The sequence below is a fragment of the Pseudoliparis swirei genome, chromosome 2 (assembly GCF_029220125.1).
Source record: "Pseudoliparis swirei isolate HS2019 ecotype Mariana Trench chromosome 2, NWPU_hadal_v1, whole genome shotgun sequence".
NCBI classification, from domain to species: Eukaryota; Metazoa; Chordata; class Actinopteri; order Perciformes; family Liparidae; genus Pseudoliparis; species Pseudoliparis swirei.
In genome coordinates, this window is record NC_079389.1 from 12,640,634 (window position 1) to 12,784,812 (window position 144,179).

At 42.3% G+C, this 144,179-nt stretch overlaps 5 protein-coding genes across 5 annotated transcripts; 4 read left to right on the forward strand and 1 right to left on the reverse strand.

The window, feature by feature from the left end:
• Window positions 1–504: 504 nt before the first annotated feature.
• LOC130200776 (tubulin alpha chain-like) lies at window positions 505–7,192 on the forward strand. Its single transcript, XM_056425314.1, has 4 exons — window positions 505–624; window positions 4,296–4,518; window positions 4,616–4,764; window positions 5,904–7,192. The coding sequence occupies exons 1-4, from the start codon at window positions 622–624 to the stop codon at window positions 6,876–6,878; spliced, it is 1,350 nt and encodes a 449-aa protein (XP_056281289.1). The 5' UTR covers window positions 505–621; the 3' UTR covers window positions 6,879–7,192.
• A 353-nt stretch (window positions 7,193–7,545) lies between these two features.
• Window positions 7,546–15,015, forward strand: pofut2 (protein O-fucosyltransferase 2). Its single transcript, XM_056425324.1, has 9 exons — window positions 7,546–7,721; window positions 8,863–9,116; window positions 9,287–9,431; window positions 9,900–10,010; window positions 10,597–10,663; window positions 10,765–10,890; window positions 11,213–11,393; window positions 11,706–11,829; window positions 13,572–15,015. The coding sequence occupies exons 1-9, from the start codon at window positions 7,546–7,548 to the stop codon at window positions 13,723–13,725; spliced, it is 1,338 nt and encodes a 445-aa protein (XP_056281299.1). The 3' UTR covers window positions 13,726–15,015.
• A 1,248-nt stretch (window positions 15,016–16,263) lies between these two features.
• abca12 (ATP-binding cassette, sub-family A (ABC1), member 12) lies at window positions 16,264–76,049 on the forward strand. Its single transcript, XM_056438672.1, has 71 exons — window positions 16,264–16,444; window positions 16,824–16,898; window positions 17,088–17,181; window positions 19,074–19,209; window positions 19,739–19,830; window positions 20,498–20,571; window positions 20,695–20,862; window positions 21,001–21,194; window positions 21,708–21,826; window positions 22,142–22,242; window positions 22,953–23,099; window positions 24,112–24,278; window positions 24,753–24,886; window positions 25,508–25,638; window positions 27,960–28,124; window positions 28,335–28,543; window positions 28,865–28,998; window positions 29,955–30,069; window positions 30,433–33,042; window positions 34,033–34,145; window positions 34,398–34,465; window positions 34,831–34,973; window positions 35,149–35,279; window positions 35,610–35,752; window positions 37,716–37,883; window positions 38,112–38,329; window positions 40,064–41,017; window positions 41,201–41,307; window positions 42,513–42,619; window positions 43,188–43,387; window positions 43,760–43,836; window positions 44,673–44,803; window positions 45,755–45,925; window positions 47,537–47,701; window positions 47,992–48,187; window positions 48,913–49,052; window positions 49,407–49,526; window positions 49,685–49,775; window positions 50,180–50,359; window positions 50,724–51,051; window positions 51,853–51,967; window positions 52,100–52,429; window positions 52,967–53,036; window positions 53,139–53,273; window positions 53,887–54,048; window positions 54,277–54,460; window positions 54,924–55,142; window positions 55,712–55,908; window positions 57,469–57,626; window positions 58,255–58,488; window positions 58,671–58,809; window positions 58,981–59,227; window positions 60,534–60,620; window positions 61,621–61,708; window positions 61,834–61,961; window positions 62,544–62,631; window positions 62,878–62,986; window positions 64,568–64,622; window positions 66,188–66,365; window positions 66,672–66,787; window positions 68,632–68,794; window positions 69,067–69,320; window positions 69,618–69,828; window positions 70,439–70,548; window positions 71,279–71,429; window positions 73,011–73,145; window positions 73,772–73,875; window positions 74,052–74,144; window positions 74,318–74,423; window positions 74,640–74,777; window positions 75,259–76,049. The coding sequence occupies exons 2-71, from the start codon at window positions 16,833–16,835 to the stop codon at window positions 75,361–75,363; spliced, it is 13,416 nt and encodes a 4,471-aa protein (XP_056294647.1). The 5' UTR covers window positions 16,264–16,444; window positions 16,824–16,832; the 3' UTR covers window positions 75,364–76,049.
• A 2,449-nt stretch (window positions 76,050–78,498) lies between these two features.
• On the forward strand, window positions 78,499–97,952 carry bard1 (BRCA1 associated RING domain 1). Its single transcript, XM_056438681.1, has 11 exons — window positions 78,499–78,638; window positions 81,248–81,304; window positions 82,143–82,291; window positions 82,858–83,909; window positions 84,253–84,333; window positions 85,462–85,634; window positions 90,172–90,298; window positions 90,425–90,554; window positions 91,682–91,774; window positions 94,567–94,664; window positions 96,112–97,952. Exons 1-11 carry the CDS (start codon window positions 78,547–78,549, stop codon window positions 96,451–96,453), a joined length of 2,394 nt encoding a protein of 797 aa, XP_056294656.1. The 5' UTR covers window positions 78,499–78,546; the 3' UTR covers window positions 96,454–97,952.
• A 4,176-nt stretch (window positions 97,953–102,128) lies between these two features.
• On the reverse strand, window positions 102,129–123,927 carry vwc2l (von Willebrand factor C domain containing 2 like; the record flags this gene model as incomplete). Its single annotated transcript, XM_056427355.1, is given in 5 exon segments — window positions 102,129–102,332; window positions 113,326–113,455; window positions 119,842–119,888; window positions 119,891–119,945; window positions 123,520–123,927. Coding segments are annotated over 5 exon segments (792 nt in total), but the record flags the coding sequence as incomplete, so codon positions are not given.
• Between the last annotated feature and the right edge of the window lie 20,252 nt (window positions 123,928–144,179).

Consider the following 144,179-nt stretch of genomic DNA (forward strand, 5'->3'; position numbering starts at 1 on the left):
TGGTATGTACTATGATTGATTAATGCAAAGAGAACAAATGTGGACTCTGCTTGCCCCCACTCTTGAGACATACTGCTGCAAGGGAACAGATAATCAGTGAGGTTGTAATTAATCCCTTGAATCTGTAATTAAGCAATTTGATGTTGGTGTTTGATCAGGTACTTCTCAGCGGATCATTGTGTCTGGACATTTAAAACAACTCACATGAACACATTTTTTATGTAGTATTTTAGTATTGCTACACATTAGTTCCAGAATTCAATTCACTATTTCCTCGTGAACTTCCCCAGTGAGTGTGTTTGAAATGCTCACATTGATATCATTTTGACAGTGGCCCTCATGGCCTCAATACATTCATGATTCTAGTATAGGTCAAGGAACACACTTACAATACATAACGTGGCCATCGCGCTCATAGTGCGCATGCTCGTCAAAGAGACAGGTGGGAGTGGTTTGCAGTGGGGCACAGCGTTGCAGCGCTTCGTCCAACTGGCATTACTCACTCACTCGAACCACATTGACGGCCGCTGTGAGAAGCTACACACACATACATTAAACCAATAAATTAAATCCAGCTGCGAGTTGCTTCTCTGTCAAAGGGCATTCTACTAAGAAGCTACAATGGTAAGTGTATGTTCAGTGTTTGGCTTGAGAGAAACTTCTTCTCCAAAGTTCACTTTGTTTATCTTCTCACAACTGAGTGGACATGTCTTCTGCAGTAGTTTTAATTTAGCCGCAGTGCGACATGGAACATCTGCAGCATTTCAATATGCTTGGAAACATGCGCCAGATTGAAGGTGAGATGTAGGAACTCTGAACTGCTCCCCGTTTGCCCTCTTGGAGCAGGACTCGTGTCAAAAATAGACCCTGTGCATGTCAGTGAAGCTGGCTGTTGGCCTGGATGAGCGGCTGGTGACAAGGGAGACACACACGTTAACCATGGAATGCTATATGTATAGTGTGCTTATAGTCTTCCATTTATTTGATCAATTGCTCAGTATTTTACAGGTTAGGGGAAATACAGTATATTCATTGTATAATCGGTATGATGAGTGTTCCAGGCGAGGTGATTATAGGCCTATACACAATTCGTCACTGAGGAATGTCGGTGTGTCTCATCGTGCCTCCACCAACAGTCCTCTTAACGGACAGAGGAGCATTTTCAGTGGCAGACTCCTGTCACTGTCATGCTCATCGGACAGGCTGAGGAAGTCCTTTGTCCCCAGGGCAATGCAACTGTACAACGCCACGCAGAAGGGGAGGGGGAGGGAGATGGAGTCTACCTCAGTCCCCCCTCCTCTTCTCAGCTCTTTATTTTTCCATCCCACTGTCCATCTTTTTAATCTTTTTACTCTTTTTACTGGCTGTACTAGCCCATTGCACTGACTGTACTATTTATATCACTTTGCACACTGTAATATCTGTATAATATCTGTATACACCCTACTCCCTGTAAACATGTTCTCCCTATGTGTATTGTTTTTCTACTGTGATTCTACTGTGACTTGTGTATGTACTGTATGTTTGTGAGTTAAGTTAAGTGTATAAGCTACTGGATGACCTAAATTTCCCTCGGGATTAATAAAGTATCCATCTATCATCTATCTATGTCAAATCCTTCCCCTCCAACTTCGAAAGCAGCCTCTGGTGGAGTTGTAATGGTGGTTTGGGTTTACTTTCCACAGACACTGTTATTCATGGTAAACGACACATGAAACCAAGATAACGTTGCAGTCTCTGTGATTGAGATGCTACTGGTAAGATTGATTGTAATAAAAACGTTTTTGACACTTTTTTGACATACACCGTGGTTGTCTTAGATCTGCGTCAGGAATTAATCTACCATGCACAGGCAACCTTTTGTGTTGTTACTTGTGTGTGCACAGTTTAGTATAACACGCCTTGTTTGCATTGTCAGTAGACCTAGGCCTAGTGATTAAAAAAATTAAATGTTGTCATACAAGACCCGCCCTGATCAAATATTCTTAATCCATAAAATGTCGTTCCTCTAAATATTTTTAAATGTCAATTCAAATCTTGAAACTACACTTAGGAGCTTCACTCTGCACGGTATGGAGCTATAGTTGTTTAACCTGTTCAGTGATTCTAAATACCAATGTAATCATAAAATAAGGGTTTACATTGAAATGCATATGGCTCACAAGTGAATTCACATGCCTGTCCCACTTATTGTGCAAGGTGTTTTTCTTTTATGATTGGCATTATCCATGCTTGTCGTACAAAATGATACGTGAGAACATGTTATTGCCTTTTAGAGCATGAATGTGCTCATTATATGCTATGGAGGTCGCTATTGCGTTCAATGGTGGTTCTATATAGGCTTGAATCGTCTGACCTATAGCTGCCTCTGGCACACTGGCTGATGATGGCACAACACATTGTTAAGGTCTCCAAAATCACTGTGGATCATCTTCAAAGAGCCATTCTTTCCAAATATAACATCCATTCTGTAGATGTCATAAAATTAGCATTCAAACAACATGTAGACACACAAAAACAAGAATGAAGGTGTCTGCTTTTGCTGTTCCCATGTCTGCTCACCTAAAAAAGCTTTCACCCAATTGATTGCTCTCTTTTTCTACTCTGTTGGCTTTTTGTCTTTCTCTTGTGTTCTCTGTATCTATGTAGTGTATTTATTTTATTCATCAGTTTGTCACAAAACTGCCATCTCTAAGTCCATCTGGGCTCAACATGCCCTTGTTTATGTTGTATACAGGTACACCCTGACCGCTTCTAGGGACGGGAGAAGCTTGAGACTACTTTATCTTCAATTCGTTACTGTTGCGTGTGAGCGAATGAAAATGACTATAGCATCATTTTGAGAGAAAAGCAGATGTAGCCTTTACAGTTATTATTTTAAACTTTAAAATTACAGAATTGTTTTTTTCACATTGGAGCAAACTTTGAGCAGATCAGGTGTAAAAGTCAACCAGGCAGTGTTTACCGAAACAGTAAGCCTTTGCTTCTAGGTGTCAGGTTAGTATGATAAACCTAAAATAGCTGCTGCACATAGCTCTGCATACCTGGAAACCCCGATACAGGGTCACTTTTGCTTTGGAAAGCTTCTGGTGATGACGTTTTGAGTACAACCTCTTTGTTGATCAACATGGATGGAGTTAGATTTCACAGACTCTAAAATGACACTCACCCACCAGCACCTTCCCCTGTCTGTCTGATCATGGAGACGGGGAAAATTGGGATGAAGCAAAGCAGCTTGACTTGAAACAAGGTTGGGATGGAGAGTATGTCAAAAAGTTGTCACTGGTTTATGGAGTGGAATAAGGTAATAGTAAGATTTCTTGATGCCAACTCGCATCTTTTTGAATTGTCAGATTTGCTTGATTTTCTCTGCTTCATATTGTTAATTTGAACATTTTAAATTTCAGCAGCAATTTTCAGACCTCAGCATCTGTAACTTTAGATGGACATATTTCAATTCTTCTAATGACAACATATCACCCACAATTTTTTAAATGTAATTTTTTTTATCATGCGAGTTTGGGAAATTGCTTGATAACTCTTAGAGGAATATAGATTAGATTAAATTAGATAACTCTTAAGAGGAATATACTAACCAGGCTGCAATGCCTTTTCTTTTCTGGCTAACCCAGCACACATAATCACCTGATACATTAATGTATTCTATCACATTGTTCCAGTATTGCCATAAGGCAGTCGGTTACATTGACTTGCGACACTGCTTGCAAGTATATGATTGCTACTATTGTATAAATGATATAGTAACACCCAAAATTTCAAACTAAATCTGTTTCAGGCAACATCCACGTGCACAGAAAATGAATTGACTTTGGAGGAAAAAAAAGGGAGGGTGAAATGACTTTAGATGAATTATTCATTCATATAGCTTTGTAGTATGAAGGTTACCGGCAGTTGTTCTCTGAACTCTACCCCCATTTCAGCTTGTGTTGTGCTCAGTCACATGAAACCCAGTGACAGCTGCAGCAAATCTGTTTTGCTTGTTCTTTAAACTTTGACTTTCTTTCTCCCGTATATATCTCTTTGCTTCCACCTAGTGTCTGACTTTCTAATTGACTCTTTTGGATTCCTGCAACTGCAGTGTTAATGTGTACAATTAAGCAAATATCAACAGTCTTCACAATGTGTAACGCTCTTTGCTCAATGGAAAATGAAAACACAGTTGCAAAGAGTATGCAATTCTTACCCTTCCCTGCATTGCCACTTTATCTTCCCTCTGTATTTCCCCCCTCTCCTTTTCTCTGCCTCCTCTTTCAACTTCTCTTCTCCCCATCCAGCGTGAATGCATCTCTGTGCACGTAGGCCAGGCTGGTGTCCAGATGGGGAACACCTGTTGGGAGCTCTACTGTCTGGAACACGGCATCCAGTCGGACGGACAGATGCCCGACCGCAAGCCTGTGGGAGGCCACGACGACTCCTTCACTACCTTCTTCAGTGAGACTGGGGCTGGGAAATACGTCCCCAGGGCAATCTTTGTTGACCTGGAACCAACTGTTATTGGTATGACATTATGTGTTGTGTTTTTACATATCAGGAATGTGAGTCTGAAACAATGATCCCCGATTGGTTTCTTCAACTTTTGTCTTTGATTTCCTAGATGAGGTGCGCACAGGAACCTACCGTCAACTATTTCACCCGGAACAGTTGATCTCAGGCAAGGAAGATGCAGCCAACAACTACGCCCGTGGAAACTACACCATCGGCAAAGAGATAATTGACTCTGTCCTGGATAAAATCCGCAAAGTGGTAAGAAACTATTTTCAGGTTTTATTTTTCATTCACACTGGCCATTCAGCTCATATTGACTGAAAACAGTCAGATCGTATCAACAGCTCTCAGACTTGCACTCAGACCTCACTATGCACCATTCCTCTTCAGCCATGTTATAAAATGGAAGGTCATACTGCAGCGAGGCAAGGTGCTGAAGAAAAGTGGGGACAGAATGTGTCTAGTACCCTTTTACATTGATTCTCAATTGCTTTGACTGTTAGGTTGAAATAGTTTATTTTGATAACATCTGCAGAGGTCTTATGTTTTAAATTAATACATATAGAAAGATATTATAATAGAAAATATTAGGGAGAATATTGATATTGTTATTAATGTATTATGAAGCATAGGGGTAATGTTTACTCTATGCAAATGTAATGGCAAGAATTAATGTATATTGCATGAGAGTGAATGTATGTTAGTATTATAGATTGACGAGGCCGGTTGAAATCCGTCAAGTGACTTACAATAACAAGGGACTTTTATTGTGAAAGTGACTTTAATGCGGACAATAACAAGACGGGACTCGGAAGTGACTTGACCGGAAGTGACTTGACCAGAACTGACATTTTGACCGGGGCCGGTGACATTGAATATAAAACTCCATGGATTGGAGAAATCGGGTCTCTTCTACAGGTATCCCCGAGGCCGCAAGGCTGAGGGGGCGGAGGAGTCGGGAGCCGAGGAAGAGCGCCTTGAATGTTTGTTTACACTTCCTGCCATTAAATGTTGATAACTTAATTCACGCGCGTCCGGAAGCCTGTTTTCCATCATCTGCGAAGTGCCCAGTTTCAGAACTACTTTACAACTCACTTTTTAAAACAGTCTTAAAAATCATTAGACTGTAAGAACAACTGTTTTATGGGACGTCATCACGCAACTCCTTTGTGTGTCTTCAAAAGTTAGATATTGTGTCGGAAAACTGGCCAATGCCACCAAAATGAAAAGTTGTTTTATCATCCTGTGAACTCTGTCATTGCGATAAAGCAGTGTGACAATTGAAAAATATATGTTGTTCTTCTTTTCTTTATGATCATTTACATCAGTGTAAAATAATGCTTTGTTTCATATTCTTTTCTTTTCCAGCCTTTGTAATTGTTTCTCTCTGTCTGTAGGCTGATCAGTGCACAGGGCTTCAAGGTTTCCTCATCTTCCACTCCTTTGGTGGAGGTACTGGCTCAGGTTTCACCTCCCTGCTGATGGAGAGACTTTCTGTTGATTACGGAAAGAAATCAAAGCTTGAGTTTGCCATCTATCCGGCCCCCCAGATCTCCACCGCAGTGGTGGAACCTTACAACGCCATCCTCACCACCCACACCACCCTGGAGCACTCCGACTGTGCCTTCATGGTGGACAACGAGGCCATCTACGACATCTGCCGCAGGAACCTCGACATCGACAGGCCATCTTACACCAACCTGAACCGGCTCATGAGTCAGATTGTGTCTTCAATCACAGCCTCGCTTCGCTTTGATGGAGCCCTGAATGTTGACCTGACAGAGTTCCAGACCAATTTGGTGCCTTACCCTCGTATCCACTTCCCTCTGGCCACCTATGCTCCAGTCATCTCTGCAGAGAAAGCCTACCATGAGCAGCTGTCTGTTGCTGACATAACCAACGCTTGCTTTGAGCCAGCCAACCAGATGGTGAAGTGTGATCCTCGTCATGGTAAATATATGGCCTGCTGTCTGCTGTATCGTGGTGATGTGGTGCCCAAAGATGTCAACACTGCCATTGCTGCCATCAAGACCAAACGCACCATCCAGTTTGTGGACTGGTGCCCCACAGGCTTCAAGGTGGGCATCAACTATCAGCCTCCAACGGCGGTTCCTGGAGGAGACCTGGCCAAGGTGCAGAGGGCTGTGTGCATGCTGAGCAACACCACAGCCATCGCAGAGGCCTGGGCCCGGCTGGACCACAAATTTGACCTCATGTACGCCAAGAGAGCTTTCGTCCACTGGTATGTTGGGGAGGGCATGGAAGAGGGAGAGTTCTCAGAGGCCAGAGAGGACATGGCTGCCCTGGAGAAGGATTATGAAGAGGTTGGGATTGATTCCTTTGAAGAGGATCAGGAAGGAGAGGAATATTAGATGGTTTAAGATGACATTTGCCAATTATTTTCACTGAAAAAATAGTCGATTTTTACATGGACAATATTTAGGAAATGGAACACATTTTCCAAATTATTTTCCAAATTTAGAAATATTCTGTACTTTTTATTTTTTATATTTGATCTAACTGGAAGGTTCCTATGTTGTACCATCAAATTTATTTTTGAGAGCTTTTGTCTCAATTTCTACCTATTCATTTATTTGTTTTATGAAAAAGAAAAAAAAGTTGTTCAAAAACTTGGTATTTATTATTCTGAAACCTGTGTGGGCAAAATAAATATTTCCACAAAATATATTGTCTGTTTATTGTTTATTTGTGCTTCCCTTTCTGTTATAGTGAAGTATTTCTATGAATATATAAGTAAAGCCATCAGCTCTACATTTGTTTTAAATGAGCAGTGTGATGTCACTCAAGCCATCAGCTCAAAATGCTATCTTTGAAAAAAAGTCTGTTAAGATTGTAGCTAAACTAATTTCCTTTAGCCTCTTGATGCTTTCTTAGGATGATAACTCCGTGAAAATGTAGCTGGGTTGGTTTGTCATTGATTAATATAAATGATATTGCATTTACGTTCACGTTTCTTCTGGTTGCTCGGCAACTGTACAGACGCTTCTCACCCTCCCGGAAGTGCGTGACTGAGGAAATATGGCACACAGAGCAGTGCATATACCAGTTGTGTGCATTACTTCAATCTATTCGTTTACAGCAGTTTGTTTGTCCATTTTCGTCGCGTTTGCAGCATTTGAAGTAGGACACTGCGACAATGCGTTCAGCGCGAGCCGCACAGCTACTGGACCCGTCGCCGCCGCTCGGGATCTCCGGTGAGTCCCCCGACACGTCAGGTGACTGTTAGCTAGCATACTACCTTCATGCTAACGGGGGAATGGTCGTGTTTATGCCTACATTGCAGCTTTAGATTAAGCACTTACCCTGTTAAGGCTGTACGTCTTTACTTAATCCCGTTTGCCAGGCCTGGCCGCCTCTGTTGATAAACCCTGTAGTTTATGAGGAATAAAGTTTTCACGATAAGTTACATGACTCCATGAAAAAAGATGTCGGTTTAATGAATTCTCGCGTATTAGAACCACCCACTGTGTGGAGAACTATCTGTTGATACAGTCCGCAAGACACTGTTGTGTCGTATTACATTTCGGCGAACACACATTTAGTGAAGCAGCACCAGAATCGTATTGTTCCCCCGTCCCTTACAACGTAGGAGTAGCGGTGGGACCACATATGGTATCAAGAAACGATGTAAGCTCACAGCGACATGTCGGGCGCTCTGCATGACTTACTGGCTTGTTTGCAGTAACGTTAGTCTCCCAAGAAGTGTATTAATGTGCACTATGCATACTCTGAGTTAACACATGGAATACGAATATGTAATTGTGCGTGTGACAAAAAACAGCAGCAAATGAGACCATACACATAAAAAAATCAAAAAATGTTACCACAGCATTACTTTTAACATTTATAACGTAATATAACTACATTTATCATTCTGATGCACCCTCTTCTTTGACGTCCCTCGTGCCTTATGCCACTATTTTATTTGGGGAATCGTTAAAATATGTTAAATTGTCTGTAAGACAGTAGCCTATCCCTGATCCAGGTTCATCAACACTCGACCTCTTACATGTTGGGAAAGGATGTGGACTCCATGGATAAGACCAACTTATCTAAACCACATATTGCCCAAATATATATACCACAATTTAGAAGGAATAGATTTCTTAAAAGCTTTAAATTGTGGCTTTCTGAAGGCTCTAGAGTAAACATAATTTCAAAGGTTTCAGCTATGACAAATATAGCCCTGCTTTTGTGAAAAAAATGAGCTTATCATGATACATTTCAAATTGGATGGAAGTTTCTCTATTACTGATTGTGGTAGGTTTTCATAGCATTCACACATTCCATCCTAACGTTTTCCAAAACATCTCATGACCTCTGTTGTTATCTCAGGTACCTTTTGTATGACGTGAACCCACCGGAGGGCTTCAATCTGCGGAGAGATGTCTATATCCGCATGGCCTCCTTGGTGAAGACTTTGAGGAAGGAGGGAGATGACTGGGTACTGGTGCTGCCCCCATGGGGTCGGATCTACCACTGGCAGAGCTCCGATGTCCACCAGATTCGCATCCCGTGGGGCGAGTTCTTCAGCCTCACTAGCCTGCAAGCCAATGTGCCTGTCATTGAGTACGAGGAATTCATCGCTGGTGAGCTTTTCATTGTGGTGACCTAGACTAGAGTTACATTTAATATATGTTAAGCTTCTTAAACTATAATTTTTTCTTTTTTAATGAATATGTATTGTTCTTTTTTTTTTTTTACAATGCACATCCACCATAATCAGTGCAAAGTAATTTTTTTCCTCTCTTGGATCTAGAAAATGGAGGCCCATTTATAGACCAGGTTCTGGTACTGCAAAACTACGCTGAGGGATGGACTGATGGGAAATGGGAGGAAAAAGTTGATGAGCGGCCGTGCATCGACAAGTTGATGTATTCCAAAGATAAACAGGGTTACTACAGGTAAAGCAACAAAATGCACCGAAGCAACAATTTAAAGCTCAAAGTATGAAAAGAGAAACATGTCTAACACAATTTCTTCTAATTTGCAGTAGAAATGCAATATAACGTGTACCATGTTTAGCACAGTGACAAATGGGGTTGAAGAGTTTATGTGGTAGCTGCATGTAGTAATTGTTTGAGTTTGACACCAGAGACTGTCTTTCATCCTGTTTTCATGTGTCGTAATCACTTGTGGCTATAATCTTATACAATCCTAGTTGTGATGGCACTAATGTTTTTTTAAATATTTTGTTATGTCTTGCTATTATGTTATTGTTTATTTGTTCTTAAGAGAGATTTATTGAGCTTAAGGAAAATAATTTACAGTATGTTCGCATTAATGATATCCATCTTTACCTTTTTGCCACACATCTCGCTCCTCTCCATCCATCTCCAACTGTCTACATCTGTTCTTACTGTGTTTCCAAGGGGCTGGTTTTGGGGCTACGAGCAGACGAGAGCTCGAAACGTAACCTGTATATCAGCACAAGGCCATGCCTCCATCATGTCTCCAGTACTTCAGAAAAATATCACAGTGACGTGAGTCTACAGGGCCACATGCTGATACAAACTGCATATAATATACACATACATGCAAAGTGTATAGACATCTGCCAAGCACCAACGTCTGGAAATCTTTTGAAATCTTTTTTGTTCTGTGGTTGAACTCAGTTCTCTTGAGCTTTTATCCTTTTAGCATTATAGTACAAGTTCACATTTTACATCAACATATAATTGTTTCCTGGCTTTATCGAGCACTTCTATTTCAGGAAAGCGAATGAAGTTCAATTGAATCTGGAGCTATTAACCATTACTAATGCCACTGTGCACATTAAACAACAAGTGTAGCTAATTGAATAGCTGAGGTGACAAACTACCAAGATCACAATATAACATACAATTGATCATGTGGTCAAACCTATCAGTCTCTTGCTCAAACAGCCAAAGTACTAAGCTTACGTCCTCAAAAAGACAGCCACGCCTTCTACACTTTTATTTGTAAAAAGCTTAAATGTGATCTGATTTCATTGTTCTCAAAGTGCGGTATTGCTTACAGCTTGAACTTCTCTCAGATCTTGATGCCACTGTCATGGAGAAGCTTATTTTGTCCCGCACTATTTTGCAGATCAGTAATGCTTGACCGAGCAGAGACACTTCTCCATGATCACTATGCTGGAAAGGATTACTGGGATGTAAGTCAATTAATGGGGTAATATCACACCGGTTAAGTAATGTTGGTGTAGGTATTAGATGTTTTTTCAATAGCCTCTGCAACTGTCTGTGTTTGATGTAGACCCGCCGCAGCATGGTTTTTTCCAAGCACCTGAGACTTATTGGAGAGGACTTCAGAGAAAAGTATCTGAACTCTACAGATGACAGAGACCATACCATTTACAGTGAGGATTGGACTCGCATGAAAGTGAGTCAGTGTATCTGAGTGTGGCATGATTATGTTCAGGAAGAATCAAGGCTGTTGAACTGTACAGTAGATTAACCAGTATTCACCAAGTTAGTGCATCATTTAAGAACTGAATTTTACGTATTTGATGAATGTTAGATTTCTTTTAGCCAATCATGGCACTAACTCAGATAAGTCAATCACACCCTTTACTTCTAAATGTGTATCTGTGTGTGCTGTTTGAGTCTGAATTAATTCAGAAATTTGAAATTTCAGCCTTTTGATGATCACATCTTAAGTAGTAATTACACAGGGGTGTATTGTGTCTTCATTTTCTCCTCAGGCCAAGCTAGGATCAGCTAAAGGTGGTCCATATTTGGGGGTCCACTTACGCAGGAAAGATTTCATCTGGGGTCACAGAGAGGATGTACCAAGCCTGAAGGGGGCAGTGAAAAAAATACGCAGCTTGATGAAGAACCATAAACTCGACAATGTGTTTGTTGCGACAGATGCAGATGAAGAAGGTAATGACAAACCGACACATCCAGAGACGGTTTACTATTTAATGTCCATTTGAATGATTCAAGAACCATTTATTTTGATTGAAAAGGACAATATACTGTATTTTGTGATGATTAAGTTTTCTGATCTAAAACCATTGAAAACATTGACACAATATCAAAATAGTTCTGTTTATTATAATGATAATAATAATACTGCAATAAAAAGCTTTTAACTAAGTAGTATAACAAATATCCGTATGTATAGCATTTACAATTAAATCATCGTCATAGTGATGCTTTTATAATACTGTTTTTTTCCATGCTATTTTGTAGAATTAAGGGAGCTGAGAGGGCTGCTGCCAGACATGGTGCGGTTCGAGCCGTCCAGAGAGGACTTGGAGCTCTTTAAAGATGGAGGGGTGGCCATCATTGACCAGTGGATATGTGCCCATGCAAGGTAAATTAGTTGTCATGGTTTTTCGCACGCATTTAAGACATGATGATTAACATAATAGTTTCTTATTATTATTAACATGACAGTTTATTAATCAGCTGACTATTATCAGAAAATAATTCAACCTTCAGAAATCTGCTCTAAAAAAAAGTGAGTCACTCTCGCAGCCATTCATTCACTTAACTCCAGACTCATCTATTACCATCATCGGATCAAATATATTTATCCAGCACTAATTCCAAAGTTAAAGCTATTTTATAATTTAAATAGGTCCTTTGGGCTTCTGGAAGCCCATGAAAGTACGTCAGATTAACCTGCGCTGTGATTGGTTAGTGGGACGGCATGCAGTTCAACTAGAGAATGAGATAGATTAGCGGGGGTCAAGAAGTTAAGAAGTCACCACAGTTTAAGTTTTTTGCTTTTAACTTTTAATGGCGGACGGAGGAGAAGCAGTCTTGGTGGCGGATTTAATCTCGAAGCCTTTCTCAAGGAGGACTTTTCAGGAAAAGACGGACATTATAACCTCCGGCCGCACCACAGCTAGCTAGCTTCATTGAGTTGCGTGCTGGCAAAGAGAGGAGATTGGACTTTAACTTGAAGTGAAGGGAGTTGGTGAGTGAGCTGCTTGTTGTGTTCTGCAGTAGCGTTGTGTTCGTTTGTCTCGCATGCTTGTCATGCGCATGTTTATGTATCTGCACTCTGCGGGGATGTATTTGTAGGTGTTGCGCTTCATGTGCTCCTTCACAATAAAAGCCCCGGACCGGAACACTGTTGAACTAATATCTTACATTAGGTTGTTCAGCTGTAATAAAACGGCATTGAAGGCCTAGGTAGAAAATGCATTTTTACCCAATTGCCTATTTGGAAATCCAAAACTGAAACATCAAATAATTTGCAGCCTTGTAATTTTTTACATTACAATCATGAAATGTGATTTAGCTGACACTTTTATCCAAAACGACTTACAATAGACAATACGTATACATTCAACCATGAACAGAACAACAAGAATTAAGAAAGTAACATTTCTTCAAGAAAGCCGAACTAAAAAAATACCAAAAGTAAGTGCCATTCAAGAGCCACTGAATGGCTAATCTGTTTTTATTCAAGGTACAGTCAGAAAAGATGTGTTTTTAGTTTCCAGCGGAAGATGTAGAGACTTTCTGTTGTCCTGATGTCAGTGGGGAGCTCATTCCACCACTGAGGAGCCAGGACAGCAAACAGTCTTGAGTGACGGAGTCTACCATGGAAAAAATACTGCTCCGTGACATTCAGTGAAAATATTTTGTTATCATGTGTCATGCTCGTGCAATTTTCCATGAAGTACATCTGATCTGTTGCATCACTGCTTGAGAAGAAAGGAAGTGTAGGGTTGTGAACAGAGCCCTCAGGCTGGCTCCTCCCCCAATCAGCATGTTGTCATGGCCTCACCCCTTTTTGGCCCCTGTCCGCTGTCCTGGCCCTGTGCTGGCTCATGATGGGTTTCAGACATTAGGTTTATTCTAGATTAACTGCGCCTCAGATCACTATGCCTGATTTGTTGTTTCTTGTGCTTCTTTTCTGTATGTTTTTGTTATTTGTGTAGATTATTTTCATTGATTCCTTTAATAAACCTTTTGTTAATTTTTAACAACATGTGTGTGTGCCTTAACAATTCTAAATGCTTTTCTCTTTCACCCCCTCCCCCCCCCTCCCAAACGTCTTGTCGCACTTGCTTTTATTTTTTTCAAACGTTTATTTTTCAGATTCTTCATAGGAACATCCGTGTCTACCTTCTCTTTTCGGATCCATGAAGAGAGGGAGATCTTGGGTTTTGACCCCACAGCTACATACAATCGTTTATGTGGGGACACTGAAAAGGAATGTGAACAGCCCACACACTGGAAAATAGTTTTTTGATGTGACCAATCACACGCAAGTGCCGAAAGAAGTATTAAAAGTGACACATATTTGTATGGAATACACAACATATTTTGACTGTTTTATGATGTATTTCTTACTTTTTATGGTTTCAGAGTTGTGCAATCAGGTCTGTAGTGACCACTGTGACTGAACCTTATGCTCAAAAGCCCAAAACTGGGCTGCCAAACATGTATTACTGTAATGTTCCACAAGTAAATCTGCAAACATATTTTTAAAGGTTGACTGTGAATCATTCATGACAGCCTGGTAACTCGTTGGCGTTGTTTGAGCAGTTCTTGCTGTCAGCACCGTTACCTTCTAGCCGCTGGCTCAGTTGTCAACATACAGCAATTATTTTTTATAGACAACTTTTGTTTGTCAAAGATAACACCAAATATGAAGGAGCATCAGGAGATCATTATGAAGTCAGTATCAGTATGAAGACAATGCATTTTTATTGAAGGGTACCCTGTGGAGTCCTTTTTTTTTTTTTAAGTAACGCTATTTTCTTTGTTTCTTACCAACAGTTCAAGTGTCAGTGTATAACTGTTAGCTCTAATTATCTTGTAAAAACATTTACAAAGCTTATTTTTTTGTTACTTTGAACCCTTGCATATTCATGGAATAGCCCTCTTTTTTACTGTCTTCTTCTAAACCCATTAGTTTCTGAATTAGCGCCACCTCATTCTAGTGTACTTGCATATGAGCCTTTGGACAAGATACAAACAACAGTGTCACTAGAATACTAATCAACAATGCGCCCAGTGGTAAAAGAAACCTCCACAGGGTACCTTTTACAATAGAGAAGCACAAATACGCTTACAATTTCCAGCTCACAATTTGTTAAAAATAGGTCCATTATGCTTGTGCTGTCACCATATGTCAGTGTTTGTATGAAATAATGCTCCCTTCTTCATTTCATATCGTTATGAATGGTTTCATTGGATTATAGTACAATATTACTAATGTTGGAAAAGTAGGAAATATGACACATCATGAATAAGAATATCATGATGAACTTTAATGGTGCTCAATTGTTTCAGCCTCTTCTTTTTTTCTGTGGCATTGACCACATGTGTTGTTGCTAATGATCCTCCCATTGAAAGGATTTGAGATGCCATGAAGGAGTCACAGTGTCTCGCCGACACTCGCCAGCCATGAAGCTGTTCTGTTACAACACACTGCTCACATTTTTATTAATATCTGTCTGGCAAGGGGCAGTGTCTCAGGACTTGCTTTGTAGTAGTTGTGTAGTTTTGATGTTGAATAAAAGGTTTTTGCACAAGACATGACAGAAAATATTTCTTTTGTAAAAATTAAATTCAAAGCTCTCCATTGATGTACTATATTTTGATGGAGTCAACATCTGAGGTTTAGAATGCATGGGGAAACGTCAATACACAAGAGATTGTATTTGATCATTTATGTAAAATGTATTTAGTACTCATAATTCCTGTACCACCAGCAAGAATGCTTTTAAAAAAAAGAGTAAATAATAAAACTAATATTTGCTTCCCCTGTGGCAGTATTTCACAGTACTTTGTGCCTACTGGCTTATCAAGAGCTCCCTTGTTCATTTCCTTATCGAGATGGAAAACCAGTACAACTTGATAATGGTGTTCTCATGTATGCTTAACAAAACAAAAGTGTCATGTGTCATATGCTCTTGTTTAGTCCAACCTTGAAGTCCAACTCTATTGTTTTGCCCAGGTGGAAATATTCCACTTCCCCCAATAGTTTACAGACTTGTGTCTCTTAGCCAGTCTATAAATGGTAAATGTCATGGCATTCAGCATTGTCTGTACCAACATATTATATATGAAGGCCGGCACTAACACAAGATATGTGTGGAAGAGTAAGGGAGAACATGACTTTAGCTTCAGCCACATCCCACTCTTGTTGCTAGAAGAGTTGTTGTTTTTAACACAAGATGTCAACCATTCACAACATCTTACAAACCTCTGCAATTGATTGTGTAATGTCATGCTTGGCGTTGCCCAGGCCCCTTTAATGTAATGCCCTCTCTTGGCGTGTTTGTCCATGCCTGTTTTATAACATGTTAAACATGATTGTTAATCTTAACCACTATATGAAAAGAAAAACCTGACAATGAGTTTTTATTTAGTGTATTCCTAATAGAAACGTGTATCATATCAATGTTACAATCAGGCCGAATAGGACACTGTTACCAAAACGAGTTCACTGTCTAACGTTACAGTGGCACATTCGAATGAAAACCCTACACTTTTTGTTCGATATCATATTGTGTAAAAGCAAAAGTAGGCCACTTCAAAGGTTCCGTCCCATTAATGCCAGCAGTTGCATGTGTCTTCCCCCGGCGGAGCGTTGCCCTCCCGACGCCGGAACAAGCAGACCTGCGGGTGTTCCCAGAAGTGCGACGCCCTTACCTTAGCAGCTCAAGGACACGCCCCTCCCTTGTTATGAGCAGCCAGAGGACACGCCCTTCGTCACACATTTAATTAGCGCAGGTGTCGGGGCTCCCATACGCGCGAGACACGGAACAGAGCTGAGGTTCTTGAGTGTCCATTGTAGTGACTTCGGTGTTGTTCTGCTTTTGTCCGTGAGCGGGAATCGACTCTGTAAACTCCCTGAACCGGTTGACGTTAATGGAGAGGGTCGCCTCGCCATGTCCTTGAGCCTGCGAGCAACTCAGAGAACACATCGTTTCACTAATTAGGAGGACAGACGCAACCAGGTAGGTCAAATGTTTCATTAGTGTCATTTTTCTATCATTCGGTGTCATTTAATGTGGATTCGTGTATAATCTTTTAAACGTTGCCACCTTTAGTGAACGTCAATTATTTTTTTATTTTTTTGTTATTTTTATCTTGTAACTTGATAAGTCGTTTTGGATAAAAGCGTCAGCTGAATGAAATGTAATTTATATCTCTGTTATAACTGTGGATCCTAATCTGTTGTATCTGGATTATTTGACTAGGGAAATTATCTACTTTTCATTCCACACACAAGACTTGTCCGCTTAAAAAATAACTTAATTACATATAAACATGATGTAATGGAGCCATGCTGGACGGATGGATGAATCCTTCTCATGTATTTAATCTTAATTTTAGCCTCCACCGATGGCCTTCTTCCGACAGCTGAAACTTCTTCTCTGGAAGAATTGGCTTTCAGCCATCAGACAGCCAGTGAGTGACATTAAAGTGCAATGACAACTGTAATTGTATCTCCATACAGCATATTCATAAATTACATTAATAACAGCACCTGTACTGATTCTCCATATTTCTGAAATATTGAAACAAGGGACACTCAAAATCTAAATATGATATACTCTTTATAAACTGTTTACCGTTTTATGATGTCTTGTGTTATAGCTATGGTCCGTGACTCTGATCGCCTGGCCTCTGATCATCTTCATCGTCATTGCTGTGGCCCGCAAGAACTTCCCCCCAGTACTAAAAGATACATGTAAGTGTTAAGCTGCACAAAATATGGTGCTTTGTTATATGTTTTGACATTATACAATCAATTGCAAATGTGTGATGCTTTTCAAACTAAATAAACTGCAAGCAAACAGAATAAGCGCTCAATAACTGTAACTGTAACAACTACTGTAAATAAGTCGCAGCCTTGTCCAAGCTGCCCTGGCACGACAATGTGTTACAGAAAAGATGGCTTCGCTGCCTTTGAAAACATCTGAATTAGAACATTAAATGAGTCTTAAAGATATCTTACACTTTATTTTCATGGAGAGATAAGCAAAATCTGAAAGAATTAATAATGTGGCAAATCAAATGGAAAGATCCAATTGACTAACATTATTATTCACACAATATGACTGGACCCGAGGGGGTTTTGTTTGTCATCTTAAAAGATTGAAACTAGAAACTCGGACGTTCCAATTTCACAATCAATGGATACAAATGGAAATTCCAACTGAAACATGAATAGTTCTTTAGATCACAGCCTATCCCTGCACTGTTGACATGGTGTTTGTGTGCCTTTGTATTTTTGAAAGGCAGAGGACGTTATATATCTGCGAGTAAAGGGGCTCAAGGAGTGAACATTAAATACCGCATGATTGTCTTTGCCAACAAGAACAGATGAGTTGAGTATTTGGTTGTAGGCGGGGCAGAGCTTGGGCAATGCAACCAGTTGGTTTGGAAAAACATGAGTCTTTCACTTACTAGTAAACCTGTTTCTAAAGCAAATATGGTATTAATTGTAACCAGTAACTCCTCTCACTTCTGTTTCTTCAGTTTAGTTATTGTAGATAATATTCAGCAGTAGCTTTGAATCCGGTAGTAAAGTGTATCGTGCATAAACATAAACAGTATCGTGCTATTAAATCATTCATTGTGATTATTACAGACATTTACAAGAGCTATTTTACATGAGATGGTCTTTGTTTCATTTATATTTGAATACTAAAATGAAAGTTGAAGACTAATAATTAACTACTAAAAAAAAATATTCAGACATCAAATAATGTCATTTGTTTTGCAATTGTTGAACTGTACTAATGCTCTTACGTGCTGAAATATAACATGTGCACCCCCCTAGGTTTTAGATTTCATTAATAAAGTAAAGCATTCACATAATTTATTTGATTAGCTTCTCTTGCAGTTACGTTTTAAATGTATGGATACAAATGCGTTCCCTTTGTTGAATGTAAGGGAACCTTGAGGTATGATGTAATTCAATTCTTCACAGTTAGTGTATATGTGGAAGGCTTCATATTCTCTTCCACTAATGCTGTTACTTAGCATTGTCAAACTCTGTTAGCTTAGCTATTGTTCTCTTTCAGAGAAATGTGGTGTGTCAAGTCGAGCGGGTTCAATGTAACTCGAGCTTCATATATAATTTTCTTTGGTAGGAATTTCTGCAAGAGACGAATGGTTGTCCGAAAGAAGATAATTGGAGTAATTCATTGGAAGTGATTCAGACCAATTAGAGTCAACAGCCTGTAAAACAAAAAATAATAACAACTTGGGCCAATCATACAAACATTTGAGCCAAAGAAGTAAAACCATTTACAACAAAATGAAAGTGTTCATTGTATTCTGGTAAATTAGTTTCCCTTCAGACCTTTTGGCAACGTTGTTGATGAACAGTTTAAGTAGTGTTTATGATACTTTCATCCTGCCTACATATAGTTAATGATATGACCTTGACTTGAATGTAATATTTAGGCTTGCCATTTACCTGTAACTCGCTTTAAGTAGCTCCAATGAAATATTTTTGTTTATCAAGTGGACATAATTATGAAATTGTCTCCTCGTATTTTGAAATAGTTCATAATGGATGTGTTTTTTTAAGCATCCTCACTACAACAACAACTTTAATATTGTCTCATCCAGGTTTTGTGGGACCCCGAAACCTACCCAGCGCAGGCTTCTTCCCTTTCCTGCAGACCCTCATGTGCAACACAGACAGCAGCTGTCAAAACAAATCAAGCATTGTGAAGTCAGCTCGGACAGCCTCAGGGAATGCTAGGTAATCCCATTCAGTTCCACAGATTATATATGAGCTGTACCGCAGAGAAACTGAATATTTATGATTACAAAACATTATACATATATGTATGTAATATCTGCTTTATTATACGTCAACATCTTTAACATAGTGAATGTCTGTTGGTGTCCTATGATAAAAAAGTATGTGAAGAGGACCATTGAGTCACCCAGGAGGGACACACCTCACCATAGCAGAATCACATGAGATGATTCGTGAGTGTGGTCATGGAAATTACCAACAACACCACTTCTCCTGAAGTGGAGGGAATGTCTAAAAGCTGAATAGGCATTGCATTATTTTTTTGAATAGTTATTAGTTTCTTTTACCTACTATATATGTATTTTTATTGTATTTATTCTCATTTAAAACCTGGATTAAGAAAATCTCCACCCCACATACCCTCTATGGAAAAATCCTTGATGAGTGAATATTGTTTAAAAACGAATAATACATATATCTTGAGCCTTTTTATATGGCCTCATCTGATCCCATTGACACTGTATTACAGGTCAAACCTACTGTTTCAAGAGAAGTTTGCTTTCCCCAACGACCCCAGAAATGATGCTGAAGCACTGATTAAGGTCTTGAACAACTTTTTGGGTAAGCTATTCTTATTCACAGACCTTTCTTTATGGGTACAATGCTCAAATCACATGTTTGTGTTTTCCAGTTCAGTGTAAAACCGCCAATTCGGACTAAAGTTGTGCCCTTTATTACATTTTTGTGTCAAAGTCACAGACAACCATTTTATGATGTTTTGTAGCTGAGACCCAATTAGGAAAATAGAATAGCCATCCTCTGTCCAGAAGATTGCAAACATTTCTAGTCGATCAGCCTAAACATTATAAAACAAACATCGGAATCTTATTTAACGTCATTACAGAAATAGTTTGATATTTTGGGAAATACGCTGATTCGTTTACTTGCTGGGAGTTAGCTGAGAAGATCGATATGTATCAAAGTGAAACGAACTGAAGAGAGCTGCTTCTCTCTCCCACCAGTCTTCATGCTGAGCTAAACTAACTGTCTCCTGTTAGCTTCATATTATATATTTATATATAGACAGAATTCTGGGTGAAAGCAAATACAGATATTTTCCAAAACGCGAAACTACTTTTTTGAGAACCACACTTGTCGGACACTGGCCCCCCAAAAATGTACTTTGTTTACTCCAGTCCCATCTCATGTTTATATTATAAGTTGATATTAGATATTTTTGTAACTGCTATTCAGCCAGTTTTTTAACAGTTGCGTTTTTGTATTAAAGGTCCACCTCACCAAGGAAGCTCTAAAAATGCCTCACTCATGAACACCACGGATTACAATCTCCCTGAAAATCAGGTGGGTGTTGTAAGAGGAAGAACAGAACTGCTAAGAATGAGGAAACGCCTTTTTACTTAAATTCTAATTTCACTTTTGTTGAATTTCCCTTTTTGAATGAATACCATCATAACTGTAATCTAGGAGACCTTGAACGAAATGCTGGAGTCAGTACACCTGTTGAAGAGAGCCATCTGCAAAATGACGCTGCCCGTGGTTAGCACATTTCCCAGCCCGTTCTCCGATTCTGTGGCCACTTTCTGCAAGTCCAACAACACTGTGTTGGAGTTCTCGCTCCAAACACTCAACCAGGTGTGTGTTCCTGCTTGCTTGCATACATGTATCAGCTTGTTTTCTGTCAGGACAACTTTTTTGGGGGGATGTTTTATGCAAACAAAATTAATCAAAACCGTTTGTTTTGTCGTCTCTGACATCCTCTCCGGTTGTCAGATATTGACGGATCTGATGCTGACAAAACCAGAGGAGATGGTGACGGTGGCTGGGGCTGTGATGTTGGCCTTCGATCAGCTGCAAAATCAGACCTCGCTGTGGGAAAACCTTCTAACTATTCCCCAGCTCTTCTCTTCCGGTTCTGAAGAGCAAGTGCTTGCCGGCGTCGAGGCCCTACTCACCAACATACAGAGGTGAGGTACTTTGTTTGATGGAGAAATTAAAAAATTCTGGAAGGGAAGCAAAGGCGTTTATTTATTTAGTAAGTTTATAAGACGAAAGGCATGAAGGGTAGAATAGAAGTATGTTGTGTTTGACCAAATATTTGATAAAGGCCCCGGAATGTTGTCTCAGTGTTTTGTAAATCCTGCATTCAACTTTAGTGTTTGCTTCATATTCTATTGGTTAACAATTAAAAAAAATTAACTCTTGATTTGACGAATGAATAGTTTCAAGTGTTTACCTGAAGTGAATCACCTGGCGTTAAAGAGCTGCTCGACACAAGTTTTAGTTTCTTATTATGGTTTAAACATTTATGTGTGTGAAACCCAAACATTACTTGCTGTTTATGCATACATGCATTTCAGGTTAGAAATACTGACTGAAGTACAATACAATTTGACTCCAGGTACTTTTACTCCAGGGATTGGCATTTATTTATTGTATTTCTTTGGGCACTAAAGTTGTTCACCCTGTGGTCTCTCTAGTGCTTTGCAGATCATCCAGAGCATTATCCCTGAAGCCGGTGCCTCACTTTCCTGGGTGCATCCACTCCTTGCGGGAGGCATCAACCTGACCAACTATGTCCAAAACTGGCCTGGCAAAGGTGATTTTCTATCCACTCTCCTGAACTATCAGCAACAAAGATTTAACACATTTTAAAGTACAAAAAAAAAAAAAAAGTCTATATTAGATATATATTTTTATAAATTTGCAGATAAATGTACCACTGATAAGGCTACTTAATATACCTTTATGTTACAGTATCATTTCTTAAAATGCTGGATCACAATAAAGGCAAGAAGTTCTGTTGCTGGAAGCCACCATGCAAATACACTTCTCCTGAGCAAAGTTGCCCGTCCGGTTTTGTGTTGATCTGCCAATAGACTGTAAACTGAACACGTGATTTGATTCTGCTTAGATGTTTCCATTTCCCTTGGAGAGGTTGTCACGTTGCAGAATGACTCACTCAGTGAAATGGTCAAATATGTTCTACAAGAAGTCAAAATACCACTGGACAAGGTATGTGTTGACGATCATCAAGAACATTTCACAGACATAACATCGACAAAACACGTCATGCCTTTCTTAACTTTATGAAAAGAAAAGGTGGTAAGCAAACAAACTGTAGTTGTGTTAAGCAAACAAACTGTAGTTGTGTTATTTCAGATTACATTTTCTCATTGTCAAGGTTAAACTCTATCGCAAGGGCTGCCCACACTCGGCATGTCAATCTGTTCTGCCACATTTGTCTTCACGTTTACGATTTGAAACGGGAAAGAGAAGTTGAACTGATAATTATAATATGAAAGAATAGTTCTACGTGTTGAGAGTTGCTCTCATTCACTTTCTCACCAAGAGTTAGATGAGAAGAGCAATGTCACTCTCATGCCCGTATGCCTAAACTCCAGCCAGCAGCTCGTTAGCTTAGCATAAAGACTAGAAACAGATTGAAACTGCTAGCCTGGCACAAAATGAACCAAACTGAATTAGCTGTTTACCAATGTTTCCAGCTGTAATTCTAATCCAAAATCACACTATTTTTGCAGTAGCTTCATATTTAAAGGACCAATATGAGAGTGTGTGTTACCTGCAGGAGCAAAAATATTCTAAGTGTATTTCCAAAAACTATATATCTATGTGATGCAACACTGATTTCACCTCTGTTTAACTATTTAACAGTTTGACCACAATTTATTTTATATTTACTGTAATTCTCGTCCCTTTTCTAGGCTATCGGCCTAACAATGGACAGAGACATGGTGCGTTTGCACTTGTGCGGCAACAGCAGTAAGCCATTCTGGTTAATGACAGCGTGCAGTACAGGGACATTGGGCATGCTTCTGGAATGGATCAACCCGGAGAAGGTGGCAAAGCAGGTAGGTTAGAATCATATGACGGTTTTCATCATAAAGAGTGAGAATCGCAAATATCAGAGATTAGTCAACGTCTTGATGCTTGTGGGTTGGCATTTTTCTATCTCCAGTCTCACTCATACTTTCTCCTAATGTGCATTCTCCAGTGCCACCTTCACTTCTAATTAGATTCAGAGTGACAAATAATTAGTCTATGGCCACAAGAAAGCTGCTGGCCATAGCAACATCAACTGTGACTCCCAGGTGGCACCTGGGGAAAAGAAACCTCAAAGGTATCCAATTAGCCACTGCCACTACGGAAGAGGTGTTTTGATGAGATAATTCCCAATTAGAAGCTGTTAGCTAACATTGTCGGCACTCTGTGTACTCGCTCAAACAGCAACTCGGACATCAATCGGCAATCTAATGCTGGTTAACCCTTGTGTTGCCTTAGGGTCATTTTGACCCGAATCAATGTTTCACCCTCCCCCCGCCTTTGGGTCATTTTGACCCGATTCAATGTTTCACCCTCCTGTTACCTTTATATTTACTAACATATTTTACCCTTTGGGTTCAATTTGACGCCAGCAATTAAAACCTCCAGAAAATTATTAGAATTAATATTGTTTTCCAAGTTTAAGTGTGAGGCACTTTATGTTTGTTTGTTGACTACCGAAAGAACACCGACATTAAACATTGAATGGGGTCAAATTAATCCTAATACGGGGGGAGGGTGTAATATTGGTTCGGGTCAAAATGACCCTAAGGCAACACAAGGGTTAAACAGGATCAGATTTATTACCAAGCAGGTTTTCACATCCAATAATTTTCCTTTTTTATTTTGGTGCATGACAATAAACATAGTAAGAGGAAAAAAAAATATGCCCTGCAATAGTCTAAAAAAATAAAAAGAACAATTCCAATCAAAATGTGTAGAGATTATTTTTGAGAAGCAGACAGAAAGAGACAGGAGTTCTTGTACTTGTTTGGTTTTGTAAATCTTGTTCTCCCATAATGTAATCTATATTATTTCTAGGCTCTCCTGGTGTGGAGTAAGAACGTTGCTCCACATGATGTATCCTTCGCCAAAGGGCTGCTGCAGAGTATGATGGGAGGCGTACCCCCAGGAGGACAAGGAGGCTCCGACACCACGAGGAGACGGCGTAGCGTAGATACACAACCACAAAACATTGACGAGGAGCTGTAAGTGCATTGCTGTTCATTGCCCATCAGCTATAGAGCACATCCATCAGAGGCTAGCCTTTTTTTAATGCTGCAAAAAGTTATGTTTGATTGAAGCAACTGAATGGGCTTTCTGAATGTCATACACAGATTCAGGCAAGTAGAAAGAGTTTACGTATTTATCAGTGGCAAGGTTTTTATTTTTTTTCAGAAACAGGAAAGTTAGTTTTGTCTTCTGGGAAATCGCTGAGGAGATGTTTTTTATGGGGATGTGGAATCACATTTTGATACCAATACTTCTTATTTAATACATTATACTGAGAAAGAAAAAACTGGAAACCAACTTAGCTTTTTGTAGTCAAACCTTCTTTTTTACGTCAGAATTCTCCTTGCTCACATCAGAATAAATATCAGAGAATTAGCCACAAAGTCTATCGTCCACTTTGATCTCAGCAGTGTGTTTGGTATGATGAGTCTGACCTTGTGCTTTTGCAGGTTTTTAGAGCTTGGTCAAGTGGTGTTGGAGATTATACAAATTGTGCCAGAGCTGGATTTGGTTGTTCAGAGCATCTTCAGAACGGGTTTTCAATCTATGAAGGCGGCGACACTGGCCCTTGACACAGTTGAAGGTACGATTACAACACTGCCTGCTCCCATTGAAACCTCGGTGAAAAAGGTTGCATTTTCAAAACTATTGGAAGGAGCTTTCTTATATACTAACATTTGTTTCTGTCAAAATAAAATAGATTTTGACAGAAACCTTTTTTGGAGTCAGCCCTTACAATAAAAGAGCGTGAGGGACAACATTTAAAAGATAAAACGATTCTCAGGACACAGTATGTTTAGTGTGGTATGACTATCTTTGTTGTCACATTCTGCCATGGTCACTATTGTTCTCTCTCCCTGGAGTTTGCGTACCATTATGACCGAGTGGTGAATGGAACAAGTTCACACCCTTTCTCAGGGGACCGATTAAATATCTTGAACCAAAGTAGAACTAGAGGAGTTATTATGTGGAAATCGATATGCACATACAAAAGAAAATTATGCCCTAAAAATAAAACCTCCCTGCGATGTAATTTTCCACAGAAATGGTGTGATAAGTGGGTGACTTAACGGTGTCCAAAGGTGGATTTCTTTTTTGAAAATGTAGTTTTGTTTGATGGCATATCACATAATACAACTGTAGTCAATGGATCTAGCTTTTTCTTTGTGATATATTTTTGTTCTATATTCTTCCTGGTTTACAGAAATGATGATCCGAGTCCTGAAAGATACTGATCGACTCCAAATGACTTATCTAACGTTGCTGACGAACCAGTCTGAGGCAAGCGTTTGGATTGATCGTGTCCTGGACAATGTGATCGAAATGATTCAGAAGGTATGCTTTTATAATTCCAACCGACCACAAACTTATTCATCTCTTAAACGATTATGTAATCTTCAAACCTTTTTGTAGTTTCATGCATCATAGTTTCACCAATCAGACAGGTTTGAAGACGGGTTGATGCAGTTTCCAAACTATCGTACTTACTTAGTTTCACTTCCAAATAAAATGTGTAATGGATTAAACTATGTTTAGTTTAAGTTTGCCTGAGTGCTACTGAACAGAGGCTGTGCAGTTGAAGCTGCCAGTATTGCTGCAGGGACATTTCTCAGTGAGGAAATTGATGTACATTGTTTTCAGAAAGAAGAAAAGAGGCCTAATACCAGGTTACAAAATAAACACAACCAAGTTTTAATTTGAACTAAACTCACTCGTCATGTTGTCAAGGACATGTTGAGCAGCCAAGCATTGTTGAAAGCTTCATTATGAAACAACAGTATGTGCATGAAATTCTTGATGACAATTCAATTCAGTTTATTTGTATAGCCCAATTTCACAAATTACAAATTTGTCTCGGAGTGCTTTACAATCTGTACACATAGACATCCCTGCCCCAAAACCTCGCATCGGACCAGGAAAAACTCCCAAATAACTAGGGCTGCAACTAACGATTATTTTGATAATCGATTAATCGGTTGATTATTCTATCGATTAATCGATTAATCGGATAAAAAAACAATAACACTTTAATTTTCAACCCTTTATTCAAAACAGGGTCCGTACGGTCATGGAAAACCTGGAAAAGTCATGGAATTTTTAAATGGCTATTAGCAGGCCTAGAAAAGTAATTGAAAAAAATAAAATCCCAAAATATTTGGAAAAGTAATGCAAATTTGTTTTATTCAAATTTTAATTTACACGGTATATATACGGTATGCTTTGGAATTCTCATTGTTAGTTTAAATACTACATCTTCTCACTTTGTCACGTATATATCTATCTCGACAGAGTTTTCACAAAATGTTTAATCATGGAAATTTGGTTTAAAGTCATGGAAAGGTCCTGGAGATCCACTGGTCACCATGTGGATGAACCGTCACAAACAGACTGACAGCTTTCCTCTCCTGAGCAGTGGTCCCCATGTGGCCCCGCCCCCTGAACAATATCAGAGACGCGTTCCGATTTATTATTTTGTTCACCTGGCCCGCTGCCGTTGAGATTGCAGTGAGACGCGGAAAAAATGTGAAGTGGTGCTCTTCGCAATAAAACATCTTTGATGGGACGTGTCGAGTCTCGGCCAATCAGCGTTCAGATGTCCACAGCGTTTGGGAAGTTAGGTTAGCTTGAATGTTAGCTCGCTACATCTGCTGCTGTCACGCTGCACGGTGTAGCGATACTAACAAAGTACCCGTACGTTAAAAACGATGTGATTTAGCATATTTTTAGTATCGATACTTCACTAAAAGTGCGATCAGAGCGCACGCGCTGCTCCGCTCCGTTAAATGCTGTATGCACGCGCAGCGCTCAGTGAGTCGTAGCTTATCTCCGTTGCCTTTCTCCATGGAAAAATAGTTTCCGCTATCCGCCACGGAATAAATAACCACGTTTTCTACGTTATACTCTTGTGGAAATGCCACACACGTCGTGACATGTAGCGCCCTGGTGTCTGGGTTCATAACGTCACCCGTAGGCGCACACAGCTCCGTGAATGACTCCGACGACGTGAATGACTTCCGCATCCAGCGCCACGTGAGCAGCAGCAGCCAATTAGATTCATCAACAGAGGGGCAGCTCAGCGCTGATTGGCTCTCACAATGCAGCGTTCAGTCTGTCCTCTCGCTCCGCTCTTGTTTCTCCTGCGCCGCTCTGCGCTCAACTCAACTTTGTTTATACTCCGTGACTTATTGAGCGCCGTAATAATCGCGCGACACAACGAATCGATAATGAAATTCGTTGCAAACTATTTTAATAATCGATTTTTATCGATTTTATCGATTCGTTGTTGCAGCCCTACAAATAACCCTTCAGGGGGAAAAAGGGAAGAAACCTTCAAGAGAGCAACAGAGGAGGATCCCTCTCCAGGATCGACAGAAGAATAGATGCCATGTGTACAGAATGACAGATTTAGAGTTAAAATACATTCAATGAATATGACAGAGTGTATGAATAGTTCATAGTAGGCAATGAAACCTGTCTGCCATAATTGATTTCACTAATGATCCGCTGACATAATTTATGCCTTGTAATAGCTTCACTTGTGACGATTTGACTTTATGTGGTTTTGATTTAAGGAAACATGACATGTTTGTGGTTTTTGATAATAGTTAAATTAACAAACACTCATCAGTTGGTGCATTTTGCTTCTGTTTCACTAGATTATGTCACCTGAGCCTTTACAATGTGAGGATCTCTTGGTTCCCTTTGAGTGGCTGTTAAACACCGAAAGCATAAAGACCGAGTTATGGAGATCAGCGATCTGTCAGAACGGCTCCGCTGTACAGAAAGCACTACTAATGGACTGGCTGCCATTGGTTCAGAAGGTAAAATTAACGTGGCTGCATTTGAAGAGTTATGTGTAAAAACATAAATGATTAATGAGTCCTCCAACTTAGTGGAACACTATTTACTTTATTGTTTATGGAGTAGTTTGTGTTCGAACGAATGTCTTTTGTTGTGTAGAAATATACAAATCTATCAACACTCATTAATATCTAATGTTATAGCTAAATACTAATAATCTGTTTCCACAGGCACAAGATGTATACAGTTCCCTGACGGGCCAAAGAGACTACAACGTGACACTTCCCATGATTCTCTCTCAGTGGCGTGAGCTGTGCAACAACAGTATGCAGTTTGTTGTGTTTTCGAACCAACTGGCCACAAAGCTAAATGGAGAATACTGGATGAACTGGATACCAGACAACAGCACTCATGAGCTTACTTGGACTCTTCAACAAAGGTTTTGATGATTGATTGACCTGCATGTCTTCATTCCAGAGCATTACCATGTGCTTTTGATTTGAACGGACGGCTGAAGATATGACTTATGAAATAGCTATTTGTACTTAACAATTGTACAATATAAAACTTGCATTTTGTCTTTCACCTAGAAGATTAGGCCCAGACTCGCCAACATTTTGTTCCAGTGAAGTCTTTCGAAAAATGACCCATTTCAGTAGACTTAGCGGTCTTATTTCATGTGAACAATGTCAAATTTCATGCTCTCTGTTATCATTTCACTTTCTCAACAGTGTTGTGCTTTGCTTTGTTTCGCTTGTAGTGTTTCCTTGTTCATGGTGAATTTGGGTGAAATGATTGAGAAGACTCAACTGTGGCCCGAGGTAAAGAACTATTTCCACATGCTTAACTGGATTTTGAACTACAGGCCCGATATCACAACTCAGCCAGCAAACTGTGAGTATCATTTATGTTTTTTACTTGACGATCAAATGCACACAGCAAACCCAGGCTGCAAATAGGCCGAAAAAGAGTTTTCAATCATCAGATTCAGAATTGTATATTATCAAAATGTAATTAAACTAAGAAAAAAGGAAATAAAGAATAATGCAAATTTTTGCCCATGTGCCCTGGTGCGTTTCTTTAGTATGCAATAGTGATTTTCTTCTCTAAAAGAGCTTGTCAGCATTGTCATCACCCACATGAGACGAATTTCTATTATTATTTATTTTTAACCCTTGTGTTGCCTTCGGGTCATTTTGACCCGATTCAATATTTAACCCTCCTGTCTCCTTCGGGTCAATTTGACCCGATTCAATGTTTAATGTCGGTGTTCTTTCGGGAGTCAACAAACAAACATAAAGTACCTCACACTTAAACTTGGAAAACAATATTAATTCTAATAATTTTCTGGAGATTTTAATAGCTGGGGTCATATTGACCTCAAGGGTAAAATATGTTAGTAAATATAAAGGTAACAGGAGGGTTAAACATTGAATCGGGTCATATTGACCCGAAGGCGACAGGAGGGTGAAACATTGAATCGGGTCAAATTGACCCGAAGGCAACACAAGGGTTAATAAACCTGTTTCTGTTAAATTAGTTATTTCTTTTTATAACTCCCCCCAAAAAAATCAATTGATAGTATACATTGTGAATGCCTGTCTCCAGTAAACCATGACAAACTAAAATAATTAACAAATCGGATTCCTTATTTTCGTTATGTGGTCCTGTGCACATCAAGTAAGAGAGGTTGTCACTAGGCCGTTACATTGAAGCTCAATGAAACATGCAGGTCAAATATATGTTAATGTATTAATTTAGTGCCAAAACAAAATTACCAAAAACAAAATTATGATTTATATAACATAGTACAAACAACTACTCACGTATGTATTTATCTCACACTTTAGGTTCTATTAACATCTCCTACTCGGCCATTCATTGCGATACTGGTTTGAAATGGCCACAGTTTGTTCAAACAATGACTCGGGCTCTGATGTCACCAAACCAAGACGTCCTGTTCAAGTAAGTGCTTGTATTTGTTGGTTTGAATGAATTATGTTTTTCTGAACATGGACACAATGCATGTATTACAGATTCACTGGAATTACGTTTTCTGTTTGCTTCCTAACTTGCATTTGTTAATAGGATTTAGCTAATTTATTTTGGATGATATTGAAAAATATAAAACCAAAATGACCAAGTATATGTCAAACAATTACTTCAATTTAATAATTACTGTGAACTGATTTGTAACATGATTAAATGGGCAGCCATTTAAAATCCCCGAAGAAGTATTATTTATTGGTGTTAATGTAAACCAATGTTACTCATCGCAATTTCTAAAACTCTGACTGACATTTTGCCACTCATCTCTTTTCTCTGTAGTTCTCTCAAAGGAACTGTGAATCTGTTGCAGCATGTGTACGGCGACATCTATAAACATTTGGCAGGATCATATTTGAAAGGAATCGAAGGTGGTGATGCGCTCTCTGCCTACCTGATAAACCTGATGCAACAACTGGATAGCTTTGTCCACACACTCTCCATGCTGCCTGAACAAAACACCACCAACCCTGATGTCATGGGTCCCCTCATCGGTAACCTGTTGCAGACCACAGGTCTGAGACCACTGCTGCCTCTGCTCTTCAGTGACGGTCCCCTGAATGTTTCTGCAGTGATCGATGTTGCCTCAAAGCTCGGCAGGCTCAACCAGCCCATTTTTACCTTCAATGAGACAGACCCAACGATGCCCGAACTTGAACGGTTGATGATGCAGTTTTTCTCCCTGGAAGGTAACCTTACCATGTCTCTCTCTCACATCATGGGACACACTCTGCTTACCTATTCAAAATACTTCCAACCTGACAAAGTGGCCCAGCTCAGAGAAGCCATCCAACCGTTCACCAACCAGACCTCAGCAGGCCTTGTAGAAGCCATCCTCAGTGCCATGGAGCTACTGAAGAAAGTGATAGATTCTCCAAACGGGGACCCAACTAACATCATTCTTGGGTTCCTACGCCAGCTACAAGAATGTGTGATGTCTCTGTGTAGACTGCAACAAATCCAAAATGTTCTGTTACCAAATGGGCAGCTTAGCTCAACCAAAGTCACTGACCTCCACCTGCTTGCCAAGGACTTGCTCAACTTTTTAAGCCCTGAAGGCCTTCATAACCTGTATCAGGCTGGACCAGATGCTGCTCAGGACGTTATTGCACAACGATTTGTTGCATTTCTTCCACCTGAGTTCCAAGAGGAGGCTGCTCGCTTTCTCCAGGATTTCAAAGCTCTGCAGAATCGGATGACTGAATGTGCCGCAGGCGAAGACTGTTTGGCTGGGATCTCCGAACTCTTCCCATTCCTGGATCAGATACTAGACATGATGCTCTCAGCCAACGCTAATGTAACCATCACATCAGCTGCGACCAACTCTGTTCTGGATGGACAGGAATATGAGGAAATGACATCCATGTTTTTCTCACTCCTCCTGTCCTCCAATGATGCTGCCTCTGTAAAAACATTCAAGCAGATTCTCCATTTCATCCGAATGATCACGGCGACACCAATGATTACCGTATCAGATGTCCAGAATGCTCTGCGACAGACAAACCTCACCCTTGAGGAGCTGAACGACATTGCTGCACTAGCTGGAGCTGCCAACATTAACGACCTAATGATAGATGTAATGGAGATTATCAATGTCCGCCAGTGTTACGAACAACAGCATAACCAGATGACAGCAGAGTGTGTTATGGGAATGATAAACGGTGTCAGCAGTTTCTTGAAACACCTACCTGCTCTACGTAATGAGACAGCCATTCTCTCCCTCATCCCATTGATTGTCAATATCAGTGATGTCTTCCAAGTTGATTTCAGCTCCAATCCTAACATGGCTCTCACACACACGCTGAACAGCACCCTGGCCAATATCAAGATGAACCTCCAGCTGAACCACCTGAACACTCCAGAGATCATGAATGAAATTGCAGTGGTAGAGGTTCTCATACAACTGGTGGCCAACACTGAACCATTTAACAATTTGAACAACACCTCACTGATGGACCCCTTATATGCTCAGAAGGTATATCTAAATATTGTGGAATGGTACTTGAAAAGGCTTGAAAATATCACCAGTGCAAGCTCCTTCTCAGAGCTCCTCTCTCCCTTTTACTACCTTACACAAATGCAAGTGGCATTACAGCTGGCAAATGTGGATTTCTCTTTGTTTGTCAGCCAGCAGGTTGAGTCCCTGATCAACAACCTTGAGTACCCATTAGATGGGGATGGGGTGATTAAAATTGGCCTGACAACAGTTGAGCTTCTCCGGCGACAATTTGAATTAATAATGGCTAACCCGAATGCTCAGAATAACTTCTCGGATGCACACCAGTTACAAAACACAACAATTCTTCGTGTCGCTGAGCTCCAAGTCGAGCTGTACCTCGACCTAATAGAGAACTGGATGAAACAACCAAATGTCCAGTCGATCCTCAGTAGTATGCTCCAATGGGGAAACCCCATCATAAATGTGTCCACCCCCGTGACGGACCTCCAGCACCTGCTGGGGACGATGGCTGCTGTTCTCGGTGATGATCAACAGGCCTATCTCTCAGTCATTGGCAGTATCACCAAGTCCCTGAGCAAAGCCCTCATGGTGGCAGAGCAACCAGGTGGCCTCCAGAGCGACCACTTCTTGACTGCCATCTTGGAAGCCATCCAGAGTGCTATGCAGATCCTGCCAGATGTCACAGAACCCCTGCCGCTCTCTGTACAGCAGAACATCCTAGAAATTGTCCAGGACTCACTTAATCTCATTCTCCAACCAGACATAAGTTTTGCCTCTTCACGGAACATCTCCCTCCTCATTCTCAAGAGGGCTGAGAGCATCATCCAACAAACGGTGCCAAACATGTTCGCTCAATACTTGCTTTCTGGAATCAAAGTAGCTGCCACATACTTTGAGAGCACGGCCAGTGGAACAGACGGCTGGAATCAGTTGTGAGTAATTCTGCTATTTACTTCAAACTTCTTTGGACTAAATGAAAAAGGCATGAAAATCAAAACTCATTAACACATGTGGATAGAAATTTGCTGTTGCAGAGAAACAAACGATATTAAGGTCCCATGTAGTGAGGAGCCAACTATCACCTGGCTACAGTTACCCGCAGCGCAAATTGTTTCACAAGTTTGCCATATTAACTTCACATTGTGATTATGTCAATGTTGTGTTTACAGCTAGTTTCTAATGACCCCTTGTGGCCAAAATAACAGTTTAATGCAGGTTCAAGTATATAATTGTTATAAGGCAAAATACTTGAACGTGACATTTTAGACAACAGTTTTATCTGTGTGAAAAAGGTCAAGTTGCTGTCCTTGGTATTCAAGGTGCTTTGAGTTCCACTGTCCGAGTTAAAGGTGGAGTCTGTCATCCCACGGTCTGTCAGCTGTCCATTCTGATCATGCTGGAGAAAAATAGATAGATAGATATGTACTTTATTAATCCCCAAGGGGAAATTTGTCGTAACAGTAGCAAATTTCCCGTTGGTATTCTGGTTTTCATACACAGTCCTGGCTTTAAATAGAAAACAAACAATGCCAAACAATACTAGTCCAGCAAGGACAGGGGAAAGGCCATGGATGCATTACGGGCAAGGCAGTGGGAGTGAGAAGGGCGCTACATCTGCTACATGTTAAAGTTTTAAAGGAGCATTGCCGAGTAGGAGGAATGTATTTGTTGGGCTTGAGTTCAAATCTCAACGATCTTTGTCCAAAATCACAGACTCCGCCGTTTAGTGTAAATTCATTGTATTCATGTTGTATGTCATAAAAATAGCCCCAGTGGATAAAAGTGATTAACAACCACAGGTCCAGATAGATGCATGACAACAAACGGAAAGATGGAGTGCATGCAGTCCTGCAATCCTTTGATACAATTGGATTTGACATGACGACCTTTCGATGAGTCAAATTAAATGTGTGTTTCTTAAGGATTCTGGAGGAGATGGAAACAGTCCAAAGCCTCCTGCCGCCAAACTGCACAGCCCAGGCCTACGTCTCCGCCCTGAGTCTCATCACTCACTTTATTTTGGAGTCTGGCCAAGGCAAGTCAGCTTTTCTGTGTCACTGTAGGTGTTGAATCCCAATGAACTCTGATGGAGTGGAGGTTGCATGGTGCACTTCGTTATTCAGGCCGACGCCTGCTAGATCAAGAGATGTAGATTAAGATGAAAGCAACACAATGTTTTTGTTGTTTGTGAGAACAAGACGCTTCGCTCCAAATTTTACACGGGAGATTATTTTTTTGTATGTTTGACATTGAAATTCACTTTTGTGAATATTTCTTGTAATTTCAGGCAACATGAGCCTTTGGGAATCTTTTGAGAGTGCATCAGTTGAAGATGTGCCCATACTCTTTGGCAAGGTATGGATCAAAACACTGTCGCATGCAATTATGCTTGTTTGTAAATTAATGTTGTGTCTGCAAGTTAAACATTACACATACTTGGAAATGAAATGCTGATGATACAATTTCTATGTGAAATTATTTTCCAACATCCAGTTCCAAACCACAAATGTCTACAAGCAAGTATGAGGGTTTTGAAACGCAGAATTTATCATCATTGACAGTCAAACAAAAACACGATTTATCTTTAATCGGTTATGAGTCCTGAAGTCAGTGTTCCCATGATATGTAATAAATCAAAGAGAATATAAAATACAATCCCTCTAGGTAAAATGTATTCCCTTTCCCCCCACTTAATTTCTCCCTTTATTTTCTTCTTTCAGATGGGTAAACTCTTGAGCAATCTTTGGCCACTTGTTGTGGGAGGCTCAGCTTCTACTGCTCCATCTCTGGGGGGCTTGGCACATCTTGCTCCAGTCCTGGAGGAAGTGATGACTGGGAAGGCAGACCAAGACACGTGGCACAAGTATGTTTCATTACCACTTCTAATGTAAAACGAATCAAACAAGTAATTACTTGATGTAGGTTGATATTATATTGCATGACTTGTATTTTTGTGAGACATTATATATATTTTTTTATTTCACTAAAGATACCACTGTTTAGTTGCCCTAAACCAAATTCCATGTGTGTCGTCACAGACTTGAAGAGCTACTACATGACCTACTGTCAACCCTCCAAGGAACGGAGCATTGGGACAGTGTCCCATCCGGTATCCTACAGTTTGAGAAAATCATAGGAAGTATGGTAAACAGCATGCAAGCGCAGAACGGTGAGGAGAATACTGAACAGCAAAGCTTTGTCTTACATTTTTTTAGAACCAGGACAAGGACAGACTGTTTTACAGTGATATTACAGTGAAGAATGAACAAGACCCAGAAGGGAGACTTGGTTCCTATGTTCAGTAGGAAAATATAGAACGCATTAGTCACCTTCAGACTTGTTTGAGTTATTACTGTCTAAGCTATGACACACCTGGAACATAACTCGCAAAAGTGTCTCCAGTACCATTTCATAAAAATAGTACATTTTGTTATCTATACTGCACTTTGTTGTTTTACAATTCATGTCGGTCAAACCATTTTTCCTTTCTTCCTCCCAGGGATGATCCTAAGCCTTCAGATGCCTGTGGGGACTCTGATCGGCAAAATTGTACTGAGTGTAAATTCCAGTCATTTTAACTTGTCCGAGGTCTCTGAAAGAATGCAGCTTGCAATTGAACACACGGTGCAAGCCGCTACACAGGTTAGACTGCTACTGTCCCGCCCGGGATAGCCTTTGCATATTCTGTCTCTCTGTGTTCTGTTTCCTCACCCTCATTTGCTGGCACTTCTTTTGTGGCCAGGATAGCGTGAGAGAGGAAGGTGAAAAGTGAGCTCCTATACCAGTGCATGACTCTTCATGCATTCTTGCAAATCAACAATACTTTAGTTCTAAACAGTGTCACACCTACTCTATTTATCGATTCCCATCACTTGACTGATGTATCTTTCATCCATTTGCACGTTTATTTACTTTTTTCCAAAAGGCATTTGACGGACAACGTTGTCCTTTCAGGTCAAAGATTACATGTTGACGTGACTTGGCTGGTTAGCACATGATGTAATCAGGACGCAGCTGCCAACTCGTATTAGCTAGGATTTATTACTTAAATATTTGTTTACTTTGTCTAAAGGTTAATAATACAAGTTGCTTTGTGGTAAGAAGGCAGTGGTATGAAGTGTTGCTTTGGACACTGACAAGCCTTTCTTGTTTTAAAAAAACAGACAAGCAAAAACAACTTAGGTCCTCGTCATATTATGTGACGCATGCTTCCTCAATGTAAAGCCTAAGCCATACACGGGCAAGCAGATATATTCTTATTTATAATGCAGTGTGATGCAATGTAATACCACAGCTAAACGGTGCTCAAAATGTACAATTACGTTTAAAGTAACTCATGTTCGTAATTCATTTTATTACCTGGCCACCAGGCACGTGCACAGACATTTTGGGGGACAGGTGCTCAAACCAAAAAAAGGGCACCCAATGCCAAAAAGAAATTCTGCCAGAGTTGAAGCATAAGCAGCATTACACCGATGATGCTGTCCTCCACCTGCGTTTCCTCTGGCAGCATCAGACCACTAGCTTACATTTTCTTTATGAATAAAGATGAATTATTAAATAGCAACAACAGTACAAGCATTCTGATTGGCAAATAGGTCGTCATGCCAGCCACGTATCGCCCTCCTCGCCGGTCTGATACATATCCGTATTGCCCTCTTACGTCATTTTCGAAACAATAGCCAATCAGAAAAAAAACGTATCTGTTGTATCTGGGTAAGATTTAATCCAGCAACCAATAAAGCAAAAAATAAAGCATCCTGGAATTGCGCGCGACTGATATCCGAAAGTTTCGTTCTGCGGGGGGGGGATGATGATGTATATGTCACTCTTGCCTGTCTTCACAACTTGAGAGTCCTGTGTTTGTCTGGTGCTGCGGGTCAGAGGGGAAGGAGGTGCACCCGTTTAGTGGCGTGAGGAGCACTGTGCGGAGGAGGAGGGGGAGGGAGGGGCGCGGCGGGGGGAAGAGGGGGGGGGGGGCTCGTGAGCGGCGCGGAGCATGTCGGGGCGAAATTCTCACAAGAACTCAAATAAATGCCCCGTCGGATATTAAAACACATTTGGGGGGACTTGATGACAGAGAGAGTAACTTTTATGCTTAAATACTGATGAATGAAAAAAGTGGCTCCAGCAAAAAGGGCACTTTACTCATCCAGGGCAAAGGGGCTGGTGCTTCAGCACCACTAGGGCTCTATCTGTGCACGTGCCTGCTGGCCACAGTACATTTTTTCTCATGTTTCTATATCAATATCTGTTCAGAAAATCAGCATCAGATGGACTAATCCATACCATAATGACAGATAGTGTAGTGTAGCAGAACTAATTCTTTACATTTGTGGATATCAGTATGACTCTTGCTACAATCTATAAGAGATTTTTTGTGTGTGTGTGCTATGTCAGTGTGTGAAGAGCTGATACCTGTGTGAGACCTCTGTCCTTTTCTTTGCTTCTCAGGTAACTCTTTGAACAAAGAATATAAGATTTCCCTTGTGCCTTCATCTCTTGTCTCACCAACATTTTGTTCATTTTTATATTGCAAACTGAACTGTCTTTCTCTGAACAATACACATGAAACCTAATAGGACATTGATAATTTCCCCTTCAGACTAATGGCACTTTGGAGTGCAGTGAAGTTCTCCAGGCCTGGGAGCCAGTGAGAGAGGCAGCTGGGTTAAGCCCCGACGCCTTGGCTATGTGGTGCACCGTCAGCCTGCAGCCCGTTTTTGATGCCTATGCTGCAGCCCAGACTGTCTACACACACATGAACACGAGTGTAAGTAGTTGCTTGGCAAATTAAAAGGGAAAGTGCAAACAAACAATTTTTTGGGAGTAATATTATAATCTGCGTTTGTCTCATAAACCAAACTTTAATAGTAAAATGTGTTTCAAAAATGTGACATTTAGTACAATTAACAGTTTAACCACTTGGTGGCAGTGTTGATACACAGAGAAAGCTGCCACATTGCTAACAGTTCATATCTGCTATATGTTTCCTGTGCAGAACCTGGGTGTGGGACCAATGACTGTGAATGCCACATCTGCCTGGATTGTCAGGACTGTACAGTCTCTCTACCAAGTCAGCATGAACAGCACATTTGTGATGGAGCAGCTCTCTGAAACTTTCTTCAGCCAGCTCTCTCAGCTTGCAAGCCAGCCCCTGAGCCCTGAAGCACAGCGTCACTGGTACAAGCAGCTCCAAGACATGCAGTTGCAAAACAGGTGACTATTTACAGCCACAATACAATTCTGTCATCGCTAACAAGATGTGCCCTTCATTCCACGCTTAACAGGAACATACACCAGAAAAGAACATAGAAAAATGTATTTGTTGTGAATCGGGTTTCCCAGATCCATTAAGTGATTATGGATGAGACGTCACATTAAATTAACCCCGTCGACTCTCAAAACAATGTGTTGCATCAGTGCGTTAGAATAAAAGGAACTGCTTCTTTTTGTGTCGGGGAATCCGTCATGGCATACTTTTGTTCCCAATTGTCTCACAAACCTGTAGCCTTTGTATATCATACAGACCAAACCACACTGACGCCAAAGGTTATGAGGACATTATGCAATCATATCAAAATACTGTGCAGCCAGGAAACAAAACCCACTGATCATTCTGATTAACAATATTGTATCTGACTGTGGACATGTCCATTATATTCTGTCAAGAGTCAGTTACATCCCCACACAGCATCACAGACTCAAACCCACTTCTTAACTTCTCTACATTAACTCACCTCGACATTTGCTGTTAAAACATCATCCACAATGAACCAGTCAGACCAATTTGATTCATACCCAATTGCACAACGAATTAGAGTGCTCGCATTTACATTCAACTTGATTTATTTAATAGGATTCAGCCTAAAACAGGCAGGCCTGCACACCTAGCAGCTTAACCATGATTCAGCTAGCTGAGGCATCCTTTTAAAATTGATTTTCTATCATGCCAGCTGCAATAATAAGCCAGGCATGGCCACAAGGATCATATTTAGCAGATCACAGGGAAACCATCCAGTCTGACTAAATGAGTTATAGATCATTGATCACAGTGGAAAGACTCCACCGTCTATTATCAAGGATGAAATAAGAAAATGATATGAATAAGTATAAAGCAAGATCATGAGGAAATACTACTTCTGGTCAAAGTTGAGGAATTCAAATTCTATGGAATCACTGTGTTCAGGAAGTTAAACTAACAGTCCATTTTCCATTAAAGTGCTTACAAGGTCTTACAATCAATTCAATTCAGATTATTTGTATTGCCCAATTTCACAAATTACAAATTTGTCTCGGAGTGCTTTACAATCTGTACACATAGACATCCCTGCCCCAAAACCTCACATCGGACCAGGAAAAACTCCCAAATAACCCTTCAGGGGGAAAAAAAGGGAAGAAACCTTCAGGAGAGCAACAGAGGAGGATCCCTCTCCAGGATGGACAGATGCAATAGATATGTGTACAGAAGGACAGATTTAGAGTTAAAATACATTCAATGAATATGACAGAGTATGAATAGTTCGTAGGAGGCATATTCCACGATGGAGACCTCCACGATCCATCAGGCAGATGGAGGTAGAGAGGAGGAGTGGGCGGAGTCTCAACAGCGGGCGGAGTCTCAACAGGATAGTGGCGTCGTCGGTAGCAGGAATTCCACGACCCAGACCTCAATGATCCATCAGGCAGATAGGATCTATGCCGTCTCATAGGGTCCGATGACCCCATGAGACGTGAAGTCAAAAGGACTCCGGGGAGAAAGCAGATTTAGTAACGTGTGATTGAGAGATGAAAATTCATCCCTAAGGAGAGAAAAAAAAGAGGAGATAGGTACTCAGTGCATCCTAAAACAATCATCACATATCTTTCTATTCATATTGACATGTTTTACACATGACACTAAAATCTACAGAATTAACTTGACATGCTTTAAATATCTCTTCTCGCCTTCAGTTTGTCTTGCTTCAAAATGGTCTCAGACGAGCTGGTGGATGTGGCCCCCTTCATCCGGCCTTACATTGAAGCTATAGAAAAATCAGTGAGCCATATCCTGGACAACTACCATCTCATTCAAGGCAACTCCTCATGCCAGGACCTCTTCGAAAAGGCAGCAATGATCTTCCTCTTCTCGGCAAACATCACGACAGACGACACGTTCCCCATGATGTGGGGACCGTTTTCTGGACTCAATGAATTATCTCTTACCGACATGATATGGGAAGCGGTAACACTGGTGATTGACATGAAGATTTTTGGGAATGTGCCTCTGGTTTACCAAACCTTGGAGCAATTTCTGGAGTCCAACGACTCGAGCGTGATTGTGCAGAAGGTGGCCGTGTTGTCTGCATGGTTGGACTCCACCGAAGCATTTGGACTGGATCTGCTGACTCAGGCTCTTCCCAAAGTGTACGACATCCTCAGGCCGGTCTTCTCTCTTCTGATGCAGATGAGTGTGGACATGCCAGCAAACATGGAGCAGTTTGTAGACTTGGCTGGAAACATATGTGCAATGCTGAGGCAGTTGGGAAGCACCAGTGGTTTTCAAGCGCCCATGGATTCCCGTCAAAGTATGTATCGGGGAGAAATGACAGCCGGTAACCATACGACGACAGTGAGGACCCGACACAGACGCCAGGCCCCGTTGATGCTGGCAAGAGAACCCATGGATGACTTCATAGACCTTTTCTACATTGACTACCCTGCAATGTTCAAAGCCATCTCCGTCCCTGCTACCACAACAGAAATGATGGACACAGTCCACGTGCTCTTTGCCAACCCTGATCTGAGCGTTGTGGTGAAGGGAGCTACAAGCGACATGCCCTGGGGCTTGAACGCCACTCGGGAAGAAACTATTGATGCTGCTCTTGGACTGCTCTCCTTCTTCACTCTCCCTGGGGCATTTCAGATGTAAGTCTTATTTTCACCGTACTAAATATTGCTTTCGGGAACGGGAAAAAAAGAAAGAACATTTTGCCTTATTTTCATGTGTAAATACATATCTCACTTCAGGAATGAATTTGCCCCAGCATCTAAAAAAACCTGCTTTTTCACCACTGTTTCACCGTGTTTGTTTTCCTGTCTTCCCCCCAGGTCATCAATGGATCTACTGACAAATGCCATCGATATGCTTCCCAGTGGCTTTCCATTCGCTTCAGTGCTGAGAAATATCACCAGAGCCTTTGCCCGCGAATCTCAAGGTAACTTAACTCTGACTCAGTCTGGACCGTGAGAGACTTTTTTTGACCAAGGACAGATTTATAAATTTATAAATAATGAAAAATGTTTACGTATTGGTTAAATGGAGAATACACAAACAAATGACCATTTATTCTTTTAGTTTCTCCAAATGAACTTTATCTACTGACTCCACCGTGACTCCTCTCCCACTCATGCCGACGTGCTGCTGTAATGCAGAGCTCACACTGGCACTGCAGCTTGTGTGTACATACCTGCTGTGACAGTATGTATGTATAATTGCAATTTGCCAGCGTGTGCTATTAATAAGTCTAACATGATGGAAGAGTGCCACCCCCTTTCTCTGACCTTCATGGCTATTAGGGCACCATTGGAAGACCATAAACTTTTTGTTAATGCTGTAGTTATTGTACACAGGATTATTGTGTGGCATAATTCATTCTGGAGATATGAGAAATAAGCCTTCACATCAGCTTAGCTTGAGCTCCCAAAGAGCCCAAGGCCATATGGCCCTTCTCCAGTAGAAAGCCACTCAGCACCTTTTTAAATCTCATTAGCAAAGTACAATTCAATCACTTATCCTGTCCGCCCGCGCTAAACGTCTCCCCTCGCACTCACACAAGTGGACATCTATGACCTCCTTTTAATTGGCATCTGTGCTGGTGTGATAATGTTTTTAGTGCATCGAATTACTTTGTAAGCAGCTGAAGCCGCTTCACTTTTCTGCAACCCTACTCCCATTCTTCACGCACACACATACACACACACTCACACACAGAGTGAATTGTTGTAATTGCAAAGGCCTCTAGGTGTTGAGGACCCTGAGATTAAACATCACCATTGTCTAATTTTGGCCTAATTAAATATTCTGTCAGCACATCTTGCTGCCTGAGGTGTTGCCTTTCTTTGGACTTATCAGATGTGTTTTAATGCACGACCGCTGCTAGAACTGCCCGCCCTTCTGGCCCCATCAGTACCGCACAGGGCTTTACTTTAAGTACACCATTTGCTGCTTGCTGGCTGATGACGCCGCCCCGTAATGGTGCAAGTCGTAATGAAACCCAGTGGGATATCATGTTATTCCTTCACCTTACAGACCGTATTGCCTTCTTTTTTCTTTCCGTTCACATCTTGCTGTCTAACTCTTAATAACTTCTCTCTTACCCTCATTTTCCCTCTCTGGTTCACTGTCTGCCTCCCTTCACAGAGAACATAATGCTCATGCAGGAGGCCATCCAAACAGCCGCTGAGCTCCTTCAGATCAACATGATGGACCCGCAATTCACGGAGCATCTTGGCAACCTGAAATCCAAGGTCTCTGCACACATGCAACATTCATCCAAATAGGAATGAAAGCTACTTAGCCATTTTACTTAGATGAAAGTAACATTTCTTAAATGTCATGTTACGTTGTGGGGGTGTTGACTTGAGTCACACAAGTGATGATGACTTGATATTTGACCCGACAAAATCAATGAAATACTTGCAGCTTGACCTGGACACCAGTGACTCGTGACGACACTTAGACTTGAGCCTTTTGACTTGAAAACAACTTATCTTTCCCCAAGCCACAAGTTCAAATGTGTTATGTAAGAAGTTTGTGTTGCCAGTGCCAAAAACTGCTTTAAATCTCAAGAAGTCAAGGTTTTGCTCAGACCTTAAAGGAAAGCTTGAAAGACATAACCATCACCAGTAAAAAGCTTTTCAGAAAAACCCAATCAAATTCTTTAGTTGGATTAGAGTTCTTTGAGTCACAGTGAGACGTATGTTGACGGGCTTTAACCTGGACTGTGTGTCCAACCAACCAATCCATGTTGCTCTTGTTTGATCTGGAAATTTGACAAGATACTTACTGGTTGCTTACGTAATTGGTTTATTGTAGGTGTGCACCTTGGAGGAAACGGAGTCTGTGCGTCTGCTGATGTGGGCCCTCTCCTTTGAGCCCGGTCAGCTTTGTCGCACTTTTCTACCCAGCCTGCAGATCTTGGTTGAGAATTTGACGATGAACACAAGCTTTCTGAACGATGCCATCTTCCAGATCGTCATCGGAGACCCTCAAGCCTACAATATCCAGTCAAACTGGTACAGCATTGTCTTTCTACGTAAACCATTTTTTCTTTCAAAGGATTTCACAGCAATTAGCAGCACTTTGTATGGAGAACGCTGCTTTCTCTATTGTCTAGGTTTGTTATCTATTTGATCCCTTCTGTATAATTTGGTAAATCGTGTTCCGGGCTGTTACGCCTTACATCACGCGTAACCTAGGCTTCAAGAGTATTGAAGTCTGTAAAAAAGATTTAATTCTGTCTTTTTTTCCACCTCAGCCCATTTGGCCTGCAGGTGGCCTGGAAGCTATTTATTTAATTGATATAATGCAATATTTATATTGTTATTTATTGTATTCCTTGATTCAATTGCATTTATCTGTTTTTGTCTGTGTGCACGTGTTTACAGGTCCTCTGTTTTAAATGAAGGGATGGGCTTTAACGCCAGCAGCCTGAGGTCTTTCAACATTAACGTCACCTCACCAGGTGAAACCTTTCAGGCAGACATTCTCCTCTTTTCTGCTTTTTCCGCCTCACAGATTGTACTTCTCACTGCTGGTTTTTGTGATTTTTGTATGTAATTTCTCAGCTAGCGAACTATGAATAAGGAAAGGGATAGACACATTGGAAAGAAAAATAGTTTATATCTAAAAAGTGTTTGAACTGTTTACAATTCAGATTTAAGGTTGTGGTTATCTTTGTACTGAAACGGATGATTCCTAGTGTTATCTGTAGAGAAAACTACAGCACAAAACTTGTTTCCATAGCAACAGACTCGTTTCAGCTCACCTGTTGCTCACTCGTTATGATGCACCGCTTTGCTTTTTGCTTAACTATCTAACAATGATAACTAACTACAGCGGCCAATTTCCCCACTGTCATTTTGTCCGTGGTTGTTGTTCGAGTGAACATTAAACCAGTGTGTCCTTCATTGTGATTGGCTGGCTGAGAAAACGGTTAATCTCATTCAGCGCTGTTCTTTCTTCCAAATCAGCAGTCAGGTGCAGCGCTTTTCAAAGAGTCTTTCTTTTGTATAAAGAGTTATTGGCAACTGGGAATGAAATATAAAAAAGCTAGATCTGAATACACCGTGAGGCAGCTGCTCCACCGGTAATGCAATGGGCATATAGTGTTGCATTGAGGAATAGTTCACGAGACAACTACTCAAAAAATGAAAAATACAACTGAAAGAAAATATGTTTTTGTAGAATGCTAACTATTATAGAACAGAAATTGTACAGGTTGTATATAAAAAAACAAATACATATCCACATTTTTAAGAAATACACTGGTCAACTTGCTCTTGTGTCACTATTTCCTAGGAGGGGTGACCGTCGGTGAGTTGCTGAGGAATAAAACCGCCTTCGTTTGGGATGTTCATCAACACATGGATTTTGACCCAGCTGCTCTCCGCCTCCTGATGGAAACCATGCTACCAAACAACAATTTAGAGGTGAGCCAGGCACATCCATACATATGTTGCCTTTATGGGACAAATGGATCACAATTGTAGGCCTCATCAAAATAAGTGGCGGGCCAATGTACATGGGCCATTGTCCAGAGCAGACGTGATTTTGTGGAATTCTTGCTTTCCTCTTAACTATGCCAGCCAGTTCACTGAAGATTATGTTGCAAAAAGTGTGCAAAAAATATCTTTAAAGAGTTTATCAGCTGCTGGTAATGGATTATTGTATGCACACTACACAGGTAAAATAACAACACGAGATGTGCTTGTACAGTAGCTGACCTTTGTATCTCATATACATCCCTTTAACTTGTTTCCATAATTGCCAACCTTATGCGTTATTGCACAGCATTCTTGCAAAGCATTCAGAGCAGTAGGATTGATTTCTTCCCCAACATACTACATTCAATTCAGTTTATTATAGCCCAATCTCACAAATTATGAATTTGCCCTAGTTGGCTTTACAGTCTGTTCACATACGACATCCCTGTCCCAGGACCTCACTTCAGATCAGAAAAACTCCCATGAAATAGAAAAAACCCTTTCAAGGGGAAAAAAGGGAAGAAACCTTCAGGAGAGCTACAGAGGAGGATCCCTCTCCAGGATGGACAGAAGCAAGAGATGATGTGTACAGATTGAAGCATTACAGAGTAACAACACATTCAATGAATATGACAGAACATTGTGTTATCACTAAATCGAGGATACAGCAACCCACCAGGTTGTCAAAATAGAACAGGGATTTGGAAACGCATTTACTGAATAAAGCCTCAGATGAACAGTTTGAAAGTAGGAATCTGGTCTCAGTTGACCCACATGACCTATTACTGCATGGTTAATGTTTAAGCCTGTCTGTTGTTCTTTGCACAACATACTTTCTCATGTGTTTCTGTTGCCAGTATTAACTGTTTTCATGCACTCGTAATGCTTTTCAAACAGATCCTGACCTGGTTGGTCAACTTGCGTCATTGCGACACCACAGCAGCCTTGAACAGGGATGAGACCAATGTGGTCATCTTAAAGGCCTTCTGCTCCTTGTCTGATGAACAGTGGTACAGCTTCTCCCTGCTGATGGCTCGCCATATCAACACACAGAAACTCCTCTACAGAGTAAGGCTGATTTCAGATTGAGTCTTTTGTCAAAAGAACAAAAATGAAACATGTGACACTTCTTCCAAACTGAATGCTTTTTACCTGTATCTGTAAATATACCAGAACATGTGGGAAAGAGGTGAATGCACACTTCTCTCAGGGCTGATTGGCTAAAGCAATCGTTGCTGTTGGGCTGTCATAAACATGTTTGATGCCAAAGTGTGTTTGTTTGAGGAACATGTTAGAAAGAGAGTAATGCTTTCGTTCGAGAAAATGTTTGATCTAAGAAAGCGGTCCATCCTAAAAACTCATCTAGTTAGCTACATACAGTAATTTAAAACAAATTAACTGTAATCGGCCTCTTCTATTTCAAGTGCAACATGGACTCAGTTTAATCATAGAAAGTAAAAATCAAAATCCAATTCACTTGTAAAGACTGGAGATGAAAGAAAAAAGAGCTGTCACAGTGAGTAAATTAAAACTATAGAAACATCACAGCTAGAATAAGAATTAATGTCCTCCGATCCCTAACCATGAAATTACAGAGGGTGTCACCAAGGGTGCCCACTTAGCCCCACACTTTTTGCATTATTTATTTATATATATATATATGAGAGAGAGAGAACCTCTAGCTCAGGCAATAAGGGAGGATTGAGGGATTAATGGGGATTTAGAATATATAAAGGACTCGTATTGATGTCCTCCTTGAAACAGTTTGGCTCATTCTCTGGTTATACATTGAACAAACAAAAGTCCCCAATACTTTCTTATAACTTAACATAGAACACTGATTTGCCATCAATAGGGAATCCCCTGCTGTTAAATATCGTGTAGTTTGGATCACAAATAACATAATCAGAATAAAGAAATTGAATTATGGTCCTGCTACTAAGACAATGAAAGCAGATCTTTGCTACTCGACTTGTCAAACCCAATTTCAATCGATAAAAACATATGTACTCCCCTATTAGGGTCACTCAACTCCTGTTACGGTTCCCTTTCAAGATTTCAAAGAATGATGTAGGATGATCTAAAGATTTGTGTGGGAAAATAAAAGGCCCCAGATTAAATATATGTCTTTATCATTTTCTAAAGCTAGGGTGGAGTCTCACGTCAATGCATTGAGGACTCTTTTACTGCCGCCCCCCTGATATGTTGGTTTATTCTGAACTACTAAATGGGTTTTTGGATGTTTTCTTTCCGAAAGTAGACTTGCAGAGTAGTCCAAAATCTCCAAATTGATCAGTGCTTCAAAAAAACTATGTTTTTGTCTTAATTTAGAACAAAACAAACATCTTGTATCGCATATGGATTACAAAACTTTTAAAAACGGATTCTACTGTCCCAGTCATACAGAAATAGGAGAGGTATACGCAACTGTATTGCAATTATCAATGAAAAACATGATATAGAGAAATGTGCCTTTTCCCTAATAGTCAGATAAAATACTGGGAAACAAATTGACAGCTTACTGTCTAAGGGATGTAACCTTCTAGCACCCTGTTCTGTACCCATGTGTGGCTCATACTAACCCGTCTTCTATTCATTTTGTCTTTAACCTACAAACACCAATAAGAAAGTGAAATACAATTGTAGACACATGTCTGAATGCTGGTTACTGTCTTTCAGATGGTGTTGTCTGAAGAAATTCAGAGCATGGTGGGAGTTATGCTCCAGATTGCTGAGGTTATAACCAACATGATGGATATGATTCTTCCTGCTGTGGATCAGCTTCAAACATTCATGCGTTCCATTGAAGACCTCAACCTGATGGCTGACAGCGAATTTCACCAAGTATATAGTCTTTGCTAATGTACAATGCATATACCTACAATGTATTCACGTGTTTTCTATCTGTGTGATCACTAAACTTCGCCGAAATTAAGGAATTCAGTGCTCAAACAATCCCTGTGGCCATTCTGATAACACAAAACTGGTGGAGGCAACATCACATGTTCTTGCTGATGCTTGTTTTAAATGTTGTTTGAGGGCTTTGTTTTGTATTTCCATTTGCATGACACACATTTAATGTTTAATTCACAAAAACCATAAAGTAATAAATGTTTCAATCTGTTTTTTCCCAGATGGTGAGAGGGCGGAGCACCAGTATCTCCAGCAAAGCTACGTTTGTCACCCTCTCTCGAGCGTTGTGCAACAAGGGTATCCTGGCTCTGCTTGGAATCTCAAAACTTCCCATCACGGCTGAGTCCAACCCCACCTTCCCCGACCAGATCCAGAGGGAGCAGATGATTGAGAGGTTCAAGATTCCACCAAATGCCAGTATGTTGGGAGGAGGGAAGATTTGGGGCTTTTGAAAACTGAATTTTATAATCAGTGCAGTCGCCATTGTTAACTGTATATTTAGTATTGTTATTCAGTCTTTCATAGCATTCCTTTGCTCTAGAAATCATTCATGGTTATTATTATTATCTTATTACAAGATATATACAATAAAATTGAGTTGTAAGCATAAATCACAAAATTGACAATGCCAGTAGAGTAACATATGCCCTTAACAATGTGCCTTATATCAAATAGCGACACAGGTGGACTCTCCTCATGCTCACAGAAGGTGAAAATTAAAAACTCAGAAGTGACACAGAAATTCTAGCTCGTAACTAGCTAACTGCTTTAAGGAATGCTCGAGTCACTAATAATAGCGAAACATTTTCACCAACTTTGCTTCCTCAGGACTTTAGAAAGATGTTAAGTTTGCTCACTTCTTTCTTTGTTCTATTTTACTTATCATAATCCCAAAATAAAAGACCACAACTACATGACATGTTGGATGCGCTACCTGCCAGTCTACTGTTTCTTCAATTTTGCCGAAGCCAGCTTTATGAGACTCATTTATGTATTGTTGGTCTTTTCATGGAATCATCAAATTACATCCTTGTCCTTCAACCTAAAAAATAATCCTCAAACTGTCTAAATATTTTCAAACATAAGATTTCCCCCTTGTGAATACGGTTTGCCTGGTTCTGCTCTCGTCTTTTCTTGTTTAGCTCCCTTCTGTATGAACATGTACCTGGACATGGTCAATACCACTGGAGGAGCCATCGCCTGGGCCTTCCTCAAACCAATGCTGGTGGGACAGATTCTGTATACCCCTGACACACCTGTCACCAGGGCCATAATGGAGAAGGTAACCAGTACATCAAACATATCAGTGCCATCTTCTCTGGGGGTTAGTACCTTCACAACCTTTTATGAACTGTATGTTCTAATTCCTCCAAAAGCCCTCATCTGACTTTGTCATGCTTTCACAGAGGATTTGACCACTTCTATTTCTCCCTCCTCTCAGCAATAGTTACTTCTGTAGTCTTCATGCACCCCGACCGGCATGTAGTAAACAATAAATACTGTTTTGCAGGGAGTATACACATATTTGTATGCACCGCCATCTTCTACTGTGACTCTATTTCGAGCAATCCACACACACACACAGCCATTACCCAGCCATTTCAAATGTTTTTGACCATGTCCTCTCCTTGTCCAGGCCAATGCCACCTTGCAGGAGTTTGCGAATCTCAGGAAGTACTCCGAGGAATGGATTGAGTCCTCCAACTACATCATAAAGTCTGCCGAAATACTCACTCACACTTTGCCAATGCTGCAGGTACAAAAGCTCTGTCTCCTGTATATCTAATTATTCTCCCTGGCTTGCTGTCGGTTCGCTCAAATTCGGCTAATCTTTGCAGTGGTCTGCGACGAGTTTAAGCAGCAGAATATTGATGTTGTGCATTGTCTCTCCCACTCTCTCTCCCCTCCTCTCAGAATTCCCTCGGCAATTCCTTTGTTGAGAATTTCATTGAGGTACAGACGGACATCAATGTCGGCAGAATGAAGGAGACGCTCAGCAACTTCTGTGAGTGGGCATTTGAAGGTCTTACTTTTGTAAGCTGCAGATATCAGGCTTGCCTTTACATTCCTCTCTCAATTATTACTGGTAAAATATCCACACTATTTGATAATAGGAGTGCCCCATAGGTTTAAAGGAAGCATTGCAATACATATGCATCTCCTTCATGTGATCATGTCAGTCCTATTTTCCACAAGCTCTGACTTTGACGTACAGGTATTTAATTTGATTTCATGGTATTGTCAGGCCATATTACTTTCTAACTGAACATATAACAAACAGGGCAGGACATTAAACAGACACTGCAAATGTCCTTGGTTACATTTCAGTTTGGAGCAATCAAATCTGAAACTGCACTCCGAGTTTCTTTAACCCTGTCACTAACTTTCTAAATATCTTTTTTTCCAAAGCTAACATGACCCTCATGCTGGAGAAAAACAAACGCATCATGAGCCAGGTCACCACTTTGTCAAGCCTGATGGTGAACATCTCCTCCTGTGTCAAATTTGACCGTTACCGTGGTTACGACTCTGCCGACGAGCTTAACGCTGTAGCTCAGGACCTTGCCAAAAAACGTGATCTCTACGCAAGTGAGTACAATGGACAGGCCTTATTTGGAAAGAGCAGACTCATTCAGTCCTCAGGGTTCATTAGGACAGTGCATCTACAACCTGCAATGGTTTGTGGTATTGATTCATCCTCCCCCTTACACTGTCCCTTTTATATGTTCAGAGTTTGTGTGTAAGATAACACCATGTTTTATAGTCCAAGCCTGTGACAGAGACAAAGTATCCATATCTAACAGTGCTTCCTCTAAAGGGTTCTTCTCTGTTGATAATGAGTTGAGTTGAGGATGCTTATCAATGATCTTTCCAGGACAAGTCATATAAGAGCTAGTCTTTGAATTGTGTTTGTATAAAGTGTGTGTCGTGAGATGCTGCAATCTGTCTTAAGGTGTCATCTTCAAGCTTCCCAATGACAAGGACTCATCCAGGAAGCGCCAGGCCAGGTCTTCCTCCTCCACATCCTCCCTGCCTCCCAGAGTCAGCTACACTATCCGCATGCACATGGACAACGTCATGCGTACTGACAGAGTCCGGGAACCTTATTTTTATAAGGACAGCCACATCTCAGCCAGACAGGCGCTGCGCTACAACCGAGGATTCATCTACCTGCAGGAGAACATCGATCGAGCCATCATCGAGACCCAGACTGGAGAGAGGGTTACAGAGCCAGCCGTCCAGCTGCAGCCCTTCCCCTATCCCTGCCACTCTCGGGATGAGTGAGTCTCCTGAATACATGGATGCGCACTCATACATGCCAACAAGCACCCACCCACACATACAGTATGAGCATGGTTGGATGGATGCATAGAAACGTGAAAGGATCCTCAGTAGTAAAGGCATTGATGTGGAATAATGCATGCTCTCTCATTATTCATTTGCCACTCGGGACCGTCAGTAAGTCGTCATTCACAGGAATCTTTCACATTCTAATTGGCTCTGCACCATGTACGTGAATATTCACTTTTATTGTGTGTTCATCTTTGAAGACCAGAGACGCATACACTCACACACCCTTCAGGCTATTAAGGAACACATCTCATCTCTGTTTTATGAATCTAAATTTAAAAAATGTCCCGTGCATCTATACACTGTTTCCTACAATTCACGCGGCCTCTGGCTGGCTGCCTTCCGATGGAGCATAAGATATGTTTAACCTTCCCTTGCTGTTGTTCTGATTTATTACTCGGCAAAACAATTTCTGACATAAGTCTTGGAATATTGCTGTGTAATATGAAACACAGCAGGCACTAAATTGCTATGCATCAGGCCAAAAATATGATTAGGACTTTTTTTTTTAATGGAGAGGTATTTACTTTGCGCAAATGATAAGAGGATCAGAACACGGCTGTCAAAAAATCTCCAACCCCCCCCCACGCCCTTTGATATTGTTCTCCCGCCCTTCATCTCTGTCTCTCAGCGACTGAATGATGGGCCTGTTCATCTGCTGTTGTTGACGGTGATTGGATGTTAGATTTTCTAGAAATGTGACTGACAGTTGGCACGCCTGTATTCCCCAGGTATCTGGAGGCCATCTCTTTTGTCTTCCCTCTCATGCTGATGTTAGCCTGGGTGCTGTTTGTGGCAGACTTTGTAAAGAAGCTGGTACATGAGAGAGAGCTGAGGCTGCATGAGGTAATGCAAATGTAAACTCTTCCTCCCCCTGTAAACATGTACAAGTACTATAAGCAAGCCAGCACGTTACATCTTATTGTTAACTGGCATACTGTGTTTTTCCATCCATTGATATTCTTGCTTTTCCTACAGTACATGAAAATGATGGGAGTCAACCCGCTCAGCCACTTCTTCGCTTGGTTCCTGGAGTGCACCGCTTACTTGGTGTTTACCATCTTCTTCCTCACAATGGTGCTGAAGTACGGCAGAATTCTGCCCAACAGTGACGGCTTCCTCCTTTTCCTGTACCTTTGCGATTATGGTTTGAGCATCCTGTCCTTCAGTTACCTCATCAGCTCCTTCTTTGACAAGACATACATCGCCGGCCTTAGTGCGAGCCTCCTTTACATCCTCTGCTTCTTCCCCTTCATTGTGGTCGTGGCCGTGGAGACAAAACTCACCTTTTCCCAGAAGGCTGCGCTGGTGAGTAACCTCCTGTCAAAAAAAAATAGTGTATATATATAAATGAACAATAACGTTATTTCTTATAGAATTTACTAGAATTTATTTTATCTATTCAATAAAACAATTTGACTAACATTATGATTCGGAATATATTACTGCAGCCTCAAATAGGCAGTTAATTTAAGAAATAGTCTGAGTAAGCGGTGGCTTTAGCATCCAGTTGTTTTCCATTGCAAGGTTTTATTTTTCATGTTGGCAGTAGTGCAATTCAAACTGACAGTTTACAAATATTTCGGTTGATAAACTTAATGCAAACTATTTTTTATTGTTATGCTTCCTGTCTGATATGATCATGAATTGGAGGTCCGACATCACACCACTGCATACAGTTTTGCATTGAATAAAACTTTTTTAATATCATGACAAAGGTATATCACTTCATACTACACAATCGTGTCAATACCATAGAAGAGAGGTTTTATGGAAAGGCATTGTTGGAAAAAACAAGATGTATTGTCTCTCACTGGCTAAAATGTGTCTCCTCTTTATCTACAGGGTTTGTTTTCCCCAACCTGTTTCAGTTATGCCAGCCAATATGTGTCTCGGTATGAGACCCAAGGAGAAGGTATGCGTTTGTGGAAATCTGGATGCTTTAAACATGATCTCTCTGAAATATAAGTTGCTTTAGTCGGTGGGAAGTAAATTAAATGTTCTCTTGCCTCTTCAGGCATTCAATGGAGCAACTCGTACATCTCGCCCATCTCTGGAGACACATCCTCATTTGGTTGGCTGTGCTGGCTGCTGCTCATCGACTCCATCCTCTACTTCATCATCGGGGCTTACATCCGCATGGTCTTCCCAGGTAAACTCTACAATCATACAATTCTTTAAAACTTCAAGCACAATGATCTTCAAGTCAGCAGTCTGGATACTTAAAATATTTAAGAAAATAAATCCATAACAACACTTTTTCAAACCATTGGTATTCACTTCTCCATCCAGTTGATTCTAGTGAAACGTTGATCCGATAATTTTTCAATCATAATTTGCTGTACAAATTAATGTGTGAACGGTACAGAAGTTCTCATGAATCTATCTGGAAGGGTTAAATCTGATTTTATAATATTTCTGTGTTTATTCTAGAACATCAGACAGTGTGTTCAGATTAGCTTTACTTGTTGGATTATCCTTTTACCAATCTAACAGTGTACCCATTTATCTTTGTCAGCTCAGCTGTTCTTGAAGCGTAATGGCAGAGCCCATGGTAGAACGCTCTTAGCATAACTCTGATTTTATAATATTATATAATATTAGCTCTCTAGCTATATAAGTAAAGTATTGGGAGTAGATGGATCAGTCGGTGTGGAAATGTTTTCAATTAGAGGTAATTTCATTAATTAGTTTTACTTGTTTCTAAATAGTGTTTCACGTTATTGTATTTATTAGAAATATTGGGTTCTTATTTTAACCTTCAGGAAAGTACGGCATCCCCGCCTCATGGTACTTCCCCTTCAAGGCCTCCTTCTGGGCCGACCTGTGCCGTTGTGTTAGGCCAAACAGTAAGGGGGGCAGCGGACTCCTTTTCATCAACATCCTGCAGGAAAACCCTCCCGTCTTTGCCGACGACAAGGGAAAAGGTACAGGAGGAAAATGACATTGTACTATCTTGTGGAAGATAACAAAAAGCAATGCTGTCTTCTCGGGTCTTGTTTTTTGAAGCAAGAACATGATGTCTTTCCTTTGTGTCATTTTTTTGTGCTAACCCCAACACCTCACTACATTTATATGCCACCCTCACTCTTTATTTCATTCCTGTCCCCTGTGAGTTTTTTTACAGTATGCCTCTGTCTCCATGTTTCTCTCAGGCCACAACACTCTTTCCTCTCAGGCTGGGGAGGATTTCTCAAAGCTCCCAGTGGGCGTTGCTCTTCATGGTCTCAGCAAGATCTATGGCGACCGACCAGCAATTCAAAACCTTAATGTTTCTTTCTACGAGGGCCATGTCACCTCACTGCTTGGTCACAATGGAGCTGGCAAGACCACCACCATGTATGTGTGGCACAATCTTTCTCTATTCTACAGTATCAGCAAGTCATACAATGAATGAGAATGCATATACTATATAACAATTCATACTAAATGAAAGGTCTTTTACATTTTATTCTGTGCATCAACAGTTCCTTTAAAAGAGTTTTCTGCTGACGGGGAGATTGTTTTGTCCAAATCTGGTAAAGCTAATGCATCGTTGTAGAGATTAGCTGTACAGGTTTTCATTAACTGGAGCACTTAAATCTACATTTTTAATTTGAGAAATGTTGATGATGCTCTTATCCAGAGCAGTGCACAATGAATGCATCAGCGTTAAATGTAAAAAAAAAAAAAAAAATGCTGCATAAAAAGCAAATGAAAGGACTTAAATATAATATTATATACTTTTTTTCCAAATATGAAACATGACATAACCCCAAAACAGAATGTACTCGCATTGTAAATGCTCATGCTTTGTGCTTAGGTCTCTCCTGACTGGCCTTTTCCCACCATCCTCGGGCACCATTGAGGTGTACGGCAGAGACATGCAGACCAACATCAATGCAGTTCGCAGAGACATGGGGGTTTGTATGCAATACGACGTCCTCTTTGACCACATGACCACCAACGAGCACCTGCTGCTCTACGGCCAGATCAAGGCCCCACACTGGTCAATCGGGGAACTGAATGAAAACATCTGCAAGTGAGTGACCAAGCATGCTCAATACGATAATGCACTGTGTCTAAAAGATGATGTCAGGGGTTCTGCATAATTTAGCAGTGGTTTCATTTTATAACTTGTTTTAAGTGAAATACATCAGGAAATGGACCTCTATTGCTAGGCCAATGTCATGCTCTCCAAAAAAGGTAATAAGGTCAGAGGTCATTAGAGTTTAACAGTGAATAGTAGCCCATCCTTAACAACGGGGACTGGTTACACAGCGGACATTTTTAAAGATAGCAAGTAGGCATAAATGCAATAATTCAATAATTGTTACACTTTGTAAAAAAGAAAATATCTTCCTGTGGCATAAAGCAATGGGTTGAACCCCCAGTTGCATTGTAAGACTATTTCTGGAGGCGTTTTGCATGACTAGAGGAGCAGTAGTAAGCCTCAACTCAGAAACTGAACCTCTCCACCGGTTCCTTTAGTTCAGAAACCCATGCTCGGGAACTGATGGAAGTATAAATCGGAAACTGGGTTGTAAAGCTCGTAAAAAGTATGTAAGATGAGCTCAATGTTAAATGCTTTTCCATTGACTCCCCTACCAGGATCCTAGAGGAGACGGGCCTGTACGCTCACAGACACAAGCGGGTGGTCACACTGTCAGGCGGCATGAAGCGCAAGCTGTCGATCGCCATTGCCTTCATAGGGGGCTCTCGCTTGGTGGTTCTAGATGAACCCACCACCGGAGTTGATCCCTGCTCCAGGCGCAACATCTGGGACATGGTCATCCAGCACAAGAAAAGTAAGTCTCTAGGACACTAACTCATTAATTACTATAACCACCTGTACTATTGCTGTTATCACTAATAATAAGAATGCTGATAATGATAAGAGAAACAGGAAGAAATGGCAAAAGAAAAAATATAACTAACCCAACAAAACAATCAAATTATTCTCTCCCAAGGATCAATACTTGGCCCGACTTTGTTCAGTTTGTATTTGTCTCTATGTATGTATGTATGGATGTATGTACCTGTGGCAATATTTACCGTGACTTTTTTTTGGGTCTTGATTGGGATTCCCTACAGTGCTGTCTTGCTGCCATCAAAGACTAAACAGCCTCTAACCACTAGCTACGAATATTCAGCCAGACATCTAGTGGCTCAGAAATATTCATATAAGCCTGTAGTCTATCAGACCAACGCTCCCCCAAATCATTGTTGAACAACTTATTTACGGTGTATTCATGCTTTAATTTTCTCACCTTCACTACTGCAATTCATTATGTACTACTTCCTCAATCATGCTGCAATTCCTCATCTACAGTTGGTGCATAATGGGTCAGCAAGGCTTCTGACAAATACTCATAGGGTATATATCATCAGCCTTGGCTGAATAACATTCATTCCCATTTGTTTTGGAATTCATTTTCCTTATTACTTTTAAGCCCCTCATGTTTGTCTCTGCTCTGTATTTATGATCTTGCAACTATTTATACTGCACCAAGACCCCAAACCAAATGTTGGGAAAAGTTCTACAGTCCAGGTTTTGGGGAAAAAAGGAGTTCAATGGATAAGTATTTAACAGTAATTACACATTGTATTCCACTGAAGACGCCTCTCACTTCGTATTGCCCAAGAGGGACAGGAGTAGAAGAGCAGGAACCGAGAGCACACCCTGGAGGGCTTTTTCACACTTCTGAAATTTAGCAAATAATTAATCTAAAAGAAATCCAGTATTTTTTTACTTCAGGCTGTCTTAGAGTTAGTAATGGCAGAAAGACTGCCAAATGTCATATAATTGTCGCTGTGGAAAAATATCCTGCGTAATTGGCCCCGTGTCAGATGTTAGTGAGATTTTGGTGCCAGGGGAATCTATTCCAAAATAATCTTTCTTCATTGCTTGCTGTTTGTGCGCCTTTTCCTCTGATTTTGATAAGCACAACACAGCTTGTGTGTGACTTTGTCTTTGTGACGTCTGATTTTTGGTTGTTTATTTGCATGTGTGTTGTAGCATACATGTGTATGTCTGCTGCTACACTTAAAAGGCCAACATGTGCTCACTAGGATAAGTAAATAAGGAAAATAACTTTTTCTATTATACATCTAGATATGGCTTCTGTGTTTTACCACCTTTCTGAAAACTTTAAACTTCGACAGAGTTCAACAGATTTCCTTGGCTGGTTAAGATAATCTCACTGTGTGCATTTAACAGACATCAAATCCCTCGATTTTCATGTATTATGTTTCTTTATTTTCACACAATGACATTGAGAGTCCATTTGAGTTGTAGTTATGGGTCTGGAATGGTAAAATGATCCTTACACAAATAATGCAGATTGTTTTATGCGTGTGTCCTGTAGACCGCACCATCATCATGTCCACCCACCACCTGGATGAGGCTGAAGTACTGAGCGACCGCATCGTCTTCCTGGAGGAAGGAGGTTTGAAATGCTGCGGATCTCCCTTCTATCTGAAAGACAAGCTGGGTCAGGGCTACAAGCTCACTCTCACCAAGAAGGTATTCATCCCGACGGACATACAGTCACATTGTTTGGGACAAACCGGTCAAATATCCATGTTTCTCTGGTGCGCCATGTTATCATTTTACCATACTTGAATGTTGAGTGATTGTGGGCCACAACGGTTATCTTAGATTTGAGGTAGTAAAATGTATCTCATGCATTTTACTCAGACTTTCTCTTAACAAGGAAAATGCAGAGCCAGAATAAAAAGTAACATTGCCCAATACATTATAATGAAGGAGCTGGCCTGTTCATGTGTAAATACATTCTTGGTTTTATTTTTGCCACATCAGACACTAGAGTTGAACACGATACATATTGCAATAGTGCGATGTATATCAGATATATTTAAAAACTGCTGAATAGGCTAAATTTAACACACGTAATTATCTGCTGCCCTTTTAATTGATTCATACTATATCTTACACTGCTTTGATGCTATTTCTTACCAGAATCCTTCCATTTAATATAGTTTTGTATATGCCAGTTTCACAATTTCTCTATTTTGGCCGATTATTTTCTGTTTTTGGCTGTATCAAATGCCAAATATACATTTGAATCTACTGGCAGTTGATTTATAGGTGTGCAATGTATGATAAAATGTTCCTGCTTTCCTTACCGCAGATGGAGAATTTAGAGTCTGAGCGGATTGACAACGCTGAGCTGAAGGTTTTCATCCAGGCTCATGTACCAGCAGCTCGACTGAAGGAAGCCCTGGGTAACGACCTGGTCTACACTCTGCCCCCCTTTACTTCATCCAATGCCTCCTCATACCGCTCCCTCCTGACCGCGCTGGACTCCAACCTGGACGCCCTACAGTTGGGGGGCTATGGCATCTCTGACACCACCCTAGAGGAGGTAAGCTCATACACAAGCACACACAAAATGTTTCCTCTGCAGACACTGGGGAACAGACGTTTCCACTGTGTCGTGCTTATAACCATGATCAATCATATTGAAGCAAAATCACAAGCCGTCAAATTATTCCAATAGGCTTTTTTGCATACACGGATGATCATGTTTTATGTTTGTCTGTCTAGGTGTTTCTCCAGTTGTCTCCTGGAGGCTCAGAAACTGGGACCTCCTATACTATCTCGGAGACGATTACAGACAGGGATTCCATTGGCAGCTTCCCTTCAGACTCCAGTGGAAGCTTCTCCAGCTTTAGTAACAATATCAGTGAGTAAAAAGATGCATGATGGGAACATTTTTATAAAAGTTATATTATAGATTTTCATAGTGAAGCTAAAATATTTAAAGTATACTTCTACTGACTTGGTGAGGTCTGGGGAGAAAAAACAGACGGAGTTGATTAAATCCCGTCACAATTTCATCTCCCATGTGTTCCAGACCTTACCGGTTCATCCATGGTGCGCGGCATGGCCCTGGCATGGCAGCAGATGGCAGCCATTCTGATCAAGAGATTCCACCACAGCCGTAGAGACAGGAAGGGCCTGCTCACGCAGATCCTGCTCCCTGTTGTGTTCATAGTGTTTGCTATGAGTCTGGGCTCCATGAACAGCACCCTGCATCAGTATCCTGAGCTGGAGCTCAGCCCCGCGCTTTACAACTATGCACCGAGCTACTCTTTCTTCAGGTCAGTCCCCATGACAAAGACAATGCAAGGGAGCACTGGCAGGGAAGGCCACACAAGTAAACCAGGTTAATCAGGGTTATTTTACAGCAAGCATGTTTGGAGCGGTTCAATCGAACTCTGAAGCTCTGCTCTTTTATTTAATTTTCTTTGACATGGTCAGACCAATGAGTCTCGGGTGGCAACAAATAATCACTTCTTTGTCCCAGTGTAATTTCCAAGTAAATTTTGACTTCTTTTTTTTTAGCAATATCGGTAAACTAGTCCAAACGTAACAACATTCTCACAGTTTTGTGTATGTCAAGTGATATTTTTGTGATAATGTAACTGACTTGGTTTGTGGTAAAGCTCGGAGGAGGTTGTATTGCGGGCCATGTTCTGCTGTTTAGTAAAATCATACTGCTCCGCTTAAAGGATGCTCCATAGGAAAATAGTACACGTTGATTGTTCCATCGGGTTCCTTCATCATTTGCGGTGCATTATGTCTCTCACTTGTAATGAAATTAATTTGAAGCTGCAGTTTGTTGAAGGGCAGAAATACCTTCGGGAGAGGCGGAGAGAAAATGCGAGGGAAAGAGATGATTCTGAAGAAGACGGATGGGATATGAGATCAAAGGGAGAGAGAATAAGAGCATCGGGAGGTTGCAAGATTCCTTCATTCTTGAGAAGCGCTATTGTTTGATCAAGGGATATGTAGGAAGGGAGAAAATGCTGAGGGGCCAATCCATATCAAAGGCCGTATGGACGCTCTTTTCAAGTCTTCTCCAGCTTGATATACAAAAGTGATTCAACAATGAGATTTATTTTAGAAGAGATTGATAGTTTTGTTCTTATGAAGGTTGGAGGAAGTCATTTCATATGTACGATCTTTCTAAGAACACTGTTTTCAAACTTTGCTGTGTGAACCATACAAATGCAATGATCTGAATGTTTATTAATGAGTGCATTAAAAAGCAAGGGGAGGATATTAAATGCAAAGTCAAATGCAAAGTAGCAAATCAAATGTCCTCACTCATTATATCTGTGCAGTTCCCCACAGTAATACTATTTGAATCTGACTGTCTCCATGGAGTTAGTAAATGGCTCTTATATTAGATTCTCTTTAAGGAAAACCTTGATGAATGCCAACCTTGAAACTCCAGTCACCAGGACTGATTCTAATAAACCAATAAGGTTCAACCTCTGCCATGTGGGAGACTTATGAAACAACCTATTGTTTGATTAACTCTATTTTATTATTGTTGTAATTATGGTGTAGTTCACTCAAATGTATGTGTTGTGGCTGACTGTTTGATTTCGGACTCCATAGTAACCAAAATCCCAACTCCAAGCTGAAGGACGCCATGATGTCATTCCCTGGGATCGATAACACCTGCCTTGACAAGTCCGATAACCCGTACGTAATCACACATCAAATGCCAGCTGTTTTTATTCCTGAAAATACGAAAAGTGTCAGTGATAATCTTGGTTTCGTGCTCAGTTTCCCAAAGCATTTTACCCCTTTCCATATGTTCAGCATTTTCATATTCCACTCATTGTCATTCTCCTCATGCCTCATCATTCACCTTGTTTCATTTTTTTTTCGTCCTTTATTCCTCCGTCCAATTCCTGCCGCTCTCTCACATGTCCTTTCTCTCTATTTTCCTGCCGCTCAGCTCATCGTATGTGGCTAAAAGCCTGCAGCGGGATGTGCTTTGTATTCCATAAACACCATGTGTTTATAGGCGAGATTTCCCCCTTAAAGGCACTTAAATCAATGTTGGCACTCATGAACCTGAGGCATTTTAAAATGCTCTGCCTGGAAAATAAATAAATGGAGGGAGATTAAAAGAGAGGGAGAGCAAGAGAAAAAGAGAGATGTCTATAATCACAACATGACAATGAATGAAATGACATATACAAAAAATTTAAGATATGGTCCAGACTCCAGAGACGATGGCCATAGTTTTTGACCAATTCATTTAAAAAGTAACAGGTCTGCAAAGACACGTCGATTGTTGCAGCCTCTTTTGATCTGCACAAAGTGTCCATGAAAGCATTTGGCAGAAAACAACAAGTGGGAGAGTTGGACATCAACCCACAAAAGTTCATTTCGCACAATATGATATTACAGCACATATTAAACAGCTTTTGAAACTGTTTTCAAATGACATCAGAGACAATATTTAGTTCCTGATCTCACAAAAGAATGATGCAAGCTCACAGCTGCTGTATGGATGGTTGCATATGTTGCCACCATATGCACTTACGTTTTTAGCACTTATGTTTTCATATCAACTAAGTTTCAAGATGTGTTCTGGGACTGAGTCTCGGTTTAATCTTGTGGCATTATGACTTACTGCAGGCGCCCATCATTCCACTTAGCCACCATTTCACTTTGTGACTTTCCTTTTAAGGGCCTGCGCAAGCAGCACAAACGACTGGAGTTCCAGCGGGAACAGCTCCAAAGCATTTAGTGTCTGTAAATGCACCCATCAGGAACAGGTGAGACTGGGTCACGGAAAACAGTGTGACTTTTCTTGTCTTATACATCGGTGTTTTTAACATGGATGTGTCTTCTGTGAGGGTGAGGGTGAGTGTAATGCATTTGCCTCTTCACTACACTGCAGATTTGTGATGGAGAAAGCTACCAGCCCCCCCATAAGAAGATCCCTTCAGCTCATATTGTGTACAACCTAAGTGGCATCAATGTGGAGAACTACTTAGTGGCCACAGCAAACAACTTCATCAGGAACAGGTGAATGCAACCTGTGTTTACCTTTGGTTAATATCGCCACATTGGGTGTTAATCAATTCTCTCATTGCATCAAGCTTATGAGGCAATGTTTCAAGTCATTTACAAGTAGTAAGCTTCCATATTATTTCCCATTCATGTATTGCATAATATTACATCAGTTTGATCAGTTAATTTAGTTTGAATTATAACGTATTGAGTGCAACGCATTATTTGCCAACAATCTCAGAGTAGACGATTGACAAAATGACAAAATATTGTAATAAGTGTCCATTTAAGGACTTTCTTTTTTCCCTTCAGTAAATAATATGTGACAGCCAACTATGAAGCTTTGGATCGTTAAAATATGCAATGTTGCTCTTGCAAGGATAGTTTATTGTATTGAAAACAAGGAATTGCAGAAATCCAATTTGCAGTTGTATTTATTACCTTGTCAATCATGTTAACTGTACTTTAAATGTGGGCTCTTATCTAGATATTTGATTAAAATGGCAACAAACAAGCATAAAGCAAGTTGTTTCTTTATTAGAAGCATTCAGAGATCTTTGTTTGGCTGGATATGTGATTTTATTGTTATGGTTTCAGGTATGGTGGCTTTGCTTTTGGCATGCCTCTCCCTTCTGACTTACAGATGGACGTAACTGCGGTGCCCAAAAACCGTACACTGTCTAAGGTAACTTGGTCTCCCTCTTCCTTGCTGCCTGTCTCTTTATCACTTAAATTGGTTGCCCTGATGAATTGAAAGTTAAAACATAACATCATATCCCAGAATTGTTTGACTATAAAACGTATTTTTAAAGCCTTGGTTTCAAGCCATTGGAAACTGTACTGATGTAGTATTCCTAGTTATCCTATCTGTAGCTAGCAGTGCGAGTGATGGTTTCTGTGCATCTCTTTGTTTGTGCTTGCATGGGTTTAGGTCTGGTTCAACCCAGAGGGCCACCATACCATGCCAGCATACTTAAACAGCCTCAACAACCTGATTCTACGTGCCAATCTTCCAGCAGATAAGGATCCAGAGAAATATGGTAAGCTGAAATATAAATTGTGGAAACAAAAATTGGTAAACTGAGCTATCAGTTAAATTTATTAAGGATTCTAAGTATACAAATGCACTGACACCAAAGATCATCGCTGTCTTTTCTTTCTTTTTTTACATGTTAGTATACATTTAATGCTGTCAATATACTTTAGTTATTTTAGAAAAGGTCTCCAGACATTATCTTTGGCGTGATTGTCCTTTAAGCTGAGGCAAAGGTTTGAAATACGGCTGTGATTGTGCAACAGGGATGCACACATCAGCACTGCGAAAATGTATCTATCCAGAAATGTGCTGCTGATTGTGCATGTTGTATACTAAATATAAAGAGAGCTGTAAACTGTGTGGTTCATTCACTGGATTGAAGCCAGGGGGCGCTGTGTGTCCTCAAACTGACATCAGGTTGCATGGTGAATACTGATGAGGGCGGCTTACTGGGGAACGAGACTGGCCCACGTTTTCAGTCCTGTTTTAGCTCTGCATCACCCTGACCATCTGCCTGCGGGCGTACACAAACAAAACCCAACACACACACGCAAAAGTGCTCATAAAAACATTCAGTGCATGCACACATTTTTTCCACACAGGAAAATAAAAGTGCTCGAGGGTAGAGTGAATGTTACCTGCAGACTCACAGTGGTGTCAGAGGTGCAGATCCAAGAAGATTGCTTTTCAAGGTGATGGTTTATCAGTCAAATGTGAAGCCCTAACCCTCACATTGTGTACTGCAGTACCAACTGGGTTGGGATCCTTTTAGAGGGCGGCATCAAACAGTTTTTTTCATGCCACCCTCACAGGTCTCTTGTGTAACTGCTAACTGCCAGATGTGCCATCAAACTGCCCGCTGTCCACACTAGAGATTCTGATCATGCCCACCTGCAACACTGTTTTGTATTAAATGTATGCCTGCATCCCCCATATCAAATAAACAGTTATTCAACAGTTTATGAATCCACCTTTGGACAACATGAATGAAAAAAACAACCATTAAAAAACCATTTAAAAAAAAATAAGGGGAAGAAAATGCAGACATTTAATGGTTCCATCTTCTCAAATGTAAATATTTGGTGGCGTCTATGATTCATATATTTGGGTTTTGGACTGTTGATCAGACAGAAATGTGGGGCTCTGAAATGATGAAGAAATCCATCAAGAAATCTGCAGATGAATGAATGAAATAATTGCTTGTTGCACCGACAGTCGTTTTCCATTGTAAAATACTTTAAAGTAGTAGTTGATGATTACGGATCAGATTTTGATTAGATGGCAGAACCCATCAATTCTGTGGAGCCCTGGGCCTCCAACCTGCTCCAGGGCTGCTGTGCCTTAGGTTAACTCACACTCCTAGCTCAGGAAATGTAAGCAGACATGTCGGGGGGGCAGCTCATGTCTGTGAGCATCTCGAATTAAATTATTTGTGTGCACTGGCAAATGGAATCCTCCTGCACTATATTTTTCAATTGACTGTGTCCCTGACTAAGAGTATCTTTGCTCATTTGTTTCCTGTGATGAATAATAGCCTGCATGTTGTTTCTCCTTGTAACCCAATGCTTTGTTTTTTCTATGACAGCCATTTCAGTTTCCAGCCACCCCTATTTCGGCCGGGCGGATGATGAAGATTCTATGTAAGGCCTGCACTTTAGATTATTGTTTCAACTGAGCTGACTTGCAGTATTCAACAATATCACAACGACTGCACTTCGAAATAGAATCGAATTAGCATTCTAATTGATGAAAATATCCCCAAATTAGTCAAGTCATTAGAATATTTTTGGCTGTTTGAAAGTTAAGTTATTGAATCCCTCTACTTTTTAATACAAGACATCAAAGGTCTTTCGTGGTAAATGACAGTGGTATTTACCCATATTTGATTTTTTAAAATTGATTTCCCTGAGCTTGCACTATTGATCAGAGTCCCAATACAATTAGTGTTTACCCTGAACGTGGCACAGAGGTGGATTCTACCCCACTTCCAAAAATTAATTAATTTAAAATACTCCACATTCTGCTTAAGAGACCTAGACAGCAGAATAAATGCTTTTGTGTATGCAAACATGTGTGTGTACTCCAGCTGACGTCGTGGCCTCATGAAGGTCGGTTCTCTCCAACCATTTCACCCATTATTTCCTTTGTGTTTACTGCCCTTCAGTTCCTCCACATACTCAACTCTTCTTTATGTCAATGGTATTTACACAGCTTAGGCTGAAAATTCACAAATACGCCTCTGAGAAATTCTGCTTCCTTGGCCTGAGCCATGTTAAAGATACAACAGGCATGTCACTCAAACTGTCTTGATCCTCAGTGTGGCAGCTTTGCTCATGAGAAAGATACTGTCCTAAGGTTATATTGGCCGGACTGCTAACACACCTGCTCAGTAGCTGCTGCTGCTCGCTATCCTCTGTAGTGAGTGCTGCCCTCAAACGCCCACCACAAGTCCCTCTGCACTGTTCTCTCTCTCCTTCTGGCTCGTTCACACCGCCAGCTTCATCCTCATCTTCATTTTCAGCCTCATGCAGCTTATTCTCTGTGGTCGGTGGCGTTGTGCCGCGGCCAGAGGCGACGCGTAAAGGCTCTACAGCAGCATGTAGGGTAGGGAAGAGAGCATGGGAGATGAACAGGTCCATACATCCAGAAAGTTTGAATGATTGCACTGGGTTAAAGAGTAACAGAGGGATCAAATGATCAGGCTCCCAGCAGCACCAATGGCTTACAGACTTCGCAACAATAGCAGTGTGATGGTGTTCATGTTTCTTTTACAGTTCCTATCTCGTGAGAGGCGAGGCAAAGCATCACGTTTCACAAAGCTGTTTGATAGTATTAGAAGTCCATTTATTGTGAGCCACTTTAGTAGTTCAAATGAGTCAGGTCCATGCAGGGAACAATATCATAGTTTTTAGCAGGTCTTTTTTTTCGGAAAGGAATTGCACCAGGTTGCCTCATCCAAAATGACTCGGCACAACAGAGTATGTATTGTGCACTTCTTTGTGCGCGTCCGTGTATCTAAACCTGGAGCTGCTTTATCACTGCAGCCTGTAAGTAAAGTAGAATTACAACCAAATGTAACATGCAGGAAGATAATGAGCTTCAATAAAGTCGATGTAGTTCAATAATAATTCACAAATTAAATACATGGCTGACAATTAATGAGCTGGTTTTGTCACTGATGTCTGAATGATTCTGTTTTCTCCAGTGTCCAGGGAATGCTCCAGATCATGTTGGCCATGTGTGTGCTGATTGGTTATTCAATCACGACAGCCAGCTTCGCCATCTATGAAGTCAATGAGCACCACAGTGGCTCCAAGCGGCTCCAGCACATCTCTGGCATCAGCGAGCCCTTCTATTGGGCCGTGAACTTCTTTTACGACATGGTAACATCATCTCATCCTCTCATCCCCTCACAGGAGATCCAAATGGACATCTCACTATCGTCTATAAATCATGCTCATTAAAAGCAAAAGCATATGTGTGATGTAGCTCTTCTCCATGTTCAATTTTAGACTGCAATAGCAGATGCAAAACATTTAAAAGATATAGTTAATGCCTTCATGAATGAATTGCTCAACATACACTTATATAATGATTAATCCATTCATTTATTATTGATTTTAAAGGCGTTTCTCTGTTGAATGGTGTGCCCTTCGTGTTGCTGCATTATGTCCTGTCTTTTTCCACAGGTCATGTATTTGATCCCTGTGACCTTGACTGTTGCCGTGATTGCAGCCTTCCAGGTTCCAGCATTCACAGATCGACAAAATCTGGGTGCTGTGACTCTGCTTTTGGTACTCTTTGGGTGAGTGATCTGCAAAGCCGACTGAAAAAGCACTGTCAGATTATGGGATGGTTGGTCTTTGCTCATGACATTGTTGACCGAAAGCGACTTGACGATGAATCTAGCAATGAGGCCAAAACATTTGGATTATTTAGAGACAAAACCACTGTACTAACTATTTTTACATAAACTATTTTGTAAAGTTTTATTTATGTAGCTCTGCGGTCGTTTGAATCTAATATTTTCACATTGTTTGGAAGACAATGCAACATTAACTTCCCTTTCTGCTTTCTGTTTGGGTGGATAAGAAAACGAAAGGAGAGCTGAACTGTCAAAAAACAAAACGATACAGAGCATATCTTTATGATATGTATATTTGTATACAATTACACAAGGGACCAATGCAAAGGAAGGCAATAATTCAATGATCATCTGAATGCTTTTAAAATGTTTTTATCAGTGATGCTATTTTCAACGATCGCAGCGTTACCAAAAGTACTTTGTCTGCTCTGATCCAAGTGATTGCAAAACGATAATAAAGTATGCAGTAGGGAAATGATCCTCACCATACACCCACACATCCAAGCATTTGTTTATGGTTAAAGTAATTGGATCAATTAAAGGTTTCTAAATTTTCAAAAGCATGTCCTCACATACACACCATTTTCTAGACTCCACGACATGTTGCTTTGCGATTTACTGCGCTGAGCATTTGGAAGCTTCTGCTCTGAACTCAAACACTGCTCAATTTGCAAGTATTGCTTGCAATGACAGAAGGACTGAAAGGCTGAGAGAAAAATCTCTACCAGCATGTTTCGCCTCCTCAAGCCAAAGACGGTATGAAGACAGATGACGGGAGGGGGGGTCAGGCAGCAGCAGTTTAGTGGCAATAACAACATCGGTTTGATTTGATCTCATGACACCAAGTTTTTAAATCTGACGAGATTTAGATTTTTGGAAAGGTGCCAAACCAATGTAAAACCATGTTTCCCCACAGCTGGATTACTGCTCTCGTTAACGCGAGTCCCTAAATGTAGCTGGAACACAGTCTCTTCTGCTTCCGGTTACCGTCGTAGGCCTCGTCCTGAGCCTGAGATGTTAGGAAGCCAACTCAGCACTCTGATTCTCATTTATCAGACAGATGACTCCCTCCCAAGCAATGAATAGTCTATCACACGGTACCCACCTGGTCCAGTGTGCAGCTTTCTTGCTTCTGGTCCTTGTCATGGCATGGCTCCCACAGTCTGCCGACCAAGCAATTTTTTTTGGGCAAGGCACGCAGATGCTTTGTCTCTGTCTGTTGGTTTCTGTCTCTCTCTCTCTCTCTCATACCACCCTTCTTTTTTTCTTCCTCCTCCTCTCTTCCCCTTTGCTCTCTCGCTTTTCCAAATACCCCAATCAAATGAACAAGAAGATTATTTGAGAGAAAAGAGAGGGGAAAAAAGATGTCCTGCCACCAGAGGACTAGAGGGAGAAGTAATTTATCCTCCTCTTTTTTTAGTCACGTCTTACTTTTTATACTCCTCATGGTGTGGTATTTTTCATTCTTCCCTTTTTCAGTATTCTTAGATGCCTTTTTTCATCAGGCTCACAGCTGCCCTGTTTAGTCTGTGAAAGGCTTGAACCACTTCAGTTAAAAAAGATGCAAGGTCATGATGTCATTTTAGTCGGTGCATCTGTGAGGAGGGCTGGTTGAATTTCCCATATCCACTTTGAGTGTTTGTCTCTGTGGGTTTTCTGTATTTGTAAGCGCCAGAACACAGCAGGGCTATGCACATGCTCATGTGCTTTGTCTCAGTGTGTTTGCGAAGTTATTTCTACCTTGATACTGTGTTTAAAGTCTCCTGTCATTGTCAATTTCATAGGTGGTCTACGTTCCCCTGGATGTATTTGTTATCCGGCGTCTTCAAGGACGCAGAGATGGCCTTCATCACCTACGTGTGCATCAACCTCTTCATCAGTGTCAACACCATCATGTCCACCTCCATCCTATATTTCTTGGGTCAAATTTCAATGCACAACCCTGAGGTCAGTGTAAACTACCTGAGTCGAACTGCCTTTTGTAGAACCACTGAAGATCAGAAGTAGTTCAATGCACACTTAAATGTGTGATTGTTCAGTCCTACTAGCAGGAGTGATATGGAGTAGCAGAGGAGTGTTGAGGGCAAGCATCCCTCTATCCATGGACGATTAGGATTGAGGATGAGCTCTCAGCACTGTAGACGCGGTTCTATAGCCTCTCTTCTTACTCTGCCTTTACCCTTCTCAATGTCTTTTTGTTCTGTTCTTCCATACTGCAGTTCATACAGGAGATGTTCAAGAGGCTGAGCCACGCCTTCCTAATCTTCCCCCAGTTCAACTTTGGGAATGGGCTAATGGAGTTGGCCAGGAAGAACATGGAGGTCAAGTTGCTTAGTGGCTACGGCATTGACGCCTATCAGAACCCATTCTCCCTAGATGCCCTGGGCTGGATGTTCATCGCCTCTTTCATCCAAGGCGTGGTGTTCTTCTCTCTGCGCCTCCTGCTCAACAGGTTTCTCATACGCAAAGTCAGGTGAGAACAACAGAAGCCTTAGACTTGGGTGTTAACTCCTGTGATACATATCCAACCTTAATATTGTGAATATGAATATGCAGATGAGTGGTTGAGTCCTTTTAAAATAATGAAAGAAAACAAAAGTATTTATTTTGTATTTTTAAAAAAAAGTCCATAATATTGAGCCCCAAGGGTAATAGAAGCCTGAACCACTGAGGTGAAAAAATGGAAACCTATTGAAAACATTTCAATCTGTCGCCAGTTACTCACATCAACTTCACACCTTGTAGTTATAATAAAATACAACTCTTGCAGGAATCTAATATGGGGCAGAAAGACGACGCCACTGTTGGCTTGTGAGGAGGAGGAGGAGGATGAGGATGTGGCGACTGAGCGCCTGCGGGTGTCAAGTGGAGCGGCCAGCACAGATATACTGCAGGTCAACCAGCTGTCTAAGGTCTATCGTACCCTCAAGAAGAAGGTTCATGCTGTCAAGGGGCTCTCTGTGGGCATCCCTGTTGGAGAAGTAAGCCTTTACACATAGATTGATTTGTATTAGTCATTCATTTTCAACCTGAATCAGCAGGATAACAAACTCTGCATCCTGTAATTTATGACAACCTTTTGTGATAATAGAATTACTGTAATTATCCAAATAACCACAACATTAGTGGTCAAGGTCCTTTTCACAGCCACCATATTAGATTTGCGGGGTAAACACAGTGTAACTAAGAACATAAAGTTTGGCCCTGTTGTGTTTCGGTGGGCCAGGGCTCTGGTATTGTGCATGATGGCTCACGAGAATGATTGACACGCTAAATAGAACATGACCATAATTAACTATTTACCCTGCTATGACATGTCAAAATGCCCATAGCCCAGGTTAAATCAGAGTGTTCACATTCATCACTGCCAGGTAGATTTGTTGGAAATACAATAGCCAGTACACTATATATATATATATATATATCCTGTGTGATGGCTGGCTGGATATTTACCAAGTGCTTTCGTGTTTCTTTTTTCTGCAGATTTCAATATTGGCCATTACAACCTGTGAAAAAGTCCATCATAGCATTACATAACTGTAAAGTGGAGAAATGCTTCAAGATTACTAAGCAATGAGTGTTTGTTTACAGTGCTTTGGTCTACTGGGAGAGAACGGAGCAGGAAAAACTACCACCTTCAAGATGCTGACTGGAGATATTAGCCCCACTGATGGCACGGCACAGACCAGGGACTGGGATGGGTAAGCTGAACATGAATTTATTTCTACATCATCTCATACATACAATGCAAACCTGGGGGAAACATACTTTAGAATAGCATGAACACCTTTTATCTTTTGAGTGAGAATATAACATGATCTTTGCTATCCCTTTTCTGTAAAGAGTTTAACTATCTTAGTCAGAAAAACATCTTACCTGCACCCCAAACACAAAGGTTATGTAGATTTATATTTATGTATTTTATATTTCACTGGCTGCAGGCTATATTTGCCCTCTTGTTTTTCCTTCCTAGAACATTCCTAAATTCACCAAGTTACAGTTTTTTCACTTAAAATATAATCCTTCAAATTGAAGATGATTTCTAGTAATCATCGTAGACAATACAACAGAAGCCCTCACGGGTCAAAGCTTTAAGTTTCTACAGGTGCACAAGCTACATTGTCTAATGAAGCTGTGCTAGATCACATTTGCATGAAGCAACTTTCTATAAAAGGGGGGATCAGCCACAACGTGCTAGTAACTGGTTTGGGTTACAGCAGGTGGACGCTTTATATAATAACCATATCTCAAAGTGTCTTATGCAGGTATAAACTGTACACCTGTCTGCCTCCATATAACAGCTCTGTTGCTCAGCTGTTTGGTGGGTATTCCTAGCGGGCAGCAGTGCTGCTGGATCACCCAACTCGGCCATCTGCCCTCCACCGTGTGGTGGCTACCATTTAAGAGACAATGTCTTTCTTTTTCCCCCAGGCGGTTGGTGGACATTATGGAGTGTCGTAACAAGGGCATTAACATCGGCTACTGCCCCCAGGTGGATGCGCTAGACAGTCTGCTCACTGGGAAAGAGCACTTGGACTTCTACGCTCGCATTCGAGGCATTTCAAAGAGGGAGATAGACGGGGTAAGGAAGCGCTGAAGACTGTTGCTTTTCAAAGCTCCGGGGAGTGAAAACACCAACCAATGTCAAGGGATCTGACATAAATTCAAAAGTGCACACCCACTGCAGGACTAGTACTGTTGATGCTTCCATGCACCCAATCAGTGGGCGTTAAGTGTTGAGTGATGTGTGCTTAAAGCTGTTCTATCTGGGGCAAAATGGGAAAGCTTTTGCTGTCAGCCCGTGCAATCCAAACTGCAGAATTGAACTGATGCTGTATGCCTCACTGCAGATAAATTTACATTTAAATGATACTTTGTTGATGAGAGGATCTCATTTGACATGTCACTTTAGCCCCATTCTTCTCATTTATCTTTCTGAGAACTAATCAATCTTGCCCATATGGTGATTACTGAGTGTACCTGTCTTTCACAGCCACTGACATGAGAGAAATCCTCAGAACAACCAATCACAGATGTGTCATTTCTGATTTCCCGTCTTTGTTTTTGTTTTCTCCCCCCAAAAAAGAAACCGAAAATAAATAGCTCTATATATGTTCAAAAGACTTCTGGAAATACAAAAACCTGAATTGTATGCAGAAAAAACATCTCTCTGTTTGTCTCTTCCTCTACACCATTATATCTGTTTGGATGCAGAAGTATAAAACATTGATTGTGTCTGACATCTCAGTCATGTCACAAACAGAGTCCTGAGCTAAGATGCCGGTCGACACACAGACAGACACAGTGAAGCACATTAATGGATCTGTCTTGCTCTCATCTGCATCGCTGCTGTTATTACATCGCCTCTTCTGTGGTCAGGATAGTAATAACAATGGTTATAATGGCTACAGAATCGGTGTCTGGCTAATTCACAAAGATGAGGTTATATATAGACTTCCTCTTATGTTGTGTCCCACTGAGAGTCCCCTAGCTGTGGATTATGAGACATGCCTTAATGGGGTCATTTCGCATTGACATTTTGTCAGGCTTAATGAGCTGTTATATCAAAGGTGATAGAAAGCGGCTTTTATGAGAACATAAAAACATAACTATTGCGATATATGCTATGTTGCTAGTGCTAATAATTCAAATGTAGCAAATGATACTGTGTAAGTATGTAATGTCCTGCAGTGTGTTCTAATAACCTGGTTCAGTGAACTAAGAATTATATTGAAAGGCAAATCCTCTTACAGCTATCTCCAGCATGGGTTTGCTTCAATGGTCTGGTTCCCCAACTTGCTAACTGACGGGGGGGAAAGCTAAAGATTACCGACGAGAAATCACCTCAAGCTATTTAAAAATAAATTGGTATTTACAGCATGGGTATTTTGAAGGAACTGAAATGGTTATGAACCATTAAGGATTTTGTTAATTCCTGCTTTCAATTTGGTTTGACACACAGGAGAAACTGATATGCAACACATTATTATGCTGCGTCAGTTCCTGTTCTTTAATAAAATAAAGTCACCAAGTTCTGCCGCAGCCACAGTTGAATAATATTACTTTAATTTACGATTGTTTTGTGCCACATCAAACTGTAAACCTTTTTCCTCTGTTTCTTGTTATTATATTGTGTGTAATCCCCGGCATGTTTTCTTTAAAGGTGGTGAGCTACCTACTGAAGAGGCTGGAGCTGAGCTACTATAGGAACATCATTACTGACAGTTACAGTTGCGGCACCCGCAGAAAGCTCTCTACTGCGCTGGCTCTCATTGGACATCCGCAAATCCTACTCCTGGTAAGGACACCTGTTCAGGCCCCTGTAGATGCCCATTTAATTGCCTAACTTGCCACCCAACAGCAGACATTATTCTATATACGACTGTTCCTCCTGAAGGATCTTTGAAGTAAAGTAGATATTTATCCCCTAGACTTGACAGATCTCATAGTTAATTAGCTTGTTTCCTCAGGCTCACTCAAGGGTAGTCTTCCCTGTTAGCTTTCAACTTTGCTTCTACCTTGTGTCTCCATTAAAGTATCCCTCCTCTTTCTCTCTTTCCTTGTTTGTGTGCTCAACTCTGTCTATTTGTTGTTTTTTCTTTCCCAATTGTCTTTTGATATTTCCTTCTGCCTCTTGTCGTTCTTGTTGTCTTAATCTTTATTTCTTCCCTTACTTTCACCTTCTTTTGCTTTGTCTGTGACACACGGCCTCCCTTTTTCCTGCCTATTTTGCAAATATGCGTTTGTGTTTACTCTTTCTTGTTCACCCTGCCCTTGTTTTCCCCTTCACCTACTTACTGTGCTGCACACTGCTTGCAAAACCCTGCCTTCCTCAAATGACTCCTTGTTTTCGCTTGATTTTAACCTTCCGCTCTTTCTTTCACACATCCTACTATTCTCGTCTCATTCCTCCTCTCTCCACAGGATGAGCCCAGCTCTGGCATGGACCCTCGCAGCAAGCGTCACTTGTGGAAAATTATCTCTGAAGAAGTGAAGGGAAAATGCGCCGTGGTCCTCACTTCTCACAGGTGCGTATTATGCACATACCCTTTAGTGTGTTTTGAATAACTAGATTGTTTGCGCTGTTGTAAATGTATTTTTTGTGTGTGGTGTTGACGAGCATGGCTAATTACTCTACTGTATTCTCAAAGGGTCCTAGTGTGACCTTTTTATTTTTCTCTCCTATTAATTCCCCGTCTCTCAGCATGGAGGAGTGTGAGGCACTGTGCAGCCGTCTTGCAATCATGGTGAAAGGTCAGTTCCGTTGCCTGGGCTCCCTGCAGCACATTAAGAACAGGTAAGTGACCTCTGCTCAGCCATGCACATGACTACCCCTCCCACTCTGCCACCACAACCTCCTATTCTTTTCCCTCTGTGGTTCTTTGTGCTCAGTTTTACTTGTAGCGTTGTACTCTCCACACTCAAACATGTAATAACACGGTACTTTGTTTTTAAATCTTCTTTGTGCAGGTTCGGCAGCGGTTTCACTGTGAAGATGTACTTGGCCGAGGCCTCCTGCGACGCACAGGCAATCACTGATTTCATGCGAGACAGATTCCACAGCACATACCTCAAGGTGAACTTTAACAGCAATCCAAAGTAGTTAAGAGTACTTGGTAGAAAAGTCATTTTTGATAAAGAGTTCAGGGAGCATGTATGGACATTTAATCTTGGGAGTTTGCTCAAATTGGTAGGAACAGCTGTTCACTCAGTTTTGCAGAATTTTGGTTCCACAAAGAGAATATTTCTGAATATTTAACCCTCTACTTGTGCATTCTGTCTCAATACACAGAATCAGCACGCCATGATGGTGGAATACCACGTACCAATTGCTCCGGGAGGGGTGGCTGACATCTTTGACCAGCTGGAGTCAAACAAGAGTGCTCTGCAGATCAAACACTTCTCTGTGAGCCAGACCACACTGGATGAGGTGAGAAAAAGAGACGGGACATAAACAGGGAGAGAGGGGGAACTAGTGTGATGATTTGTAAAAGTAGGTGGATGGCAACTAGGGACAAACAAAAAAAGGGGACAGGAGATGAGAGACGGACAGAGGTGGTGGGAAGGGAATCATGGACAGAAGAAAGCTGAGTTTGAGTGAAAGACTGAGTTGAAAAAGTGTAAAAGAGGCAAGAGGGAAACTGACAGAGGGTATGCCTCAGGGGAAATGAATAGAATATGAGTTTTGGAGAGAATCCATGAGCTTTATATGCAGCCAGTGCTGATATTCTTCAACTACTCTGCCCTGCTGGGGCTCTGGGATTGGAAGATACCATTGGAAAAATAAAGAGAGGGGGGATCAGGGTGGACAACTAGCCAGAAAGATCATTAAATAAAAAAGAAGTACTTCTGAGAAAAATAATTGTCTTTTATATTAGCATGGCACTTACATTATTACTGAACCTTCTTAGGTCTTTATCAACTTTGCCATGGGAAATATCGACATGGAATCCGTATCACTGAACTGCCAAGACGGATATGGTGACCTGGACTCCATCAAGGCCGTAGAAACGTAGAGATGACTGCCATCTTTTCTTTGCCATTTCTTGCAAATTTCACCTATGAAATGAACACAATATATGTTTGTATTAAACCTGCCTTTGCTATATGTTTTAAATGATACTTTCTGTTCTAAATACTACTGATTACTTCTTGAAAGTGTTTTAACTGATCATATGAAGGATGAAAAAATGTGACATTTAAATGATCTGTCTAGCATGTCACACACCTGTTTAACTTTAATTCTCCTGATTTTATTATTATGATAGATAATATTAATCCTGTAAACTGTTAATGTATTTGTGGTTGGGGCACTGTTCCTGATTAGATTATTATATCTGAGAAAATGAAAACACAAACAATGTATTCTCTATTGAGAGTGATTTTTTTATTTTGCCTTAATGTTGGCAAACATAATTTGACAATCTTAAAGCACTCGCACTTAATATATTACATATCCAAAGATAATACACATGTTATTGTGCCTACTGGATTCAATTTGATAAGATAACATTCACTCAGAAGAACATGCTCAATATGCACCTTTCCCATACTCATGAACACTTTAGTTAAGCACATACCTAACTTTTAGAATCAATGTACTGAATATTTAATCGATGTTTCCTGCCAATGGATCATTTCAAAATTGACCTGAATGTATCAAGCCTATTTTTATTCTAATAAATATATATTTCAAATTAAACTGCTGTGTTTTGCCTGTTTTACATGCTTGTCTTATGTTGTAGCATCAGATCACATTCAAGATCTTTGATTTAGCTAATATTAGACCTAGACTACAATCATTCCAGCTGATTCCTGATAATTTTATTGAAATTACAAATCAGTCATTAAATCAGTGTCCTGATGAGCAGAACATACTAGACTAGTCACACAAACCTGTAAAGCAGGAAAGCCAAAGGGATAAAGACATGATTAACAAATGGAAAAATAATAGACTAATCACATGAGTAATAACCTACTACGTACGCATAAGCAACACAGATTACTCAAGCATAATTTTTCCTGCAGGCCTTGCATAGAGGCGACAGTATGGCATTAAAACTGACACTGAAAACAGAATATTTGTTTCGCAGATTTGTATTCAACCTATCCTATATATTCAACCTGACTGTCCCCCCAGCTCGTCTGTGGGGTCATGGGGTCAAGAGCCTTTAGCCGCTCTGCCCCTCGCCCCCGGAGCTCCCTCCCCCCTGACATCAGAAACATGGACTCAATCTTTTTATTCAAAACTCACCTTTTTAGGCAGGCCTATGCCTAACGTGTTCCCACTCTTGGTTGCTCTGCTGCTGAATGACTACCGACCGGTGGCCCTCACCTCGGTGGTCATGAAATGCTTTGAGAGGCTGATAAAGGACTACATCTGCGCCTTCCTCCCTTCCTCCATGGACCCGCTGCAGTTTGCTTATCGCCCAAACAGATCCACAGATGATGCTGTCTCCCAGGTACTGCACACCACACTCTCTCATCTGGACAGCCAGAGGGGGGGCTATGTGAGACTGCTGTTCATTGATTATAGTTCAGCTTTCAACACCATAGTCCCCTCCAGACTGGCCGGCAAGCTGATTGAGCTGGGACTGAACACCCCTGTGTGCTTGGATCCTGGACTTCCTGGCAGCCAGGCCACAGGTGGACAGGGTGGCCAGCCACACCTCAAATCCCATCATCCTGAACACAGGATCCCCACAGGGTTGCGTCCTCAGCCCCTACTGTACTCCCTGTACACACATGACTGTGTGGCCAGGTTCAGCTCAACACCATCATCAAGTTTGCGGATGACACAGTGGTGGTGGGCCTGATCTCCGACAACGGCGAGAAGGCCTACCTGGAGGAAGTTGCTGATCTGTCACTCTGGTGCCAGGACAACAGCCTCATCATGAATGTCACCAAAACTAAGGAGCTGATTGTGGACTTTAGGAGGGCACAACAACAGAGGACGTACTCACCACTGGGGATTAACGGGACTACTGTGGAGAGGGTGAGCGGGTATAAATACCTGGGAGTCCACATCACCGAGGATCTGACATGGTCAACAAACACAGACACTCTGGTGAGAAAGGCAAGGCAGCGCCTCTACCACCTCAGGCAGCTGAGGAAATTTAAAGTTTCCCAGAGGATCCTTCAGTCCTTCTACTCTGGAGCTGTAGAGGCGTCCTGACAGGAAGCATCACAGCCTGGTTTGGCAACTGCTCCGCTCAGGACAGGAAGGCTCTGCAGAGAGTAGTGCGTTCGGCTGAACGCACTATTGGAACTACACTCCCCACCCTGCAGGACTTGTACACCAGGAGGTGCAGAACCAGAGCCGGCAGGATCATGAAGGATCCTCACCACCCCAACAACAGACTGTTTCAGCTGCTGCGGTCAGGCAGGCGCCTCCGTAGTCACGCTGCAAGAACAGAGAGACTGAGACGGAGTTTCTTTCCTCAGGCCATCAGGACTGTGAACTCCGACCTCACCAGGACCCCCACATAGACCCACACAACTGCCCCTCTTAGGCACACACACACACACACACACACACACTTACTGTAAATATTGTGTTGTTGTTTTTTATTGTAAATAGTGTGTACTTGTTGCCCTTGCACATTCCTGCTGAGCATTGCCACTTTCATTTCACTGCACACCCTGTGTGTGTATGTGACAAATAAAACATCTTGAATCTTGAATCTTGAACTGTTCTGCTTTTTTAACTGTTCTGCTGTTTTAATTGTGTCCATCCTTTGAACTGTTTTTAATGTGTTGTACGGCGCCCTGGAGTGCCTCGAAAGGCGCCTTATAAAATAAATGTATTATTATTATTATACACGAACATTTTGGGTAATGCATTAAACTGTTTAGGCTACAAATGGACACGGACTGAAATGGAAATGTACTGCAGCAAACGGGTGTCACATTTACAAGATATAGCCAAATCTGTATATGCAGAGTAATAATTGTGTATCTGGTCACAAGAATGCAGTTGTTAAATCCCGTCAATTGCAACTAAATAATTGCTTCATCTGAAGGTTTCGATGACCGGGGGGGGGTGGGGGGTGCCGAAAGCCCGTCAGCATTGTCGTGACGACGTACTTCCGGCAATATTTGGCGGGAGACGCAAGTAGCCCGGAAGTAAGCGCAGCTTGTTTTGTAAACTTCATTCACAACCAAAGATATAACAGGAGAGCCAGAATACTCTTCTAATCATGGACAGCGAGGTCCTCGCACAGACACAGGACTGGAAGAACACGAAGGAGGCGGTGAGGAAATTTCGACAACTGCTACTTTGCTCCAAATGGTAAGTAAACCTTCACGTTACTGCGGAAGTGAAGCTTGAAAGTAAGTAGTGAAGTCAACGTTGTAAAGAAACACACCTGATTGCAATACATTGAATTGCACTGGATTTCACCGGCTGAACATGCCCGATTATAACAAACTAACGTTAGTTCATCATTTATGTTGGGGTTTAGTGTTCGTGTGCTAACACGTGTAGACTTTATGCAAAATGTAGGAACCGATAGTATTCACTGTATCTTTAACCGTTGCACGGTTAGCGATCCCTTTACTTTGTCAAACATGCCCTGGATCTCTTGACGTTGAAGGTGGTGGTGTGCGCAGTCCGGTGTGCGGTATTAACTGGTTTTTTAATTAACTGGTTTTGGTACGCGTGCATGAGGCAGATGTGCCGTAGGAGTGGCCTCGAGTTGCCTCTCAGGACCCGTCTCGACTAACTAGGAAATGCACATTTCCATCGCTTAGCCTCTCTGTCACGTTCTTTTTATGTAACGCTAATGTTTTAAAGACTAAACACGGATGACTTTGCTGTAAAATGTGATACCTGTTCGGGAGGCTGTAGTTGAGACGCCGAGGACACGGAGCGAGGACAAAGTAGGTGACTCTGCTGGTGCCTGTTCAATATACGACTAACTTCAATAAATACTTGACAAAATGCTCTTGTTGTCAGTCTGATATTTATGTTATACGTCGTTATCTGACGTCAAGTCGATGTGAGACCAGTTTACTCTTCATACAGTGTGTAATGAAGCATGTAGCCCGTTGTTTACACCCAGCTCGCCCACCGCTGTCAGCTGGGAAACTGTGATCGACTCAGATTAAGTTGTGATACCACAACAAGACTTTGTGCTGTCTTCACATCTCTTATGTTTTATATTCGAGACTACGGATCAACATATATCCTCGTAACTATACTCTACCCTGTGCAGCACTCACTGTCCAGATTAAACATGACTGTTACCTGTTGTTTTGTTACGATAAGGACACACATAACTACACACAGGAGTGAGCGTGTCTTTTGACACATGACGGGGGAGCAGCTTGCTCCACCCTTCATTTAGGATTTCGACGGCATTAACGAAACGTTTTCCACCTTCATGACTAATATATCACTTGGTCACTGGTGATTCACCCGATAACCCGTTACATTACAATGTACTTTACAAGTACAAAACGGATGCAAGTTAGGAGGCCTGTGGTCGCAGATGATCGCAGGATTTTTAATTTTTGTATCGCAGTGAACACAAGTGATATTTCGTCATGGTTTCGTTAATGCCGAAAAATCTAAAAATGCTGCTGGAGCTGCTCTCCCCCCATCAAAAGAAACGCAAGCTCTCCGACAGTGAGTGCTGCACAGGGTAGAGTATAGTTACGAGGATATATGATGATCCGAGTCTCGAATATAAACATAAGAGAGATGTGAGCACACAAAAAGTCTGTTGTGGTATCACAAATCTAATCTGAGTCGATCACAGTTTCCCCAGCGGTGGCGGCGGGGGTGTAAACACGGCTACATGCTTCATTACACACTGTATGAAGAGTAAACTGGTCTCACATCGACTTGACATGATATAACGATAGATAACATAAATATCAGACTGACACACAACAAACATTTGTCAAGTTATTATATTTATTTATCGAGATATGAACCAGAGTACCCAGCAGAGTCACCTACTTCGTCCTCCGCTCCGCCTCTCGCCGTCTCCCTCACAGGTATCACATTTTACAGCAAAGTCATCCGTGTTTAGTCTTTAAAACATTAGCGTTACATAAAAAGAACGTGACAGAGAGGCTAAGCGATGGAAATGTGCATTTCCTAGTTAGTCGAGACGGGTCCTGAGAGGCAACTCGAGGCCACTCCTACGGCACATCTGCCTCATGCACGCGTACCAAAACCAGTTAATTCAAAAACCAGTTAATACCGCACACCGGCCTGATGCCAAGAGGGTGACTAGTCTGTGAGAGGTGTAGGAGGGGTCCTTCACCTAGCTGGTGGCTATTCAGATGTAGACGCTGTACACAGGGTCTGATATCCAGACGGTGCTCTCTTCTGTCCACTATCTGATGCATGCATCACATCATACTGTAGTCCTGCAGCTCAGGATGCTCCTGATGGGTGGAGAGGTTCACACCTCAAAATCTACTGCAAATGGATGATCTACTGTAGTTTTATGTTTCTACAGCGGAGCAAATGATGCACAATGGCAAGTGGCGACTGAAGTTTGTTGTTAATGAAATATATCAACAACTATACATACGTATGACACTTGGAACAGACATTCATGACTTTGGTTCTTATCTATTTATCTCATGCCATCACGGGGTCAAAGTTCCGCCTCAAATGGGCACCAGTATATCTTAAGCCTCATAATCCTGTTTATTTAAATAGATTCAAAGTTTAAAAAAAGTTCCTCCGAATAGTTTTTCCACAACTCCCATTGGCCTAAAAACAAAGCCCCCAAAAATGCCAATCCATTTATATATTGTAAATATGACATGGATTGGAAGGCAATTGTGCTCAACTGATGTGCAAGAAAGTACTTTATTTGTGGGTGTGGAGGGTGACTGACAGAGGGGTGACCACTTTGACGTGTTTTGTCTTTTTTCCAGCGCAAATTTGATGACGGAACCTGTGTGTCTAGGAATGTGCGAGCATATGCTGTGCAGGTAATGTACCCTCAGCTTAATGTTACTCTGACATGCTCACGAACAAATGACCTGGCTCATGGTGGACATTTTAATGTATCAAATCACAGGTGTAACTAACAATGCTGACTGGCTACATTCTATGTATGTGGGCCAGCAATGTGCGTGCTGGTTCACGAGAACACTTGCTGTATATCACCATCATACCGTTTCTTCAAGAACGGTATGTGTTTAAGTGCGACTACAAGTTTAAAATGTCCACAGTAAGAAAATATATTTTGCTTCCCTATCCCAGATTTAAATAGGTCAGTTGGATTGTATTGAAATTACACAATTACAACGAGATTGATTCAGGGGTGGCTGTAGCTCAGTGGGGAGAGTGGTCGTCCTGCAACCGCAAGGTAGTCGGTTCCATCCCCGCTATCCCCATTAGTTGCATGTCGAAGTGTCCATGTGCAAAGTCACTCACCCCCCCAGTTGCTTCCCGGGCGCTTCACTGCTCCTTAATAACTAAGGATGGGTTAAATGCAGAGAATACATTTCATATATGTAATATGACAATAAAAGTCTTTCTTTCAAAATAAAAGCAAATTAACCAAGAATGAGAGTTCAGAGTACTAGTTATACAGGCATTTAATCCAAATGTCCATGACAGTGGCATGTTTCTTGGCAATACACGATTTACAGTGTTGCAAGTCTTGAAGGCAATTAATGTCCCCATGGGCATAAACTATAGCCTCAATGTGTTCCTGCTCTTCATGACTGAATGGCCTTAAAAGGTAAACCAATAAGATCAATGTGTTTCTTTTTACTGAACTGTGAAGGGAACTCCTAATCCATGGTATGGTTTATTGCTCAGGTCCTGTGCTGGCCCCCAGGCAGGAGATGGCTGTGTGGTGTGTCAGAGTCCTGCGTGGGTGAAGGACATTCACATCAACAGGCAGCTCAGCAGCATCATACAGCTCTTCTGTGGTTTGGAGTTCCTGCTCCATCCCATAGAACAACCAGGTAAATACTAGCAATTATATAGCAGAAAGTAGAATTCACAAGTTATTTTCTCAAATCCATGCGTTTCATGCATTGGTTTCTCCCCATGCTTGTCTGCGGACACCCCTTATATCATTTGTTGACTGCCGCTTAACATTTTCCTCTGCCAATCTAATCTCTGAATGATGTTATTAGTGGCTTGCTCCTGTGCTTTATTATCTTTATCGCCCATCCAGCATCCTGTGTAATGACTGTAATTATGCAATTCAATTAACTTTGGTCGTGTTTAGTTTTGCAAGTGCATCTCAGCTTCGACAAAAAACTATAGATTAGTTTAACACATCTGCAGGCTGTCTAGATTCAAAGCAAAAGGTTTAAGAAGTTGATTGGGCACTTCTCTACTTCTTTAAAATGTAAGTATTAGCTCGGAGTGCACCGTTTTGAGGGTTAGTTTAATTCACTTTTCATCTTAACAGATGCAAGGGACACATACAAAGAGCCTTTTTTGACAGCAACATAAATATGGTAAATGCAAGTGGGGAACATTTTGTTTTGGTTGAAACTTTTTTTTTTACACCTCATTGCAGATTCTTTTCTAGCCAAGAATGAAACGCCACCTCAGAGCCCTGTCTTTAAAAAAAAGAAGAACTTCAAGATCTGGTTCAGCCCACGCAGCCGCAAGGTACGGTGCATGGTGGAGAAACCTTCAGAGGTCCTTGTGCCGGAGAGCACGTCTTCTCGAGGAACAGCTGCATCACAGCAAGACACCTGTACTGCTCCATGCCAGGACCTGTCAGTTTTCAATTTCATCTCTTCCTCCTCCGATTCTGCCTCATCTTGTTCTCAAAGATGCAAAAATGAAAACGGAAAGAAGGGGTCAACTAAGAAAAAAGTTGCCATCAGGAAAGTGTCGGGGCAACGAGCCACTCGGACCATACGAAAACAGACCAAGCAAAAGACGACGACGCGTAGACTGGATGCTATAAACCAGCAATGGGGGATTCCTAAGGAGGCTGATGCTTTACAAATAAAGGAGCAGCACTTGGCTGAAGGGTCAAGGATGTCCAGTAAAAGAGTGTCCTTCCATAGCCCTGCTGTCATGTCTGACGAGCCTCAGCCTAAAGTACCGCAGGGTACCAATGAACTCAGCCCTGGCAGAAGCACTCTGGGGAAGCGTCTCTTAGAAGGCAGCGTCACTGAACTGAACGAGCAAACCCAGCTTGATCAGAGAATGTTCGACAGTGTTGGCCAGCATGACAAACTGTCTGAAACTGACAGTCCTGAAAAACAGAATGCTATGTCTCCCCCAAAGCATTCATCAAAAAGATCCAGAGAGGAGGAGAAGGCTGTCACATTGGACACCACACCAAAAAGGCCCAGGGCTTCCACGGGCAGGCGGAGAAAAGCCCAGACGTCTCCAGCTGTCCTTAACCCTCTTTCTTTGGCGAGCCCCAGGTGTGATAAGAGCATCAAACACTCCAGACAAGAGCCAGGAGACAGCCCTTCTGTGCGAGCCTCTGTTGGTAGACAATCTCCTTGTACTCCGGTTGCATCTGTTGGACGACCCACTTCAGGGAGCCCTGCGGTCACGAAGCGGAACCACAAGGGAGAGACCCTGCTGCATCTGGCTGCTATAAAGGTCGAGTGGTTTCTGAATACCTCAGCTTATTTTCCTCACTCTATCTTCTGTTGCATTTTACAAATGCAAGTTGTCATACATTTCTGAAGTAAAGTGACAGCATTACAAATTATAATACTAAGTGTTCAGATGATTGAGAATAGACCGCCTCGCAGTAATCCCTGTAAACGCAGCGGTAATCCCCCCTCTGGATTCAAGACGACAAGCTAATCAATGGCCCACTGTGGAGCGTGATTGATAAACGCCAGAGCTTTGGTACACTGGGATCAGCTGCTGATTTTGAAGAGTTGCATTCGGAGGTCTACAATTCTGACCTCAAGTTTGTTCTGCTTGGGTCCTGCAGGGAGATGTAGAGGCTGTCAAGGAACTGCTGGACCAGGGGGCTGAACCTAACCTGAAGGATAATGCTGGGTGGACACCTCTGGTAAGACTAACTCGCCAAGTGATGCATCTAAATCTGTATTTGTGGTGTTGAAAAACGCAGTAGCAAAAATGTTTCATCAATGAAACGGCTGTGGTTAAGAACATAATTGTAGGTAGGGTTTTATTCTTTCCTTTTGATAGAAGAAATTGAGGGTGTGTTTTGTCAATAACAAAAGTTTTACTTTGATTTGTCAGATTCTGATGACACTAAAGTTTTCCACATTCTTGTCCACTGTAGCTTTTCAACATTTGCATTGTGCCATTTAGTATATATTGTGTTGTCTTCATTAGACCAATGATCAGTCACTGTGCCCAATGTTGTTGTTATGAATATGCCATGCAAGCTGTCCGTTGTCCTGTCTAAATAACTGCATTTATTCATAATTTTTCACCCAACACCTGTTTCTTATTGCTTTAAGCGTATCTTGAAATGCAAGCAACAGCAATACAAGTATCTGTACCGATGAGGAACATAGCCACAAAGACTGTTAACTTTTGGTTAGCTCGTAAAGTAAAAGCAGGTCAAGCCAGAAATGAAGGCTTCCAGAATGTGTAATTAATTGTAAGTCATGCTATTTCTATGCATGCTGGGTCCCCCAAAAAATCTGTAGGCACATGCTCTTTGAACAAATGACCCCAGAGTAGTCTGCACATGACCGACTGCATTATCCTGCAGTGCTTCCCAAGCCATTTGTTCCTTTGAGAAAAAGTGTGTGAGTGTTTGTTGCTATCGTATTGCAGCACTTTCCATCGCTACTTGCTGCCGAGAGGCTCCACTCAAACTTGAGTTTTGATTTGAGGTCTGACAGTTTGCAGCTGATCTTTCAAATTGCTACCAATAAGCTTTGCTAGACACTTTCATATTTGATAGACTTGTATCAGTCGGAGAGTGCTGGGAACACCACCTGCTACTTTATTCTAGAGCTCCCTAAAATCCGATGGAGCTGTAATATCTGGTTTGGTACATTCACCTATCTCACCTAGAATAGTATTTCCTTGAAAATAACTTGGATATTGAAGTGATTGAAAATGGATGATCTAGAAAAGGCCTCTATTATGAGGATGACGGACAGAAACCCGATCAAAGCAAAATCGGATGACTTCTAAACGTGACTTGTCTTTGTTCCAGCATGAAGCGTGTAACCTTGGCCACCTGGTGATTGTGGAGGTATTGGTCTCCAGGGGAGCCCTGTTGAATACACCTGGCTACGAGAACGACTCTCCGCTCCACGATGCTGTGAGGAACGGACATCCAGCCGTTGTCAAACTGCTGCTGCAGTGTGGAGCCTCGGGGAACACACTGTAAGTTGATTTTTCATACCTGGGGTTTGTTGGCTTTACAGGTGAGATCATGACACAAAGCATTTACTTGTATACAGCCCTGCAGACAGAGAGTTGCTTCATGTCAAACGAATCACATCGATGGCATGTTTTGCTTGGCACTTCTTCTGTTTGGTTGAGAATCTTCGAGTGCTGACTAAAAAGTCTGTGCTGAATAAAACATTTTTTTTTTTAAACAACTTTTTAATAGATTTTTTTCAGAAGCAGACCATATTGTTTTGCATTCTAGTCGAAGCCAAACGAATAATTCATATAGAACATTACGACACCATACATTGTGAACACTAGTATTTAAAATGCATCAGCCTCCACACAAATGAAAACACAGCTGTGCACTGCTGCTGGATAGAATCATAATATTTCTAATAATGCTGCATGTTTCTCCTATATGTTAAAATTGTGAGTATTTGAGAGTATTTATGTCATTTGGAATTCAAATATAATCCTATTCTAAATGATATGCTGTTCTGAATTATATAATGTGTGCTACCATGCATAACGAACAAACAAGAAAACAAGAATCCAATAACACATTATTTTATTAAATACCAATATGACAATTTGTGAAGTGTAAATTGTTGTTGGGGCTGTGTCAGTGAAGTACTTTGTTAATATTATGTTAATATTAACATGCCTGCCTCTTGGCCAGGTCATCATTGTAAATGAGAATTGGTTCTCAATTGATTTTACCTGGTTAACCCTCCTGTTACCTTTACATTTACTAACATATTTTACCTTCGGGGTCAATTTGACCCCAGCAATTAAAACCTCCAGAAAATTATTAGAATTAATATTGTTTCCCAAGTTTAAGTGTGAGGTACTTTATTTGTTTGTTGACTACCTAAATAGCCCTTTAAATATAGAAAAAAAGTTGATATTTCGTATCTGTTTGACACAGTGAAAAACAGCCTGGGATCAAATTGACCCCAAAGAACACTGACGTTAAACATTGAATGGGGTCAAATTGACCCTAAAGGTAACAGGAGGGTTAAATAAAGGTCATGTAATATATTGGGTTACATTCATTTGTAATGTGTATGTATTAGGTGGACTAAAATAAGTTCAAGTTCAAATCAACAAAAGTAGAACATTTTAGAACATTGTTTTTCATTGCATCACATAAAGGTAGATTAGTCGATGCTGTATCAGCCTTTCTGGTCTTTGGAGGCAGGATTGATGCTTAAGATAATAAAGTAGAGGACACTGTATCGTACGTGTGATCAATAGTAGTTGATCAGGGTCAGTATGTTGGTCAGTGAGCACAATGTATTCCACTCTGCTCACATCGGTGCTTTGATGGGTCCCAATTGGCAGACCGTACATGTTTCCTCTTTACCTTTTTACTCATTTGCATGCGGAAAAAAGAGGCGGTTATTGGGAGAATTTGGGACTGTCTTTCAGGACCCCACAAGATGAATGCAATCCTTGCTTCCAACTTCACACACACACGTGTTCATATACTCCCACAAGAGGCACCCAAGACATCTGCCGATGTAATCCCTAATAGAATGATTGGCACACAGCTCGGGGGATTGAAAATACAAGTTTTGCAGATTTTCATTGTGCCTCTGTGGATATTTTGTCATGCTCATTAGATTTGAATGATTAGACTGCATTTATTCATTAGGGACCTGCCCTCTAAATCAGTGAATGTGAGTCTACTTTCTATCAACTGCAAGTATGTGACTTGCTGTGCATGTTATTAGAGCTACTGAACAAAGTCCATTACATTCTTAAGAGAATACTAATTTGTTTGATCCATTTAACGATTCCCTTTATCTAAAAACAACGGGTTTAAGAAGCTGCACTGCAGAATAAATACCAGTGCAGCACATTTGGATAGCCACGATAAGCCCTGTAAGGTGTTAACAGGTAGTACCATCCTGGTATTTTGTATAATTTAAACATTTACTTTTTAATTTAATTTTGTCAAGCCCAATATCACAAATTTCCCTGAATGCAAACGACATCCCGGTCCCAGGACCTCACATTGAATCAGGAAAAACTCCCCAGAAATAGAAACAACCCTTCACGAGGAAAAAAGGGACGAAATCCTTCAGCAGAGCAACAGAGGAGGATCCCTCTCCCCGGATGGACAGAAGCAATAGATGTCATGTGTACAGAAGGAATCATTAGAGTTATATAAACTCATTCAATGTATACGACAATGTATGAATAATTATTATAGGCATGGACCATGATGTAATCTAGTGTACTTTATTGCTAACGTTTACTTTTTAATTAAATTCAATTTGGTTTTATTGGCATAACAATTGCAGACAAATGTTTCCAAAGCGTTTAAACCAAGTACCAAATATTTATATTTATATCGTACTATAGCTTTTTAGATTGTCATGTGAACGGGACAGAATGAAACTTAACTTGTTAATGAGATGGGGACAAATAAGACTTATTCATATAGTCTTATTCCTAAATACCATCCAAAGCCCTGAATCCATACAGACATTAATTAACAAGTGTATTTTAAATGTATTAGAATGAATATATCAACCACCTCTTACTGGGGCGCCAATCCAGTACACTGGGCTGGTATGAGTACACTGCTCCGAGTTAAATGTCTCCAATTGTTAGCAATGCTAACATTTTCTTAGCCAGTTGGATTGCATTACTACATACAGTACTGAACACTGTATGTGTTTTAAATATACAGCTGAACCTCCTAAATCCAGATGTTACATTCAATATTTTGTTTAATTTGATAATCATGTTTTTTCTTCTACAATAAGATGACTGCTCTCAGGTTCAACTGGATCATTTGTCCACTGACATGATGTAAAAAAGAAGCTGTTTTTCGGAGCATTGAGCTCAAAGTGTTGCTGTGACTCCTTCAGGCCGAGGCCACTGCTGTCCGGAGCTCAACGCCTCTGAGCGGTTGGGTGTCCATGAGCTCGGCCTGAATTTTGAACTGGCCTCATACATTTTACGTGGTACTCTTTGAGGACAAGTACATCTGAGACAAAAATGAAGATGTTAAAAAAGAATATCAAGTCCATAGTTGTAGAAATGTTTTTAAAGTCATCAGACCAGGTACAGTGAAAGTTCGGGGGGGAAACAATCGGGCGCAATAAAAAGCTGATATTATTATCTGTATTTATGTTATGTTCCGTTTAACTAAACTCTGTATTTGTGTTGAGCTCTAAATGTGAATGTCCTCCTGGTTAGAATACCAGTCACGATCACAGCGGTTATCCCTAGAACCACCACCGCCTTCCTCTTCCACTTGTGTACTTTTAATCCAGAGTCTTGTGGGAGAGTGTTTGTGACTTTACCTGCAGGACTGTTTTTCACACTTTATTATTTTTTCTTTAAATATTCTTCTCATGTGCAGCTGCATGAACCAGCTTGTGGTGTCAGGGACATTTTATGTTTATTTGTGTGTGTGTGTATAGAGTTGGGAGTATGAATCTAAATGAAATATTTTATGGACCAGTGGACCTATTAATTGTTCCCCAGGTGTTATCTTTGCTGACGCCTAATCTTTAAGAGACGACCTGCTGGGCTTGGTTCTTCTCTGCCTCCTCTCCTCCTGTGTGTTTTTCTTCATTCGTTTCTCCTATCCCCGTTTTCTCAAGGTGACCTCCAGTCTTGTTTCATGCAGCTCTTTCAAACTTGAAGATGCAAACTTTCACGTTTTTTTCTTTCTCCAATATACCTATTGTAACCAGGGAAAGCCTGTGTGCATAATGCTGCTTTTATGATGGCGCTACGCCTCCATTACGCATACTGTGTACTGAGGAGTTATTGTGTTTCGCAGTTAACTGGTTAAAGGTAGTGTTTTCTGACCAGATTAACTGGTTTAGGAAGCGCATGTGCTGAAAGGTAAGCACCTTTCTGTAATGTTATGCAGCCTTGAGTTTTTCTTTTGCCTGCGGTGAGTCTGGTGTGTTGTGTATAGGAACATAACCTGGGAATGAAGTAGAACACAGATCTCAGCTTACCCTCATATCAAACAATTATGCGCCAACAAGTGAATGACACACATGAGTGCACAGTTACACAGAACGAGCGAGCTGTGACATTGCCAAATTGTTTTTCTCAGAGCTCTGGACGGACAAATCTAGATTTCTTCTCTTTTTTTTTTTTAGAACATTTATTAATTTTTTTTCTTCTCTCGCTTGACAGACGGTGATTTAAAAATAAAAAGCATGAATGAAAATGATATGAGAGAATGATTATCTTGTTGGAGAAGACATTTCTTTGGACTTATCATCAACGCTGCATTAGTGTCCCATCGGCATATGAAAACTCATCTCAGGGATCGACAATACCTTGCTCCACATTTGGACCTGCTTTTAGCTCGCGTTTAAGTTTTCGGTGAACAGATCTCAGTAAATATAATGCGTAAATTAGTTGGTCTTTTGACCGTATGCTGTCATAGCTTCTCATGTTGTACTTTTCGTCCAGTCCCTTTCGTCACCAGATGGTGTGTGCATCCTGTGAGACACTCACACTATCTTTTGAATTGACTTCTTCCCAGTAATCAGTATGGAAAGCGGCCGGCTGACTACGCAGTGGGACTGGAGATGCTGGAGATTTTCCAGGAAGCCTCAGAAGGAACCCAATATGCTAATCCTCCTCTTAGCCCCTCAACCAGTCTCTCTATGGTACGTCCATTTGAAGATGAGACTTTTTTTAAATTTCCCCCTTGAGATTGTTTTCCATAACTCAATTAATATTCATGCATTTTAGACCTTGACATTTCTAAACCGGATTCTTTTGTCCCTCTCTAGGTGAGCGACTGCGTGAGGAGGGATGAAATGGTGTTTCTGGCCAGCAAGCTGTCGGCGCCAAAACAGGTTCAAGTGGCCACACTGGGAGAGCTTCTGGGAGGGAGACTGGCTGACACCTTTTCTGGATTAGGTAGTGTTTGTGTGGTGCAGAAATACCACCTTAGGGGTGTGAGGGGGGGGGCCTTTAACTTCCTATATTTTTCCAGCAAAGCCCATTGGAATACTGGTTGCCTTTTTTAATGATGTTTGAAACACATGGGTTCTCCCGGTAACGCTGCAAATCAACAGCGGTTATCAGCTGACTGCTGGTACAGTGTTGCCACGGCTTGTACGTTTGTTCACTGCCAACTCCTGCGTAATCAAGGGACCCTGCTGTATTGGAAAAGCCTCAAGTAGATGCTTGAGCAGTATCACTCATGAAGGTTGAACAGTAACAAAGCAGTTTACATCATTCTGAGACAACAGCTCCTTCAGTGTTGCATAGTCATATAGATAGGAGAGAAAAAGCAATTGAAATTGTTCCTTATGAAATGTTTGGAGGTACTGTCAGGGTGATGAATAAGCAGAAATGAAAAATCAAAGAGTTTTCACAACTCCCCCACCTCTCACCGTCGGAGGTAACGTTTGTGCTTTCAGAGGGTGTTTTTTTTCAATTTGGAACTCAAGGCTGCAAATGCATGGCCAGTGAGCAATATAAGAAGGTTTTGTCCTGAAGTTAAAATTCCTGTATACTAATTTTGTTCTTGTCAACCATTGTCATGTTAAGTGAAGAGGCAATAAACATTTATTTACATTTTGAGTAACTTATAATTATGGCCTGAAGCATTTTATGAAATGACCTGTAGCATGGCCTTCTGCTGTGTTTCCGTACACAGTTTGACAGGTTGGTATCACATTTACCTTTTCATCCAGGCAAAATACATTTGGAATGTATTTGTAAAACAAAACAGGACTCAGAAAAGATATCAGTCCCCCTGCAGTTAGTTGCTTTCAAGTAGAATTGTGATATGTTTTTCTGGAAAAATTCAAGGCAATGTCTAAAATACACTATCCAAACTGTGGAATAAAGGTATTGAATGCCTTTTTAACCGCATAACTTTATTTTCTGAATTGGCACCAATAACATGCAATGTGTAGCTGGATAGTCAGCCACTTGCATTCATGAGGGGTAAAGCAACACACAGCATCTGGTTTTTAAAGTGTAACATAACTCGTATGTTCCTTCTCAATTTGGCTTTTGTTTGCGTCTTCCTCCAGTGAGCCACGTCGTGGTGCCAGAAGGACGCATTCCCGCCACCAACTCCACACTGCTTGGTCTTCTTTCTGGCTGCTGGGTGGTCAAGTTCAGCTGTGAGTATGGACCGAGCCGTCAGCTGGAGTAGTTCTCCGCCGAGGCCATTTACGGATGTTATGGCATGTAACTGTTCTTTGACTGCTGTGACCTTGAAGCAGATTGTACTCCAAATATCCTAAATGTTAAATTTAGCCTAAACTTGGTCTGACTTCTGACCAGTTATCTATTTTAATGACAACGTTGGTCTGTTTGTCTTACCTGCAAGGTCACATTTGTATTCAGTTGACGAAGTTGTCCAGCGAGGCTCTGACCATTTTCATCTGCACTTGATATGGTTGCTGCAGGACTCTTGGCATGGAATACAGTGCGCAGTGAAACACCTCAGAGTTTGATGTGGGACACTTTGAACCACAGTGCAGAACAAATGTTACCAACCTAACCATGGTGACATTAAGATCTGCGTTCTGGAATGAGAACTTGATTTGTCCCGGGAAACATTAAAAGAACAATTGCGTGCAGCAATTTTCCGTTAAATAGTTTGAGCCCTCTTCTGTGTGCATACCTGCATACAATCAATGCTCCTCAAGACTTTAGAAATAATAGCGATGAAAAGATGACCGGCTTTCTTTTCTTGGATGATTCATACCAAGATAAATACTTTGTAAATGTTTTTCTATTTCCCATCAGTCTCGCTGGCATCCTTTAAACAAGTGAACAAGCAGATCTTCTGAGAGACGTGGCTTTAGGGGAAGCAAAGAGACTTTCTGTCTTTGTGTGCCCTTGACTGGTGTGTCCGTCAGTAGCATCGCTTCACTCTGGGTTTGTGGAGTGAAGCGATGCACGCTTGTCTCATTTTGAGTTTGTGGTTGTCACTGTGGAAGACGTTGTGCGTTTAGAGCATACTCGGTCCCCTTCTCTGTTTGCCACACTAACCGAGCCGTTGACACGGCTTGTCTCTGTCCTGACAATCACTTTGGCGTCTTATCTGACTCTGTCCTTGTTCAGCATGTGAGCAGCAGACTTCTCACTGTCACCTACTTGTATCTGCCATCGCCGTTGACGAGACCAGGGCGGTGCTAACCTCTTTATTGATCTTACATTTCATTGCAACACATTTTCCTTTAGAAAAGAAGCTTTTTCCTTCTTCTAAACCTACCATGAACGTACACTTTGTTCTGCTTTACAGGGCCTCGATTTGCATGTTTGTGAATGTGGCTAGCTGATCACTGGTGGTAACGCCGTCGTCACAGAAGTGTAACGCCCACCTTCTGGCCTTAAGAGACTGGTCGCTCTGTCAGCATTGTTGCTGTTTGCAATATTTTTGGGAATCGGGATGTGTTAAATCTAGCTTAAAGACTGAAGACCAAACAAATACATTAAAAGCTTCCAAATTAACATGCATCTCATTAGTGGAACCTGTACATGGACACATATGTAAAAAGGACCCTTTCATGGCTTCAGGGATGGCTATGTACTACTTTTATATAGTTTTAGCTGCTTCTTTTCGGCTGCCAGCGAGAGGCTTCACTCGGTCACCTTCCCCATCACACGCACGGCCCTGCCGGAGGCAATGCTCTGAGGGATTGAATTGACTGTTGGCCGACGTTTTGCTGCTATGCCACCATGAACATCTAAATACAATGGCTGTTTTTTAGGATACTGACGAGGAGTGAGCTATTGTACCCTGTCTCCATGGTAACATTTAATTTGAGCATCACATCAGTCAAACCCTGGTATCCAGCTGTTGTCCTCATCATAAAAGGACAACCATCGCCCCAGTTGGTCACATGGTTTATCAAGGAAGTGGTTTCATCTGGCTATTCATTCACTGACTCTGGGAGGAAAGGCTCTGAGATGTTTTCTGCATTCAGTCTTTAAGAGTGTAATTAGCAAATATGCTAATTGTTTTCAGCACTAAGCATCATCGTCCGGAGTGTTCAACCCCAGCATCTCCCCTCTTCTGCACAAGTCTCTGGCAGGGTCCCTGTAAATGAAAGCTGTAATTTAGGGGAATGAAGAGATGTAATTCTATGACACCCTGTGCTCTGGTGACTGTGTGTGTGTATTTTGCTGCGCCAAAACAGTTTGCTGTATTGCGACAAGGTTTGCACGCACACACACACAAAAATACACACATTTATACTAATGTTTTCATGCCATGAATTGCAGATACTTTGCAGTTGTGTATTTAGTTTGTGGGACTGTTTGCATCCGAGTTGGGAAAGCCGTGAAAAGTCTCTGCATCGTTAGTCAAGCCAAGACTTTCACATGATACTATCCACTTTTTGCAGTATATTTTTAAAATACCCCAAACATGATATTCAATAATTGAATGTTAACGGGAAAAGAGCAGCCGTGTGAACTTTCACGTTCAGAAGCATTTGTAAAAAATCAGTGACAGTCATAAGGGGTCAATAAAATGTGTTGCGTTCCGCCTCTATCTGCCTGTACTTTTTAAAAATCTTTTTAATAAAATGTTTCTCTTTTTCAAAATGCGTTTTAAAGGATTTATAACAAAACATTGTTTTCTAAAAAATAATTGCCGGGATGCTGGCTGTCACATTGTTCTAATTCAATTCTATAAGAACTCAGGGGACAGAGAGATGATGCTCGAATTCAGCTCGAGCTTGAGATACTCAAAACAAGAGTTGCATCATGAACTCCATCACGCTCTGGGCCTCTTCCTCTGCCAACAACCGTGGCTTGGCCAATACTTGAACTCTTCCAATTTGTGCTAAAACAGACGTGAGCTTCATCATCCTCCCTTCGCGATCGCCTTGTCAGTTGTCATCCCGTTTCATGTCTGTTATTAGCTGTAGCTTTAATGTTCTTCTCTCTTTGATGCCAGGGGTGGAGGCATGTCTGCATGAAGGCGGGTGGGTGCCAGAAACTGAGCATGAAGCGGGAGAAGGCCCCCGGCGCAGTCGCATCAACAGATGTAGCTTGGTAAGTTAGAAACATGCAAACACATGAAATGGATGATTATAGGTTGTCGAGAACCTCTGTCCGTGAGAACAATTAGCTCTTCGAGTTCGAGACAGTGACGTATGTTTTGTCTTCAGCATCAGAGTGCCAATCAAAAGTACTGGCTTTTATTTTTTCATGTTTCGAAACATGTTTTAAATCTGTTTAAAATGCATTTATTACACATTAGTTGTAGAAAAAAACTAGTGCATATATATTTGGTTTTGTAGTCTACAGCTGAGGGGCATTCAGAGAAGTACCAATGGGATAAGACATGGTTTTAGACATGACATCAGTTCAAACCCTCGTCAGCTGTAGCTCATGGGGAGAGGGGTCGTCCCGTAACCACAAGCTGCCCGGTCGGTCCCCGCTCTCCCCATACTTGCATGTGGAAGTGTCCTTGAGCAAGACACTGAACCCCCAGTTGCTCCCTGGGTGCGTCACTGCAGCCCACTGCTCCTTGATCACTATGGATGGGTCAATGCAGACAAGAATAATTAATATTATTATTATGAAACCAGAATGTGTGGCAGGACTGAACATTGCTGCTCCCTTCCTACGACTCTTGACGGAGCTTTTGTCGTCTTACAAAGAAGAATGCTTTGTCTCGATGGAGAAGCTGATGCAGACCCATTTACAACACTCAACACTGTGCTTGCCTCTCCTAAATACTGAGGGTGGTGAATAATTTTGTCTTTTAAACCTACTGTACTTAGTTTCGATACAATTGTAGAATTTGTATTACAATGCGTCATATTTTTCTGTTTAACGTCAAAGAATTCCACCCATTGGGATTCCATTAAATAGGAAAAAGTCAAGTGGTAGTGGATAGTTCTTTTATGGGCAAATACCCTTTTTAAGATCTAGCCGCCACGAGCTTCGTTGTAATGATGACCCTGTGCAGGCGAACGTGATCATGAACGCATGTTCTTTAGTAGATTGAACCAACTTGTAGGTTTCTTCTGGTTGCTTCCCTCTTGAATAAAATGTCCATCATCAATCTTCATCAGAAGCTAAGGACACGTGCAAGCAAAAGGGAAATCCAACCAAATTGTTCCCAAATAATGTTCTGACTAGAATCTCCTGAGGGAGCCCGTTTACAGTCCAAGCCAGTCTGAGTTCATTGATGCTGTGAATGGAACCAGCGGCCTAATTCACTGCTGCTTTAAACGGCAATGCTAAGTGGTGCTGATGAAAATGTCTCCTGGCGCTGCCGCAAAGAAATAAGGACAAAACCTCCGCACAGACGATTGGTCATATGAAAGATTTATTGGCTGGAAATGATTTATCATTTTACTTTATTCTAAACAAAATGGGGCGACTTTTAATCCTTTAGTCTCAAGGACTTAGCTTTCGTCTGTCTTTTGCTTTGATTGGAATTGTTCACTAATGCTTGAATTAGTTTTCTTTAATAATTCGTCTCTCGCAGCTCCCACCGCTCTTCGATGGCTGTTTCTTCTTCTTCCTCGGCTCCTTCAAGATGCCTTCCAAAGACGAGCTCACCAAGCTGCTCCGGGAAGGAGGAGGTCAACTCCTGAGCCGGCAGCCCAAGCCCGACAGCGATGTAACACAAACCCTGAGTGCCGCTGCCTACCATGCACTGCCCGGCTCTGACCAGGCCCTCTGCACCCAGTACATCATCTTTGCCCCCGAGGCCCTTCACAAGCCGGCCGTAACCAGGAGAGGTAAGGTGTGGTCAGCCCCCTCCACCTGGCTCATCGACTGCATCACAGCCTTCCGGCTCCTCCCTGTCTCGGGCTATATTAAATAATAATTCTGCACTGAAAAATCACTTGTCCGTAAGCCTTCTCATCATGTTTTTTTTCATTTTGATGTGCCACGAATCAAACATTAAAACAATTATGTTGCTCTTAAAATCTGACTTTAAAGTGCTAATCTACACTGATTGTTGTTTTAATAGTGCAGAAAATTGAAAGTCATGGAAAATTGTTTTACAATAAACTATAACAGATTAAATGTAGTTCATTTAAGATTGATGGAACAATCTATACATATTTTACAAGAATACTTGAATGTTTGTCACCTGTGCTCCGTTGTTCTGTGTGTTGAGAAATGTTTTAAATGTTATTTTTATCTTCATTATACACAGATGTTCCAGAGAGTATGGTCCTATGGCTTCACAGGCACGGGACAATCTCAAACATGTGAAGGAACCCTGTTTTACTGCATAGTTTAAACCATTGTTTGCACTGGGAGTTCTTGGTCTGTCCCGGGTTTTCCGCCCAGTTGGACATGAGTTCAGGAGGGATCCTTACCAGATCCCCGGACCACCTTAATGGACTCCTTTGAACACAAAAGGGAAGTTACTTATCTCTCCGCTGCATCCCGAGTCCTCAATATATTTCTAAAGGTGAGCCCGGCCTCACTCCGAAGGAAACTCATTCCAGCCGCTTTATCTGATTCTTCCAGTCATTAACCAGAGCGGTTGGCCGGAGATGAAAGTTGGAAAGGGATACTGGTAAATTGCTCCCTCTTCACCACGACACGGCCCTTCACCATCCCACCTCTCGAATGAAACGTGTATGCAATTCTATCTGGGCGTAACGCACTCGTCATGTGGTTGTGTGATTTCTAGAGTGGCATTGCATTCCATAATCTGGATTAGTTTACCAGGAAAAGATGATTACCTAATTAGGAATGCCTCTCCCCGAAAACAAATCGATGGCGAGGACATGGGATAGAATAGGAAAAACAAAGCAATTAATTGTTTCCTCACCAGTACTGGCACTTTTGGTGTCCACCTTTTTGTACACAAGGAATGAGAGTGAGTGTGTCGGTTCCCCAACCTCACCGCTGGCCTGAAGCTGTGTGCGCTTTGAGAGTCCTTCTGCTGGCCATCTCTCAATATGCCATTTTCAGAGGGATTAGTCAGGGATGCACCTAATTGCTATCGATTGCTATGCGCTGCATAGAACTGCCTCTCTTCTCTTGCCCACGGCGGGTGGTTGGAGAAGACAATTAGTAGTGCGGTGGAGATAAATGCCCAGATGGACTTGTAATGGAATAAGGGAATTTACCTGTGAGTCGTGCCCTTGAACTCACTGAGCACTACAAAGCCATTACAGATTGCTATTACTATTATTATTACTTATTTTCTCTCAACCACCCCGCGGAACATATTTTATTACATTTCTTATTGTGAAATGTTCTGTTTATAGAAATATTACCTGGAGTTTTGCTTTATTCTGGGTCAGCTGTAAAGTTTCATAAAGTTTGTTTAACTGTTAAAATAAAAGAGGCTAAATTCAAGGAGTTCATCGTTAAAGTTTCTAATTAATTATTTCAACTTTTCATTCATATTTAATGGTGTTTTTTTCCTTGCCACCTTAAGTGTTCTTGTGTTGGGAAACATCAGCATGATGTAGAGTAGAAAAGGTGACAAAAGAAAGAAGATCCACACTCAATTTTGCAGAACAACACTTATTTTTAATTATATTTAACAAAATAGTTTTGTCTCAATCAAGAGACATTTTTTCATTTCTTATGCCTTTTCTTTTTTCTTTACTCCACCTCATATTTCAGAATACACATTAAACCTTTGAAAATATTTACATAAGAACAACATGGGGCACACCAATGTTATTTAAACTTTGAAAAATGTTGACCGTGTTTCTTGTACAGCGTCGAGTGAACCTGTGCGAGCATATGGTCATATACAATCATCATAGAATCTTAATTTTAAACCTACATTTCCAGTTTGTTATAGAAATGATGCAACCCTTTTGAGTACCTCATGAACAGACCCCTTGGTGCCCCAACACAAATACAATTTGATTGTATAATAACAGCTTCTCTCTTTGTATTCTGTGGTGGTTTTCTGGCACACTTCATGTCAATTTTGTTGCTGGAAAAAAAGGGGACAAAAAAAGCAGTAAGTCTGTGTCTCATGGAAAGAACAAATGGAAAAGGCTCATGTACAAGCCTGCGCTTTGAATGATGTGAGGACAGATGGGGGTCATCCGACAGACGTTCACACACCGACTTAAATCCTCAAGTTTCTTGGCAGAAAAGGAACAAAGACGGACTTCTGCTGGTCTGTCCTTGAAACTGCAGCTTCACGCGTTTGCAAGGAGAAATGAAATCACCCCCGTTTGCTCAAAAGGCTTTTCTCCAAAATGCCTTTAAAAAAAAAAAATCGTGTTTTTAAATGCAGCATATTCTTTTATTTCAGCAGGTTTAGTAATGTTCGAGTAATTCCCATGACTGTTTCAAGGTGGACTCAGAGCAACGTATGCAGCGGTCCAGTCTTGCTGTGTTCCTACATCTCCTTTGCAGGGTTTTCTTTACTGGACCTGTTCTGAATATATGATTTGCTGTATTTATTTCATAGCTCTCTTTTTTTTTGCTTTCCACTTGTAGCATGGAGCACAACTCTGCTTTTATAGAGGGCCAATTAAGCAGGATCTTGGTCTGAATGGTTTGACTTTATGTTGACAACCACTTCCCCCTCTGCACTCCTACCTTCACACCTGGTAGCAGCAGCTTGTAGCTGGCAAATTAACGAGACGAGCAGCCGTGGCACCCCAGATTATTTTAACAAATGCAATGAAGCTCAGAAGCATGGAAGGAAACTGAATCGGGCCAATCGAACTCCACAATGGGTTGCCATGTAACATTGTTACTTAGACCAAGATGCCCGAAGTTGTCTTCTACACTGAGTATATTATAATTGTATTTCTGGAATTATCTGGAAATTGAATTCTTGATTTTTAGTTGTCTTTTAACCGTCTGTCATTTCCCTTGTCGTCAAAATACTCCTAATTCACCAAACTGTCTGGAAGAGTAAAATTATAACTATTTGTGGGTACTACATAACGTTAAACCATTACACAGAGCAGTGTGAAGACAAGTTGACTCCAAGCAGTCGGGTCTGTTCCCACTGCGTGATGCCACAGGCTCTGTGACTTCTCTGGAACAGAAGCAACAAGGCGTCATCGGTGATGTCGATACCTCTGAGCCCGATATGCTCACGTCAGTCTTTGCGACCCAGTAATTCCAATATATTTTAAGGTATATACACTACCGTTCAAAAGTTTGGGATCACCCAGACAATTTCGTGTCTTCCATGAAAAATCACACTTTTATTTATCAAATGAATATAAAATATAGTCAAGACATTGACAAGGTTAGAAATAATGATTAGTATTTGAAATATTAATTTTGTTCTACAAACTTCAAGCTCAAAGGAACGCCAGTTGTATAGCTTATATCACCAGCATAACTGTTTTCAGCTGTGCTAACATAATTGCACAAGGGTTTTCTAATCAGACATTAGTCTTCTAAGGCGATTAGCAAACACAATGTACCATTAGAACACTGGAGTGATAGTTGCTGTAAATGGGCCTCTATACACCTCTGGAGATATTTCATTAGAAACCAGACACTTCCACCTAGAATAGTCATTTACCACATTAACAATGTAGAGAGAGTATTTCTGATTAATTTAATGTTATCTTCATTGAAAAAACTGCTTTTCTTTGAAAAATAGTCATTTCTAAGTGACTCCAAACTTTTGAACGGTAGTGTACGTGTACAGGCTAAATAATTGTTCGGCATTGAAAACGATTACAATGAAAGTGTTTTTTTAATTAAGCCTAAAATATCCGGAGCACTGAGGATGTGATAAACAGTCGGTGTCAATGGAGTTTTATGAGACTGCAGACCTCCAGCCAGATAGATCAGGACTGTCTTTTCACGTTAAGAGACACTACATCACTCTTGGTTAATGATGAAAATGACCCGAGCTCCATTGTTGCACCTAGGATTGACCTCCACCGACATTTTAACTCTTGAAAAAGAAGTCCTCCATCAGCCGTGTGCTGCATCTGTAGAATATGCAGCAGAATTTGTAGACAATGAAATTCATCTAAACATTAGTTTTAGTGCCTTTTGAAGATAATCCAGCTCTTTATTCATTGGTCTGTATCCTATGGTCATTTCTGTCTCATTACAGAAAGCTGGGAGCTGCTATTTTGCAGCCCATCCATCACCACCCAGGATAGGGTCTAAAAGGTTAACGGGAACCTTTTTTCTGGAAATGAAAAAAATTGAAGTGATAAAGGGCATGAGCCGACTGGAATTCAACTTTTAAATGAAAGACCAGTATTTATCATCTCAGAAATATAGTGTGTTTTGCCCTGGGTGTGTGATTTGTCTCTGAGACCACTTGAGGACCACTGTGGTCTCGGGAAATATCAAGGCAAGCTCGTCTTTATGTTGTCGTACTGGCCGTGCAGCCACACCTCACTGGAAGAGCTTTTCGACCATATTGGGGAGGGGCTGAAAATCTATGACACAATCCATAGCAGTAGGATAATGTAACCGCTTTGTCAGATAGGTCTCAGTGCTTCACTGGGTGCAGACCAACATCCTGTGGCTATGAGATTGTGAATGGCGTGCTTGTGCATGCTCACATGGACAATGTGCACGTGAATGCTGCTTAAAGGCATTTCGACAGACGCAGATTCCCTCCTTGTATCTGATGGTTCTTGTGGAGTGGGCCCAGGATGCAGCAGCACCAAGCCCCCAGCTGGATGATTTATCACACAATACTCCTTGATTAGGGGAAATTAAAGCAGGCTGCTCTTGGCTCGCGAATTTCTTTGATAACAAGTTCAAGCAGTTAGTTAGCGGGAATATTTTGGAGGATACGGACCTCTGAGAGAAAACAATAGCGACAATTAAACCGGAACAGGCTGCCCAAAGTTGTGGTTTTGATGCAGAAATGTACATCTGCTCTTCTCATCGTTGCCACCACATTTCCTGCTTTTCTAATTCCACAGTTCCGGCTTCCTGTGCCGAGACGAGACTCCAAACCACGAAATGTGGAGCAATAAAATCTGCGTTTTTGTGGGTTTTAAAGCTGTTAATAAACTGAACGGTAGCATCATCAACGTCTTGGAGGTGATTTCCTGCCATAGTGATCCAAAGTCTTATGGAGACACAAACATTGATGTGAGATGTGCATCTTGTAAACGAGCTCTGGGAGTGAAGAGTTGACACTCGAGCACGCCATTGCAGTACTTTCACAGGTGTCAATCCTCTTATGTCAAAAATAAAGCGCTGTTAAGTGTGCTTACAGTTAGTTTTCTCCTGCTGCTGGAATATGACGACACCCGACTGAGAGACAACAAGCAGATGGCATCCGTACGGAAATCAGCATGAGCAATCCAACATTACCAATGGTTAGGAAAGTGTTCAAGGAGCATAGAAACTCTTTTTTTGTGTGTGTGGGAGCAGCAAGTCAACTTCTGAAAATATATCGGACAATTACAACTGGACTGTGGAAACCGCCTCGTGACGAGTTCCGCCTTCTTCTCAGTGGCTAAAGTGTTTGTGTGAGGCTTGTGAGCGCATCTCTTCCAGACTCCGCCCTCTCAGGTTCCTTTAGGACTTGTGCTCCTGCCCTGTCAATCATACAAAATGGTGCAGTAGGCAGGGCCGTGCCTGGGCGTTCCCGCCAGCCCCTGTGGAGTCTCTACGACAACGTCTGGCCGTTGAGGCACTCCCGCCGCAAGCACTGCGCCGGCTTCCACCAGTCTCCGCTGTGGCAGCGGCAGATGGTGCAGTCGTCCACCTTGACTTCGATTCCGGCTGGGATGATCGTTGTTCCAGCGAAGCAGTTTGGACCTGCCGTGTGGGAAGTGGGGAGACAGACGGGAGAGAAGGAATGAGAAAGACAAAGGAATGGACGTGGCTCTCCTGAGGGCATCTCTTTTTCGGAGGGGCGGTGGAGTGATGCAGAGAGCTGCAGGGAGTCAGGGGAGCCAGAGCAGACCTCCAGATCTTTTCACGGGCATGCACCGATGGGCTTGTTTTTGCAACACTAAAGCGCTTTTGTTAGTCTCCCCTTCTCCCTCGACATGGAGCGCTTTGCATCCTAATGCGCTGCAACAGGGAAGCTGCCAGGCGCTGGCTCGGCAGCACAGAGGCAGTAGGGAGGATGGTGTTAATCACTTCAGTCTGCAGGAAAAGGCCACAGCACTCTTTAGCTATTACTTACATGATTTCTCTTCACACACACACACACACACACACACCCTGCGCAATAAAGAACTCAGATTAATTTTGACATCTGATTTACTGGCACGGAAATCCATTTTTGTTGAACTCCAGTTCTGAAACCAGTTTGATTGTACCAGTGGAACTCCTCCTCCCCATGCTTTTGATAACGTCAGTAAATGAGTAGACGGATTAATAATCCTGGGTACATTTTAGGATCTGTACACGTGGGAGCTGAAACACTATTACCTTCGTGGGAATGCAACGCATTTATTGTTAGTAAATACCACATGAAATATTTCAATTTGATTTGTTTCACCGGGCCATCGGAGGGTGCGTATATCTCGCTCTACTTCTTCAGAAGGTGCCAGGAATTTTTCCCAAATGTAATCATCAAGATGAAGCAATCTGCTGCGCTATTGGCGTGACTGACTTTGCTCTCAGTATTCAGAGCCGTGGAACTTGCTAGATTCAAGACTCTACGAGTAGTCATAAAAAACTCGTATGTCATAACTCTTGACACGGTAGCTTTTACATCTTATTTTCATGGACATCTGAGTGTCATGGTGAATTTGATTTAGTCCTTGGAAGCTTAAGACGAGCCATGAAACTGCGGTAAGTTGACCTGAGGAGCCTTGCTACCCAGGGTAAAGACATGCTGCTGTGTCACAGTAGGGAAGGCTGGTGTTTTAATGAAAATGAATGAAGGCTGTATTACACTTATCTTCTTTGATTTCGGGGTCATGGTATTGTGCATGCTGGTTCACTGTCGCACTGTCATGGTTTATGGGATAGATCCATTGCCAATGTCATTAACATCTGTTCTTTTCCTACTAATCAACATATCTGCTGTGACACTTATGTTATATAATACAGTTTTCAAAGCACACAGTTAAAGTTGGCGGTATTGGTTTAATGATGAAAGTCACACTGACTCAAAGCATGAGTATATGCATTACTTTTACATGCCCGTCTCATTAAATCAAAGTATTTATACCATATTCAACTAAGTAAGTCTTATACATATTGAGTAAAAGTATGTAAGTATAATCAGCAAGACTTACTTAACCCTTGTGTTGCCTTAGGGTCATTTTGACCCGAATCAATATTACACCCTCCCCCCGCTTTAGGATTAATTTGACCCCATTCAATGTTTAATGTCGGTGTTCTTTCGGTAGTCAACAAACAAACATAAAGTGCCTCACACTTAAACTTGGAAAACAATATTAATTCTAATAATTTTCTGGAGGTTTTAATTGCTGGCGTCAAATTGAACCCAAAGGGTAAAATATGTTAGTAAATATAAAGGTAACAGGAGGGTGAAACATTGAATCGGGTCAAAATGACCCAAAGGCGGGGGGAGGGTGTAATATTGATTCGGGTCAAAATGACCCTAAGGCAACACAAGGGTTAAAGTATCAAAATTAGAAGTATAGTCATTGTGCAGTAAATTATTCCCTGTCATTGTTTTACTGTTTTATATAAATGTGTTTCTTCTTTTTTAAGTGGCAAAATTAGCATAACTATTTTGAACTTTAGCGCAAACGGAAACATCTACAGCAGTAGAATGCAACTTTAACAGCAGTATAATCTAGATGTTTCCCGTTGTGCTAATAAAAAAAGTTTACATTAGTTTTGCTAATTGTGTCACTTTAAATACAGTTGTGTAATCAACAGCAATGCATCATATTCTTTACGGTCATCATAGTTTGGAAGCGCCTGTGAGTACTTATGTGTCTAAGTCTTTTCATGAGCTCAGAAAAACTGCATTGCTTCTCAGGTATGTGACGATGCATTTTCCAGCTATTTTAAGGTGTGTTTTTTGTATAGTCTCAATTGGGAGAAATAGCTCCACCAAAAAAGATATACTTCATCTTTCAGTTCATCAGTGAAAAAGCCAAAATTCCAAATTAAACAAATGTGGAGATGCATGGTTTTCACTGGGCAGGAAGGTTAGCAAATTGTGTAACCTGAAATGTATAATTTAGTAACTAAAGCTGTTGGAAAAATGTAGTGCAGTAAAAATAGAAATAATTCTGTTTCTATAGATGTGCTCCTTTTGGACCTGATAGAAGCCTTCTGATCTGAGCTTAGAGGACACACTGAGAACGCTCGCCAAGTCTTAACTCTCATTGATCTGCCTCTGGACAGCTGGCGCAGGTCACAGGACAAACTCAGTGGAGGTTGATGAGGGGCGAGGATGACTGGCTGTGGCTGCCAAGTGTGATTGTTCATTAGCAGACAGACTTCGAGCCACAAGGACACAGTTTCAGCTCCCTGTTTCCATCCAAAGGGCGCTCTGTCATCCAGTCGAGCTCGTGATCGATTTATGGCCAATAAAATGTGGCGAAGTCAGGAAATGTTTGTCCTGTGTCAAAACTGTCCTTGTTCATCATACTTTCCCTGACTGCATCTGAAGGAGTGAATAAGGGCTCATTGCCGTCCATTTGGCTCAAATGTGATTATAGCTCTTGTCTAGAGAGATGTACTTCCGTACAAAGTCATCTGCCAAAAAACTTCAGTTTTCAAAACATTGCAAGCTGAATATGTGACCTAACTAGCCAGTGAAATAGCACAGCTATTGGATGGTATGTCTGTTAAGAATCCATGATTGCGGACTTCAGACAGATAAGTAGATAGCTTAATCCCATCAAAGTGAGAACACGCTGGCCATTTTCAACACGTCTTATTATTTTTTCTTCCTGAGAAATATATAATTACACGTATCTCCTGATAGATAGACTATATATAATTCATGATAAAGATGAGGGCTGAATCAGTCAGACTCAATGAATGTGGATCCCAGAGGTAAGCACCCCCGACTGGCCCCCCTATTCCATTGTGTTTCCATAAAAAGATAATTCATAATGTAAAGCTTTGACAATAAGCATCCACATGCCCAAAAGACATCCACAGGCCAAGGTTGTAACATGGATTCATAACACGTCTGCCCTCTGTAAATGAGCCACCTCTTGTCACTTCTGATTGCCAAAAGCTTTTCTTTCACCATCTCACAATGAGTGGGTTCAGCAAGTTCTTTCACCGGTGCTGCAATGGTTCTAATGCATTGTGGGATACCATTTTAGAACTTCCTACGCAGCAGTTTTTGTCTGCAGATGCAAAAGCCCCTTCAAGCTCAAGACACTGCTACGCTGCTAACATGGCTGGAGAAGGCGGGGTTGGTAATCTCCCATAATGTTCTTGTAGAGTGTACCGCCGGCCACTAGAGGGCAGCGTCTAATTACCTGACCGGATATGCCACGCGGCCTTCCGTTAATGTCAGCGTCCATTTTAGTCTCGTCATTCATCCATTCCACCTCGAGGCGAGATGTTCATCCACTCATTCATGTGAGAACTGTTTACGTTATTAGTTAATGTGCATATACCGTATATCGTTATTTGTATATGTGTATTACGTTATTTATTACATGCATAATTGTAATACTTTGTCAGCTCATCCTGCTGCACTGTCTGTTTCAGGGTGTCTTCATCTCTGTCATTAAACCCTTAAACTGACATTGAGGAGTGTGTTTCTTCATGAAGACACCATGGTCGTTGTTGGATGCCCTGCCCCCGGCTGCGAGTTTAAATCCGGAGACTTGTCTGAAGCACTTGTCGCTGCTCTATTGACAATTCATGGATTTAGCCACCAGCACGCAGCGCCTGTCATGGCCGCGCCGGCCCAGGCCCCTACCCCTCGAGGCCCGAGACTCGATCGGCCCAAAGTTGATGTGGGCGTGTCAATAGAGGAATGGAACGTGTTCATCCGCCGTTGGAACGTATTCCGCGGTTCAGGCATAGGGATGCCCAGGCCCCCTTCCAGCTGTTTCAGTGCGCTGGGCCTTTACTTGGAGACAGCCTGTTGAAAGCCGTCCCCGATGCCGCCTCCGGACCCCTGCCAGACCTAATCACCGTCATGCGAGCCCTAGCTGTCATCCCTGTCGCTACATGTGTCCTGCGCGCGAGCTACTTCAGCTACGCCAGGAACGCGACGAGACATTCGCGCATTCGCTGCCAGAGTGCGGGTAAAGCAGAGACATGCGCATATAATGCGGTATGCGAGTGTGGTAGGGCGTGGACTATACCGACCACATTATCCGTGATGTTCTGCTAAATGGCATCTATGACCCGGACATACGCGCGAGACGCTTGGGACACCTGACATCCTGGTCAAACCAGTTAACGACGTTATTGCACTCGTCGTGAACAAAGAGATGGCCCGTAACGCTCTCCGTCGTCCTCTCTGTCAGCCATGTCGTCATTCCAGCGCCTGAAGACGACTCCACAGACGAGCCCCGCCCCGGGCCCTGCGGATAGGGCTAAACGAGCCTCGTGCCCAGAATGTAAGAGCGTCTTTAACGTCTTCACGGAGGGGCCTCGCGGGTGGAATCCTAAGCCTCACCAGGTGTGCATCGGCTGCTACAGGGCCCGCCGACGACAGAGGCGCCAGCAGCCGTCACCCGACGGTCAACAGGCCGCCATGGAGTCGGAGCTGATCTCCCAGGTCTCATCGGTGCAAGCTGGAGCCCGCCCTGGCCTACGTCGCGGGAGCCATCGCCGACGCCGCGCCCCTACGTCGCATGGATGTGTCAACAGGCCTGCATTTATCAGACTCGAGCACCACATCTTCTCCAAGGGCGAATGGAGACGAGCCAGGCTGAGAGACCACCCCCGAGCATTAATTACCATCTCGGTGGACATGCCAGCCGGGCTGAGGGATGGCACCGGCAACCGGGGCTCGGCCGATGGAGCTCGGATATCCGCCGTCGCAGACACTGGCGCGCAGTCGGACCTCTGGTCTCTGGAGGAGTTCCTGGCCTGCGGTTTCGAGCGGGACGACCTGCGACCCGTCAGCCTCAGCCTGTCGGCCGCCAACCGCTCCCCTATAGCCATCGAGGACGCGTTCTTTGCTAGGCTCTCGCCCACCTGCAGCGGGGGGCGTGTTACATCCTGCCGTTCCATGGTATATGTGAGCAGCTCAGTCCAGGCCATGTACCTCTCCTACGAGTCGTTGCTCAACCTCGGCCTCTTGCCCGTGAACTTCCCATCGGACGACGTCGCAGGGGGCCCAAGGACAGGCGTAGCCTGACACGGCAGACCAGCCTTTGTCCGTCAATGCAACGAGGTCAACCAACGGCGGCTGCGTGGGGCCAGGTGGCCCCCAGGACGCCCAGTGCGCATGGCCTCCGCGCACGGCCCCCGCGCGCCCGCAGCACTGCCGTTCCTTGTACGCCGGAGAACAACAACCGGATGAAAGGTTGGCTACTCGGGAGATATGCCTCGTCGACGTTCAACACGTGCCCCCATCGGGCATTACCAAGCATGGAGGGACCGCCCATCGAGATGCACGTGGACCCCGCAGCCACGCCTAAGGCATGCCACACCGCGGCCACCGTGCCTCTACACTGGCAGCGGAGGGTCCACGATGACCTCCTGCGGGACGAAGCCCTTGGAGTCATTGAACGCGTGCCATATGGCGAGCCAGTTACGTGGTGCCATCGTATGGTAGTCACTCGGAAGCACGACGGTTCCCCCCGCAGGACCGTGGACCTCTCCCCCCTCAACAAGTTCTGCCAACGTGAGACCTTCGCCACTGAGTCCCCGTTCCACCTCGCACGCCGTGTCCCGAAGGGCACCTGGAAGACCGTCACGGACGCCTGGAACGGCTACCACAGTGTTCCCCTGCGGGAGTCGGATCGCCACCTCACTACCTTCATCACACCCTTCGGCCGGTGGCGCTACACCAGGGCACCACAAGGTTTCCTGTCATCAGGGGATGGCTACAACCGTCGGTTTGACGCCATCCTCTCGGACTTTGAACGCAAGGAACGTTGTGTGGATGACACCATCCACTATGACACCGACCTGGAGCAACACTGGTGGAGGACCATCGACTTCCTGACGCGTATCGGCCGGTCGGGCATCGTTTTGAACCCGGACAAGCTTCAGTTCGCAGAAAGGTGCGTCGATTTCGCTGGATTCAGGGTGTCGGAATCTACCATCGAACCGCTCCCAAAATACTTGGACGCTATCCGGGACTTCCCACCCCAGGCTCCACAACGGACATCAGGAGCTGGTTCGGCCTTGTCAACCAGGTGGCTAACTACGCCCAGTTGCGTGACACGATGGCTCCATTCAAGCCGTTCCTCAGCCCACGCTGTGTGTTCCTATGGTCCCCCGTTCTGGAGGAGGCTTTCCAGGCGTCCAAGCAAGCCATAACGGAGGCCAACCGTGAGGCGTGGAGATCTCGACATGCAGAAGCGTACCTGCCTCCACCTGACTGGTCCATGCGTGGCATTGGCTACTTCCTGCTCCAGCAACATTGCCACTGTGCCTCGGGCATTCCGGACTGCTGTCCAGGAGGATGGAGGATCACCCTCGCTGGGTCGCGTTTCCTATCCCCTGCGGAGCAGCGCTATGCGGCCGTGGAAGGAGAGGCCCTAGCCGTGGCCTGGGGTCTGGAACAGACGCGGTACTTTACCCAGGGGTCCGACAACCTCGTCGTGGTCACCGACCATAAGCCGTTAGTGAAAATCTTTGGCGACCGTACCCTGGATGAAATATCGAACTCGCGTCTGTTTAGACTCAAGCAGCGCACCCTCCCATGGCGCTTCGACATCGTGCACCTGCCTGGCAAGAGCAACTATGCCGCTGATGCTACGTCAAGGCATCCTTCCCCCTCGGGCTCGGCGAACAGCCTCTCACTGGGGCTGCAGAGCTGGCCTGACGCCGTGGAGTCAGCCCTCATGGCCTCCATCCGCGACGACGCACAGGAGCTCGGAGCCGTCTCTTGGCCCCTCCTCGCACGGGAGTGAATGCCTCAGCCACCTCCTCCAACTCATCGAGCAGGAGGGTGGGATTGACGTTAACGACCCTGCTCTGGCGAGTCTGTCATCGGTCTGTGAGTCCGTCTACGCGCAGGACGGCGTCCTGCTCTACCGGGACCGCGTCGTGGTTCCCCCATCCCTCCGTGGGAGAGTCCTTCGGCATCTCCATGCAGCTCATCAGGGGACCTCTGCGATGGGGCAGCATGCCCGAGCTATAGTTTACTGGCCCGGGATGTCCGGGGACATTCAAGCCACCAGGGACGGGTGTGCAGACTGCAACCGCAATGCTCCGTCAGGCGGCTACACCCCCTGCCCTCCTCACCCCGTCCACGCCATTCGAGGCGGTGTTTGCTGACTTCTTCGACTATGGGGCCGCCACTACCTGGTTGTCGGGATCGGCTCGGGCTGGGTAGAGGTCCTGAGCTCTACGGCGGGTACTGCCCTGGCGGGCTCAGCTGGCCTGGTCCAACACCTCCGTTCGTTCTTCGCCACCTTCGGCGTACCGGAGGAGCTCTCGAGCGACGGTGGTCCGGAATTCAAGGCGAGCCACACTGAGGACTTCCTCCGCTTATGGCACGTCAGACACCGTGTGTCTTCTGTTAGCTTTCCGCAGTCTAACGGGAGGGCAAAAGTGGCGGTTAAGACTGCTAAGCGCCTCCTGATGTCCAACACCGGCCCGTCGGGCAGCCTTGATCAGGACCGCTTCCTGCGTGCTATGCTGCAGCTGCGCAACACGCCTGACCCCGACTGCAACCTCTCGCCAGCGCAGATCATCTTCGGCCGCCCCCTTCGTGGCTCGCTCTCCTTCGTGAACCGCCTCGAGAAGTTCTCGAACCCGCATATCCGCCTGCTTTGGCGCGAGGCATGGGCGGCTAAGGAGGACGCCGCCGGACCCGTATGTCCCGTACCACCGAGTCTCTGGGGACTCACTCAAGACCGCTCCGCCATTGGCACTCGGCGAAAGAGTATTCCTCCAGAACCAACAAGGCCCGAGCCCCCACAAATGGGACAGGTCAGGGATTGTGGTGGAGTCACTGAGCCACGACCAGTATCGGGTCAGGGTTGACGGTTCGACGTTTGACACTGCGCAACCGCCGGTTCCTCCGTGCCTACACGCCGCCACACCCCACGCCCATCAGCAGTCGGCCGCGCCGCCGCCCTCTGCCCAGGAACATTGGCCCACACGCGGGCTGGGCTGCGCCCAGGGGTTGCTCAGCCGCCGGCCGACGGGCCCCGCGACTGGGCTGTGGGCGCTTCCCCACCGGCGCCTGTTGATGAGGCGACCGCTGACCTCACCGTTCCTGCGGGTGCCGTCCTGGGCGCACCGCTCCCGGTGCCGCAGTCGCCACCGACGCTGCCCCAGCCTACTCGGCCGGGCCGCGCGAGGAGGCCGCCTCCACGTTACGAGCCCGAGTCCGGCAGCTGGATACGGGATTTAGACCGTTAATCTATTCCGGCCTATAGCTTTCCGGTCTGGGGGGGATGTAGAGTGTACCACCGGCCACTAGAGGGCAGCGTCTAATTACCTGACCGGATATGCCACGCGGCCTTCCGTTAATGTCAGCGTCCATTTTAGTCTCGTCATTCATCCATTCCACCTCGAGGCGAGATGTTCATCCACTCATTCATGTGAGAACTGTTTACGTTATTAGTTAATGTGCATATACCGTATATCGTTATTTGTATATGTGTATTACGTTATTTATTACATGCATAATTGTAATACTTTGTCAGCTCATCCTGCTGCACTGTCTGTTTCAGGGTGTCTTCATCTCTGTCATTAAACCCTTAAACTGACATTGAGGAGTGTGTTTCTTCAGTTCTTATATTTGTAAAATGTTTTAGTCCATCCAGACAGCAATGAATAAATCTAATATCTGACCGGCCTACCTGGGAGCACTCCATGCTATTTGACAGTACTCACAATGGCCAAGTTCGTTATTTTCTTTCAGAATGCTAATTTCTGGGGAGTAGCTTTTGAGGGCGCACTGCAGGGACGAGCTGTCAGGGTTGCCAACTTCGCTTTTATTCTCACTAGATTTAGTAGTTTTTGGAGCTAGTGCTGCTAGATACTTTTATGTGAAAAAACTTGGCAACTGGGCTGGATCTTTCAATTGGATCTTTTTCTTTTTTTTAAATCTAGCCAACTCTAGCTAATTCCTTAACATTACCAACCACTTTAAATATAAAAACAACAACGCAATCATCTCATCAAACTATGAACTGTTGCGAGTCATGTCTGTCTTATAATTGTTCCGTTGTGACATTGTGAAAGTTACACTCATTTCACATCATGATCTGAACCCAAACACTCGCAGCAGGTGAAGACAACAAATGCATGACTGTCTTCCACTGATTGCGTGTCAAGCCGGAGCACATAAGGAGACGTCTTCATTTCACAGCCCCCTGTCCCTCGGCTCAATAACGAGAGCTAAGCAGCTTCTTCATTGTCCTCTCCCCACAGCTCCCAGAGGGTTTAATGGCTGCCAGAGCCTGACCACGCAGCCGAGGGGAGCCTGGGAACGGCAGGCTTTCCCTGAAATGCCAAGTGTGTCACTGTGTCCTGTCAGCCTGGATTAGCTCTCTTCTAGCAGCTACTGCTGCCTTGTTAGTGAGGGTGTTTGGAAATCAAAGAAAGAAAACAGGGGGGTTACGGAAGAAATGAGAGAAAAGGTTAAAGAAAATGTGGGTAGTTGTATTAAAATAGGCATTTAGCACCCGCCACAAACAACGTTCCTCTTCCTCGGTTATAGGTCAGCTGCGGCATATATATATATATATATATTTATTTGTATGTGTATATATATATATATATATATATATTTCATGACATTTATTTTGCCGTCTTTCAACAGGAATACTCATGAACAATTTGTCCATGGCAAAATGAAAACACTGAATGAAATAAACCATATGGTGGTCCTGAGTGTGTTTAGTGGGGCGGCTGTAGCTCAGTGGGGTAAGGGGGTCATCCTGCAACCCCAAGGTTGTCGGTTCGATCCCGGCTCTCCCCATTAGTTGCAAGTCGAAGTGTCCTTGAGCAAGGCACTGAACCCCCAGTTGCTTCCCGGGCGCTTCACTGCAGCCCACTGCTCCTTAATAACTAAGGATGGATTAAATGCAGAGAACTAATTTCCCCTTGTGGATTAATAAAGTATATATCTTATCTATCTTGAGTGCGTCTTTAATTGTTGACCAGTTTTTCGTTTGTGTTGAGAACAACTTTCTTTGCCAGGTCGTTCAGCTCTCAAATGATCTGAAGCTCACATTCAAGCCAACTGAAATAGATAATGCTGCATTGTGTTGTGATCCTCCCCTCAGGCTCTCTTTGCTGTTGAGCATTCCAGCACCGATCACATTGCAGTCAGTTCCTGTACTTTAGTCATAAAGCTCCATCTGTTCCTCTGGATTGGTGCTGGCAAAGGGAAATCTCCCACTTCCCCTTGTAAATAGCCAGTGAACCATTGGAATTCTATAATTCCAATTTAGGGATTGGCTGTGTGTGACAAGGGCGTCAGGGAGATAAGGCTCTGAGGACCCATTAGTCCCTCCTACCGTGCCTTTAATCAATGGGCGAATGTTTACTCTGACTCGTGTGTCATTTATAATTAAACCTGGTGCTGCTCATTAGTGTCCAACGGGTCCAAAGTAATAATTTAAATTCATAAAACATTAATTACATCCTCAACCTGTCGGCCATCAAATGGCGATAGCGCCGATGAACTCGCCATCATCGATTTTAATAGAAATGTAATGAGTGAGGAGTGTGTGCTGTATTCCAGAGGAGTGTTTACCGTTTTTACAGATGGGGCAGCATTGCGCCGGCTCGTACACGGGGTTCACGCACTCTGGGACGGCGCAGTCGGACACCACGCAGTGCACCTCATTATTTGGTTCGCAGCGGCACCATTCACAGGCTGACGGCTGTGGGCAGATGGGGGAGGGAAGAGAAATCTGGGTTAGACGATTCAGTCCGTCGGCTTCATCGGTTTGTGTGCTCTACGTGATTACGACCGGTCAGCAGAATTAAGTCTCCCCCTGTGCTGTTTTTTTTCCAATTAAAAATGATTCCCATTATATGCGTCTCCTACTGTCTTCATAAACAAAGAGACAAGTTAATACATTATTCACCAAGCCAGTTTTATTTGACTTCTTGCATCTTAACAACCAGAGCCTGAAGCTGACTTTGAATAAAATCAACAGAAATAAAAAGCGAGAGCGTCTAGAAAGTTGTGTTGATGATATTCAGAATGTTGCTGCATTCCAGAGGCTTATCTCCCCACCTCTGCAACATGTGAAGCAGTGCTCTGCAGCCCTCTGTGCTGCTGCCACTCACTTGACTCCATCTTTACAAAGTCTCCTGACCGGAATATCAACTGTAATGTAATTACATGGAGTGGAAAAATACAAACTGTTCCCAAATCACCAAAGGTCAACTCTTCATCATATTAGATTTTTCTTCTGCTGGTCAAATTGTCTTTTGAGGGCGTCTCTGCTCCATCAGCTGCTCAGCCCTCTGTACTGAGCTGAGAGGGTACATGTGTTTCATATTTGGTAATCCTTATGCAGCTCACTTTTCATAGAATATGTGATTTTTGTGGAGAGCGGAAACTGAAACCAAACAAAAGGTTCTGCTAAGTCATGTACACTAGTTCATTTATCCGTCTGAAGTCCACATGTTTTCCTACCAAACAAGATACATCATGTTAATTAGTAAGCGTGTTAATTGGTGGGACAAAGCCAAAGCTGCTTCCCCTTGTTTTCAATATTTATGCTAAGCTAGGCTAGCTAGTCGCTGGCTTCAGCAACGTATTTAGTGCAAGTGACAAGAGTGACATTGGTTTGAATATTCTGTAGTCTTTCTCTCGGCAGTAAAGCGACGGTCTATAAACCAAAACGTTATCATTTTTATTATTCCTCTCTATGATTGATGTTCCGCTGTGGATCTAATGGCTTTATTTTATTTGTTGTCATTATGGCATCACCGATCCCAAACTGCATTAGTTCCAGACATTTTTTACAGACATATTTACACCCACTTTAATTGAATGTTATCAACAACAACAACAACTCTTCCACAGTTCAGTTTTGTGTCAACACGTGAATAAATGAAAGGGCTGTGGTAATAATGGATTATTTAATTGGACTTTTATTAGCCAGGATGCATTAGAGTGCATCAAGTGGGAAGTGAGCAGACTTGCATTTTTGGTTGAATTAATGGAAGACTAAATGCACTGCACAGTGAGCAACTCAAGAGTCTCAACTGTAACAGCTAAACATCCTGATATGTCGGATATTTTTCCAGCTATCTTCATATATGATGTTTACATATCGCAAGAAAACAGTAAAAAAAAAAAAGGGCATGACTGAGTGCAGGAGCAGCGCCTGCGTTTCTGTATGGAAATGTCTGAAACCTGTTTGTGTCCTGGTATAAAAAACATTGTTCTGTATCTCTGCTTAAAATAATTCACACTCTTAGTGATGTCAATGATGATAGATTTAATCTTCTTATCCATTCTGTCTGTTGTATATTTTAAAGCGTACACTCCCTGATGCCCTTTCCCTTTCCTAGTCTAGCTGCAAGGAAATAATGAACGCTTTTAAGAAATACACATAAAGCTGGGACATTAACATGTAAAACTCGACTCTCCTCTCATTAGAAATTCCTCTCATATCGTATCTACACCAGGAGCCGTGCGCTGAAGTAAATAAAGCAACAATATTTCTCTTCAGCAGAGTTAAACATTCTTCCGGTTATCTTCCCCTCTGTCAGATTGAGCGCTGATACAGAAATGTACCAATTACACAGCAAGATGTTGTCTCGTACATATAGAAGATGGACCACATGTTGTCTGCCTGACAGACCTTATCTGTGGTGGCTGGCAAGGTGGGACTCGGGGCCAGCAGTCAGCAGCGGAGCAGATGCCGTGTCTGACGCATGCAATCTTGATCCAAGGTGTCATGGCTGCATTTCAGGTTTCTGTCTCTGCGTGTTTCCCAAACAGGAATATTTGGCTTTGCCGCCACACCAGTAATATAATATATAAAGCTGACTTAGCTTTGTTCTCCATGAGCCTTCTGGGTTTAGTGAAGATGCGAAACCTTAACCCTGGGCAACATATACAATAAATAACACAAGATTATGTTAGGTAGTAATAAATATGTTTCTTCAGGGAATTAAAGCAACAGCATTTTACACTAATAAGCTTTATAGTGTGTGTTTACAAGTCTTTAAATGGAGGGTCAATCCCACCGTGGTATTTACATGCACAATCATATTCCTTTCATGATGTTGTAGTGCTGGTTGTATTTTTGCTAATACATATGCAATTCTCGTTTCAGAAACCTGGGATTCATTATTTAGTTATTAGTCAATGAAACACAAATACAGATTCTAAGATTATCCCAAAGTCTGGCCTGAAGGAGGAGGCTCACAGCCTTATTGAACCAGCGTTACATTATTTCCACAACATATGATCAATTAGAAAGGATAAGGGTAGCTGGAGGAACTCCTGTAGTCTTGCCTGGTCCATGTATTTGAAACCCTCTGAAGAGAAAGTGAGTGGCTAACGAGAGTCTGAAACTCCAACATAAAGGAAACACTGCATTGTTTGTTGCTCTCCTCCCTTAATACTGCTGATAAGACGGAGGAACTGAAACCAGAATGCAGCAGAATCCTTGCAGCCAGAAACAAAAATGGGATCTTAAATGCTGAAATAGCTCAGTGTGGACAGAAAAACAGAGGCTGGCTATGGAGTCAGACTGACCGATATTGATGTCGACATTCAGAATCCTGGATATTGATAAAATAACAAAGGATATGAATAACTGGGTTTCTCATGTCCCATGTGGATTTCATATCCCTTGTATGATCATTGCTGGGATCAAACTTAAAACCAGGATACCAGTGTCCATGGAAACGTTGCCTTCATAACAAAAACAGCTATGGACAGGATCAACACAACCACATGCATCTTATAGTTATTACTTCTTACCTAACATAAGCAACTCACAGATAACACAACATTCCTCTCCTTAAAAGAGCCGTTGCTGAGCAGTAGATGGTTGATAACATGTTAGTCTGAAATATCTGATTATGGGTAAAAGCACAGCACAATTCACTTTGGTGCCGAGACAATTAGGAAAGTGGATTTAAGGGTCCAGTTTACACCAATTCTGATGAATATTTGATCAGCTGCCAAACGTACAGGGACATTTTTTCTATAACAATGGAAACAATTGTGGTTTGAGTCGATGCAATCAATATTTTTTTTCAGGAATGTAGTCTAGAAACAACAAAACAGAGACTTGAGTTCATTGTTTATCGTGCACATTCATTTAATTATTCTAAGACGTAGGTCAATAGGTCAAGAGCAGTTGGCTTTTTTGACGTATTGATTGCTTTATGCTAGAATGGCCAAAGAAACTAGATAATTAAGCCTATTGCAATATTTCTTATTTGTTTGTGTTACATTTACTGTGATGCAACGCATGTTACACCCAGACCCTCTGAGAAGTTCTGTTTTCACTGTCTGTTTCTGTTGTGTTGTCTGTCACTGTGTTGCCCTTGTGCCGGTTCCAGTCCTCGATGTTCCAGTTCCAGTCCCCGGTGTTCCGCCGCCGGTTCCAGTCCCCGGTGTTTCATCGCCGGTTCCAGTCCCAGATGTTCCGGTTCCATTCCCCGGTGTTAAGTCGCCGGCTCCAGCCCCTGGTGCTCCGTCAAAGGCTCCAATCCCCGGTGCTCCGTCCCCGGCTCCAGTCCCGGTTCCCCGTGACCCGCCCAGTCCAGTCCCGGTTCCCCGTGACCAGTCCCGTCCGGTTTCAGTTCCCCATGTGTTATCGCCTGGTCCCGGTCCCACAGAGCCCCCATCCCTCATCAGAGACTTCCACCGAAGATTCCCCGACGAACCTGGGCCATCAGGTGCCGGCCTTAAAGGGGGGGGGGGGGGGGGGTACTGTACTGTTACACCCAGACCCTCTGGGTAGTTCTGTTTTCACTGTCTGTTTCTGTTGTGTTGTCTGTCACTCACCTTGTCTCTCGTTTCAGACTCCGCCCTCCTGTGTGATTGCAGACCCCGCCCTCATTGTTTCCACCTGTGCCTCATTCCCCTGTGTATTTAGTTCTGTGTCGACCTCTTGTCTGTTTCGGTTCGTCTCTAAATGTTGCCCAGTAAAGAACATTTGCTTTTCGAATCTGACTTCCTCATTTCTGCGGTCTGCAATTGAGTCCTATTTTCCGTGGCTCCCCGCCAAGTCGTGATAACGCAGTTCATGCAATAAAGAAGCGCAATTCATTTTGTTGTCGTGAAGTCTTTGCTTATACCAAATAAATAAATACAATAAACTTTAGCGATACATTGAAATGCGACATGTATATTTTTAGCTCTTTTTGTTTTCTGTGAATGAAGTATGACAGTTAATGTTACAAATGTTATCTGTGTTCTGGTACAAGAATTGATCCAGACAGTCAAAGAAGTACTCAAATATTTTCCTTAAAAGACCTATACGTAAAATGTGAAATACCAAGTCCTGCTAAATCAAACTTACGGAAAAATACACATATGTGCAGCAAATTGTATTCTATCAAAAAAGATTTTGTGAAATGCATTTTTTTGAATTAAAAGTGTTACATTTATTTTTCCGTTTGAATACCGTTTGTTACCGTCTATGCATAATCTGAATGTAAAGCTAGAACTAACTAACAACTGTATATACTGTTTGGTAGTTTCATCTCTCGAAATGCATCGTTTATAAACTGATCATATGTTAATACAATCTTGATCTGGAAATGTTGTGGAGTGAAAGGTACAGTATTGAAATGTGCGGGAGCAGATGTTTAAACCGTAATACATACACAAGTAAAGTAGTCCTATGAGTCAGTTTTGCACCTAAGTACTTGAGTAGTTGAGTAAATAGTTATATTCCACCCCTGGACCCCAAGAAGTACATCATGTTTTGTTCATCCGTGCATTTTGAAGATGACCTGTTGCTGAGCTGCATGTCGGTAAAGAGAACTGCCTCTTTTACTAAAGTGAGGGTCAGTAGTGTTCAATTCCCTACAATACAATTAACCATTACAAATAAAAGTATGAGAAAAAAAAACATTTCTTACAATTTTGTTGAAAATTTAATGTAACCAATGTCATTTGAAAGAGAATACTTCTCCATGTGCCGAGGCCACATTGCAGATTCCTTCGATGTCTTGAGCTGCGCGTGGTGCTTTCAGTGCATCGTTTGTGTTTGGTCTGCCGTGAAGAGGATCAGTCACGCCTCAGCCAAGACTCACAAAGAAAATAGAGCACCAGCACTTCTGAACTAAGATGTGCTGCCAGATGTGGTGAAGAAAAGTCTCCTGCTGTCCCCGTCTTATTGGATGTGTATTAGAGGGAATCAGCTGTCATGATTTTCATTCCCACTCTGAGACAAATGGAGATGGGTGGGGAAGCGATGGATAGTTAAATAACCTTTAGCGGGGCAAATGAGAAAGAACGATACTTTGAAGTTGGACAACAGGGTCACGGGAATCTCACCCGAGAGAGAGAGAGAGAGACTAGTAGATGAGGGGAGTTGGATGCTAAAAACACCCTTTATAGTTGTTCAGGGGCACTTTAGGTGCAGGGAAGTTCAAACAAGAAATACAATTTTTTTAAATTCTGTGTGGCCTAATTGTTTTCTCAATAATTTCTCCTTATTATGGCCCTTGTTGGATGAGAAAATCTATTTGGACAATCATTTTTACAGCTTTCATGGCTGTTTTGTCTCAGGTTTAATTCATGTTCTGTGTGATGTGTAGTCAGCTTTGTGTGTGTGCTCATTCTTTTAAAATCACTATTGTAATTGTCTGCACATGCTTTCACATCACATTTTCAGTAATTACGGCACACCGAGCCGAGATCTGCGAAGACTGTTGTTGTATTGAGAGAACAATTAAATGTCACGAGAAACAGGCAAATCACAACGTGAAAATTAAATTGCTTTCATATTTAAGCCAGACTCAGTAGTAGGCCTTAACTGTGCTGCTCCGGATAGATTAGTACCTGTCTCATGGGGATTTAAGGAAGGTTTTAGCAGTGATATGCTTGCAAATGAATCAATTTAGATTACTTCCCTCAAAAGGAGAAATCATTCAAGTTAGTCTGATGGCTGAAATCCACTGTGCAACCCTTGTCACTGAAGATGTTGGAGCCCTCCCCCGTTTAAAAACCCCCCCTCTGCATCCCTTCCCTTGGGGGGATGGCAGGAAACACGGGATTGTTCACTTTTGAGTTCACATCCCAGCCCTAGCCTGACGATCTGGGATCTGAACTCACCCTATAGCTCCCGGTTCTTGATTACAGCTGTGCTGGGGCCAGAGGGCCATGCTGGGCGGACTGGTCCCTTCCTCATCTGATGGGGAACCCTGTCGGTGAAACACCTACTAAGGTTGAGTGGCATGACTCTCACAGGGCAACATCGCAACAACAACAAAAAGAGGTAGAAAATACACCCACTGCTACGAGATCTACACTTTCGCTATTCGCTTGATGAATATAAATACGTTAAGTATTTCAAACAGAAAAATTCCAAATGCAGAGCATTAAATTAGGAGCAAGCAGCTAAGTGGTATGTAAAGATAAAGTGGAGTTATGGTGTTCTGAGGAGAAAAGGAAGTCACTCTTCATCTGTGTGTTTTAATGAGTGTCTCTGGGCGCTGTGTCTGTAGCCGGGTCGTACTATAAACTTAATTGGCAGGTTGCTGATGCATGAGTTATACCAGCATTCAATTCATCAAATGACAGGCTGACATTGCACTGCAGTCACGTTGTGTTGAATGGATGCTCAATACCACTTGCATGACAATGCCTGCATACTCTACCTGCATGGGACTTAATGACATACATATTGCATGTCGGGATTTCCAGCGTAATGGAACCAATTCAAGTGTTGGATGACACCAAGCTGTGTGTACTTCAATTCTTTACCCCAGAAGCTCCAAACTGACTGTCTGTGTGTGTCTCCTCCATCATCTGCCACTAAATATAAATGCAATTGTCTGCACAGTGTATCACGAGCACAGCGAGGGAAATGCCAATGAGGCCCACACCGACGGTTAACCTGTGCCATCTGTAAACCGGGCCTTGTACATAAGTCACTAACGGCTTTTGATTTCTTTGAACACTGCAGGGATCCGAAGCTTTCATGTCTTCACCGAAGAGAGACACCCTTCTCACAGGATTTGGACTAAGATTTTAGACTTACTTGTGTAGTCTTTCGTAGGAGATGCGGATATTTACAGATTTCCTCTCTCCTTCATTTTATTATGTAACTGACACTGAAATGCTCAATAAAATCAAACGAATGAATTGTGTCTCCTTTAAGTACGTAGAATATCTTTCCTCTCGGGGCCCTCCAGTCAAAATCAGCGTGCGGCTGCACTAGTGATGGACTTGATCTCACATCCAACTGCCAGGTTTATGCAGTCACAGTGGCCCTTACAACATCTATGGGCTTGCATCCCAATGCGGGGTTGAGCTTGATGCTGTCTGATGTGCAAACACACCAATCAGGACCGATTAGGTACATAGTTTTAAATGGGCAAACCCCACTCACCCCTCATTTACAGCATACAATATGCCAGTCATGCGGATGTGTCCCTTCATAATGTATATGGCCACATCTAACAATTATTTTCACTTAATTTATTTTATTATTTATGTATTTTTATTTTAGATTTATAAACAAGTTCAATCATTTTAAATACCACCACTATTACTAATAATAATAATGATAATAATAATAATATTGTGTAAAAGGTCATATCTTAATTGTTGATAATCCATTTTTGTGATGACTGAGTATGTATTTCATCAACAAACTGTTTCAGCTGCGCATGTTGGCCCCCAAGGCAAACACATCCTCGTGAATTCATTCAGCTGAAGCTACTCGAGACAGACACATGAAAAGCAACGATAATGGTTTTACATTAATGCAGCAGAATACTTTATAATGATGCTTATCTACATTTTATTTGGCTTGCCTTTTCTCAGTGACCAGACAGTTCACAGGTGTGACATGTTCCAACTTCTCCCAGCAGAGGTTTCGTTTGCTTTACATGGAAGTTATTTGGTCAACTGAAGCGAAACATACGACAGATCACAGAATATTCTGCTGAAGCCTTGCCAGGCAGGTCAACAGCGATGAGGTTTCAATCTAAATAAATTGGTGTAATTGTCCACTATTCATATGCAACTCTTCTGCACAAGTGATTTAAGTTTGCTATGAGGTGTTTGCCTGCACAGGTTCATGGTCCTCTGATAGTAGTCAGCCGTTATCTTTTATTATTTAACCAGAATTATTATATTTCCCGAACTTTAAAGCTGCACCAATCCATATTTGTATAAGAATGTTGGCTTAAATGACTGTGAGGTGACCGACTCCCATCAGAACGACAGGATGTCTTTGGAATATGTATCTTCAGCTCGTTCTTAATAGGGTCTGCAACTTTAATGTTTTTGATTTACTGACATTGCTGTCATCAACCTCATATCTAGAGGTTTACAGAAAACAGCTCTGTTAAATTAAATGACTGCTCCTTGTGCAACACCAGAGAGCAAAGTTAACAACTAGCTGTTGAACTTAGTGGAGCATTTAGCAGCTAAAGAGCCGAATATTTCCCAAGGGGTTGGTAGAGACCAAAAACAGAGCAAAAAGAGACTGACTAGGAATTCATCAGAAGGCTGGAGAGGTATGTAGTCGCTCTGTTTACAAGCATGTTCGTTATGAGACTTCACAAGGTGAGAAGATGTTGAGTTCACACCTTACTTTGCTGCCTAAAAGTGGCAAATCAATGAGGAGCAATTACAAGTGCGAATGTTTTCCTTCAAAGTATTTTAGGCACACCAGTGCTAAGTAGCTGAAATGCTTTCAGTCTCATTTATCTTTATGAGGCTGAAAACATTCAATATCTATACTCTCACATCTCTGACGAAGGCTGAGATGTGTTTGATGGTTGTTGTCTGGGTTTGGTTCACATTTGGATGGATACAACTTACATAAAGATGCCAATAATTGCTGATACATTTTATTGACGTGTATGAAAAAGAGGTTTACTCATCAGATGTTACATTGTATATGTTCATTTGTTGAACTAATTATTTTAATGTGCACATTGTTTGAGCTCCGGTATCTCTAAAGTGGTTAGCAATGCTGTTGAACATTGCTAATCTTCCACAGACAATGCAAGTTAATGTTAAAACTATTTTAGAAACTTAGTTTCAGGTATTAATGTAGTTCTGGAGTTCCTTTCATTTCGAGCTGGCTGCATAAAATAGATTGAAAAGTGACTTATGAACATAAATCCTCTCGACACCTGAATGGGAGAACCCACTTGTCACAGTTCAGTTGCACATCCACTTTTTAAAACTCGTAAAACGTGGTGGATGTTTGTGAAAAACATAAATACGTTTTAAAAATCCAAGCATCACATATTCATAGCATCTGTCAGTTTAGTAATGCTGGGTGAATGTTCAGTTGATGGTGCAGGGAGGGGGAGATGACATCACTCTGGGAGACAGACATCGTTGTGCCCTTAGCCAATAAATAATGTTTTACTGTCCGCCAAGCAGCATTCTCACACCCTCACTAACCCCAAACTAACAACACAACACCACATGTCAGTGCTGATGTTGTGGTGTTTGTTGCCCTGTTTCAACTTTGAAGTCTGTTGCTTTCAACAATCTGCAAGACCAAAAGCAGAGGGTGGTGTTTGCTCAAGTGCACTTGATATTCCTCCTCTCCATGATAGACATCGATAGACATCAGATTTTGTTTCATGTTTGAATGAATTGACTTATATCATTTGACATGAACATGTAAGTCTAGTTAGGGGTGTTTATGTAATTGTGTATGACATATATCAAGTCAGAAACAAGAAAAATAAAGATGGATTCTGAACGAACTGTGTCAGTGTTTCAATCGATCCAGGTTGGATCTTAGAACTCGCATCTTACCTTGAATTCTTCCAGTATTTTGTACGTTTTCCCCCGGTACTCGCAAAAGTTCTTCACCTCCTTGCACTCGGGGCAGCATCCATTGTGCTCCACCTTGGTGCACTTGGGGTGCAGCTTGGGGCACACGGGCTGGTCGCACACGGGCCCGTCCTCCGTGCACTCGCACGGACAGTTCGAGTGTCCCGGGTAGAAGCGCTCCCCGAGTTTGTAGACGAAGCCGCTGTCATCCACACATCCTTTCCCCCGGTAGTCATCGAAGACGAAGTTGTCACTGGCGGTCCGCTCCGCCTCGTCCGCGGTGTAATCCACGGGGTTGCCGACCAAGGCCGGAGACGCGGCGCTCAGGGCCAGCAGGAGGACGAAGGCGGTCGAGAGGAGAGGGCCCATCCTTCGCCGCGACATCGATATCCACGTTCAACACAATTGTGTGGATGTCATCCCTAGGCTCGCGGTATCCTCTCCACATCCATCCTGCGCGTCATTATTATTACCATCATCATCATCACTTCAGGAAATGGGCTGCAGTGGAAGAAAATAAGAGATGATATGATGGGGGATGATACCTATTCCTATTGTTTTGCACATCCTCATAAACCAGGGAGCGTCACGTGTCAGCCTACATTTTATTTTAGCTCTCAGAAGCAAGTGTTCATTGTTTTGCTGCAAACAGTCATTGTAAGCATTATTCAAGTTTCACTTTCTCTATCCTTTTCTCTGATTTTTTTTCTCTCTCTCTCTCTCTCTTTCTTTCTCTCTCTCATTATGAATGATCTTAGTGCAAACTCTAAGCAATGGTTGAACGTCCACGTAAAAACATCCACTATCTAAATTGGGCAGAGTGGACTCATCACAGCATTATTATCCAAATGTGTATACTTTGTTTTCAAACTACTGGCTCTTTGTACAATTCCAAACTCCACGAGAGCAACCACAGACAACAGGTAGCTACATGGGTATATTCGCTTTCAAGCCAATGATTATAAATAATTAGCCTACGATTGGAACTCTGCACCTGCAGCAACCTGTTTTAACTTAATCAGCGATGTAACATGAAAATGTCCCGAATCATAAATGCGCAATGATTTAACCCAAAATGCATCACTCCATCGGGGGGCGAAAAACACAAAGCAGAATCCAGACAGTTATTAAATAATAAATATGTGCCCTCGGCTTGGAATCGCTTGGTCTATACGCCGCCTGTCTTGACTGATCAATCGAAATGCCACTGACAACAGGGATGTCACGACACAGGGCAAACTCATGCGTAGAAATACCTTGATATCCACTTAGTGTGATGACAGAGAGCCCAACAAACAGAGGGCTAGAGCAGACTAAAGAGAGTCGCCTAGCCTATTGGAAACTTCACTTTATCCACAGGGTAAATTCCCCAGACTCCTCAAGACACAAGAATCCTCCCTCGCGGTCTGCATGATGGGGATAAAAGCAATTAAACACCAGCCTTTTGGTGACGTGGTTCCCCTTTCGACTAGAAAGAAAACGATATCCACGTAAAAGTATGTCTGCTTCATGATTATCCCATCGGACTCACCTTGTTTTAGACAAACTGTACACATCCAGTGGCATGCGTTACGGAGGGAGAGACCGACCGAGAAAAAACAGCTCCAAAAATCCTCTCTCGCGTTCCCTGAGAATCCGGAGTCAATTTAATATTTCCCAACGACGCAGGTGAATGTTAGACAGCTGCAGTCTCGCCTTGTTGCATACATCCAGTGGTTGCATGAACAATACACAATCCAGAAGGGTAGAAGTTAGAATAGGACACATTAAACCAAGCGAGATCGAAGCCAGTCATTGTTTGATATTTGGTTCTCGGCAGAGGTCGCGTTCATCGTCAGAAGGCGAAATGAGGAGGGAGCGCTCCGACTTTCAGCACCTTGGACCGTCTCCTGCTCCCTGCACCGAGCAGAGCCGAGCCGAGCAGAGCGCCCGGTGCCTCTCCGTCACCCACACACACAGCAGCGCGCACATCCTACGATCTGAGGACGACTCCGGTTGCATCCCCCGAACTGGTCCTGCAAGAGTTTAAGACTATTTTAAAAAATCAAGTGAAACGACGAAATAGATGGTCAGTAGACATAGATGTTGCTATATGAGCAGCTGGAGCTACATCTGTCAAATGTGTGGAGTGCCTTTTTGGGGTTGGAAAACCGGTGCGCATGTGCATGTGTGTGTCTGCGTGTGTACGTGAGCCTGTGCGTGATGTGTCTTCACATATGACCTGCAGCATGTTTCCCTGACTCACTCATTATCTGCAGCACAGTATACAGAAACCCATTTGTATTCTACCATGAGACAGCACAAAAAAAAGAAGGGGAGGGGTCGGACTTGTCAGCTTATACAACAACAGAAACACATAGTATGGCTTTAGAGCAGCATTAACTTTGTTATGCTGGTAGGGACAGCCGCACAGATGACTGATGAGACTCAACAGACTACACTTAATTAGATATTCCTATGAGGAACCATCATAGTGTAACCTCAACCTCACAGCCAGATATAACTATATGCTCATCGTGACTTTTATCTGAGTAATTATTAAATCTGATATTCAATTGGAGTTCTTTTACTTGAAACACACAGCAGTCCCCTCAGCAACTAAGACTGAAATTCACCTTTACAAAGTATTACATATACAGTTACATCAGCTGCATACTGGACCCACCATGAAAGGTCAAATCTAACAGAAACATCCTTGTTACAAAATGTTGTGCAATGAATTCTGTGTATTTACTGTTTTCTACCTGACTGAAATAGCTTAACAAAATTCATAAAGCTATCCAGTTACAGAATAATACACATATCATTATCAAGAACATATTTGAAGAGCAGCTTTGTCTCACATGTATGTGCATATGAGTTGAAACTGTTGTGCACCGACAGATATGCTAGAGAGGTTCATGTCATTTATGTTCGCTTTCTCTCATTCCAGGCTTCCTGATTGTTTTCACCTGTCATCACACCTGTCTCCTATGCTCATCAGTGTCAGCCCCGCCCCTGATTGGTCCCACCTGTGTCTTGTTACCATGTGCTTAAATTCCCCTGTCTCCCAGTGTTCCTTGTCAGTTCGTCTGGTCTTTTGCCATGATCAGGTCGGGTTATGTTGTGCTCTTGAAAAGTTTTTGATCCCTCATAGCGCTTTCATTTTGTTCACGGCAGAACCGAAAGATAAAGAACTTTCAAAAACTTTATAACTGTCTCCGGTCGTGCAATTGGGTCCTACTTCCTAAGTGTCTGAGCTCGTAACAGAACGAACTGACCACATTATGGACCCAGCCGACCCAAGAACGCTTCACGCCGCTCTGTCGGTACAGGGCGTGACGATTTTTCATCACGAAAAACTGGACAAAGTCAGCCGGGAAATACAAGAGCTGAGAGGACGCCAGGCCGGGTTCAGGAAGAATTATCTACACAGATGCAACAACTGGTTGCCCAAATGAATAATTTTTCACTCATCAACAGACTGCTCCTCCGGTGACGTCATCCACAGCTGAGAATTTGCCTGTCAATACTCCAGCTGACGACCCAGGTCAGGCTGTTTCCTCCCGCGGCTGGCTCTTCCGGAGAGATTTTCCGGAGACTCTTCAATTGCAGAGCCTTTCTGGTACAGTGTGATCTGCATTTTCAACACAACCCAGCAGCTTTTTATCTGAGCATGGTAAAGTGGCGTTATTGTGTCTCATTTAACGGAAGAGCTGCAGCCTGGGCTACTGCAGAATGGTCTAGAGACACCGAACTATGTTACTCATTGGCCGATTTCATAGAGACTATGAGGCGCATTTTGACCACTCATCGCCTGCTACGGAGGCCAGCAGAAGACTGTTTCAAATACGTCAGCTCAACCGTCAGGTGGTTGATTATGCCATCGAGTTTCGTACAGCAGCAGCGGACAGCGGATGGAATGTTCCGGCTCTTCGTGACGCCTTCATGACAGGACTTTCGAACCGATAAAGGACCAGCTGGCTCCACTGGAGACACCCGGGATCTGGAATCCTCATCGCTGTGGCCATCCGGATCGATAACCGTCATCGGGCAAGAGAGATGGAGCGTCGACGCATCGGAGGCGTAATTCCCAGCTTCCAGAATTCGCGCCGGAGGGTCGCGCCGCCAGCGGAGGATTTGACCATCAGAGGACTACACTTCCGAATGACTCCGGTGAACCCATGCACCTTGGAAGAGCCAGACTTTCTCTGCAGCAGAGGCAGCGCCGTCTCGGAGGGTTGCTGTTTCTACTGCGCCAGCCGGTCATCAACTCGCTTCATGCCCGGAAAAGATCGTGCTCACCAGTCAAAAGGAGGCGCTGGTGAGCAAGTTTCACTTCCTCCTCGACCTGTTACTCAGGTAGACATTTGTATTAACAATCAGACCATTGACCAGGGTGTGTTAATAGACTCAGGGGCTGACGAAAGCCTTATAGACTGGGGCCTAGTCAAACAGCTAAAAATAAAAACTGTCCCGCTATCTCATCCTGTTAGTGCCAGTGCCTTAGACGGCCGCTTGTTGTTCACAGTTACCCATTGCACTGAGCCCATACGGATTACTATAAATAAGGACCATACCGAGAGCATGCAATTTCATATTTTTGAGTCGACTCAGCACCCGATTATTTTGGGGTTTCCTTGGCTGAAGATCCACAATCCTCACATAGACTGGCCTTCAGGAAAGTTATAGACTGGGGAGAGGATTGTAAGGGCAGGTGTAAACTTTCGCAACCTGTTAATGCACCAACAGACTCTAGTAGGATCATTATAGATCACCCTGACTATCCTGATCTACACAAGGTACCTTCCTGTTACCATGATTTAAAAGAAGCGTTTAACAAGTCTAAAGCCTTGTCGCTACCTCCTCACCGAGATTTTGACTGTCCCATTGATCTCTTACAGGAGCTTACCGGCCCCATTCCCAAGGGGAGACTTTACTCGATTTCGAGACCTGAGAGAACAGCAATGGATGAATACATCTCCTCTTCACTCAAATCAGGGATTATCCGTCCTTCATCGTCTCCAGCCGGGATTCTTTGTGGGAAAGAAAGACGGGTCTCTGAGACCTTGCATAGACTACAGTCCACTAAATGACATTACGGTGAAGAACCGCTATCCTCTGCCACTCATGTCATCTGCTTTTGAACTGCTTCAACCGGCCAAGATATTCACCAAGTTGGATTTAAGAAATGCATATCACTTGGTTAGAATAAAACAAGGGGATGAGTGGAAGACTGGATTCAACACTCAGAATGGTCACTATGAGTACTTGGTAATGCCTTTTGGACTGTGCAATGCACCGGCTGTTTTTCAAGCTTTTGTGAATGAGGTTTTGTGGGAATTCTTGAATATTTCAGTGTTTGTGTATCTGGATGACATACTGATTTTCTCCCCAGACGCTAAATCTCATGTTAACCATGTCCGCCAAGTTTTGCAGAAACTACTGGATAATCAGCTATATGTCAAGGCAGAGAAGTGCGAGTTCCACACAGAAGAGGTGTCTTTCTTAGGATACATAGTCTCACCTAATCATATCCAAATGGATCCTGCGAAAGTCAGTGCAGTATCCCAGTGGCCCACACCAGACTCCAGGAAGAAGGTTCAGCAGTTCCTAGGATTTGCTAACTTCTATAGGAAGTTTATTAGGAATTTCAGTTCTGTTGCTGCTCCTCTGCATGTTCTGACTTCTCCTAAGGTTCCTTCAAGTGGACCCCCCAGGCGGATCTTGCTTTCAAACTTCTCAGAGATAGATTCACATCAGCTCCCATACTCACCATTCCAGATCCCCAGCGCCAGTTTATGGTCGAGGTGGATGCTTCCAATGAGGGAATTGGAGGAGTACTGTCTCAACGTTCTGCAGAAGACAACAAGATGCATCCATGTGCTTACCTGTCGCGGAAGTTGACAACGGCAGAGCGGAATTATGACGTGGGAAACAAGGAATTGTTAGCTGTAAAAGCTGACCTCGAGGAATGGAGACACTGGCTAGAGGGTGCAGAGCAACCGTTTTTAGTCTGGACAGATCACAAGAATCTAGAATATATAAGAAAGGCTAAGCGTCTCAACTCCCGTCAGGCCAGGTGGACACTTTTCTTTAGTAGATTCAACTTCACACTCTCTTTTCGTCCCGGGTCTCAGAATCAAAAACCCGATGCTTTGTCTCGTCTTTACGATCCCGAACCACTTGCGGTAGAGCCCAAGACCATCCTTCCACTTAACCGGGTGATCGGAGCCTTTTCCTGGCAAGTGGAGTCAGTCGTTAAAGAGGCAAATGTCATGAATCCAGCGCCTAGCGAGTGTCCCAACAATCTGCTGTTTGTTCCTGAGGCTCTTCACTCCAAGGTCATCCACTGGGCTCACTCATCTGTGCTTTCGTGCCATCCGGGAGTAGCAAGAACAATGTTCAGGATTCAACAACGTTTCTGGTGGCCATCCATGAAGAAAAATGTGGCCGAGTATGTAGCGGCTTGTCCGGTGTGTGCGTGTAATAAGACCTCATCTCAAGTTAAGATGGGCTTGCTCCAGCCGCTGCCGATTCCCCATCGTCCTTGGTCACACATTTCGATGGATTTTGTGACAGGATTTCCTTCATCCAGAGGCAAGACTACGGTTCTAACAGTGGTTGATCGATTTTCAAAGATGGCTCACTTCATCCCATTGACCAAGCTTCCCTCTGCCAAAGTCACCGCAGAGGTCATGATGAATCACGTATTCAGGATCCATGGATTCCCTAATGACATTGTTTCCGACGGGGTCCACAATTCATTTCTGCCTTCTGGAAAGAGTTTTGTCGACTCATAGGTGCCACCGTCAGCCTGTCATCAGGATATCACCCTCAGTCAAATGGACAGTCGGGCGTCTGAACCAAGAACTAGAGACTACGCTCGTTGTCTCGTCTCCCGAACCAGACCACCTGGAGTGACCACCTCACATGGGTCGAGGTTGCCCACAATACCCTTCCTACACAGGTCTCTCTCCATTCCATTGTGTCAATGGTTTCCAGCCTCCACTTTTCCCTAACAACGAGGAAGAGGTGATGGTTCCATCGGCACATGCCATGATCAGACGTTGTCGCAGAGTTTGGGCTGGTGCTGCTTCTCTTCTCCAGTTCAGCTCGGATGAAGGCTGTTGCGGACGTTCATCGCAGGTCGCTCCTCCTACAGTCCAGGCCAAAAGGTTTGGCTCTCTACCAAAGACTTACCACTCCATGTCGCCTCAAAGAAACTGGCTCCGAGATTTGTGGGTCCGTTTCCAGTGTCCAGAGTCATCAACCCGGCTTCGATGCAACTCCCAGGACCTTGAGAGTGCACCCAACGTTTCACGTTAGTAGAATCAAGCCGGTGTGTGAGAGCACACTTGTTCCCGCCCCCTCCACCGCCCCAGTTCTTTGAAGGGGTGACGTTTACAAGGTCCGTAAGCTACTGGAGGTCCGTAATAGGGAGGGCAAGCAATTCCTGGTAGACTGGAAGGGTTACGGTCCTGAGGCTAGAAGCTGGATAGCTGCTTCATTTATCGTAGACAAGACTCTTATCCACGACTTTTACAATCAGCCTGGGCCATCAGGAGTTGGCCCTAGAGGGTACTGTTGTGCACCGACAGATATGCTAGAGAGGTTCATGTCATTTATGTTCGCTTTCTCTCATTCCAGGCTTCCTGATTGTTTTCACCTGTCATCACACCTGTCTCCTATGCTCATCAGTGTCAGCCCGCCCTGATTGGTCCCACCTGTGTCTTGTTACCATGTGCTTAAATTCCCCTGTCTCCCAGTGTTCCTTGTCAGTTCGTCTGGTCTTTTGCCATGATCAGGTCGGGTTATGTTGTGCTCTTGAAAAGTTTTTGATCCCTCACTACGTGAGCGCTTTCATTTTGTTCACTGCAGAACCGAAAAATAAAGTACTTACAAATACTTTATCTCTGTCTCCCGGGTCGTGCAATTGGGTCCTACTTCCTAAGTGTCTGAGCTCGTAACAGAAACCCACCACACCATATTGTTTATTACATCTTCAATGATCATAGAGAAGGAGATTGACAGAACAGCTACAAATTTAGATGAAGACTTTAAATATCCGAAACAAGTACAATTTAGATTGTGCAAATAGGGTGGCGCCATAGAAGATGTTCTACATGTATCAAGTGCATATGCTCATTAATGCATGGGCATATCCTGTGCCTCCCTCCTCTCATCGGAACATAATTCTCGGCTGCAATCAGCAAAGCCTGCTTTTTGGTCACATTTGTCAAGCAAATTCAGCATCAAGCTCAGACTTGATGACATTCAACCTCGGTAACTAACACTCCATCTAAAGAGCCGGCTACACTGCACTTATTATTCTCCTCATCCTCGAGAATCTAAAGGTTAGAGAAAAATTAATCATAGAATTTCTCTCTTTAGACTTTTATAATTAGTCACTCGGGTTGTGAGAGTGCAGCCATTGACAGGGATCATCCAGGGTCTAGTTATCTCCAAAAGGTGGCTTGTTGTTGACATGCAAATCTCGGCAAAGTTGCAATCACAACAAAACCTGTGGCAAGCCGCTCTGTTAAACTCAGTAACATGCGCACAGCGCATAATTGCTGTGCAGATAAAGCGTTTAGCAGGCGAGCGCAGGGTAAACTGAGGTTACACTGCTAACTTCTATCCCTGACTGAATGTGGAAGACATATTTTCATTACATTTTCACACGGTGTTTGCATTTCTCTTACGCTCCTATAATCCCGAATGCTGTTCTCTCATCATTTAAAATCTGTTTTCACTTCATCAGGTTGCGTGTGTGGGCTGCATTCCCCTCCACACTCAAACAGGACTTGGTTTCCCGTTCAAATTATGCCTCCTCCACAAACAAGTGTGTTTTCTCTCAGATTAAGAAACTGTTATTGACATCAAACAATCCCTTGTGGTTTGTAAATGCCTGTCTTTCTCACGGCACATCTTTCTTGTAGACTGTCTCCAAAATATGAAGGTTTATCTGGGATAAAAAAATATGCATTTTTCATACAGTGGTCCACTGTGTTTAACGATGAACCCCAACCAACCCGACTGACATCCCTTCCCCAACTTTCTGTTCAGAAACGTGGAGCCTGTTGACCTGGTTACAAAGAAAACACACACTTATGGTTCATAACGCCTCTTATCTTCCTCCCTGTTCTCTCACCAATCCCCCCATTTGAGCTGTGTGTGTACATATCATTTATTAAATCTGACATTGCAAAAATGTTGTATCCTAATGTGAGATGGGTTGTATAAGACAGGGGGCCACTCAACAGAGCATGCCATGGTCCATTAGGCCTTCACTCTGACTCACAAAAAACATGGCGTGGATGATGTATAACAACACCGTTACTGACTCATGTACTCGACCAACCACTTCCATGATCAGACCTGTGTGTAACCGCTGGGTGCATGGTGAGGTAGTCTTCCTGGTTTCATTTGACATTTTCCATCTCACACTAACAGAGGTGTTTACATCTCAGTTGCATTTGAGGTGAGGCAAAGAATTCCCAGCCCACAGGCTTCCAATTCAATCAGCTAATGGAGTTCTTCACCCCCCAGTCTCCTGCCTTCCACCACCTCCATTTTCCTGCAGCAAGACATGTCGTGCGGCTGAGTCTGTACCCAATGGTATAATGGTTTAGCCATTAGGGCTACATTTGTAGCCTGCTAGAACGTCTTGGGCATTATGTTCGGTCACAGCTATTCACGCTAACATATTCAAGTGAATGCCAGTGAGGGAGAAAGCAGAGTGAGCTGAAGCAAGTGAAAGAGAGGAGAGAGAGAGAGGGAACAAATCGTGTGGTGGTGGTGTGGGGGGGATTCCCTCAGGCGACTCAAGGCTTTTGTGTTAGTGAGGCATACACTTTCCCTCTTCCATGGTATTTCCATGGGTTACAATTAATGAAGCGAAGGCTTTGTGTTAATGTCTCTTTGCATGTTATTAACACAGTTACGTCTCTCACCTGCTAAGTATTCTGTTCTTGCCTTTAAAGTAACACTAGTTTGATAATTACCATCTAAAATGTGGTCTTTGGAATCCCTTGTTGATACACACACTACTTAAATAGGTATATGAAAGTAAGTTACTTTGGCAATGAAATTATCTTGATTTTAAAAACAGTTTACACAACCTTCTACACGTTGTATGAAATATAAAATAGACTGAGCATTCGTCAAGGTTGTTGGAGAATGAAAATTGTATTATAACATTTTTTCTTGATCCAAAAAGTTACGATATATATAACAAATATGTCAGGTTGAATTTGAGGAAAAAAATATTTATAAAATAGATTTTTTACTCACTTCAACAGTATACATCATATACAGAATGTGCAATGCAATGCAAGGAATATGATGACTTTAACAACCTTAAAGCCATCTAATGGAAACAAAAAGAGACTACAGCATAATCCATTTAAACCGGGAGCTTTTTGTCGTCGGTTTGCTGTGTGGATAATTTGCCTAAGTGTTTCAATTCAAGCCTTTTTTCCAGAGAGTGCATCTCATAGCCCCATACTGTTTCACCCCATCGAATTTCCCCTGGGGTCCGATACACCACATTCTGTATTACATGGCACACTGATTCAGACATTCAAATGGCCCCTTCTAAAGCAAGGGCACACATTCATTGGCTTTTTGGGATGATTCAGCTTGGTGGCAACGGTGAAAGGGAAGAAATCCTTGCTCTGGTCTCAGTTTGCTGGTAGATCGTAGCTCTCACCGTGATACTTATTATCCCAGCTGTGTGTAACGGTGCCCCTGTGGGTGCTGGCATTTCCCACCGAGTTAGAATAAGAGCTCTCTTCTCCTCCCATAGGGGACCTGTAGAGACTCTCTGATTCGCTTACTCCAAAGGCTGCCGATGCTTCAGCAGCTCCATTGAGGCACTGAGCTCTGAGAGTGTGTCGCTGTGGTTGGTTGCCTCTCAATGACTTTAGACACGTAAATAGAGTTGAAGGGGAGAGGAGGCCTGGAGGGGCAATTTGGCATATGAATGAAATGCAACGCACTGGATTTCCCAGTGTAATATGTGAATAAGTTGTATGTGTATACTTATGCACAAGCATTGATCTTCTCATCTAACTCTCGGCAAGAGAGCCAATTAGTTTCTTCCCCAAAATGTCAAATAATTTCTATTCAGCAAGATTATGTAACTTTGATCAAACTACAGCAGTTACAGGTTAAAATCTGTATCAATAGCATAAATAGAACCCTCCCACCCCAAAATCAGCAAAGTAATTAAAACATGTAATCATAAAGGAATCATTCACTGGGTGTCAAATATAATGGCAATCTTTCCAGTAGTTGGTGCTTTTGTTATTGAGCAGAACAACTGATATCGCCATTCTTCGTTTGGGGTATACATGACTGACTTTGTATTCCAGTATTCATCGTTCAGTGTAATGGTTGTCACTTGTTTGTCATGTGAAATGTGATACTTTTGCTCTGGTTATCCCCTAAATGTTACTTTTTTGAGCTTGCATCTGTCACATAACAATATGAGGCACTCAGGTTTGAAAACCATTTGGCACTTACTTGTGTAAACACTTGTCCAGATGTCTACACTGGTCTTTGTTTGATATTTTAGCAATGCATATATTCAAATGAAAACAGTTTTACGCTAAATGGCACAACAAACAGACTCTTAGTATTTTCTCTAAATGTCATATTCAGACCTGTTTCACTTGGTTCCCTTCCCTTCCTGATACTTCAATTATATGCACGCTGTGTTAGTTTTGCATTATTGTCATGATTTGTGACAATCATTCAAATACATTTTCATCGGTGACGCCCATATCCGCTTACTGTACTGAGCACAACTGCTGCTCAGGGATAGGTGAATGCTTGGAGATGCTCGTCTCCAATGACATGGTGTACTACAGCATGAACCTCCTCACATTTCACAATATGCATAAGGCACTCGGGAGGTGTAATGCTTCCCAGCATTTGGCAGCCAATTAGTTTGATTGTCACTCTATACAAAGGCTTCCAGTCATGAGTGTAATGCATTTATTGGTAATCATCTTCAATTGCACTAACCCCTGTGGATGTGAATTACTAAATTGTGGCATTTGATGTTTTAGGCAGAATTCTCGTCACAAAAACTTTTAGTTTTTTTTTTAACATCTTTGGTGAGAACCATTGGAATTTTATTCACATACAAATTTTAAGGACTCAGTTCCTCTGAATGAGGCACTTTTAAATACTGTGAACAGAATTAGATATGTCCAAATCTGAAAACAACCAGCAGGATATCCGTTGTAGTGGTACCATCACACTAATTTCATCCCAACACTTAATTAAAATTGTTTGTGTCTTTACATGCAGGGAATCTTGTGCAGTTGACGCTAAGATACAGCAGCTGGAAAAAAGTAAACATGAATACATTGTACAGTACATTGGAATACTGATTCTTTCTTCAGATAAGGGAAACCATTCTGTTATTTTCCAAACATAACCACAACGCTGGTTATTAGTATGATGTGTTTCAAAGATAACTTACCTGATGCTTTGTATACTGTCAAACTATATGCATTTTTCACTCAACATTTATAGTATTATACGTTTCGATAGGATGCCACTCTGATTTGTGTTGAAGCAATGTGTTCCCTATGCTTCACGCATAAATAATGTCAATCTACCCATCAGATGTTATGAACAATATGGACTCTATCCCTCATGCTAATGTGCGATATTAGTCTAATGGTGTGTGGTGGATGCAAACAGCTGGTTGTTCCTTGTTGACTTGAAAATTAGCCAGAAGCGTTACAGCACGTGTCCCCTCTCTATCCTCCCCAGCTCTGATGCTCAGAGACTGTTTCTCAAGGAAGTGCCGGCTTCCAGCACAATCAAACCCTCTCACCACAGGGATTTCCATCTGTTCTATCTCTCATTCTGCTCGTTCCCCTCTTCATCAGTTCTTTGCCATCCAACGCCACTGATTCTGGGAGATGCAGAGGTGGGAATAGTCACCCACTGATGTGCTGACATCACTGCTGCAGAAGGCATAATGTGGATTTCTGCCCTATATTAATAAGACCAGGTGTTCTTCCACTAGAGACACTGCATTATAAATGGGCCCGCGAATGAAATGCAAACACAATTTGACTGAAGTTCATGTAAGGTGCCGAACGCCCCGCATCTGGAATGATTATATGTTCATGCCCCTATCCATTTATAAAAGTACTTTCCAAACATACACACCCACCAATCCTTGACTTGTTGACTAATTGTTCAGAGAGTAGAGCAATGACAAGAACTAGAGCAAAACTGTGACAAATAGATTTCCCCCCAGCCGCTGCTTACTCCATCTGCATAATGAACAAGGTCAACAGGCATCCTGATTTATCGGTTATTATATAAGTAGTATTAATGGCGGCCCAGTCTTCACTGCTGTATATTATCATATGATAAACATGGGACAACCTTCTGCTGGTACACTAGCACATTGTCAATATATAGTGAGTATAGTGCCAGTAAGTTATTGATGTTGATTAATATGGTGGATACTGTGGATTCACTCATTCATGTCTTTACATGTTACCTCTACAGTGAGATGTCCAGCATTCTGCTCTGCTGACCCCTGTTTCAAATTACATTTCTGTGTTATGTATGTCCATTAAAAACACAATAGGTCTCACCTGTAAATATTTTGGTAATACTTTGCATTATTGCTTCTCAGTTGCTCTCCATTAATTTGTTTCCTTTTCTATCCCCATTAAAGTTGTGTAATGCCAGTGTCCAAGGATAGAGAATGTTGTTTGCTGTACAGATTAAACAGCACGCCTTAAAATGTGTTATTTGTGATATTGGACTCTACAAATACGATACAAAAATGAAAATGTAATAAAGGTCACGTCTATAAGGCATTAAAAGCACATTCACAAGATATTTTAATCCATGTATAGGGCTTTATACAATTACTTATAATTAATTTTTCCAATATGGTGGCGTAAACAATGTGAGGTCCAACTCCATGAATTATGTTTCCGTTAAACGTATGGTGATCATACATATAGATTACCTATTACATCAGTTGAATGTTAATACAATAGCTTGGTCTAATGATATAAGACATCTGTTGTATATGTATGTATATATTGACATCTGAGTAATTAGGCGCACAGATCGCCCTTGGACAAATTGTTTAGTTTACAGTGTCAAAGGGAGCAGTTGTTTGTGAAAACCAAACCAATTTAACCGCCGTTTGGATATTGACGCTTGTTCAGTGCCTAATAAGGGTTCGCTTTGAGCCAATGGCTGAGGTCTTGCATCGATATCTGGCCCTTTCTGTACGGCTGAACATTACTGCCTTTGCAACAAAAAAATTTAAGAAAAAGGACACAATCTTTTTCTTGTATACTAAATAATTCTTTTCACTTTACATTTATTATTAAGATGTACATGTAGCTACATATCTGGATGTTCTCTTTCTTTTTTCTCTCAGTCACCTCATCTTATCCCGTATTGAATCTCTTCTGAAAGCTGAGCTTTAATTGACATATGTTTGTCTCAGTGAAGTAAGCAAACGCATAGAGGCTAAATGAGGATGAAAGTGAAAGTATAAACTAAGTAACCGGCATCAATGAGCACTGTTTAACGTGCTGTGACCACACAGGAGCTATTGACCAGAATGTCTAGGGATTAATGGCATTTAACTACAAGCAGCCCATGGGCAAAACTAAAGCTATCTGCCTTTTCTGGTGTTCTCAAGTTGATGACATAATCAAAGAACCATTGTGTGGAGGAAAGATTGTGTACTAATAACAAGATTATCCCCTTTAACACATCACCGCACAAACACACACACAAGAAATGACGGCAATTACATGAGCAAGTCCTACATTTTCATTCCGAATTCATAACTAACCATCAGCCAGAACTTGGGACATGTTGACGACCAGATGTATGAGTTTGTTCATTCAACAGCATCCATTCTTAATCATCCATAAAGAGTTTGCAAAATACATGTTCTACTTAGCTTCCCACCCAACTCAGAAGCACATACGACATTGATTTATCTTGCTCGTTCAATAAATGTGTGTGCTCATTAATAGAACAGCTAAATGAGTGGTCATGGAGTTTAATTTTGACTGTGCTATATGCTGTCTCCTGCGGTGTGTCTTTAACGCATGACATGAATACTAATACCATGTGAGAAAGACCATCTTTCCAATCAAGATTATTAATTGGGAAATCCACCTCAAATTGTATTTCCTCTGTTTTTATGGTTGTACTATATTTTCCAGGCCAGAACTGATCCATTCCACAAAATACTCACAAATACCCATACAAAATTACCACTTTATGTTCATATCAGTCATAAACGTAATTGGGATACTGCCCAAAGATCACAAGCATATCAAATGTGGACTTTGTTTTGGAGTAGACATCTGCCTTCATTTGCATCACAAATACCCTCCAAATTAATTCTTAATCTCCATTTTGCCTTTTCACAGCTTTTGTGTTTGTTCTGAATAATTTGATGCAGAACCATTAACTGACTTCTAATATGAGGTCGGCCTGTGAATAGGGCCAGTCTAATGTTTTGAAGTTAGCTGAAATGAGTCTGCATGTTTTCAAAGCCACATCGGCTGTTTAATTATTCACAACGTTATCACCCATACTGAATCAAAGTACTCAGTGTTCCTTTTATATAGTGGTAGTGAAATTAAATGAATATTTTTTCCTCTGTCAGGTATAAAAAAGAATATATATACTGTATATATATATATATATACTGTATATATATATCCTGAATTGTATCAGTAAAATGTCCTTTAATATGTAAAAGTGTTGAAATAAATATTTAACTGCAAATTACTAATGCGTATTTGCTACCTGTTTGGCATTGAATCACTGGAATGTTTGTTTAAATTGATTGGATGGCTCCCCCCCCAAAAAAAATCCGCCAGCCGCCACTGGTTGTTGGTGTGAAAAGTAGCTGATTTGTTTATAGACTGATTGAGCGATGACTTTGTATATTATCTGATAATCTCATGTTGGTAGAGGCACAGCTGGGATACCGGTGATGAAATATATAAGATAGACTGCTTTTTACTGTTGAATTGAAATCTGTTTTTTCTGTTAAAAGGGTTTTCACCTCTTTCTGATTGACATGCATGACTTGGAGTGAACCTATCGAAATAAAAGGAGGAAAAAAGAGCAAGTTGTTGTGGTCTGAGTGGAATTCCAGTTTTAAATCTGTGTCGACGGATCTATTTCCTCTCAAGAGGGAAATTGTAAAAATTCTAAAGATGGTAACTTGACGACAATCAATGACGCCTGTACCCACTTTAAAAAAAGTGTTTCATAAGTAGGTGTTCATTAACTTGTTTAACTTCTTTAGCAGTTCACTATTAATATGTTTTGTTTAAACAATTACCTTATTGTTTTACATTTGCTTCATATATCTGCATTTGATGTATTGTGAGGCACTTTAACATCTGAACATTTTTTAAAGCTTTATAAATAAATGTATTGTCATTATTGATATTATTAGTCCATTATTAAAAATATGTAAACAAAATAATTTCAAAATGTACAAAAATAAACGCAACAAAAATACTTTAGTGTGAAAAATATGCAGGTCCTCAAAATGTGTGACTGGGACATAGCTACCTGGGACCAGAATAATGAGCATGAGATAACAGAATTCACAAGACAAGACAGAATAATTATGTAACATCGTGTTCAATAACTATGTTTACAGCATTTGACCCCAAAAAGACAGTAGCAGTCAATGTTCCTAATTATGAAGAAAAGGAATGAGATTTAGGAACCTCTGTATCCATGACAACTGCATGATATTAGTAATATTCACACGATCAGACCACTGAGGAACGATAATATCCTTTCTTCCAAGACAGAGGGATATCTTTTTTATTTGAGATGAATTTTATGCCACCGTTCATTCCCTCTGTTTTTATTGACACAGATAAAACATAAAGACCAGATGGATGAGGACGACCGAAAAGTTTCACAGAAGCTCATCTGCAGTCAAAGAACTGAATTGTCCTCAACACCAGCAACAGGCTGAGCAAGATAACAAACAGAAGGAGACACGTGGCTCCTCTTCTAAACAATCCCTTAATTGTAGACTGGCTTATTTATTGTTGCCTTCATTGAGAACAACCTTTGTTACGGCCTCTCGGTTAACTAGGGTTGCACAGGCCGCAACATACAAATAATAAGGGATACAGCGAAGGGGGAAACAAAGGAGGCAAACAATAAAGTTAAATACTTGAGCAAATAAGGAATATTTATTTCAGAGTTAAGGTTTAACGAAGGGTAGAATAACACAGAAGCAAAAGCAAAAAAGGCGTCAGGGTCTCCAAGGCTAACACAACAAACAAAACCCCAATGCTAACTAGAAATCAAAAGATACCACTGACCTACCATAGAAGAAAGGAAAAACAATACTGAGCTCCCTGTCTGACCACAAAACAGGAGGAAATGGACACAACAAAAATGGCAGAGAACCCCTACAAGCTTGACCCGAAAATACAAATGGTGGCCTACACTTCGGCACCATACCACGGAATGGTCACAGCTCAGAGGTGAAGAGAGAGACCTACGGCGTTTCTCAATTCAAAGTACACGAGTACAGACTTGTGTTCTTTTGGAGTCTGGTCTTGGGAGGACGGTCTTTCTGCGATTGGAACAGCAGCTGACTTGATGACGTCACCACATCAGCTGTTCTTGCTCCTGGGTTTACTCTAATTATTCACTGTAAATTACTTTTTACAGTCAAATAAACAAAACATCGTAAAATTACATTCCGTGACTCAACAACAGTAGTATTTATAAAAAGTCAACTGTCAGTAGTTTATTTTCTCCTCCGCTACTGTTTCCGGTTGCTGGTGAAATGCATTCTGGGCTATATGCTGGCCAGAGTACGCACAAGTCTCCTCTGATGCATCCTCCGGAAAGTGGGAGGATCAAGTCACATCCGGGCATTTTGACCGTGCTTTGCGAGAAGCGAACTTTGAATTGGAACATGCACTCGGGCTGAGACTGATGACGTTTCACGAGTCACGAGGACACAAGTAGAGGAAAGTACGCACAAGTACGCTGATTGAGAAACGCCGCTAGTCTGGGTGTATATATGTCCCGCCCACTGATTAGGTGATCCCTCTCAGGTGGTGTTGCTCCAGGCGTACCAGACCTGAGAGAGATAGCTCCACCCTCTTCCTGAAAGAGGGCCCTCTCAGTCACGTGACATAACAACCTTCATCGGGACATGGCCCATTCTGAAAGTGAATGAAGTCCAGTTGAAGGACTATGTATTAAATATATTGTCTGCTTAATTGCTCAATTGGAAGGGTTTCAGAAATTGCTTATTGACGGAAACCAAGAGCAAGTACAGAAAAAAATGCAGATGTTTCATATTAATATGTATAAGCTATTTGGTATTGATTGAATCCATGAAATCAATCTATTGAGTGTCTAGAAAAGTGCTGTATAAATCTGAAGTTTTATTATTTGTGTAAAATAACCAGTATAGACGGAGCTTTAACACTGGTGTCAGTTGGGCTGAAGACTGGTTGACAGCGAACCCTACACACATACAGAGTTCACAAAATAGCTGTGTGACGAGAAATGTATTCAATTAAATGTTACATCATTTATTTTATTTTATATCAATATGTGCACTGACATTAGGTTCATACCTGCTCTCTACATACCTACCAATTTGCCTCGATGTATTTAAATGTTTCATCCCTGGATCCTCTTGTTCGAGTGTCAACGTGTCTTTGGCGAGACACTGGTTCTCAGAACTCTGCTTCATCAGGCTGGCACTTGCATGGTGGCTTTCTGCCACTGGTGTAGGTGTCAAACATCATTTTCAATGTTCCAGTTCCTGTGAAGAAAGCCCTGAAACTGGTCAATGTAAGAGCTGCCTGCAGTATTTGTAGAGCTTGAATCCGTTGTCATATTTATTCCTTACAAAAGACTGGTGGTGGCTGGGGACTTTAATAGGGCAAACCTAAAAAAAGTCATGCCGAACTTTCACCAGCACATTACGTGTGCTACCAGAGGGGAAAGAACGTTGGACCACTGCTATACGCCATTCAAGAGAGGCTACAAGGCTGTCTCTCTCCCTCCGTTCGGCAAATCGGACCATGCCGCCATTTTCTTGCTTCCGGAGTACCGGCAAAAGATCGCGGGAAGCGGTAGTGACGAGGAACGAGGCGGTGGTCTGACCAATCAGAGGCTGAGCTACAGGACGCTCTGCGTGTCGTCGACTGGGACATGATCCAATCCAGTTCCAGTGACGTCAGCGAGTTTGGAAGTAGCAATGAGCCTCATAGCAACGCTAGCGGACACCATCGTCCCCACGGTAAAAGTTAGGGTCTTTCCTAACCAAAAGCCGTGGGTTGATAGATCCATCCGTGAAGCTGTGAACGCCCGTACTGCTGCCTATAACTCCGGTCTTGTATCCGGCAACATGGACGAGTACAAGGCAGCGGTCTATGGACTGAGGAGGGCGGTGAAGAACGCCAAGAGGAGGTACCGAGACAGAGTGGAATCACAGATGGAGCAGCGCGACACCAGGCGCCTATGGCAGGGGCTACGGACTATCACAGACTACCAGAGCAGACCCCGCAATGGTGAGTGCCGACGCATCCCTAGCGGACGACCTGAACTCATTTTATGCACGGTTTGAGGCTAGCAACAACAGCGCTAGCTCGCCCGCTAACAACAACACCGTTAGCGTAGCCGAGGTGAGTTCTACCGCTGGGGATGAACACACACTCTCTGTGACCGAGCACAGTGTGAGGAGGGCTCTGTTGAGGGTGAACACCAGGAAAGCTGCAGGTCCAGATGGCATATCTGGGCGAGTACTGAAGACCTGTGCTAACCAGCTAGCTCCAGTGTTCACCACAATATTCAACCTCTCCTGGCTGAGTCCGTGGTCCCCGCCTGCTTCAAGAGATCCACTATTGTCCCTGTGCCCAAGAATGCTTCTCCAGCATGTATGAATGACTACCGACCGATGGCCCTCACCTCGGTGGTCATGAAATGCTTTGAGAGGCTGATAAAGGACTACATCTGCGCCTTCCTCCCTTCCTCCATGGACCCGCTGCAGTTTGCTTATCGCCCAAACAGATCCACGGATGATGCTGTCTCCCAGGTACTGCACACCACACTCTCTCATCTGGACAGCCAGAGGGGGCTATGTGAGACTGCTGTTCATTGATTATAGTTCAGCTTTCAACACCATAGTCCCCTCCAGACTGGCCGGCAAGCTGATTGAGCTGGGACTGAACACCCCCCTGTGTGCTTGGATCCTGGACTTCCTGACCGCCAGGCCACAGGTGGTCAGGGTGGGCAGACACACCTCCAGCACCCTCACCCTGAACACAGGATCCCCCCAGGGTTGCGTCCTCAGCCCCTACTGTACTCCCTGTACACACATGACTGTGTGGCCAGGTTCAGCTCCAACACCATCATCAAGTTTGCGGATGACACAGTGGTGGTGGGCCTGATCTCCGACAACGACGAGAAGGCCTACCTGGAGGAAGTTGCTGATCTGTCACTCTGGTGCCAGGACAACAGCCTCATCATGAATGTCACCAAAACTAAGGAGCTGATTGTGGACTTTAGGAGGGTACAACAACAGAGGACGTACTCACCACTGGGGATTAACGGGACTACTGTGGAGA

Excerpts from the sequence above, each read along its gene's own strand:
- LOC130200776 (XM_056425314.1), top strand. Across the intron at positions 4,519-4,615 it reads CCTGGAACCAACTGTTATTG|ATGAGGTGCGCACAGGAACC; the intron begins GTATGACATTAT and ends TTGATTTCCTAG. Across the intron at positions 4,765-5,903 it reads TGGATAAAATCCGCAAAGTG|GCTGATCAGTGCACAGGGCT; the intron begins GTAAGAAACTAT and ends CTCTGTCTGTAG.
- pofut2 (XM_056425324.1), top strand. The coding sequence starts at position 7,546 with ATGGCACACAGAGCAGTGCATATACCAGTTGTGTGCATTACTTCAATC. Across the intron at positions 10,011-10,596 it reads CAGAAAAATATCACAGTGAC|ATCAGTAATGCTTGACCGAG; the intron begins GTGAGTCTACAG and ends ACTATTTTGCAG. Across the intron at positions 10,891-11,212 it reads AGGATTGGACTCGCATGAAA|GCCAAGCTAGGATCAGCTAA; the intron begins GTGAGTCAGTGT and ends TTTTCTCCTCAG.
- abca12 (XM_056438672.1), top strand. The coding sequence starts at position 16,833 with ATGGCCTTCTTCCGACAGCTGAAACTTCTTCTCTGGAAGAATTGGCTT. Across the intron at positions 38,330-40,063 it reads GACATGCAGTTGCAAAACAG|TTTGTCTTGCTTCAAAATGG; the intron begins GTGACTATTTAC and ends TCTCGCCTTCAG. Across the intron at positions 69,829-70,438 it reads TGGGCATCCCTGTTGGAGAA|TGCTTTGGTCTACTGGGAGA; the intron begins GTAAGCCTTTAC and ends GTTTGTTTACAG.
- bard1 (XM_056438681.1), top strand. The coding sequence starts at position 78,547 with ATGGACAGCGAGGTCCTCGCACAGACACAGGACTGGAAGAACACGAAG. Across the intron at positions 82,292-82,857 it reads CCATCCCATAGAACAACCAG|ATTCTTTTCTAGCCAAGAAT; the intron begins GTAAATACTAGC and ends ACCTCATTGCAG. Across the intron at positions 85,635-90,171 it reads GGAGCCTCGGGGAACACACT|TAATCAGTATGGAAAGCGGC; the intron begins GTAAGTTGATTT and ends ACTTCTTCCCAG.